The sequence below is a fragment of the Rhyacophila brunnea genome, unplaced genomic scaffold (assembly GCF_057557595.1).
Source record: "Rhyacophila brunnea isolate RB1 unplaced genomic scaffold, BYU_Rbru_1.0 scaffold_15, whole genome shotgun sequence".
Taxonomy (NCBI): Eukaryota; Metazoa; Arthropoda; class Insecta; order Trichoptera; family Rhyacophilidae; genus Rhyacophila; species Rhyacophila brunnea.
In genome coordinates this window covers 5,679,564-5,823,742 of record NW_028232806.1, presented here as the reverse complement: position 1 = coordinate 5,823,742, position 144,179 = coordinate 5,679,564, and the positions used below count along the sequence as shown (strand labels likewise).

Here is a 144,179-nt window from a genome sequence, read left to right as displayed (position 1 = left end):
TTTGTTGATTCCTACATACGATCACAGAACAGATTAATAAATAGAATTCAGATGGCCTATACCACAAACACTACATTTTGAAGCAAAGTTTTGAATGTGTGAGTGTCCTACGAAAATTAAACACACATTATAAACGTTCAATAGTGTGTGTTGCAACCTTAAAATACAGCAATATTTGACGAGCGTCAGTGCATAAACCGTGAGCAGTTACCAGAATGATGAACAAGTTTAGAATGACGTATTCTTGACATGTGTTTAAGATTATCCCATATTCTTCCACGCTCGAGATCGGTTGCCTGTTACTCCACACTAGTTAGGTATTTCAGTTCCCATTAATTATGTGCTCCCTGGGTAGTTTATTTTATATTAAAAATATACAAACATAGTTTTTAAACAATTAATATTGTGTTAATCTACAATAAATTCTTCAGTTTGAATTTGACAATTGAGACGATATTTAGTCCTGAGAAAATACGAGGAGGCACCAGGCACTGATTGATTACAAGCCCCTAGGATAAGGAATAAATAAATCATTTTTTTGTTTATAATTTATATTGTTACGTATCTACTTACTTATACAGGATATTTTTATTTCAACATGCATCATGGCATTGTATGCACGTTTAAAAATTATGAAATTTGCTGATGAAATCAAAAAAAAGTCATCACAGATGTGATGTTAGCTACAAAAGAATTTGCATTGCAAAACGAAACAACTAATTTCAATCATTAGAATTGGAATTTTGTCAACCTCGTGTTAAATCTTCATTGTATCCACGTTGGCCTAATTCGGAGAGCAGCCGTCTTTATATAAATAGGAAGCTGTGGGACACGAGTTTGAACCCGCAGCTAGTCAAAAAAAATGCGGTTTCAATGTAGGTTGTATGACCCAGTACAATTAGAAATTCATCGTAAAATTAATAAAACCTCTACTTTGTGGAACCCCATATACCTACTCCGCTTAGCAGTGGCGAAGGGTGGAGGTAGACTGTTAAGATCCGCAATAAATGGTGCAAATTAAACTTTGGTAGTTATACGTATTTGTTGTCATTGAACTAAGACTACAAAGTGCAAATAGGTAGGTACTGTTGGTTAGTTTTTAAAAATCCATTAAATCCTACCTAGACCAAACCATAATAGTTTTGGTATGCTATGGGCGATCCGACATAGTGCAAACTTTTTTAATAATACTTACTTATTTGTTTTCGTTGAATTATGAATAAGTACATATTATTACAGATGGTGTTGGTTATTTTTTTTAATTCATTAAGCCCTGGATGATCCAAGCCATGATAGATAAATAATATTCTTCTATCTACAAAATATCCAAAATTCTGTATGATTTAATGGTGATGAATAGTTTTTGACTATTATTTATTATGGCATGGTTTACGCAGTGTTTAATTGAATTTTAAAAACTAACCAACACTATCTACACATTGCAGTTTTCGTTCAATAAAAACAAATACGTATGATTGAGAAAGTTTAGTGTGCACTATTCATGTTGGATCTTAACAGCCTACCTCCACCCTTCGCCACTGTCGCTTAGGAACGAACATGCTAATTTACTTTACTTTACTATATAGATAAGGGTTTCTTCAATGCTGTTAGGTTTTCTGTTTACCATACTTTTTTGACTCATAAAGATTTCGAAAATTTAAATTTAATTAATAGGCAGTGTTTGTGTTTATCAGATTTACTTTCATAATATTATATTTGGACTCTATTTATACTTACGGGGGAGATTTTTTTACAACGTCTTTTGCGTAGCAATAAATGTAATTATGAGCATTATTACGGCCCTGACTGTGTTAAAAATTTGAATATTCTTATTTCAAATTAACAATTCAAAGTTTGGCGCTCATTTCTGGGTAGTGCAGCGTCTCGCCGGTACCGAAGAGGCTACCAACGCATCAGCAGGGGCACCAACTACCAGCATGGATACGCCCTGAGGAGTGTGCGCAGCATTTTAACAGTAGCCGCGGACGCGGGCCCAACTCTGCAATTATAAATTTTAAATTATAATCATTTTCATATCGACGCACGATTATTCTTATTATATTGCCTGCGCGTCTGATAACATCGAGGATAAAAGTCCGCTAACGTATCATTAAAATGGCTTTTAAAACAAAGTTAAGTCGCCTATTTAGTGAATGAATTAAGTTTAAGAATCGCTGGAAGGAATGCTTTGTGTCTAACTAGTAATTCATTTTAATTATGAGTTAGTTTGCACCTATGATTCTTATTGATTAAACAATTTTTTGTCAGGGATGAAAACTTAATTGAGGAAAAGTGTCCGGTAATTTATACAAAAATACATGTGTGAATGGAAAATTAGCGAAAACCCTGAGACCGATTTATAAATGGTAAAAAAGCATTCAAACGAAATAAAATTTTCAACAATATGAATTTTCCCAAAGCGCTAATTTTTACGAACTTAAAAATAAGTAAGAAAGTAGATACTTAAGTAGGTCTATCATGTCCGATCATAATAAGATCATATCGGCCTCCAAAGAATGGAGGTTTGTATTAACAGATTATTGTTTTCACGAGAAAAATATGTTAGCCACTTGCTCAACCTATTAGGTCCATAGTCAGACTCCAAACACAAATTGAAAAACAATAAGTGTATTTGCCAGACCCAGGATTCAAACCTGAGACCCATGATATTGTAAGCCGACGCGTAAACTGCTCGGCTATCGTGAGCGTAGAGAGTTAAGTACTAACCTACTTAAAATAATAATAATATGATGTTCGCTTAGATTTAAAAAAATGGACATTACCATATACATATATTTGACAATAATTACGTTGGGTACTTAATTGGTGAGTTTAGATACAGGTTTATGTATAATATGTATTTAGTAATTTTTACGATGTCATTAATTTCCCATCTTCTAATTCCTCAGCCAAAGTAGTACCATGCAATCTGTCATCAGTTTTAATGTAGAAATCTTAAATGCCGACGTGCTACGGATTCTTCCAGAAAGTCTAAAAATATGATTTTCCTTTTCTTTCAGCGAATCAAATCCAAAGTTGCAGAAGACTACCCTAGAGCTACGGGATACGGAGAAAGATTTTAACGACACCTAAGGACTAAGGAGTAAACATTATAAAGATTTTTTTTGGATTTCATCAGCAAATTTCATAACTTTTGAAACGTGCCGACAATGTCAAGATGTACCTACCTACCAATATAGATTTTAAACTAAAATTAGATTAATTTATTCCTTATCCTAAGGGGCTTGTAATCAATCAGTGCCTGGTGCCTCCTCGTATCTTAACCCGCCAATGAGTTTCAGTATTTTTCCAGGACTCAAGATTGCAAACTTGATGGTCAACTTCAAATAATTGAAGAATTTATTGTGGAATTGATATAAACATTGTTTTAAACCATGTTAGTATATTTTGAATATAAAATAAACTAGTCAGGATTAATGAGAACTGAAATACCTAACGAGTGTGGAGTAACAGGCAACCGATCTCGAGTGTGGAATAATATGGATAAACTTAAAGACGTGTCAAGAATACGTTATTCTAAGCGTGTCCTTCGTTCTGAAAACTGCTCTCGGTATATGCACTAACGCTCATTCAATATTGGTGTATTTGAAGGTTGCATTACATACTATTTTACGTATATAATGTGTGGCTCATTTTCGTAGGACACTCGCACATTCAAAACCTTGGATCAAAATTTAATGTATTGGGGAATAGCCTATCGGAATTCTATTTATTGATCTGTTATGTGGTCGGAATTCATACAATATGTACCTATCTATGTATCTTTAAATGTATACACTATTAGTTAACGTAAGCAGTCGACATAGTTATATTATGTAATATGTATGCATTTGAATCATCTATCGTTGCAAAACCTCAATTTAATTAATGTTCGATGGTACCTACTCTTTGATTTCATAGATTATTCGGTAAAAAATAATTCAAATTCATTATGAAATGACAACTTCAAAACAAACAATACTCATCCCTTCCTTGAAGGCAGTCATATTATTTAAATTTAATGTATAAAAGATTATAGCTGGGCATTAGTTATTTTATTAACCGTTTGGATTGGTCAGTAGTTGTTCGCTAAATAAGTATGCAGGCACCTACAAAAATAGTGCATATACATTTAGTTAATATGATTGGTTTTATAATAAACATGTACTTATTATTTGAATGATTGTATTTTCGAATGAAGCAGGTAAATATGAACACCGATTTTTAATACCTTCACTGATATGTCGTTCCTCGTTGGAATTTCATCCAAGAGTCCAAGACGAGAATGTCTGCAGTCAGCAGATACCTTACAGGTACATGTACAAGCTCTCCTGTCCCCATAAATAAGGCCAAGAGTTTTGATATACGGTCGGTTTTAAAATTTCATTAAAAATGCGTTTTATCCAGAGTGTCGATCTATGCGCGGCTCGCAGGGAATCTACTCTGAGAACACCTACAGACCACGGAGTTGGTCTTACGTAGAAGCGCCCATTAAAATCGGCTTATAAATAACAACATAACAATTCCTGACCAACCACACAGGAGAAACATCTTAAGTTATTTCTTATAGACCTAACCACACTGTGTTCAATAATCAAACCATTCATTCGTACACTGGTATTAAAAGCTTTGCACAACCATGCCAGCCGAGGTAATTCTAATTTCGCTTAAGGGGGTACATGTTCAGCGTAGGTCAAAATGGAGATTTTATTCTATTTTTAAACCATGATCCTGGATATTCCTTAAACGTTGTAGATAATCTATTTATATAATTTTGAAGCCTTATTATCCTTTATATTTATTTTAAACATTTGATGACTGCATAAGGTATTTTTATTACATAAAATAGTATTCTTTTAAACCTCTCGCTCTAATGTTTTAGAATATAGTCATATTTCAGTACATAAATGTGCAGTGGTGTTAAGATTTTTTACATTTATTAATTTTTAAACGCATTTATAAAACCATCAGTATAATTTATGTTGACATTATTATAGTGAAATATATACGATACAAAATTATATTGATAATCTCTGTGATCCCAAATTTGATAATAATTAGGCATTTTATTATTCAAAAAATCGGCAAGATTAACACATTTGAAGATAATTCTAAATATATTGATTATAAGCTATGTCTTTGACCATTCAAATGTGATAAACATCTTACGAATAATGATTGCTTTATAATAATTATTTACCTAAGAATAAGGTTGTGTTTTCTTGAAATATACCATTTCTTTTGGCATTCCCCCGTGGTTAAGCTACAACATACGGCCGTAGCCATAAATTGACAAACTAAAACTGAAGTAGGGAGTAAGAATATGTTAACGCGCGTGTTCGAACATGTACCTAACCGAAAAATAAATCTTTTTTTAAACACAGTACCGTGTCTGGCCCCCACATCTTGAAGCGGGCCCACAGGATATAATCTTCGGCTGGCCCCCTACCTATCGCTAAGGTTAAAGGCAGTGTGATGATCTACAGTTGTGTATTCCAAATAGTGTTCGAGGTAAAATTTTGGGTATTTTATAGCGATTTTTTGTATTTTTAATACACCCACGTGAAATATGGAGTTGTCGAATATCGACAAACAATAATCAAAATGTTAAATTTTCAATTTTAGTATGCTTGAACTGAAATAGCGCCGCATGCGACATTTTTTTTTACTATAAGTGCGTTTTGTGATGTGTGTTTATCTCACTTGGCTGGTCGATCCGCCACGGTAGGCCCCCATGCTAGAACCCTGTCAGCCTTTGTGGGAGCCATGGTACCATGTATATTTTCTCTTTTTCCGTTCTTTGTTAATTTGTAGGTACAATATTATGGATTAAATTGAATAATATAAGTATTTAAATCAATTAACCGTCCGGATATGTAGATACCTAATTATTTTGGTAAAATTATTATTTTTATCATTCGATTTCTTTCTACTTTTATATCGTCGTTCTTCTTAATACCTTTACTTATAACTTAGTAACCTAACTATCATGTTAAGTTTTTTAGTATAATTATCAATAACCATGTCCTTGCTTTTTCGTACAAGGTGGTTGTTAGTCCTAATTTTGAACAATTACAAACACCCAGGCTTTAAGAAAAACACATAAATATTGTTATATAAGATTTTGTAATTGTGATTTTTGACGTCACAATTACAAAATAAAAGGGTTTCTATACTGAAGTAAAGTAATTAGTTAAAGCATGAGCATGAGACAAGGGCCGTAAAGTTACCTAATCTTTTCCAAGCCGAACTCCGCTATTCCTTCAGAAATCTCGCTCGAGAAAACTGATAACTGTAATTTGAATTAAAAAAGGGGATTACACGGCTGAAGGCTCGTTCAATCCAGGGTTTAGATGTACATAATAAATGTATGGGCGCCACACGATCTTACGACCGTGAAAGATAATAAATATAACAGTGTGGAATATAGAATTGGGAACATTAAATAAAAGAGCGATTTGTATTTGACAGAAACTATATTATCGCAAAGCCAATAATTTAAAATTAGATTAAATGGACATTAAGCAGCTCGATACTGAAATTTGAAATACTAACTTTAAATACAAGCGGCTAAGTTTGAAAATAAATAAAGGAAGAATGGTGAATCAAAAAAATAGTTTTAAAATGCCCAAATTGGAACGATCAGAGACTCTTGACACGACGGCTGCATCGTACTCCGTTAGGTGACGTCCATGATTAATATTGGGTAAACCTAACCGGAGCACGACTGTCCTGGACGGCAGACAAAATCAAAAAGCCCTGTTGCTTCTCTCACACCACGCGACCTGACGTTGCCGCCGGAAATTCCAATAGCGACATCTGTCTATTCGCGAACGCTCTTTCAACTTGACCATCGATCATAATCGGGGTTGCCAGCGGGTCAAAGTTAGTTATGTTAAAAATGAACATAACAATATTGTGTCCTCACCGGGAATCGAACCCAGAACTCTCGGATGAAAGGCCAACGCCTTACACACTGCACCACGAGAGCCTCCTATCATGTTAAGTTAGGTTAGGTTAGGTTGGCGTTAGGTTAGATTTTAGATTACCATAAAGACGGACTATGTAGACAGCGGAGAGTTTCTAAGTCGTATTCGTTAGGAGATTAAAAAGGGAACTCGAATTAGATAAAATCATCCATCCAATTATGAAATGGATAATTTTTAACTATATCTAATCTAGATTCGGTATTATAACAATACATTTGCAGCGAACCCTAAAAATGAATACTATTTTAGTAAAAAAAAATAGTTATCGACGGTCAATTTTCCGTGAATCATTTCAATGTTTAGAGTTGTGATCATCTCGCTCTGATTCGTCGCGGACTTCTAGTTTTTAAAAAATCGGGTTTTACATTTTTCGATATCAGAGCCTTTCGATCAAAAAAAGAGTTTCCAGTCGTTTTATAGTACGCCTCTCTTGTTTTAACCAAGAATCGATACCTACATATTTCAATATTCCGGAATATTAAAATGACAACACCATCCGATGGTAAAAGCGCTCGCTAAAATAAATAAGAAATTAAAATTATTAGCTGCCATTAACTTATCTGAATGGAACAACTATGTATATAGTATATAGGTATGTATAATCACGATACCATATTAACTAGACATGTTACCAATGAGGTTTTATTTTTTCTCTGTACCTACCTACTCGTGGAGATGTTTTTACAAAAGAAAATTTTACACTGCCCACCTTTAGTTTAGAGCGTTTAGGCAAACCGGATATAAAATCTCATTGGCTGAAAACCACTACCATACTAATTAGTCGACACGTGGTTGAATGGCTGCGAATATTTTACGAACTGTCAAAAAATGTGTCGGTATGCATCAAATGTTTGTGAATTTAGCTAGACTTATCCGATATAGTAAATCATGTTTTGGTAGTAGGTATTTTTCTTTTTTAAAGCGATACACTTGAATCTCAGCTAAACTCTCCTGGCACAGAGTTGCCACTTCATAGCGTTGCACTCTAGGCTGAAAATGTTGAATGTCTCTGTTCTGGCAGAACACACTAACTGGAGAATACTAGTTTTGAGTAATTTGACTTTTAAGTTGTTAAAAAGTTTGAAATAATGGTCTATCATGTGAGTTAATTAAGTAATCGTAAAAAGGATGGCTTTAAAATATAGACTGTTTATTTATTAAGAAGGTTTCCAGACGGTTAAGTTTGAAATATGGAACATTTTGGTATAACTAACTCAATATGTCATTTTTTCGAATTAGTGTCTTCTGCCAGAACAGTGACCATATATTCTTAACATTTTGACATATACCTATTATTTATTTATTTATTTATTTATTTATTACTACAGTAGGTATATTAATACAAGTGAATATCATTTGATCTAATTTTATGCGAGGTAATCAGGCATAGAGGCGTATCAGTGTAGTAAAAAGTGAAGAAGTGCAAAGTTATAAAACATATACCTACTCTACCAAGCACCGACATAATAATAATAATTAGACATGACGATCATTATACGTTGCTAGGTACCTTCAGTGGGACTAATATCAAGTCACTTTTACCACATAATTCGTATGGGATAAACAAACAACTGTAATGATATCAGTATCTTAATTAAATGGTTCATTAATATATTGATTCGATGCGGACTGAGGTCCAACGTCGCCTCTTCACTCTCAGTGTGATAAGAAGCTGCTTGATTTGTGCTCGATCTCTCTATACCCCTAAAGTCACACCACCCCAACGCACACTAAGTAGGTATCCGTCGCAAACTCTGTACTCGAAGCTCTGTACCCAATCGTAACTAATACGCATTTGTGATGATTTAGAGTTTTATAGATAAATAATTTACTTAAGTATAAAATAAACAGCTCAAACTTAAAACTTAGTAAATAATCATAAGGTAATAATATTGCCTACCTACAAAATTGTTACGCATTATTTAAACTGTATTAGGTACCTTCTTCAGTGTGGATAACTTTACTGTCGTTGACAAGAAAATCCAGATTGGATGAGAAAATAAATAAATAAATATACCTATTTATAGGTACCTAGGTACTAGCTTAAGGTTATTATACTTCAGCTGGGGCACGGTCTAAGACGATCGTGACTACGCGACACGAAGATTGTGCAAACGACGCGTGCAGAACAAAACATAATTTGTCATAAAAAGTCAACATGCGTCCATTTAATGTTATGTTTATTGTTCTATTACTAATAATAATAATATATTCATTGACATGTTTTCTTTTTCAAGTAAATAGGCAACGTTTTTTAGTCATCTTTACACGATTTAAGAATTAATTCCCCCGTCGCCATCACAAAACAAATTGACGTGTTCACAGCTCGCTTTCGCTCTCCGATTGCCAGCGAGTTCGAAATTTCGTCGCACCTATAGTTGAAAATTATTTGCCGTTTCACTGAAGTACATATGCTCTTAAGATCAACCTTGCCCACCAGAATGACTATTAATCGCGTACATAACCCGTGTCTTAGAATTTAATATTGTTTATTCCAGATAGGCACATAGAAAAAAATGATTTGGGAAGGGTCCATTTTGAAAAAATATCAATAATATTTTATATATTTTGGGTCAGGACCCAAACCCCCCCCCTTTATTTTCGTTCCTGGTTTTTGAACTTTACCGGTTCGCCCAAAGCCGTGGCAGTGAATTGCAAATTCTGATAGTAGTGCCAATTATTGATATATTCGAATGCAATGCGGTAACCTATTCGCAATAAATAAAGATGTTAGATTGCACTTTTCGTTCAATTTATTACCATTTATTTCAATATGCAACAATCATCATTTCTACAAACATTCAATCAATCGTATTGCATTCGAAGTATAAGCAATAACTATCACTACCATCGATCGTATCACGTATGACGCCCTGAACATAGTAGACTTTGCGGGTAGCCAGAGGATTGATGACGCCATCGGATTTCCTCCCCTTATAACGAGGTAAAACTAATTATAAATAGTTACAAGATAAAAAGAGCTTTTTATACCTATACCACGTTTTTAAATTTTCTGTTGAATCATATAAACTTGACAATTATATGTATTAATAAAAACTTTTTATGTACTTGATAGAAACACTGAATAAATATTATAGAATATTGAAATATCATTTTGACATTTCATATTAATAATTTAGTTGTTAGGACCCCCTTAGCAACCAAAAATTATAACTTTCCATACAAAACAGAATTAACTGAAAATGAATTCAACTCTGCTTAAAAATGGCTATAAGTATTAAAAGAATGCATTGTCGTCGTGTTCCGATATATTCTAAAAGTTTCAAATGTCTAGCTAGTCAGGAAGTTAGTTAAAAATCTTCAATCGTCCAATACATATCTTGAACAAACAAGAAAAAATTTATAGTTGACACACAAGAAAAAAAATCTGTACCGGACAAACAAGAATACGAGCTAATAAAAACGTGGTAAAATGTAATGTTAAATCATTAAAAATATAACATTTTCTTGAGTACTAGGTAGGTAGGTAGAATATTTTTTTTAAAGAAAAGTCAGGCCGTAAGCGACGGTGGGTACATATACAATATAGGCATCCAAAAATTAATAAAATGTACCTATATTTTGAAAACGACATAAATATGAAAATATACAGAAAAAATATAGTGAAATTAGCTGTGAGTTTTCTGCTAAATCCTTATTCTAGGTAGGTAGGTATCTCAGAATAGAGAAATATGAAGACTGTCACGTCTTGGCTATAAATGTTTGGGTAATTACACTTTTTGAAAGGGTTATAAATTTTTGATCTTGCGCGGAATTGAACCCAATACTTTCCACGTGCTAAATATATGATAGTTTTTTTTTTATTTCATATTTACAGTATAGATGAAATTTCATAAAATACATACCTACTAAAAAATACAAAATAAATTATATTTATTTATTTTTTACAGACGCAAAATTTTGGGATCACTACTGCCATCTATTGTTGAATAGCTCAAACAGAATTAATAAAATGTTTACCTAATTTAATGCAATAATTTGTTGTAATGATACCTGTTATCTTAGTATAATTCGAAGCAATAAATTTAAATTAAAGTGGCGCTCACTTTATAAATAAATTGCTGAGGTTTAAATGATGTTAAAACATAAACACCGGTTGTTACACAAAAAGGCTTGAATTATTTACTGCATGTACATTTCGGACATGTTACGTACACATTCGCGAATGTATCTTTTGAATATAAGCATTTAATTTGCATTTTAGTATTTCTCAATTAAGTTCATGGAACCAACCAGAGAAGTTTTTGACTCAATATAATTAAGGGATTTCCAAGGCTTTGAGCCTATAGGTGGACGAGTGAAAGATCTGAAAACTATGAAATAATGGATATCTCGGGAATTTCACGAATTTGATGATAGAATTCTACATAATTCCTCATCAGCTGATGTCCCGAAGAGTGACCAGGAATTATTTTCATTTTGTAGGTTTTTTCTAAAGCAATAATTTTAATAAATAAATTAAAAAAAAATGTTTAACTTCTTTTTCATGCACTTACTGAAATATTATGTGTATTTATAATATAATTATTAATATGTATATTATAATGGTCAATGGTGACTTATCACACAGGAAAAAAATTCAGAAAGGTGCCTCCAAACCTATCATTGCCACAGATCTCCACTAATACAGTAGATGATGTTTTTTGTCGATTTAAAGATACTTCGTGTATGTGTCTGTTTAAGATAGCCAAAAAATAATTATAAGCTAGGTAAGTAGCCACCTAACAAATTTGCAGACAATTTAAAACTAAAAATAAAAACGGCATGGTCATCTCTTCTTGAAGGCGGCACTTGTTCTTCCTTTTCTTTCCTCGACGTTTTGGGCTCGTTACAGATGCCATTATCAAGAGATAACAATGGCCAAATGATGTTAATAAAATATTCTTTCTTTAAAAAAATCTAAATACCTATCACTTTGTGAACGACTTGAATCAATAACTTCATATGTCTAGGCCAGTGATCGCCAAACGGTCGCTCGCAAGCTACCGGTAGCTCGCGTAGGATATTAAATTTTATCATATTATTTATAAATTTGCCTCTCAAATTTTATTATTGGAGTGCAAAGTGAAATAATTCTCGAACTAAGTTTCAATGAAATGCTTAACAAGTTGCTGTTGTAACTTTCGTCCCAACATAAAAGTATCCAATTTTAGTTTTGCGAATTGCGCTAAAAATGGAGGTATTGTTTTGTTCTACCTGCTTATGTGAATCAACGTTTTCCACTATGAAGGTATTTAAAAGTAAATATAGAAACAGGCTCACAGTTTTACCTATATCTTGAAAAAAATATGGGAGAAAGTGAATGCCATTCTTTTCACTAATTAATATAATTAACAATTGGTGGCCAGAAAATAAACAACTTAAGATTCGCAGATGATACCACACTAATCGCTGCTGATGAAAGAGAACTCACAGAGCTGTTACACCGGGTAGAGGAAGAGAGTCGCAAATACGGCCTCCTTATTAATAGGAATAAGACCAAATTAATGGTTGTTGATCGGGCCAACCTTCTACCAACACCAAATACACTCCAAAACCTCGAAACAGTCGACGAGTTTGTATATCTTGGATCGACCATCAGTGGAAAGGGCGGATGCGAAGCGGAAATAAGAAGGCGCACACAGATTGCAAAAAATGCTATGACACGCCTTACCACTATATGGAAGGATCGGGGAATTTCGATTGCCACAAAAATGATGCTTGTGCAAACATTAGTGTTCTCGATATTTCTATACGGAGTCGAGTCGTGGACCCTGAAGGCAAAAGAACGGAAGGCAATTGATGCCTTTGAGATGTGGTGTTGGCGCCGAATGCTTCGCATTTCTTGGACGGAGCACAGGACGAACCAGTCAATCATCCAGAAACTGAAGATAAAGGAACGGCTCTCGACGATATGTCTGAGAAGAATTCTGCAGTTTTTTGGACATATTGTCAGGCGCGGACCGGACAACCTGGAGAGACTGGTAGTTTTGGGTAGCCTCCAGGGAAAGCGAAGCAGAGGAAGAGCGTCTGCGCGATGGAGCGACCAAGTGAAAGAGCTGACTGGGGGCACCATCCATTCTGCCCTGAGAGAAGCGGAAGATCGAGAAGGATGGAAAGTCTTAGTCGCTCAAAGGATGGCAAAATTTAAATGTGGTCACGATCCTCAGCCATGAGTGCACGACCAAGAAGAGAATATAATAATATTATGTATGGTATGATAAATAATGATGATGATAAAAAATTATAAAGAAGGAATATGTATATAAATACTAAATAGCTTCCCAGACAATTTCAGTTTCTGAAAGTAGCTCACATTCTTATTGAGTTCGGAGACCACTGGTCTAGGAAATATGAAAATTTTCCATAAAAAATATTCTATTCTAAATTCAAAATAATTGAACAGAAGGTAAAAGTGTAAAAAAAATGTAACTACTACCAACTAATTATTAAATTAGATATTAACTATAGTCATATGGGACCTCTGTCTCATTCTAGAGTGGCGACTTTCATACTATCAATTCTAATAAGGTTTTCTAAAGGGGGGCATTTTGGGCACTTACTGTTATACGTAATAGGCAGCTTACAACTAATTTGGCCAATTAACACGGTGGAAATATTTGAATTCTTAAATGTCTGTAATCACCATGTGGGCCCAAATTAAATCATTCTTTTTTGTAATAATTAACATGTTTTTTTTCTAGTTTACAACAACAATTAGTAAACTTGCGACGGAAATTTCCTTAAACACAACGAATTAAATACGCACCGACACAAAAGATAATGACATTATTAAATTAGTGAGTACTATTATCTGGCATGTAAGCCGATCGGGTGCTACATTGCAGTGGCGAAGGGTGGAGGTAGGCTGTTAAGATCCGCCATAAATAGTGCCACTAAACTTGGTCAGTCATATTTGTAGATATTTAATGATTGGCCACGCCGACTTGATATCTACCATGGTCGACTTAGAGACATTCGAAAAATTTGCTGCGGCATATGGAGGACGGAATAATTCCGATCCCTCCTTAGATTCATTACTTTCAACTTCTGACTCCTCTGTTTCGGCAGAGTTTCAGTACACGGGTACAGAGGACACTTCATGTCATTAAAGATAAATGACGGCAGAGCAAGTCAAGATTCTTGTTATTTGATAAAACTCTTTCTTTAAGCACTAAGGTGCATGGTTGCTACATCAGTCCCGTGCAGCATCGCTTCGGGACAAGGAAGTGTGGCACTAAAATCTTTTCATTCTGACACGTTTATAGCGTCATGGAAGGCGGCCGTGCACAAACCGCGGCTGCATATTATACATGGCGGGTGGAGATGGGGAAACTCAAATCATTGTACTAAGACTACAATTTATTTACAGATGGTGCTGGTTAGTTTTTAAAATTCAATTAAACCCTGCGAAACCAAGCCATAATAGATAATAGCAAAATAATACTCGTCTATCTATAGGTTAAATTATGCCATTAAATCATACTTAATTTTGGATATTTTATAGATAGAATACTTAATATTTTTTATCTAATATAGTTTGGCTTAGGCAGGGTTTATTGAATGACGAATAAACGAATGAAAAAGTGTGCACAATTATTGTATCGTATCGCCCAAAGTATACCAAAACTATTATGATTTAGTTCAGGATTTAATTATTTTTTAAAAAAACTAACCATCACCATCTGTAAATTGTAGTCTTCGTTCAATAACAACAAATACGTGCACTATTTATGTCGGATCTTAACATCCTGCCTCTACCATTCGCTATTGCTACATTGTAATAATTATATCGCTATCTGAAAGAAACAGTAAGATAAAGTGAAAAAAGTTGATTTTGAGATAAGTATTCCAATAGATTACTGCTGGCCAATTCTAATATATCTATATCACTTAAGGTTGAGGCACGGTCTAAAAAGATCTTGGCTAGGCGACGCGAAGATTGTGCAAATGACGCATGCCGAACGAAATATAATTTGTCATATAAATCCAACATGCGTCCATTTGTTCTTTTAGTAACAATAATAATATATTCATTGACATGTTTTCTTTTTCAAGTAAATGGGTAACGTTTTTAGTCATCTTTACACGATTTAAGAATTAATACCCCCGTCGCCATCACGAAACAAATTGACGTGTTCCCAGCTCGACGTTCTCTCTCCGAATGCCAGCGAGTCCAAAATTTCGTCGCGCCTATAGTTGAAAATTATTTACCGTTTCACTGATGTATCGTCTTAACATAAAAAAGAAATAACCCGCTGTTAAAATGTTATATAAAAGACCTCACCATTATCAACTGTTACTTATTAATCGCAGAAAAAACAATTTGATTAAAGATTTGATTTGAATGAAACAAAAATTGAAGTTAATTATCTCAAAATTAGTGTTTTTGACTTATTCTACTGTTGCTTTCAGGTAGTATTGCCATACCTACACTACTTTTATCTCACATATTTCTTCGGTCGAATACCCGATGACATCTTGTGGGGGTAGGCAGGTCATACGTTGTTTAAGGGCGACAATGAATACAATTATTAGAACTTTTGAAAGCAGTGACAGTTTTCCATGAAGCGGACGATGCGGTCGCTTCGTTCGAATGTACCGACATGTTAGTTTTTAAAAAATCGTGCGAATAACCGTCATATGGTCTTACCAGAGAACTCATGCAAACTCATTTGAAATAATGGGAACTAAAATACCTAACTAAATAACTAAATATCGGTTTATGCATTGACGCTCATTTAATATTGGTGTATTACACACACTATTGCACATCCATAATGCGTGGTTTATTTTCGTAGGACACTCACACACTTAAAACCCTGCGTCAACATGTAGTGTATTGAATATAGCCTACCGGAATTCTATTTAATAATTGTCCTGTGGGTATTACGGTACAATAAGTTGCCTTAATTGTTATGCTTCTATTATTTTTTTAACTAACAATATATAATGAAGCGATCGCATTGTTCGTTTCATGGAAAACTGCCTCTACTTCGACAAGTTCATTCGCAGCCCTCTATTAAGTGCAGCCCCTGAGCAACACATGATCTGCCTACCTCTACGGGACGTCACTCAGTAGCTTTATTGTACACAGATTCTCAGACAATAATATTTTTACTTTTAACTGTCTATAACAAATTTGGCAAAAATTATGTTTATACATGTCTTTTAATTAATAATACCTTTTTCACCCATATTTCAGCGAGCAGCGCTTAAAATTTTATGTAAATAGAAAACTAGCTATCATTATGGGTAATTTTATAGTCTCTTCATAACGTAATGACAAAACCATTATCAAATTATCATCGACTATCAACATGCTGCTATGCCATTTTTATTTCAATTTCATTTTTATTTCAATCAAATGAAAACTCGTGTCTGGAAAAACTGTGGGTGAAAAAAATATGTTTATATATATCAGACTGTGCATTTACATAATTAGATAGATACTGTGCACATAAACCGCGGATTCTCAAAGTAATACATTAAATTTAATGTAATCGCACAATATAGATAGCGGCAGGGTATCGACGAATAAAAACCTGTAATAAAAATAGAGACAAACATTAATAATAATATTTAATATAACCACTCACGTTCTCGGGTACAAAACTAGAATATTATCAATGGTATTATACTATGGTAGAAAAAAAGGATAGCTTTGAGAGAAAAATATTAAGTAAAATTCCGTGGCGAAGGGTCGAAGTAGACTGTGAAGCCGACCGACATAAATCGTGCACACTAAACTTTGTCAGTCATACTTATTTGTTTACATTGAACTAAGAATACAATTTGCAAAGGGTGTTAGTTTTAAAAATTCTACAACTCTGCCTAAAGCAAACAAACCATAATAATTAAATAATTAAATCATACATACTTTTAGATATTTTATAGATAGGATATTTAAGACAGAATGTGTTTGTATCTATTATGGTTTGGTTTGGCAGGGTTTAATCGAATTTTAAACACCCATCTGCAATTGAAGACCTGAGAATAAAAACAGGACAAAAACCAAAAAGTTTAAAAACGGTTTTTCGCAAAGAGAGAGTCCAATCTCTTTGGTTTTTCGGTAATTTCATATTAAAAAAACCACTGTTCAAAACCACTTTAACTATCATGTTACATTCACTTTTTGAATGATAGAATCACACATATTTTTTAAATCAGTTTATAGGCTCTCCTGTAAAATTCACTATTATTTGGTCTTTGTCCAGTTTTCATTATCAAGTCTTCAATTAGTATTCTTAGTTCAATGAAAACAAAAGCACGACTGACAAAGTGTTCATTATTTTTGCCGGATTTCCACATTCTTCCTCCACTGTTATGATTTGGTTTTGACAGGGTTTTATTGTTTTTTTTTTTGAACAACCAATACGATACGCAATTTATATTTTTAGTTCAATGTTAACAAATAGGTCCCTAAGTATGACTGAAAAAGTTCAGTATGCACTATTTATATAGGATCTGTACAGCCTACTTCTACCTTTCGCCACTGGTAAAATCTTTAAATCTTTAGTTAGATAACCTAGTCTAGTTGAACAAAAAACCATTGATTGATCATGTGTCGCAAAGATTACGGTGTGCTGGCCATATTGAGACAATGCCTGCCGTCAGGACACCAAAGAATCTGACCAGGTGGAAAAGCCAAAAGAAAATTTTAAATAAATTTAAGAGAATAATTCCCCATCCAATTTTGTAGTTATATTTCTCGGTACACTTCCTGGCGCCCCACACAAACGTTTTTTTACTATTAAGTTTGGATACTGACCCATTATATTGAGACTTTGAGATATTTCTATACAACTGTGAACAGGCGCGCGCACAAGGGGGGGGGGTGGCGCACTACTGAATTTGACAAACGAATACCGGCGAATTATAGAGCTTGATTTTGTGCTTTCAACTAGTAAAAATGACGGCGGATTACTGAGAGTATACCGTATATCTAAAATCTCCGAGGCGCGCCAAGCGGGGGTGTAAGGGGTGAAAAACACCCGAGGGCAATTTTAGGATGGCAGCTGGACGGCATACACCCTTGGCCCGTCCCTGAAAAGACTCCTTCTTGTTATAGTCAAAATTCTTCGTTATTAGCAGCGCTGGAAATAGAATATTTTTACGAACCGGAGCGCTCGATAATTTTTCGAAAATATTAACATAGAGTTATCTTATTTTATGTTTATTTTATAAAATAAAAAATAAGTGTGTTAGATTTTTTGTTATTATGGGCTAAGTAGATATCTATTTTAGACGGTCAAATTAATTTTTCGACGAAACAGAGCCGATTTCGTGAACCGGTAAGGCGTTCCGGTGCGCTCCCGTCTATTTCGAGCCCTGGGTATTAGGTATATATATTATATACTATTATGCAGATCAAAACTTTGTCACAACATAATATTATTTATAGGAAATAATAATACTCTTAGTCAATAAAGTTGTAAAACCAATTTATAGCCCTCATATAGTTACAGAATTTCTTTTTATGACTCTATTATATTTTATAACGTAAAATTCGTGAAATTTTATAGAATTATTTGTAATACAATACCTTTCATTCCATTTAGGGAATGAACTAAATTATTTTAGACGACCCAGTTATTATGTACCCAAGGTATAATAACAATATTATTAAAATAGTATTGTCATTTTTATTAATCCGAGACACGCACCTTTGGTAATAGCAGGGATACGCACCTATTTTTTTGTTTTATTTGGGGTGCATTTTACTGACATCTTGCGGTTTTAATTGGTATTATATGTAATAATATATAATATAAGTTGACCAAACGGGTCGACTATTATTATAGCTAGCCAAAAGTCCGAGGACAATAATGATTATCCTCGGGCTTTATTATAAAGCGCGAATTATATTATGGTGCATGTCGCTGATTGTCACGTGACGTCACAGTAAGTTGCCGCTACGGGAAAAAGGTGTGTAATGTCATTTTTCTTAGTGTTTAAAATGTTATCAGACTGATGATCTCATCCCGTAGTACATTTTGAACCTTTAAATTAAACTAACATTGTCAGTTGGCAAAATCTGCCGAAATCGCCAGAACAACAATGAGGTCACCTCACGTTGAACTGCACTACATCGACACCTGCATGACTCAATGAACGTTTTCACCATCTTCTACATGCCTACACTTTTCGACTGTCATGTCAAAATCACGTTTTTTTGTTTTTAGCGGTTGGCACTATGTATTTTCTATAAGAATGTTGTCTATTATCTATGGTCTGCAGGTTGGACTCTGTTCAAAATATTATCTATGGATGTCATGTCGCTAGTAATTTTAGCGCACGCACACGTGGAAACTGTTAAAATTAATTGAAATTAGTATGAATAATTTATAATAATTCAAATTACTAATACATTATAGTTGGCACTCTTCATCAGTGTCATTCTTCAGTGAATTGACTGAGATGATGATCGTTCAAAATATTCTGCAACATGACGAAACCATAGACTAAATTTGTCGCCGCGACAGTGTGACAGTAGGCGACATGCACCTCAATTTGATTCGCGCTTTAAAGTTGCGATTATTGTACATTGTACCTAATGTCTTCCGATAATCCTAAAATGTTAATAACATGATTTATAATTTATATATTAATTATACATGAATAACATGAATTAACATAAAATAATATAGTAGTGAAAACAACATAACTTTTACGTTTTCTTTTAATAATTTCATAAATTTAAAAAAAAAAAAAATTGATACATCTCTCATTTTCTAATATGTAAATTAACAAACAAATCAATTAAAATATTTAGAATAATTACAGTTTTTTTCGATACGAATTATTGTGTATTTAATTAATGTCAAATTGAATTTATGTAGTGATTGACGGACGAATTTTGGTAACTCAGAGAGTAAAATATCAAACATGTTTGGAATCCAATGAAACTGGTCTGCAGGGTTTAAAGTCTGAAAAATTTGGGGTGCTCCACGCGAAAACAAGTCTGAAGACTGTAAATTGTTTGACTTTCGTGCCAATGAAGCTCAGGCACAATAGAGATGTAGTATGCAATAGCACCTGTCCTGATCCAGATTTCCCTCTGATTAGAGACGGGTAAATATCGAGAGCGTCGACAGCTTGAAATACCTGGGGGGTAGGTACCTACACATCACGGGAGCTGATGGCATTTTGCAGAGAGAGCTCGCTATCCGAATGGGAATAGCTGGAGCAATATTCAACTATACGCAGAGTGTCTTGGACTCACTATTATACTCGGTCAAAACCAAATGCCGCCTATTCGACGCTTGCATTTTTACGGTGCTGCTTTACGGTAGGGAATCATGACATCTTACGAAAGCTCAGAGCAACCATATACTGAGCTTCTAAAACAGATGTTTACGACAGATAGGTACTGGGTGTGCGGTGAAATGACTTTAAGAGTAACGAGGAGATAAGAGAACGCACCAAGCAGCCTCTTAACACGCTGAGAGTGAAGTAGCGACGTTAGACCTGGCAGAAGAGAACCTGCCTGTTCTTCAAACCAACCGGATTTCGGCGTCCTGGGAAGCCACTAAATACTATCTATCGACTGTATAAGGTGAAGCTACGGGATGTTGTATGACCTGGAACGATGAAAGAAGAGTGGCGAGCGACAGGTATTCTTGAAGGCGCCGCATGGTGTCCATATGACCATCCAACTATTCCCAGCAATTCAACAGCAAAAGGGGGGGATATGACCGAAGAAGAAGTCGCACTAAGGGAACACAAAAATAAAAGAAGTGTAGTGCTGGGAGGGGGGGGGGGTCTTCGGTTCCGGACCCCTATTATTTCAATAAAATTATTACAGTTAAAAAAAAGTAATAATATCTACTGTTTAGACAAACCAGTGTTGTTTTTTTATTAAGCAGATAACTAACAGTCGTTTCATGAGAAAGCATCAACATTTTGAGAAACGCGTAAATATTAATCACTATTATTTAAATGCTAAAATTAATTCAAAGAATTCAAATCCTGGCAACTTGCTATATTTATAACACTCATGCACGTTTTACCGCACGTGCATGGGGGCTTCCAAAGCTGCTGTGGAAATATGAAAGACAGATATTAAAAAAATCATTTTATTTTCATCAAAAATTCATTAATATAACACATATTTTCATTAGACTGGTTTTATGTGGATATCTTAATGCTGTCGCCTACAGTCTACACCATACGAATGAATGAATATCATAGCAAAGGCTGTATTCAATAAATTCCATCATTTGATCTTTTTATGTTTCAGGGCTAGCGAAAACCTACAGGTGGTATTTTTAAGAAAAGCATAAAGTTTCTTAGAAACAGTGACGTACCGCAGGGGTAGGAACATAATGCGTTGCTTAGTAGGCTGAAGGAATGAACACGATCATCACATCTTTTAAAAGTACGTAGTGGCTGTTTTCCACGAAACCGAGATGAGGTCACTTTATTAGAAAGTACCGGCACCTTAGTTTTAAACAAATATAGGGGCCTCCATACTAGTCATCGCTTCATATCTTCATATGTGTTGACACATATCAAACGTCGTAAAGTCCACTGAATGTCAAACTGAGAAAAATACAGTTTTATCATATCTTGTAATACAAATGGTTGTAACATGTGAGATATTGTAAGATAATTGAATCTAATACCCACGATGGCTACAAGGATTTTATTCTTAGCTTCGGTGCTCGACCTCTTTCTGGCTTTGTCTGGATCCACAAAATCCACTTCTACATCCATTTTATGTTATAATTGTTTATAAATTAAGGAAAATGATAGGTGCCATCGCTTGTGGACTTAAGGTGGTTTGAAAAAATATTGATCTTTCGAAACGTGATTTCATACGTAAACAGTGGACTTTTGGGGGTTTGCAGTATACCATAATGTGCAGATTTGCATACTCTATTAAACATATATCAAAAGTCATTTTTTTTCAATATGTGGACTTTACGGCGTTTGATATCCATCAACACATATATATATTCATATATTTTCAAAATTATCAATGGTTTTGTTGACTCGCCAAACCTACTCGAAAGGGTGGGTTTCCATTGCCCATCAAGATTTACGCGAAACCATGCTCTGTACCATGTCAGTCGTAGTGATTCTAATTATGCAAGGAAAACCGAAAGAGTTGGTCGGTTCCTTTAAAATTCTTGGCATAATACTAGACAGGCACATCAATTGGGCGAAACACGTCGACTACATATGTAAGAAAGCAGCCAAATGGGAAAATTCTTTTTAAAAACAGCAAGAGCCACTTGGGGGGCGTCTCCTGAAGTTTTAAAAATTATATATCATGGAGCTGTGGAGCCAACCTTAACTTACGCGGCATCGGTCTGGAATAAAGCAACTCACAGAAAGTCGATCCAAAAAAGACTGAATTCCGCGCAAAGACCTTTCGCAATATCAATTTGCAAGGGATATCGCACAATATCGCTAACGTCAGCACAAGTCCTGGCAGGAATAGCGCCAATAGATATAAAAATACAAGAACTTACAGGAATATACCAAGTTAAAACAAGCCACATACTTCCCCGACACTTACCTACAGACAGAACATACGAAAACAAAATACACTACACACAACTTCCACATCCTGGCAACAGACATCTAGAAAATATAGTACACATAGGAACAGTTGACGAAGACACTAAAACAAAATACCACATCACAGGATTGGAGATCTACACAGATGGCAGTCTAATCGATAACAAAGTAGGGGCAGCTTTTGTAGCCTACGAAAATGGAACATTAATAACCCCCCGAAAATTTAAGCTCGAAAGCTACTGCACTGTTTTCCAAGCAGAAATATTTGCTATCAGAGAATCTCTCGAGTGGACACTCAAAAGATTAAAGTTTCACAGACACGACTATGTAAACATATTCTCAGATAGCCAATCCAGTCTGGTAGCTCTCCAAAACCCATCATCGACACACCCACTTGTAAGAGACATTTTAACACTGTCAACACAGCTTCGAATGATAGGAACAAACCCCAGATTCTTCTGGATAAGAAGTCACACAGGGATAGCCGAAAACGAGGAAGCTGATAAAAACGCTAAACAAGCCACAACAGACAAAAGACCTTTAACCTATACACACTTCCCTCTGAGTTACGCAAAACAAAAACTAAACGAAGATACCATAGAGCTATGGAACCACAGATACACAACATCCGCCACAGGATCAATAACGCAGAAATTTATTCCAAACATAAACTGTGCCATCACTCTTGCCAGGAATTTAAAAATATCACACGAACTCACACAGATACTAACAGGCCACGGAGCGCTGCGAGCTTATCTAAAATGATTTAAATTGAGGGATGACGACTGTTGTCCATGTGACGGCAACACATCTCAAACTGTGTGGCATGTCATCAACGACTGCCCTATACTAGAAAGGGAGCGATGGACTCTCAGGACTCGATGTAGACAACATAATCACGAAATTGACCTCCAAAAGCCTCACGAAGCACTAAGCAATAGAACAACACAAGAACACTACACAAAATATTTAATCCTGGCCATAAAGAAAATTAAAGATATAAGTGGAGGCACCTAATTAGCCCCACATCAATGCAACTAACCCACCCAACCACCTTGTACGAAAAAGCAAGGGTATGGTTATTATTAAAAAAAAAAAAAATTATGCACAAAACTCTTTTATTCAGCGCTCTTGTTTAAATTACAATATGTATTTGTGCATACACGTGCATAATGCGTGCTTTATTTTCGTAGGACACTCACACATTCAAACTCCTGCATCAACATGCGGCGTATTGAATATAGCCTATCGGTATTCTATTTATTATCTGTTCTGTGTGTATAATGAATCGTACCTATATATAGGAACTGGAAAAGACGTGCGGAGGACCGTTCCGGCTGGAGGACGGCGGTGGAGGAGGCCAGGGCTCAACTTGAGCTGTAGCGCCACCGAAGAAGAAGAAGTATATACCTATCAAAAACAACCGCTGTTTGAGTGAACATTCCGTAGAAATTCTCTATTCCTCAGTAAATGATAATACCAACCTATGTAAGCTCCCAACTCCCAACATATAATTTTGTATACAATTTGACTATTTGAGACTAAAATTGAATAGAGATGGTATTCTAACTCTGCATAAGTGGCGGAGCACACTGCAAGAAGCCGTGCGCAGGAGGCCTAAATGGCACTTAGGGCCTACGGACCTCACTGCATAGAAAACTTGATTTTGTTAACATTATTTGACATTATTATAGGTATGTATAAAGTCAATTTACTTTACAAGATCTTTAATAAATGAAAGTATATATATAATCATGAAATTGGCGCTTAGCCAAAAAAATAATGTGTTATCCTAAATTTCTTACGACAATAATATAAGGAAGGATCATTACAGATAGCAGTGGCGAAGGGTGGAGGTAGGCTGTTAAGACCCGACATAAATAGTGCATACTAAACTTTGTCAGTCAAATGTATTTGTTCTCATTGAACAAAGACTACAATGTGTAGACAGTGTTTGTTGATTTTTAAAATGTAATCAAACCCTGCCTAATCCAAACCATTAAACCATACAACATTTCGGATATTTTTTAGATAAAAGAATATTTTGTATCGATTATGGTTTGTTTAAGGCAGGTCTAAATGAATTTAAAAAACTAACCGTCACCATCTGTAAAAATATGTATTCTAAATTCAACGAAAACAAATAAGTATGACTGAAAAATTGTGCACTATTTTGTCGGATTGACCATAATATTCCTAAACTATTATGGTTTGATTTAGGCAGGGTTTAATTTAATTTTAAAACCCAACCAGCACCATCTGCAAATTGTATGCTTAGTTCAATGGAAACAAATAAGCATGACTGACAAAGTTTAGTTTGCACTATTTATGTCGAATGTTAACAGCCTACTTCCACCCCTCGCCACTGACAGATAGGTTGTACAAATATTGTCTTGCATTGCTGGAAAATCGGTGTTGACATAAACCAATTTTCACCCATCCGAGTATCAAAGCATTGATAACTAATTAATTTGTCCGGCATGCTATCGCGTGTTCGAATCCCGCGAACCGTTTCCCTTATAAATACAGAGTGGGTAACAATGATTCGCGAGCAATTTGCGGGACAATTTGTCGACAATTGGGGTTGGTCGCCAACGCTGTGCTCTTTAAATTATTGTTTTATGGCTTTATGCTGAATGCTGTACAGTGCGACATAAAACTGTAAATAACATACCTGAGAGAAAATTTAATTCAAACCAAAGTCGTCAAAGAGGAACTTCGGCACAAGTCTGTTCACTAGAAACCAGGCGGGAACAGCTGCAATTTTCATAGGCGATTTCGACAAATTCATGAATTTAACGATTACGTGTAATTTTTACGTTCAACATTTCACCGTAGCACAATTCTCGTGAGCTTTCCTATCGGAAAGAGATGACCGTATACTATATTCAATATGAACATTAATCCAATTTTCATAGCTGTTTTTGGCAAGATTCATGAATTCAAGAATGAATAACTAACCTAACCTAACCTAACAAATAATCCAGTATATCGACTATTTTCAAAATTTGTTTGTTGTTAGCTTCCTGTAAACCGACAAGAACCATGTTTTATTTGGACATGATTTTTATGTCAGTACTATACGACCCAAAGAGGTTGGACGGTCTTTAATATACGTCCATATATTTCCGATACAACACTTCACGGTGAAGTGTGATACGGCGAATTGCATACGTACAAGTTTCCCGACACGGAAGTCAATAATGGTAACGTAAACCAACCTAATCTTACCTAGCAAATAATCCACCTATTGGCTTTTTTCAAAATTTATTTGCAGAACAGACAAGAATCAAAACTTCTTCTATAGAGACGGAGGTATATAAAAAACGGTATTTTTTTAAAATTATTTTATCTATAAAATATCCAAAATTATGCCATAAATTTTTATATTTTATAGATAGACGAGTATTTTTTTACTATTATCTATTATGGCACGGTTTTCGAAGGGCTTAATTGAATTTTAAAAACTAGCCAACACCATCTGTAAATTGTAGTCTTAGTTCAATAACAACATATACATATGACTGACAAAGTTTAGTGTGCACTATTTATGGCGGATCCTAACAGCCTACATCCACCCTTCACCACTGGAGCACCTGTTATATTTGAATGACTGCCGATAAAGTTCATTAGGTTTGTTAATTGAATATTTTTATTTTTAATTGCCCGATCAATAAATTCTTGATATTCTCAAGGAGTGATCTATGGTTTGTCTCATAATACTGATTTAAAGAGGAGGCTCTGTATACAACTTTACTGTCCTCGCCCCTCCATCACCAGTGGATGACCTGCGGAACTTCAGTAGACTTACAGTCTACATACAATGTTTTTTTACGGATTATGACACCAAAGTAATGCGATTTTTGCATTCAAAATATACTGTATACATTTTTTTTAAGCCACTCTGTAAATATATATGAAACTGTATGCATATAGGGATAACTGTGTATAATAGCAAGTTAATTTTGTTATTACTATACCGATTTAAACACATTCTAACAAAACGATATCCCGTACTTAGCTTCCCGTTTAATTCGGCTCTCAATTCCCTCTAACAAATTTAAAAATAAATACCGAGGTAACCAAACAACCGGCACAATGTAGGTATCTATAGGTAGGTAAATAATTTTCTGCTTATATTTCCATAAAATTGCTTTCGACACAATTCAATGAAAACATCACAATATACAGCGTGCTTTATAATAATATTGTGTAGTCTTTACTAATCTTTGTTTTATCTTTGTTGAGTGGTTGTATTTTAGGCATGCTCACACTAGTGATGGGGGTCCTCGGGTTCGAACCGCCCCCAATAATAAAATAAAAACACAAACTATATAGAAAATAGACGAATGAAATATTACTTACCACGATAATATTAAAAGATTGTTTGTAATTTTGCCATTCAGTTGTTTAAAAGACACTGAATAAACAAATGTAACATAATGTACTTCCGCACATAGCTTCTGTGCATAGACTATAATAGATACATCTAGACGCCACCCGTTGCATTGCTAAATGAAGCTGCGTGCCGTGCGTTTGGTTTGTGGGCGAGCGAACGCATTCGTCTACAAATGTTCGAGACCATAGACCATTTCGCTAGTGCTCACCCAAAGTGCTCGCACTAGACGATCAGAATTAAAATATAATTTTCTATTTTTTTACGTTATATAGTATTTTTAAGCGGTCAAAATGCAACCATTAGGTAAAGATATCCATAATTTAAGTTATTTTAAAGAAACACTAGGTCACTGATATTAAAATATATAATAATATACAAATAAATTATCACGAACATGTATCAACTTACCTATGAAACGTAATACCATCTTCTTGCTTATCAGTACGGCGACCATATTTTAATACAACACACAGAACCATCTTTCTTACTTAATTAACTAAAAATATTTACCACTGACTTTATGTTTAACACAAAAAATAGCAATTTTAGCAACACGAGCTCGCGGGTTATCGACGCTACGTGAAGCGATTCACCACGATTTGCCGGCGATACTTTTGGAAACTAACTGAAACATATGTAGACCTTTTATCTTACTCTAGCGCGTGTCGCAGAGATTATAAGGGTGCCGAATACTTTCTCACTCGCACTCATGCATCGTTTTTCTTCAGGCCTTGCTTCTGTGTGATATTTTTGGCAAAAAAAGACATGTGCTTGTTGCGCAAATATCACCAGACATAAACCGCAGGTAGAATTGATAAATGTTGCATTGGCGCATATGCAGACGCTGTTTTTCATTCGTATTGGCTAGTCGCGTGAAGTCACTGATCCGTCTATGTACGTAGAAGAGAGTTGCAACATTGCCGGCGGCTTTGATTTACAATTATTTCAGCAGGCGAGACGATTTTCTATATGCGTCCGGGCTAACGGTCAAAATAATAATTAATTAGACAAGTCTGGAAAAAATCTTTTCAAAAATAATATGACGCCCAGCAGGACAATTAATTGCTAAATCACATTGGCGCCACACCAGTGGATGTGGGTTCGAGTACATACCTATATCTGAGGAGTTTTCAAATGGTGTATGTTTAATAAAGAATGTTACATTATCAAACATTGTAAATTAGTCGTTTAATAAAAAGATAGGTACAAGTACGTTATAACTAAAATTTGGGGACATCCTGACACTGGTTAGTAATAATTAAAGTAATTGACCATCATCATCATTTATGGCACTACATCCCTTGGTGGGTCTGGGCCTCCTTCAAAAGGTTCCTCCACCCTGGACGATCAAGCGCCGACATTCTCCAATTGCTTTGACCGAGCATTTTTATATATCTCCCGTGGCACAGTCCAGCCATCTCAATTTCGGCCGTCCAGGTCTTCTCTTGCCATCGGGAGTTGCGTACATAGCCCGCCTCGCCGGTATATCCTCTGGCATTCTATGCACGTGGCCGATCCAGCGCAGTCTCTGCATGTTCATATGTCACGTGATCTTAAATTGATAGTTTGATTTAAAACACAAAAGCTGACTGCCAAAAGTTTGTGCAATTTGTGAAACGGTTCACAAAAAATCTAAAACTGTTTAATTTCGTTGTAATTAGATATGAAGAACATGGCTCAATTGGTAAAGTACATTGGCGCGAATCCAGTGGCGTGTTTTTTTCAAAATTTCTTTTATAGTAGGTATACATGATATCTGAGGTGTTTTCAAATTAAATATTGGACTAGAAGAGCACCATGTGTACGGAAAGGGTGAATAGTAAACTGTTATAAGTAACATGGCTTCTTTTAAATTGATGTGTTGGTAGATAGTTAGTTATAAATTGGCCATTATGGCAAAATGTCAATGCAGTAATATTCCTCTATTATACCAATAATGCATTTGAATAATAATGCAAATCATAACTGCATTGCTCTTCTTTGTCTCTGTGTATTGTAATAGCATGACAAAACATATTTTTATGTCTGTAAGTGCGACAGACGCACTCAACCATCGGCATGTGTCCCAGACAGAAAATATTTTTACAACATCGTTGCTTCAAAATTATAAGATCGCAGTGTGAGTCGTCCTTTTTTTCTAATTTTTAAAATATAAACTTAAATTTAAAAAAAACACAGAATGTGGGTTCACAGGCACACACACAAATAGTTTGGGCGGGTCCATTTCGAAAAAATATCCATATTAATTTATGATTGAATTATTCAGCCGCTCCGAGTGGGGTTTTAAGGGAATAACCAAATCTAATAGGTGTCACTGACTTCTTATTTGACCCGCCTACTACTTATAGCTTATCGTTCCCCATACCCAGACACTCTACACTTTTAGTACCTACATGCTGGTATAACAGAAGGTGCTCACCTACAAGTTATAGCGAGTTGTCGTATTATTAGGATCGTTAAAGTCTGTTAGTACCGCCCGCGTCGGAATATTAAATCAAACATTAGATGGCTCAGATGGTTGCACCTATTTATGAGTATCGCTGGTGTTCCAGTGGCCATATGTCTTCCGGGTCGTAGAATGCCAATGAGTGGGGCCAGTCCATGGAAAACGCTGTCCGACAGTCAAATCATTCGGGTTGCGATCCTCAGTCATGACGAAGAAGGCCCTAACTTAGAAGAAGTAATATTTCATTCACTTAGTAATTTGTATTTTTTTCGTTCCTGTGGCGAAAGTGTGTGCGTTTTCTAGACTGTGTTGGAGAACATTTGAAGAAGTTCGGACTATTTGGAAAGCGGTGGTATTTCATTGTCTGGAAGGAATGGAGAACGTCCCTATAGTTTCCATTGGGCCCCAATAGATCAGTGCTTCTCAAACTTTTTCATACCACCCCTCCCCAAAAATTTTAGTCTTTAGTGACCAACAGTACTTTATTTACCATTAATTTTATTATTACAGGTATATTACAACGTTTTTATTAGGTCGTATTCTTATTTGTCCGGTGGTTGTTTATCCAGTACAAATCTTGCAATCGATTTTTAACTAACTTCCCGAGTAGCTAGACATTTGAAACTTTTAGAATATATCAGAACACGATGCCAATGCATTCTTTTAATACTTTTAGCCATCTTTAAGTAGAATTGAATTCATTTTCAGTTAATTCTGTTTTGTATGAAAAGTTATTTCGGAAGAAATCCGTAATCAAATCCACTATTATTGGTTGCTAGGGGGTCTGGGGTCCTAGCAACTAAATTACTAATATATACATGCGTTACTATGGAAATCAATATGAATTGTCAAAATGACATTTCAGTATTATTTCTATCAAATACAAATTTTTTTGATCGTTTAAGCTAATCCAGTCAAGTTTATGTGATTCAACAGGAAATTTAAAAACGTCGTATATAAAAAGTTCTTTTTATCTTGTAATTATATTTATTAAAAATAATCGAACATTTCATCATGATTATCTACTTGCTGGTAAAGCAAAAATTAAAAAAAAAATTAACTTCAAATTTGTTACAGCTACAGCCTACAAAACAATTTAATGAGAGGGGTGTGATTGCATATTTTTACATAATAAATCAATATCCGGTACAATGTTTGAAATGCTGATTCGCAGGATTTGCTCCAAAGTCTCCGTTGAAAGACACAACCTGTGTTGTATTTTTTTTATGAAAATTCTGTTTTGCATAGTATGTTGTCGCAAAAGTAGTTATGATTAATAATGCTGATTTTGCGATTGACGGATATTCTCGGTGTCGCCTTGTCCAAAATTCTGCAAGATGTCTTTCATTAAATTCGATTTCAAGGGAATTATCTGATCCAATATCAATCAATTTATTCTTCTTGAGGTGCCCACAAAAAACATGATCATATTTTAAAGATTTAGCAAATGGTGTTCGTATTCAATTATTGTACTTATGGTCTTTGTTTAAGTTTGGGAAATATTTGTTGAAATACTGAATTTTTTCGCGGCTCTCTGGCAGACGCTCCAGTTTGAGAAGTACTGCAATAGATCACTGAAGGAGTTGGGTCGGATTATAAATTTAATGAAATCAAAAAATATAGATGACGGGATGTTTGATTGTAATAAATAAAATAGATTTTTTAAATAATTCTAATAATTTTATTTTTCATTTATTTCTCAATCTTCATAATAAACATAGAAATTATAACAACAACCTAATGTGTCAAAATATATATAGAATATAAAATTATAATATTTTATTCTATATCATATATATATTCCAACACTCTCTTAGAAAATAGTTCGAACCGTTCGAGAAAAAATAGTACTCATATATTTTGTATAACGTGTTTAATAATTAATTAACATAAGTATCTATTTATATATTTTTTTTCTCTCTTTTATAATTAGTTTTTATTGAGTTTTGTTTCCAATGTGTGTAACATTTGATTTAAAATAAAATATTGAATAAAATATGATCATTATCTCGGTGTAATTTTTTTTTCGAAAAGTTCGAACCGCAATCTAAATATGACACACTAAAACTTGTTCATATTGGCCAACTGTGGCCAAAATTCGCCAGGCAGATTTATTGATAGCGGATCCGATGTCTCATAAAAATTTATTATACTTTCGAACACTTTCAAATACATACGGCCAATAGTACATTCGATTAATTGGCCAAATGAGCAAATTTTATTGCATATATATAATATAATAATTACGTCTGTCATTTTTAGTCATTTCGAAATAGTTGATTACGTAAACGTGTGAGTTTTCAAAGTGTATATTATTATATGTGTGTGTATCTGCATTATTTTTTTTTCTTCACTAATATTCATATAAATATCTTCTATTTTTTTGTGTATATAGTTCACAATGATCTACGTTACGCACTATACATGAAAAAATAATTATTACAGAAATTATTTATAACATGCAAATATATTATTACGAGTATTACGACCTTTGATAATATAGTCCATCCCACAGTAAAACGGATATATAAAGAGCAGTATTAATAGATGAATGAATATGAATGACACAAAATAACAATTGTAATTAATATTATCGTGAAAATTGTTTATGGGGTTTTTCATGTACAGTGCGTAATTGACAACAGAAAAAATCACACACATTTCCTTAATAAATTCGTACATTTTATGTACATCTAGCTTTAGTGTAAAAACATATACAGAGTGTATAATAATAATTATTTTGTTTTGTTTTTTAAGCCCCACGTCTTAAAACTTAGAATAAAATAAAAATCGTTTTTCCACGTCTTCGTAATAATAATAATATATCATTTTAACAGTATTAAATTAATTAATTAATTAATCTTTAATTAATAAATTGTTACATCATTTACCAATTACAATTATCATTAATACAATAATTATAATAAAATCGAGTAGAACCTAATAATATCCCGTACAAATTATCAATAATTAATAATTACGATAAAACTATTTTAAAGATTATTCTGAACTTTTTTTAATTACAGTGTAATTAATAATCCTTTAATTAATGAATTATAATTTTACGCTTAACTAAAATAAATCATTTAATAACGTTTCACAATAATATAATATTAGCAATAATAATAAAAACATTAACTTATATAGTTAAATAAAAAAAACCTACTTTAAAGACTTAATTAATAATTATTACTCATTTAAAACTTACAAATTATAATTTATTAAGTGAAAATTAACATTAGCAATTTTTTTTACTTTGCATGGTCAAAAATGTTCAAAATTTACACTTCAAGAAGCCAAATTATTTTAAAATTGATTTTGAAAAATTAACAGTAAAATTAGTATGTACCGATAGTAAAAACAGGAGCCAACGAATTATCGATACATTGATATGATCATTAATACAGCAAAATAACAGTTCATAATATAGTAACTTTGCCAATTGAAATCATTTTTAATTATTTAGCAGCAATAATTTAATCAAAATAAAACCTGTTATTTATTTAATATAATGAACACATTTGTAATTAATTCTTCAGGACTTTTTAAATGATAATATTTACAAAAAAAAATGTATTCAATTTGCCATTTAAAAACAATGGAATACTCATAAGCACCGAACTTTTGTTAATATTCAGATAAAATTATTGAGAATATACAATCTTGAACAAAAAATTTACACGTTAACAATTATAATTCAGATTTCTCATTACGTTCTGAACATTTTCTTTCGAGTAAAAAAAATGCAACTGTACAAAACCTTTGTCGAAAATTTCTTGCGTCGAGCAAATAATTACGAAATTATAAAAAAACGAAAAAAAAAAAATACAAAAACGCTATGCATATTATTTATCGAATATTTACAAATAATTGAAATAAATTTATTTAAACAACAGTTACAAGTTAATTAATTAATTAATTTTAAAGTAAAAATTAACATACATAATGTAGGTAAGTATATAATATTTATTAAAAAAAGAAAAGACATATTTCATATTACTCAGGTACAACGTTAATCATTTATATTTTTTACACATTTATACGAATTATATATTTTGACATATAATAATACAATATAATATTTTATTACGTTTAATGTCCGCAAATGCATAAAAAAATAAATTGCATTTTATTTTTATATGAAATATTAACATAACAGAAATTGGCACGAACCAAAAGAAATATAATTGCCAGAATATGACGTATTAGTCGGAAAAATAAATATTTAAAATTCCGATGGAATAAAAATGTGTTTTTACCAAAGGACTCCCATTGTTTTTTTTTTTTTTTCTTCCAATGATATAGTTGAGTTGTCATGATTGATGATTTCTTATCAAAATATTTAATTTTAAAAAAATTACAAAAAAAGACACTAAAAAAAATCATGAAAATTTGTCTACACAAGAAATTTTCAAGCAGAAAGACGACATAATATATCAATAATAATATTCACATAATATTTTTTTTAATTACAATATTCATTTAAAACTGGTTATTCTCATAATGTACTCTCTTTTTAAATCTACAATATAATATAGAAAGTTGATAACAGCGGTTAAAAAATAAAATTTACAATAAAATATTATTTTTTCATACGTTTTGTTATATGCGATCATATTTAAATCTACTCTGCAATAATTACTTGTATTTTTCATATTATTATTATTTACTGGAAAAAATTTCAATTTACAAAATAAATATACACAAAAATAAAAAAAAATCGGGCCACAAATATATTATATAATAACGTGTACGCATAAAAAAAAATCACAAAAATACTTAAAAAACAACTTCTATTAAAAATATTTTTCTCAATATACATAAGCAGATCTTTAAGTTCTTTTATAATAATTAAAAATTAATCATTTTTAGACGAAACTCTTTTTTATAATTATATTATAAAAACACTTTTATATTTAATTATCAATATAAAAATCAGTACGAATAGTGCCTCGGGCGCTCAACCTAAAAGGGCGTCAATTTATAAGTGGCTGCGTATCTTTTTTGTAATTGATCAAACTAGAGACGGTACAGATTTATAGTAAAAACAAAACGGTTTTGTAGGCAATCAATGTATATGACGAACAGCATTACTTGAGGACATAGATGTGACACAAAATATATTTTAATTTTCCCATAAATCACTGCCATCTCTGGAAGAATCCAAACACAGCCCCTTATTACTATTTTTGTTATCGTATGTGGATTTTTTTTCATTATATAATATTATGGTACATTTATGAGAAAGTCCAAATCATTATATTTTTAAATATCATTGGCTGTTTTCTACGCAGAGTATTGACGTGTATTACTAAGCAATAACGTACTATAAACATTGTACTATTTATTTATGTATTATAACCGCATTGTTGCTATTATTTTCTTTGTTTTGTTGTACTAACGTCACATCTTTTCCCTTAATTAGGAAGATACTAAATTCATGATACTGCATTTGTTTCTCTTCATCAATGGTGGATGGGGGTAGGTGCAATTTTTTCATATTATTTATTATGCATTTATAGAAAAATTTCTCATGACGATTTCCGAGAGTAGGTGCAATTTTTTCATATTATTTATTATGCATTTATAGAAAAATTTCTCATGACGATTTCCGAGATTATTTATAAATTCATTTTTATATTTATAGAACTGAAAGAGTTAGTAGGTAAAAAAATCTAATGTAAACAATTAATCTAAAATTACTTTGTGATGTATCTAAAATTATTTTTTGACCGTAAAAAAGCCTAAAAAATTCGTAACTTTTTTTGTAATAATAAGTTCACGATTTGCGTTCTCTAATAATACAGCTATGTAGGTAGTCAAAAGGATTATAGCTAGTACAACAGAAGTATCAATAACATTCTCACATGAGTTTAATAATAGTTTAGAAACAATCCTGAAAGAAATGGAGTCATTACTGACATCTATTAAGACGTTCCTGAAACTTTTACTCACATTATTTCGAAGGTTCGAGGATGTGATGAAAAAATCAAAGTTTATTTAATTTTAATTCTTTATTTGGACGCAAAAATCTAGTAAAGATTACCGCTTTAGTAATGTATTCATTTCCAATATGGCAACTAACCGTTGGAAAGTATGCCTTAAATAATTTTGATTATTCGAAATATTGTAAATTTATGTCTTATTAGGTATATTGTTCCTATTATATTAACAATACGAGAAAATACGTTAGGGATATACAGATTTATAAAACAGTGACAAAAAATAAAAAAATTAATACATTTTAAGATGTTAAAAGTAAAAGGTTTGTCTTTAGTTAGGCAAATTAAAATTTTATCACAATATATTATATGGCACCGTCATATATTTATGGTAAAATACGTCCGCTACTTATTATTTTGTAAGAATTTAGTTATTTTAATACAATAAAAAAAAAATGAGCTGGTTGAAAACTGATTTTATCAAATTTTGTCACTGTTTCATAAGTCAGTACAGATTCAATTTGAAAAGGGAGGGGGCAATATTTAAGTCGAATTTAAATTTAAGAACGATAAAAAAAATGGCCGACAAATGCAAGGCACCTTGGTAATTAGTACAGTCGATTTAAAAAAAGAAATTTTACATTTTCTTTTCATCGAAATATTAAAAAAAAAATTGATGCATGCAGAGTAAAAAATACTCTCGATTCTTAATTCATGATTTTTTTTTTCACTAAACTAACAAAACAAATTCAGTCGGTGCAAATTCTAAAAAAATTTACATACGCTACACGTTAAATATTCATTAATCTTATAATAAAGAGCTAATATTATAGTATAATATAGAACTTCCAAACAACGAGATAGAACTTTCAATTATCTAAGAAAAAGTGTACCATTATTTTTTGAGTTATTAACATCGAAGATAAATAATTCTTTGCAAAATTTGAAAAACCTTTGAACACGTAAAAAAAATTATATATTATGCCAATGTTACATAAAAAAAAGACAGGCATCTTAAAGCAAATTTTGAAATAAATTTTATCAGATTTTAACGGATGTCATCGTCACATTACTGTACTTTTGTAACAAAATGATATAAAAGACTTTAAAGTTATCATCCACAAATACGAAAAATTTTATTATGAAAGTAATAAATTTGTGTAAAGACGTCCTTGTTTTTATTTACGTACAAAATTTTTACGAGTTTACAAAAACTCAAGGCGAAAAAACAAAAATCAGCAACAACGCTTAGCATCTACGGTTTTACGATAAAAAATAAAATAAAACCTAAATATTAAGTCTTTTATATTGTATTAAAAATTTCATTTTCAGAAATTTTTTCCTTGTTCATTTATATTGATTTCAAAAATCAACGCCCTTAGCTGCAGTTTCAAACGTTACATACATTTTTTAAACCAGAAACCAAATAACATATTTTTTACGAAATACCGTTTGGTTCAAAAGATTGGACACCATTTTTATTATTATTTATTAACATAGACTTCGGAGCCTTTCATTGTTAATATATTAAAACCAGTTTGCTTCCATATAGTGTGCGTTAAAATTCATAAGGCGGTTAAAAATAATAACTATCCTGATAAAAATCTTTAATTAATTATCCAACAGATGTCTGTTGTTTCAAATATTACAGTGGGCTTATTCTTTTAATGCTTATGCCAAAAAAAATTATACCAGCGTAATTAACGTTAATCGTTAAATGACTAAAGTTCACAAATCTATTTGAAATCCAATATTATTATTCTCTATGGTCTATATTCAAAACGTCTAGGCCCGCTGAATAGCAGCAACATGACCCTGCGTAGTGCACATCGGTGTACTTAATATCGAACGAACACCGTTTGGACCTTCCGTTTATAACAACACAAAAGCAAGACCGGTTTACTTAAAATCGGCATGCAAATCTAGAATATTTAAAGATTTTAGAATCCATTAATACACAAAAAACAGTTTCAAACTCGTGTCGTAGATATTATATGAAGTAAAATTATATTTTTAATATTCTTATCACTTTACTAGTTATTCAAAAAACACACAATGGTTTTCAAGATATGTTAACATGACATGTTATGAAGAAATTAACAAAACTATTAGTTTAACATTAATATTTTTCTTAACTTCATTGGAACATTTTCTGTATTAACCTTGTGTGATTTAAAACAACATAATAAAACAGGACAATAACAATAAAAATGCAATTTTAATTAGTTTAATTAGTAAATGAATTATCTTCGAGTGAACAAGATAAAATAATTCTTAATTCAAATAACTCGAATTTTGTAATTTGATAATTCGTAAATACAAATAATGCTTAAACATTAATATTAATCAAATAACAATAAAAACGAGTCTCGGCAATTCGGCTTCTGGTCTCCATCTTGTCATCATACCCTCGTAACAAAGTCATCATCATTAACGATGAAATTAGTTATTCATCATTGAGTCATCGACAGTCCATTGATAAACAACAGACATCGTAATCACAAAAATAATACGGTCAACATATTATCGATAGGTTTTGTAATTCATAATTGTAAAAACCGCAACAGTTATATTATTATCGGCGACATTGTTACAGCATCACCGAGATATGAACAAATTGACATTGCGCACATTAGCGTTGTCAAGCGCATATAAATACAACACGCGTGCGGGTTCCGTGATTGTTTCGAATCACTGTTTGCGGCAGCTGATTGACGTGATGATCGCAGGGTGTGGTGCGGCGCCGGGTTCACTACGTGTTGAAGTCGTGCGAGTTGTCTATTGAGAACAGCTCCTTGTAGAGGGCTGGGAAAACGTACTGTGGGTGCGCTGATTTGAATTTAGATAACGCCTCCATGTGCATTAGTGACAGCTCTCTGTAAAAATCAATATCACAGAGACAAATTTAGTAATTTGAATTATTATCATACGAAACTCTGGTGTTAACTTATCAAAATCTTATTTTTTACAGGTGTACCCTAATTCATACAAAAGCAAATGAGAAAAAAGTATCATAGAATATTTGTCATGCTATATATGTCAGGTTGTAGTTTCAAAAAGAATTAAGCATGCGTCATGTGTTTACGCAATGTGTGAGCATATTTTCTTTATTCAAAGTAACCATTGACTTGATTCAAAGTTTATCACATATCATAATACCTATTACATGTAGTATTTTGACCGTACCTGAGCTCGGTTCGATATAAATATAAGACTTTCAAGTTGCAACACATTTTTATTTTTTGGAATTTTTTTTTTAAATGAAATATAAATGCATACTATAATTTATTAAAAAATCTTTTCTATACCTTTAAGAGAAGTTATCAAACTACATAATATGTATCAATAATAAAAATAATCAGAAAAACCAATTTTTTGTTCATAGATAGGTAGAGGAAGGACAGATTCTTCTGGTATTGCGGCCACGGCGAAATCATTTTGGAACGGTGATAGTGTCATTTGAAAGTAACGATACCAACACCTAAATGAATCGCCTACACTGCCACAAGAATCTGTCACCATTCGACGTATTGATTAATTTACACTAGAAATTATATTGTTACCTGAAGGTAGGTATCTTGGTGAGCAGCGTGTCGAGGACGGTGACGTCTCCCTTGATGGGGGCGTGATTCATCTCAATCTCGTGGCGCATGGCTGTGATAGACATGTTAAACAGGCACTGGATCTCCGTGTTCCCCCGCAACCCGTGGCGCTCTGAAACAGAATGTTACATTACAATCAACATGTTAATACTATATAAATAATCTTCTTTATGTCTGTATAAATTGTAAATTATTATTCGACACTGTCGTATATTTTTACGAAGACTTCCCTATCTTATTTTGTTGCTCAAAACACCTCTTGTCAAGTCACGGATGCTCTATTCATCTTATTCAGGTTCTGCTACAATAAGGAAGTTTGAAAGCAGTACAAACAGAAACAAGTTTATTCTTATAATTTCACATTGTCACATTGTCATAAATTTATGAACAGAAGATAATGAATCTTACCCGGCCACAATAGCACCAAACTCTGATAGAGCGCGAGTTCTGTCTCGGTAAGTTTGAGTTGAGCGATGGAACGAGCCGCCTCGAAGATGCACGCCACCAGTTTAGCCTCGCCCGTGTCCGATGTGTACAGCGCCTCCTGCGGCAGCATCACCTCCCCGTAGAGCACGGCGTTCTGCGACAGGTCCATCAGCCGAGACATGCGAACTATTGCTAGCTCAAAGGAACCTGGAATGGAAAACGCACATCCAAAAAAATTCTTAACAGTTTTCAATATGCTGTAAATGAGTTTTTACTTCTTTTTTTGTTACATACTGATACCAGATGGAAATCTCCCACAGGAGACTACCTCAAAGGGCGGACCGAACCATCATATTTCCCAAAATACCACAGCCTACGTCCACTCTTCGCGGTGATCGCAACCCTCGGCCGAGCGGAACCCGTCTCCTTGAAATTCAAATTCGTCAAATTCCCGCCAAAACAGACGCGGTCTATCAAAAACGGCCGCTCGCGCCGCCACTAGTCAATCCGTCGGTAAAACAGGGAGCTTCCCGACCGACGGATAAAACAGGACGCCGCGAATCTGGCAGTTGGATCTGGATGGGCGCGAAAGCTCTCTCTTGCCTGATACGTCGACCAGCCAGCATCTCTCTGACATCAACCGCTGAACCAACAGCATCTGACATCGGCAAAATCTCTTCTCGCCTTCGCTCGCCTCGGACGCGAAGCCAAGCCAGCATTCCGGACAGCCCGCCAAAAAGACCACATCTGACATCGGCAGATCGCCACGCCGCAAGCACTGACTCGCCTCGGATGCCAAGCAATCAATCAGCAGCCCAGCCGCGACACCACGTTGCAGCCCGTCAATTACCAACCGACCGCCAACGACGACAATAACCTGTATCTGTAACGACTACCCTGCAAAACGATGAAATAAACCAGCCTTGACCAAATACCCCGTGCGTTTCTGTCCCCCACCCCCGCTTTGACCTTGACGTTATCACGGCCTGCCATCTCCGCTTCAGAGCGCGCAGAAGGCCGGTGATAGGTTGATCGCCCGTCAACGTGGGGCTTGTGGGCAGGATTATGTCCACCGGAGCCAGCATCGACCCTGAGATACGCCAGCAGAGTGAGTACAACTGTGAACTTCCTCAAGCAGTGACATTTGCGAGTACTCACTCTACCGGGGGAGAAACACACGGCCGGTATTTACAATGTCAAATTGACCTTGTTTCGCGCGTGCAATCGCAACATCGAGACACGCGGCGATACGTTCCTCGCAGCGGAAATGACACACGAGATCGCGCGGAACGTACTCCCGCAAGTTCATTCGATGTGGAAAGCATAGCCAGACACTGCTGGGGGGCCGCGCAAAAAACCGCGTGGTCCCGAAACCTGGACATCAGCACTCCAGTGGCGCCCGACAACAGCATCATGGACATCGGCTCCATCGCAAGACGTGACAGCAGCATCGTTATGTTCCTCCGACCAGCGGTATCATCCGTCGACCCTGGCCCACGGAGGAATACGTAAGATGTCATGGCCAACGGCGTCGCGACGCTACACGGAGATGCCCCGGCTACCGACGCCGACGCTCTTCGTGACCGACGTCACCCAGCACAGCGAGGTGCCAGCCAACGGCGCTCGTACCTCAAAACCCAGGCGAAACATCTGCCACCAGCGCGGATGTCTCGCCTAGCATAACCACTAGCCTTATCAAGCCTAGCGAGTCTTAACGCACTGGAAGACGACACTCCTCGCAAAGACCCAAGGTCAAGCTTCAGTACCAAACCCCATAACCAGCCGCTTACCATTTGGCACCGGCGTTATCACGGAGTGCCCCGGCGCGACGCCCGGCACCTTCGTGATATACCTTACGGCAGACCGAGGTTGGTCGCCTGGTCTCTGGTTGCCCAACCGGCGGTGACCAGCAGATACATCAGACACCGCCTCAATCGCCGACGGCCCAAGGCCACATCGGATCTGCAACCTGAGGGACCAAGAAGACTGAAGCGGAAGCCAAGATTCCAGGGACACAGCAAGACCCCCAGCATTAATCGACAAACATCCGACGCCAGCGAGGATGTCACGCCCGCCTTAAAACTACGACACCTATGGCCAAACCGCTTCGACGCCTTGGACGTGCGAGAAGACGACGCTCAAGAACTCAAGGTCCCACTTCCAACACCAGACCCCATCACCAGACGTCTATTCTTGGAACCGGCGCTATCACGGAGTGTCCCTGACTGACATGTCTGACACCTCCGCGAAAACCTCACGAGGAAGCTGAGATTGGTGCCCTGGTCTCTAGTCACACAATGGCGGCGACTAGCAGGCGCAACAGGTCCCACCTCACTCTTCGACGGCCCAAGGATGCGATGAGCTGGTCGATTCGAGGGAACCACCATGTGGAAGTGGAAACCTCAGCAGTTTTGACACGAAAGAGCCTCAAGCACGCCAAGACCATCGGACGCGTCAAAGCCGCACAGAGGTGAACCGGCCCCCAAGGACAAGCGACGGTAGGCTGATGGAAAAGACGACGGTTCGGTCGTTTCCCGGAGAGGTCGTTTGATACCAGATGGAAATCTCCCACAGGAGACTACCTCAAAGGGCGGACCGAACCATCATATTTCCCAAAATACCACAGCCTACGTCCACTCTTCGCGGTGATCGCAACCCTCGGCCGAGCGGAACCCGTCTCCTTGAAATTCAAATTCGTCAAATTCCCGCCAAAACAGACGCGGTCTATCAAAAACGGCCGCTCGCGCCGCCACTAGTCAATCCGTCGGTAAAACAGGGAGCTTCCCGACCGACGGATAAAACAGGACGCCGCGAATCTGGCAGTTGGATCTGGATGGGCGCGAAAGCTCTCTCTTGCCTGATACGTCGACCAGCCAGCATCTCTCTGACATCAACCGCTGAACCAACAGCATCTGACATCGGCAAAATCTCTTCTCGCCTTCGCTCGCCTCGGACGCGAAGCCAAGCCAGCATTCCGGACAGCCCGCCAAAAAGACCACATCTGACATCGGCAGATCGCCACGCCGCAAGCACTGACTCGCCTCGGATGCCAAGCAATCAATCAGCAGCCCAGCCGCGACACCACGTTGCAGCCCGTCAATTACCAACCGACCGCCAACGACGACAATAACCTGTATCTGTAACGACTACCCTGCAAAACGATGAAATAAACCAGCCTTGACCAAATACCCCGTGCGTTTCTGTCCCCCACCCCCGCTTTGACCTTGACGTTATCACGGCCTGCCATCTCCGCTTCAGAGCGCGCAGAAGGCCGGTGATAATACGATATGTCTTTAAAATCAGTACCATAATGGGGTGCCATCCAGAAGTTGGATTGGGATTAGTAGGTAGTAATTATTAACAGCTATAACTCAACAACTAGTCAGTGATAGTGACAAGTGATAGCCCATTGAAAAGTCAAAGGTCCAAAGTTATCAGGTAGAGTGTAGGGCGTGCTAAATAAAATAAGCCTGAATTCCGTCAGTCTGTAGACGTATTCTACGTTCAAGTATATGCCTGCCTCCGCGACGCAGACTACCAGTGTTTTTTTTTTTAATTGGCTATATGATATTAAAGAAGTTTCTGATTTTTTTTTTTACAAAAAATGGTTGATTCTCCATTTTCTCAACCTATTAATTATATACCCTAGATCAGCCAGCGCCTCGAAATGGAAAAGTATACGAACCGGAGCGTTCGTCAATTTTCTGAAGGTATTAACGTAGTTATCAAATTTTATGTATATTATATAAAAATAACTGTGTTTAATTTTTGTTATATGGCATATCTAGCTCAGACGGTCAAATTATTTTTTCCACGAGACGGAGTGATTGATAACTTTACCGATTTCACGAACCGGAACGTTGTTCCAGTGTGCTCCAGTCTATTTCAAGCCCTGCCCTAGATTCAAATACACCTGAAAAAACATTGTGCGTCTAGGTCATTTAAAAGGCGTTACAATCCTCAGTGAAGGACATAAAAACGAAGATGTGAAAACTACTCCTAACTCTTTTTACTTATGTCACTTAATTATAAATGGTTTAAATTTAAATAAAAGACAAGCTACCTGGGCAGTAAAAGATGTGAGTTTGAATTCCTTTTCGCCCAACCTTTTTTTCTAATAAATATTTGTGAGGTTTTCAAAATTACGTATTTACAAATAATTTGGTCAAAAATAATAATTACAGTTGACAACTGCAGATACTCACCAGTCTTTAGAAGAAGTATCTGATCATCCTGTGACAGCTTCATGAAGCCAGGTATCAGCTTGGCGAACTCGATGATGTTCTGGATGATTCCCGTCAGTTTCTCCGCGCAGTCCAGCCACATCTCTTGCTGCGACATCGACTTGTAGTATAATAATCTGGAAAGACAATAAAAGATGCCATCATTATTATAGATTTGTTAATGTTTGTATAAGGATATTGAATGGAGAAGGAGTCATGATGTAGCTGATAATTAATTATTGTCAATTTTCTACAAACACGTATCTCAACTTTTGTCAGTTTTGAGTTGTTTGATGTAATGAATTCAGAATTTGAATACGCACATATTCCACCAACACATATCTCAAAACATACTTTATAACATAATAGATTTAAGCAATGACAAAAAACTTTTGCAAAAATATTATAAACTCGTATTTTGAGTTACGTGAACTGAACTCCGACAGATGATTATACTGAAGTTTTTCTCATAAGTTAAAAAGATATGTGTTTACTGCAGTAATATTGTGGAATGATTCACAGTAAAGTTGCAACGCATTCTCGTATCTTCGACAATATGACCGAGCGGTCGAAAGTATAGTGGGATAGATTGAAGAAACATAACATTTTTTTCATGAAAATATGTGTAACTATACTAAATGAATATTTCATAGAAGAAAATTTATTTCTGAATTAAAAACTGAGAGAATAAAGTTGTTATTTGCCTTCTCCTGAAAAGTTGTATTTTTTGAGATACGTGCTTGTATAAAATTACCGACGAAAGGCTAATGTTTAAATTAGCTGCAAGCTTTGACTATAACTTGACAACAACATTTATGTATTAGAACATTTTTGTGTGCTATAGAATAATTAATATTATCTATGATGACGGTTATAAACTCGTGTTTCATTATTATGTACAAGACATTTACTGTGAATTGCTTATCTGTATAAATATTTTCCGCAGTCCACCGTTTCACAGGCAACTCCTCAATAACTTGAAAATGCTCATTTTGGAGAAATACTTACTTGGAGACGTCCTGAGGCTTTCTGAACATCTCGTGGATGTACTCAAGCTTGGGGTTGGTGTTGGCATGCGCCTCCGCTAGCGTCTTCACCAGCACCTCGCTTATGTGACCCTCCGCTGGAAGAAATAGACACACAGGTTCATCAAATGTCAACAACTAGTACATATAAATATCTTTATAATAATTGTAGGGATCGCGATGTACTACATTTAGTTATATCAAATTGAATATAGATATGATTTGTTTTCTATCAAAGGAAGGAACGATATGGGATAGTTCTACGTTTGATACCAAATGACTAATATCCAACTTGTTTCAATCACAAGTGTTTTGAAAAAATCAATTAGTATAATGTATACAACTATGAAAATCAATATAAGTAATAGATTTAATTTTTTATAATAATAATATTTCTTCAATGGACAATGATGGTAAAAGTGGGTCATTTTTTAAAAGCCAGCCTAAAAAGCTAAATCTTAATCTAAACACAAAAATAAAGATTACTGCCTAAAACCTTATTAAAATTCAATATCAATCAATTCAATGCTATAAGTATTTGTTTTATCTTCGTAAGTTATTTGTATCAAATAAAACATTTAACAAAAAATAACTGAGATAAATAAGAAATTAGTTTTATCTACGATACATTGTAAATCAAGGTTGGTCAACTCCATTCGAATCAATATTAATTAAATAATACAGGAATACAGGCAGCATTCAAGATGGTGTCAGTTCATAATAACAGCATATCAAAGCCAACTCCAACATTTTTTTCAAACACAGTCAAATCCAATAGGTACGAAACAATATCAGTCAACTCCAAAAAAAAATATTTTATTCCACGATTGCATTATAAAATGCTACATTTACATTATTTTTGTTGTTGTTTTTTTTTTTAAATGGTATTATATCAATAAATAGATTATTGGAACACAGCCCCCAATCTAGGGGTATTAATTAGCCTTGCTTGCTCGCTGAAACGTTAGTTTCCTTATTATTCAAATTTAGTTTTGCTTTCATTTTGGGACACAGATCTTTCATTCAAACCAGATAACTAATGAATCTTTTTTAATCATTTTGAATTGGTACCTATCATGGATCTATGCTGAACTTGATTTCCAACTTCTCATATTCAACTGTTAAAAGGAAAAAGGACTTAACCCACACAAATCAAATTTACACAGGAGGCACAAAAGCGTTGTTATGGTTTTCGGTCAAACAATAGACACAAACCTTAAGTGCATGATGATAATTAATTTGGTGTTTTATTTTCGTAATCTGATATTAATTATTGAAGTAATTAAAGAAAAAACAATAAAAATGATGGTTTAAGCCTTTTTTAGAGAATAATTCGGCAATTGCAGCTAACATCCTTTGGACACAGTTTGTATTTAATCGTATTCAATGTTATTATCAAATAAAACCTATTTTGAAAAAACTGAGAGTTAACTCCTTTTTCCTTTTTAGAGTCTATATTACAGATCAAACATCTAAATAAAACATATTGTCGAAGTTCCTGAATTCACGAATATATGATAGATTGATACATCTAACATTCAATTCACAGTAAATAATAACATTTTTTTTATTATAACAATTCAGGAATTAAATAATATTTTTTTTTATATATCGTGGGTATTCTGCGAATAAGCATTAAGTCAAAAATACTAGTTTTGAGATAATCGAGTTTGAAAGTTTGGACGGTCTTAGCTTTTTTTATATATATAAAAGGCAAATTCCTTTCTGCGATATTGCTTTGTGTATGACTGAGTGCAGTTTCGCACGCAGAATTTTGTGAATATAGCCTGAGAATGAGAGAAGCAAATGCACTAAGTCCCTTTAGTGGCTTTTCTTTGAATAGATGTATGTCTTTTTGACTTATAACATAAATTATCTTCGCCAGTTTTATAGATATGACTGTGTGTGTTTTTGTAGACTATAGAGCGTACTCTTAATAAGATTACCTCATCATTAAGTCAAAACAGCAAAATTTTGACTTAGTGCTTTTTCCCAGAATACCCACGATATGAGTCACAAATTAGCACCATAGGGCGTGCGACACTACAAACAAAAATGCATAAGAATAAACAAACAAATTAATTATTATGTACATACATTAGCATTCTAGTGAAAACTATTAAGGTATGAACTTGGAAATTAATAAAATTATTATTAACACAATGAAAAAAAAGTTTACAGGGTGAATTAAAGAGACTAAACAAAAGCAAAACAGTAAGTACAGTAATTCCAAAATAATTATGACTCCTTTGCGAAGGACTTGTATTATTATGTTTGGCATGGCAAAAATAAATCAATGAATTACATTCCAACAAAAAAAGTATCTAAAAATAAATAACATTTCATGCTAGGGGTTCAAAACTCTACTAAATTAAACGAAAAGGTGCCCTTGCTAAACCAAAAATTAGATAAATAATAATTTATGATATTTTTTTAATAAAAACAACTTGTGTGCTATCAAAAATGATTTACAATAATTTTTTTATACTGGACTATTTTCTCCAAGTAAAAACTAACCATAGAAATAAAAATATTTCAAATGTTATCAATGTGCATTTAGTGAGTTTTTTTCTGGAAAGGTAAAAATTATAGTCTCCCCAAAAATTGATACATTTTCTATGACATAGTTACTCAAAACATTAATGCCAATTTGATCGTGTGAATTTACAATTGGACTACATCATGCATTTACATATTAACAAGCGACATAATAATAAAAAATAGTGGCGACTGCCCCAATTATTAACCGGCTCTATTGCCATCAGCGAGTTTTCTCGCTCTATGAGGCCGCACATACAAATTTCACGAGTTATCTTGTCCGACTTTAAACTCAAATTATTAACCACTGTCGATTGATTTGCATTATCTAAAAAACTAAACACACAGTGACATCTGTTTAAATAATTATGAAATACTAAGCGACAAATTATCAGTATTAAAGCGATTTTAGTAAGAGCTTCGCTCTACATTCAACATGTGTTGTTAAAGATCTGCGGGCTGTCAGATACTGCGATAGTAATATCGTGAGGCATGAAAAAGGTTAAATAACTAGTATGACAAATAGTGAACTACATTACTTTGACAGTGATTTTTAGTTGAGTCATTTTTTACTCAGTTTGCCAAATACATCACTTGATTGAAATTGCATGTATCAGAGGGTCTAGAATTAAATTAAAATTAAATTAAATTAAATTAAAATATCCAAGCCTTTAAAAATGATATTATTATCTTTATATTAAATCTGTAGTGGTGTTTTGTTTAAAAATAATGTTTGTGGATGATAGAGAAATAAAAAGCATTCACTTTTACATAAAATAATAATCATTACAAACAATCCATGTATCTATTTCCATACAGACAATATATATATTATATATATGTAGATAAAACAGTGCAACTAACCCACATAACATAAACCAACTAAAAAAACAGAAAACAAAATGCTAATATCTTTTAATAAATGACCATCGATAATATATTCTATATAGACAAGACAACTCAAAACAAAGAGTAGCCATGCTAAAAATACAATCATTATTAATTTATTCGCTTGTCTAATGATTCCGTACAAAATGCCCACCTGTGTTGTTTTAACTTGGAAGGATAATATATTATGGTATTCACCTGTTTCCTTTTGCAAATTCGTAATCGTAATAAAAAGTATGTGCTCGCTTTTTCATGGGATTGTCAATAAGTGAATGTCTTTTCACTCATTGTCAACAAATATTTGAAAAGCATTTGACAAGCAAGCAAATTGTATTGCACGTTCGTGAGCTCATGAGCCATGTTCTCTGCACGTAATATGTTAATATTATGAAAGCATATTAACATATTATCAAAGTATAATAATCAATAAGTAAGAGTGTATTAATCTTTGATAGAGGTGTACCTATTACACAATGATCGAGACATAGATTAATCAATGATTGCGCATGATTTCTCTTAATTGATGGCGTGGTGTAAAATCTTGGCCACCAATAACCATTGATCGAAGGTCGAAGTGTATTCATTAACAATAAAACTTTGACCATAGTGTATTAATCTGTGACCAAAGTGAATAATTCAAATGTAATCATCATTGACCCAAATGTATTAATCAATGGTTGAAAAGTATATTAATTATTAACAATAACAGTTAAACCAATGATAAAAGTGTATTAATCAATGTTCAAAGTGTAACAGTCAATTATCAAAGTGTAATATTCAATGATATCAACAAACTCACTGGTAATATCATCAACGGCCGGCGCAACGCTTCCCGTATTAACCCGCCGGTTCCCGCTCACGATGGCCGGGTTAACCATGCCCATCCCGCCGATGTTGACGACGTTGATACTCAACGGACTGACCACTTGGTGATTGCTGTGATGATGATGAAGGTGACTTCCGACTTGATGCTGTGACACCAAATCGTCGGGGCTTAGACTCCCCAATGGGACAGCCGTTGTCAATATTCCTTGTTGAATGTTCATCGACGAGTTTTGATTTAATCCTGTCGCGCTACCGGTGGGGGAGTTTAAAAATGTCGTCGAATCCACGTAACTCGCGACTAAACTGTCAACAGAATTCATTGAATTTTCCTGCTTTATACTGACGATATTACTATTCGACATTGACGATATATTACTCTGTCTATCTGTTATAATAATACTGCCAGATTTATTGGTGAACTTTTCGAATTCAATATTGTTCGCTTGATTGCTTATCAACGTATTTTGTAAGCGTGACAGGCGTATGTCGTTAAGTGTAATGGTTGACGTTTGCAGGGTCTGTTGCGGCGTTATCTGCGTGATTGTGGAGTTGGGCGCTGACGTCGACGTCTGGATGATGTTTGACGTCCGCTGTTGCGTTGAATGTTGCGTTTGTTGACTTTTTTGTTGCTGTTGTTGATCGCTGGCTGTTGGTTAACAAATTTGTTGACAAAGTTTATATACAGAAAAATCACAACACTAAGCAATCAAAATATTTATCAAAATTTAATAACACAATATATCTCAATGTTTCGTTGGCCTAGTAAAAAAATTAATACACATATTGATTTCAAGAAAACACGTTGAATATAATATTTTGAATTTGTATGTACGTGACATACAAAATTTTGTATGACTAAATCCAATGTGAAGCTTTAGAGCAGGCATGTCCAACACATCGACAAGTCAATCATGGGTTGGATTTTAGTCGATCGTGGAATAAAGTCGTAAAAATTTTAAAAGCGTGTGCATTCATTTATAATATAATTTATGATTTCATTGATATTTTGAACATAAAGCATTCATTAACCTTTCATTTTTTCTTTCCTTAAACAGCTAATTTAAAAGTCGTTTACAAATTAACCATGTCCTAGGAAACCACAATAACCTCGTCTTATTACTTGAATTGTATCGCATCACTCACAGCCTGTCACAAGAGTGAGAGAAAGAAAAGAGGTGTATCCCACGCTTCAAACCGAGGTGTAGTTTCCTCTTACCAGGCTCTTTGCACAGTTAGAGAATAGAAGACCAAAACTTATAATTTTCCCTACGAATGGAAAATTGAGTATTCTTTGTGATTGTAAAACGTGTGTGTAAATGATTGTGTTGTTGTTCAATTGTCCTCGGCCAAATATAATACGTTTTTTCAAGTTGAAGAATGACAATGGAAGAGAGTGGTAGATCACTGCCAGTTTTAATACTCGATAGAAGATCAGATCACATCCAACTTGATGTTGGACATGCCTGCTTTACGTATCTACGAAGTATCCAATCAACAAACAATAAAAACGTAGATATCAACAAATTTCCAATGCTTTTTTATTGTCCCTTATTAGGTAATATAAATATAATATTTTTTGTTCATAACATACAGAATTTCTCTATATAATTTTAAAATGTAAAATAATTAGAAAAATTAATTATTATATATTATAATAAATAATTTCAAGTAAACATGTTCGTTTCAAATTTCTGTAAATCTTGTTGAGTTGAATTTAAACAGGTTAGGGTGGTTCATAATAAATTCATAAAATATGTCAATCCAATTAATTTATTATTATTCTGTACGGTTACAAGATAAATCCAATTGGTCGGGTAAAATACTTTCTCATTTTTTTCTAAAACATTATAAATTTGTTGTTTTAGATAGGTATGTGTACATAGAATGTCAAAAAAAACTCTAAAATAGCAAGCTTCGTATTTTTCCGCCAGGTGCAACCAGAATAATGTAAAAAATATAATATTTTTGTGTTTTTAGACAGTTACGAATTCACTAATTAAAACATTTGTAGAAGTGTTTCAATTAATTGCATGTAATTCATAATACCATCATTAGATATAGCTGGAATGTATTACAGCCATCGTGGCGCACTGCGTAAGGTGCATGCCTTTTATCCGGTGTCTCCGGGTTCGATCCCGGTGAGGTCACAATATATTAATGTGATTTTCTCAAAGCCTGGCGTTTGTGATTATTTCACTTTAATTACTAAATACACTACTGTCATTGTGTTTCTTGGCCTGTTGTAGAAAGAATATATTCGTGGGGTTACTGCTAAAAGTTGTTAAGTCTCAAAATCAAGTTATGGAGTATTTGCAATTTGAAGTTTGACATGCTCTCTAAAATCAGGCATAATGCTAATTTCTTATATATCGGATGCCCTTCACTTTTTTTCTAGCATACATATTATTTATAATCGACTTAACAACTTTTGGCAGCAACCCCACGAATATATTTTTTATAATAATCCACCATAATTCACAAGAGTAAATAATTATTTTATTTTGAAAAAATGCTCTCTCCTAATCGTAAAATCTCGATAATTAAATTTACTACGAGGTGGAATGCTAAAAATAGATGATATAAAAACAACTCACCGTGCCCGATGAAATCGCCGTCCATAATACTGGGCGGGCGCGGCTCGAAGGCGGTGGTTGAGTCGACGTAGTCTGCCGATATGTCGGCATAGTGGTGCTGGCTGATGTGCTGGTGCGAGTGGGAGTGGTGCACCTGCAGGGTGGAGGACTGCGACTGCGCCTGCCCTTGCGCCTGCCCCTGCCCCTGGTGCCCCGACAGCGCCTGCTGGCTCTGCCCCTGCTGCTGCTGCAGACCGCCCGCCTGCCCTAAGCTGCTGGTGTTGCAAGTGGAGACGTTGGCGCTGCTGCCCGTCGAGCCCGTATACGTGTAAGGACTCGAACCCAGCGGAGAGCTGTACGCGTAGCTGGAAAAAGAAGCAATACTTTAAATATATATATATCGCCTAACGACAAATGATGTTGTTCTTTTACAGAGAAATATGCGAATATAATATATAATAAGATTTTCTGTCCAATACAAAGAATTTTAAATCATATTCAGGTTGTAGTCAGTGAATCAGTGCGCATAGTGTGTACTTGATCGAATTGGATAAAGCACTGAATTGAAAAAAGCTATAAATTAGGTACTCCATGACCTTTACCATAAAGTAACTTTTTTTTTATATGAACTAAAATAATAAAACACACCAAAACCATATTATTCATTTTAAATTTAACAAGTGACATCTGTGTACAAAAAAGTAAAACTCTAGTCCAGGTGACCTTTTGAATAAGTGTAATAAGTATATTAACTAACAAAAGATGTCACTATATGGTTAGAAAAAATATACCACTACAACATAATATTTATTTTTATTTTTATATGCAAATTCATAAATTTAATATTAAACAGTATTTATGTGTATAAATTGTAAGCTGGACATAATCCTCTATAGTTTACAGGTCACATTGCCCGCATAGAAGATGAGTGGTTGAAAAAGAGAGGACAGAAGTCTGTGAGGATGGAAGTATAGAACCATCCAACCTGTCCCGTACCATGTATCTGTATCACAAGGCACAATTGACAACGATGTACTGTTGGTGTAGGCATTTTATGAAGTGCTTAACGTACATTTTAAGCAAAGAATTTAAATATTACTATCTTTTGAGAGTGGGTACATATTTACATTAAAATGAAAATGCAATGAAAGTGTTTTGATATTGGAACCTAATGCCGGGTCCACATTGGCAACAAGTCGCCGGCAACCTCGTTAAATTTTACCATAATTATCATAATTGCTTAATAAATTTTACGATAATTATCATACTTATTGTAAAATTTAACGAGGTTGCCGGCGACATGTTGCCAGTGTGGACCCGGCATAAGAATGATACTATGTGACAGTGTGAGTCTGCTTTAGGGATACAGGGATAGACTTAAAGCATCTGAAGTCTCTATGTTGCACAGCACTCAAGTGTGTCAAAATAAGAATATCATGAAGTGGAGACAAATGAACAAAGTGAAGAATATATTTTAATTCATGCTTAATTAGTTAAAAAAAAAATATAGCGGGTGCTATTGTCACTTACCCATTATAATGGTGGAATTGATCACTGCTGGATGGTGTCTGTTGGTCGAAGACGGAGCTATCCGGCGCCGCATCAGTCTGCGCCCTCATCTGCGCCCGGTGGAACCGCACCTCATCCTCTACCTTCTCCCGCTGCTTCTTCGACATCCGCCCGAACTTCACGGCTGTGGGAAGAAGAAGAAAATAAAACATTATCAACAACACATTGACAGTTAATTCAATAAAGAGGGAGCCTTGTATAATAAGATAACACAGTGATTTCATAAGTCTTCAACAATGTTATATTACAATGTCATGTATAAAAGAAGACTGGAAACAAAAAATAGTGGAAGGGGCTCCAAGCTCCAAGCGAGATAACGTGATATAACAGGCGAAATTTAAGCACTGCCTGCGATTATTGATTAATTTAATAATATATATTTAATATAATTTAGGATTTATACCACTTTTATTATTTAATAAATTTGGACCGGTTTTGTCCGCCTCAAAGGGACATTTTCAACATCCAATTCCACCATGAATTGACAGTTAATACAATAAGAGAGAAAACTGCCTGCAATAGTTACATTGATAATAAACACATTAGCTAAGCTTACGTACTTCTTGCATACAGAAAAATATCGTTGAAAATGGGGTGGTTGACCAAAAAAAAATTGGCAAACTATGATCTAAACTAAATAAACACAAAACTATTACTACTCCAGTGATAGCACTGGTAACTTGTAAAAAAACCCGAAGAAAAGGTATTAAAAATATATATAGGGGAAGGTTGCGATCATTGGACCAGTGCTTTCATTGGACCACGTACGTATATCAGAAATAAAAGACGCTAGAAACCATCAGTGACCTCACAAAGCAAGCTTTCCATACCTCTTCCGCGCCTCTCTTGTTTCAGTCTCGTCTTGGACATGGTAAATGAGTTACGTTCGTTGGTGTGTTCATCGTGCTTAAAATATAACAATCAAGTAAAACTAAAACGAATTTAAGTATGATTCCATTAACTATATTTGGTTGTACTTACATCAATTATATTGGGTAATTTATTACTATTTGCAACTATGATAATGGTTGTTACGCTAATACTTTGGGTTTTTTGTGAAACTTGTTTTTGTGACAGCACCCGTAGTTGCTATCATTGGACCATGGGTAACCTCTACCATTGGACCGGTCCAATCATGGGAACGATTTTATAACATTTTTCACATTATATTCTTTTTGCATTCCATAATGGAGAAGAGAGGGAATTACTATACCTGGAATGAGCCCAGCATGTCATTGGCATTACAGGTATTAAGGAAAAAAGAAGTAGGTTTGAACGAGGCAAGTCGAATGTTTGGAGTTCCTAAAGCGACACTGAAACGAAGACTAGATGGAAGCAATCAAAAAGGCAAAGAAGAAACAGGTCTCTCCAACGTGCAGAGAAAACTTAGAATTTTTTTGGCATTGAAGGGTAAGCACCAAGTTGGAGCAATTACTAGTGGAGAACGTGGCACAATGACGACAGCTGTATGTTGTGCCAATTCTGCTGGCCTATTCGTTCCCCCGCTTATCATATTTAAACGGAAGAGAGCAAAAGATGAATTGAAAGATGGAGTACCACCTGGTTCAATATTGCACATAGATCCCACAAACTACAGCCACTTGATGTGTCATTTTTTAGGCCACTGAGTAGTTATTACATAGATGAAACCAAAAAATTTCTTTGTCAAAACCCCGAGAGATGTGTGACGACATTTCAAGTAGGTATCTATGCCCTTTGGAAAAGCCTATTCTAGGGCTGCTTCTGTCCGTACGGCTGCAAATGGCTTTCTGAAGACAGGCATTTACCCTCTGAATAAAGATGTATTTGCTGACTATGAATTTGTGACAGCCCATGAAGAATCGGAGAATGTTCCTGCAGTATTGCCTGCACCAGCATCGCAGAATGAAGAAGATCCCTTATCTACAAATTCAAAACTATCGGCAGTTGAAGAAACGGCACATATTCTGCCAGTACACAATAATATTAATTCAACAGAAATAGTTGCTATGTTGGAGCCAGTTGTGGTGTCTAGTAAAGATCCAACTAATATATGTTCACCAGAACTAACTCCAGGCACCAGTGTTGAGTTTCACATAGGTGATATATCTCCAGGCGCTAAAAAGATTGTACAAAAATTACGAGAAAGAAGTCGAAAAACACAACGCACAACAGAATTGACATCGTCACCAGATAAAAGGACTTTGGAGCAAGCAATTGTCAAGACGCCGAAACAAAAGGCGAAAAAGTCAAAAAGACTTCAAATCAAAAATGCAATAAAGATATTAAGAAATGGTTTTACAAAATCTGCCTCCAGTGTTCCGTAGAGGATATGATACAATGCCTAATGTGTCAAGCCTGGATCTACGAAGACTGCGCTTGCGTTAGTAAAGGTGTAAAAAATATATATTTGTCCTTTATGCAAAACATAAATAATAATTATCTACACGTATTATTAATGCTATTATAATATACGATACCTACTATTATTAAAATGTACTTTTGTTTCATTTTTATAAAATATTATTATATAGCACCTTGATTGGACCACGTGTGTAAATTATTATTATTTTTTCAAAGTCCAATGATGGAAACCTAGTGGTCCAATCAAGGAGCATGAGGTCCAAAGACGGCAACAAACCAAAATTTGGTTTTCCTGTTAAATCTCGAAAATGGTTAATTTTATTGGACTGATGCTAAGTGTATACATAATAAAGTAAATAATACATTGAAATCAACAATTTGTTTTATTTTATCAATAATATTTGATGAGTTACACCATCACAAAGTTAAGTGGTCCAATCATAGCAACCTTACCCTACTTAGTCGTATCCAGCTAACTAGCAAATGAACCTTCCCTATAGAATAAAAATGACTCATGAACTGGCAATCTCGTTGATAGAACGCCAGATGACAGAACCCAAAAAAAAAAAAAAAACTGACCAGGTTGGTAACCTCTGAATCTCACTGGTATGTAATTCTAATTGGGAGGGCAATAATTATTGTATTTAATCAAATTGCTTCGGTTATTGATGTATTCCACTTGCGTGAGTGTGAGTTAGGTTAGAAATACTTTCTTGTAATTATTACTCTTTTTGTAGTTAAAAATCTAGTTAGTAATTAATTTTCTTTGTTTCTTTTATGCCATGTTGTCAATTTGTAATTTGCTATGTTCGTTTCGTGCAAATAAATAAATTTAAATTGAATCGTAAGTACCTACCTACCTACACATTTTTTTTAAATTATACTTAATTCGGCTGCCACTGGAACTTTATCCCATACTTACATAATGGTTATAATCTATGACAAAAATAAATAAATATACACTATTAAAATTAATTAATACTATTAAACTATTTGCTTACTTTGCTGTGTATCTAATTATTCTAATTGAATACATAGCATTTATTTACATTGCCAAAGTACAATAGCAATTATCTTGCCTAGCAACATACCGATAATGAATGTTTACATACAACATAATATTTATCATTTTTTTTTTATTTATTGAGTTATTTTGAACCTCTTATTCTACCGGTGGCGCAGAGCGAAACTAGTTTAGTAAAAAAAATATTGATATAATTTAACTGCCCTTAAAAGAATGATCAAAAAAAATATAATACCCTCTAACGGGTATCAAAAAACCGAAAACTTGTACGTATGCAGTTCGCCGTATGACACGTCTTCACCGTGAAATGTTGTATCGGAAATATATGACCGTATATTTAAGACCGTCCAACCTCTTAGTATATCTATAGTACTGACATAAAATTAATGTCTAAATAAAACACGATTTTTATCAGTTTACACTTTACAGGAAGCCCGCAGCAAACAAATTTTGAACGTTTTCTTACATGGCAAGCTCAGTTGCTATGGTTACGGTGGCATGGTTTGTAGAGCGGCCGTCTCTGAAGCCTAGCCGCGGGACCGATTGTATCTTTTATCCAGTGCAAGGACCTAATGGGTTGGCAGAACGACTAGCAAATATTTTTCATAAAAAGTTTGTTAACACAACCTTCCCTATATGCCATATAATATGGAGGGCCACATGGTCTGCTTAGGTAATTTACTTTTTACTAAGTATATTTGGATATTCTACAACAGGGGGGGGGGGCAAACTTTTTGGATGGAGGCCCAAATTCAAGAATTAAAAATGAGCGGCGGGCTGCAAGTAAAATACCATTTTTAGATATACACTATTTATTATCACGAAAAATAAACATTACAAAAAAAAAATGAAAAGAATGAAACTGTCGAATTTGTCTGAATTAAGGGCATTGTAAAATTTGGAGATTTCTTCACGACGATGCAATTCTCAATCAGTGTCACACTGCAGATCAATAATCTCAAGTTGTAGCTCTGTCGGTACACTATCAATATTTATTGAAAATGGATCGCGTACTCAATTTTTCGGAAGTCACCAAATCTTTGTGAAAAATCGTCATTTAGAGCTTTAATAATTTTACCATATTCTACAAATTTATATTCTAGTATATTCAGCAACTTCAAAGTTGGAAAGTGGTCCACGTTGTTATTCGATATTTGTCGAAGGAATAACTTTTAATTGAAATCCATTCAAACTTTTTACCATATCATGGATGGGCATATATTTTTTTTCCTTAGAAGTATTTAAATGTGTCACGATGTTCAACGTAGAAAATAGTGGTTAGGTACATAGTGTGAGACGAGACGCAAGGAAGACGTACTGAGATAATACATTTACGAAACAACAAATTCTTCAAATTTTAATCTATTGTCAATATTTTTCAAAAAAATATAAAAAAGTTATTCGTAATCAGAAGTACAATTAATGATGGCGGGCCGCAAAAAAATACCCGGCGGGCCGCAGTTTGCCCCACCCTGTTCTACAACGTTCATTGTTTTATTTTAGTATGTTTCATTGTATTATAACAGTTGTATGCGTCTATCAATATACGACAGGGTGGGTAGAGAAATTAATTTAAAACTTCCATCATAAACTTAATATTATGCAACAAATATCCAACATACCTACTCTGCCTCTGGAACGACAGTAATCAAATCACCTTTCTTATGATGTAATAGCCTGTAATAGGTAGACATTACATGTTATATGCACACCTATATGTCATAATATACAGCCATAATGCAAAACTATAAAACAGTGTGTCCAAAATCTATCAGAACTATTTTTATTAACTATTACCTACTAAAATAAAACAAAAAAGGTAGTTTTGAAAAAATCCGAGTTGTTGCAACTTGTTGCATCCTAGAGTTGTTATCGAATGCGAGTGGCCATACTTATTATTAGAATCGTTAGTGTCCGTTTGTGTCGTCCGCGATGTCTTGTCATTTAGAAACGCCGCGTCAGAATATTAAAGCAAACATTGGATGGCCCTGATGGTCGCACCAATTCATGAATGCCAAGGGTTTTTCAACTGGATGTCTCGTAGAATGCGCAGATTAGTGAGGCCACCTCACTGAGAAGGCAGTTCGACAGCCAAATTATCTGGACCACGATCCTCAGTCATGAGGTCCTGACTAAAAAGAAGAATAAGTAATATTCCATTCACTTAAATAATTATATTTTTTCTTTCTTGGGGGGGGGGGGGGGTCCGGACCCATAATCCCCAGAGCCACGTAAGGATTTTTTTGAGGATTATTACGTCTGTGACGTTCTATGACTGGTCTGTTATGGCCCCACGATGGCCGAACGGCTAACGCGTCGGCTTATAATGTCGTGGGTCCACGGTTCAAGTCAGAGTATGAACCTTCACAATGTAGAATAGAGTCCCATATGATCTTCTTAGGATCAGACATGGTAAAAAATATGACTGGTTTGAATTGTTTCGTGCCCCCCTTGTTATTGTTGAACTGTTCTGGCAAAAGAAGGTGTCTCTGCTTTGCCTTTCATATACCTATCTAAATTATAATTTATATGTGGGTACATTAGTTTTGTATAATAATGTCAATGCTTTGGTTTCGGTACAAGTCGAGGATACAAGGAAAGGCTTTTTGCCGTGTGATAAACGAAAAAAATCAAAAATGATGTTGGGTAGATAGTAATATTGATTTTCGATTATTTTTAGTCCACCCTACTCTTCGATATCAGCACCATGTTTTTTGATAAGACCAATCTTTCGCACGATTTCGGTTTCATTCGGCAGCACTCGGCCGACTTCGGTTCGGCATTATTTACAAGTCCGGTCGTTCAACCTAACATATGAGAGGAAGATAAAAAAAGCCTTCTGTCAAATCGAATCGTTCACATACCTATTGCTTTTACAAATTCATGCATGTTATTGCATAATTGAATGGATTTAATTTACTCAATACATACACCCGCTATTTATTATTTATAGGTAGAGAATATTTTTTAATGTCACAAAAAGGCGTGTGACTCAGTGGCGAAGGGTGGAGGTAGGCTGTTCTTCTTCTTCAATGGCGCTACAGCTCTAGTCGACTCCTGGCCTCCTCCACCGCCGTCCTCCAGCCGGAACGGTCCTCCGCACGTCTTTTCCAGTTCATGATTTTTAGCAGCTGGTTGGCATCTCTTCTAATGTTGTCACCCCATCGTGTGCGTGGCTTTCCCACTGGCCTTTTCCCCATTGGGTTTCCTTCGAGGATCTTCTTCGGTATCCGTGACTCAGGCGGAACGGTCCTCCGCACGTCTTTTCCAGTTCATGATTTTTAGCAGCTGGTTGGCATCTCCTGTAATGTTGTCACCCCATCGTGTGCGTGGCTTTCCCACTGGCCTTTTCCCCATTGGGTTTCCTTCGAGGATCTTCTTCGGTATCCGTGACTCAGGCATGCGCTGGACATGGCCTGCCCAGTTTAGCCTCTGGAGTTTTATGAAGGTGGAGAGTTTTGAATCTTGGTATAAGCGGTATAGTTCCGTGTTGTACCTAATTCTCCACTCCCCACCATCATTCATGGGTCCGTATATAGGTAGGCTGTTAATATCCGTCATAAATTGTGCACACTAAACATTGTCAGTTATACGTATCTGTTTTCATTGAAATAAGACTACAATTTACAGATGGTATTGGTTAGTTTTTAAAATTCAATTAAACCCTTGTATATGTTATTCTATAGTACGAGGGTGGGTCAATAAGTCCTTAGAAAAGCCGACAGGTGGCGCGACTAGTACTGCAAGCGGTTTGTTTTCATGCAGCGGCACTACCGATTCAGTATGCTGCGAAGTTTCAATCAGATTGGTCGGGTTGTTGTGTGTTTCTCGTACATTTAAAAAAAAATTTGCTTGTGGAAAATGGAAAAATGGAAAATGGAGAAAATTGAGTTTAGAGTTGTTATTAAACATTTTAATATAAAAGGGTTAACAGCAAAGGAAATAAAAAATGAGTTGGATTTAGTTCACGGCATATCTGCTCCTTCACTTGCAACTATTTATAACTGGTTAAATGAATTTAAACGTGGTCGTACATCAACAAAGGATGAACCACGCTCAGGACGTCCTGTAGAGGTGACTACACCAGAAATGATCAATAAAATCCACGATATGGTGTTAAGTGACCGAAGATTAAAGTTGAGTGAGATAATTGAGGTTACAGGGATCTCAAAAAGTAGCGTCATTTCTATTTTACATGACAAATTGGGCATGAAAAATATTTCTGCAAGATGGGTGCCGCGTTTGCTCACAGTCGACAATAAACGCAGTAGGGTGGTGGCCTCTAAAGCCCTGTTGTCGCTCATGCAACGCAATCCGGATGAATTTTTTCGTCGCTTTGTGACTGTAGATGAAACATGGATACACCACTATACTCCCGAGACGAAAGAACAGTCAAAGCAGTGGATTGCGAAGGCAAACCATGTCCAAAGAAGGCGAAAACCGTAAAATCAGCTGGTAAGGTTATGTCTACTGTATTTTGGGATGCACGTGAAATTATTTTCATTGACTATTTGGAAAAAGGAAAAACAATAACAGGGGATTATTATGCATCTTTATTGGACCAGCTAAAAAACAAAATTGAAGAAAAACGGCCTCATTTAAACAGGAAAAAAATCCTCTTTCACCAGGACAATGCCCGTGTTCACACATGTTTACGATCAATTGCTAAAATTGAAGAATTGAAGTTCGAATTGGTCGACCACCCACCGTATTCGCCAGATTTAGCCCCCAGTGACTTTTTCCTTTTCCCAAACTTAAAAAAATGGCTAAGTGGACAACGTTTTTTTTCAAATGAAGAAGTCATCGATCGGACAAATGCTTATTTTGAGGACCTTCCGAAAACTTATTTTTCTGACGGTTTAAAAAAAATTGAGAAACGTCTAACCAATTGTATTATTCCTCCAAGGAAATTATGTTGAGAAATAAAAAAAAAATACAAAAATAAAACCTGTTTTAATGCTTTTTTCTAAGGAATTATTGACCCACCCTCGTAATATATTCTAGGCTGAAGAAGTAAACTTCTAATTTATAAAACAATTATAAGGCCAGTGGTCACGTATGGCTTGGTGCTTAACTCAAAACGAGGAAAACAAATTAGCTGTCTTCGAGCGCAAAATACTCCGCAAAATCTTTGGACCCACGTTGGAAAATGGGAACTACAGAATAAAAATGAACCACGAGTTGGAAGAGCTGATTGAACAGCAAACAATCATAAGATACTGTAAGTCCCGAAGACTACGATGGGCGAGACATGTGGAGAGAATGCCTGAATTTAGAGCGCCAAGGATCATGACGAAGTGGCTACCCCAACGGAAGAGACCCAGAGGCCGTCCAAGAAAGAGATGGGCTGACGCTGTAGAAGAGGACTGGCTTCATATAGGAAGACCCGGTAACTGGAGAAGTGTGGCGAGAGACCGGAGTGAGTGGAGAGCGGTTGTGGAGGAGGCCAAATCCCACCCCGGGATGTAGCGCCATGGAAGAAGAAGAAGAAGATGTAAGTATGTAGGTATATCTTATATTTGAAAACAAGACTCACGAATAGGATGGCAAATTTCACACATTCATAAAACGTGATACGGTAGAAAAAATGAGCCCACATTTTTAAGGGATGTTATATTTAAGTAAGTATATGAAATTGTTTTCATGCAAATTTAAAAAAATATATGTACACTTTATAATATCATACGACGATACCGTAGATAATAATATAGAACCAGTATACAATTACCGCGTTCATTTCTTAGAAGTAGAGCGATGAACCTATACCATTTTTTTTTTTTAATTTCGTTTATCAATAATATATGTATCTCTCGAGTAACTATGATCATTTTTGAAAGAATAAAACATAATAATAGAGCAATCTTTTAAATTTATAAGAATATTTATATTCCGTTATGAGATATATGTAGGTACACCAAATTATGCTGCATTATTTGCGATACGGTCCATTAGTAATTTAAAGTTGAAAAAAAGTGCCATATTGTCACGTAGTCACAAAGGTTACAGATCACTGTTTAATCTTTATCCACGTCCCGACCGTGACTCAAACAAAACATTGCAAATGTTTCGAGTTCAGCGATACGCAACCATCGATGTAATTAAAACTTATATCCCTAACTGATTTTGTAACCTGGATGCGGCGACTGGACGAATTATAAATAATACGAAGTCAATATTACAGGGGTAGATACAAGCAATATGAAAGTGTAGGAAGAAGGCGCATATGTATTGTCCTAGTTGAGCAACTGCAAGAGTGGATAATCCGTTATGGCATGGTACAGGTAAATCATTATACAGTGGCACCATATAGGCGTTACGCGTATGTATTGGAATTGCTTGCTGCAATGCCTGGTTTAATGTTAACAAACAATACCACTACAGCTGCAAGTCGCTTTTTTCCGTATCCATGGTGCCACTGTAGAATGATTTACCTATACCTATTGCGAAGAATTACATCAACAAGGTTACAATGGATTTACGGATCCTATAATAAAAAACTGTCATAATTTCGTCACTATACACTTTGGGGTGGTCCAGAGAACTAAAAAATGCCGCCAAATAATACACAGCGACGGAATTAATCTCCTCGATACGGAAATATTAAAAATATTAAATAGACATGGTTAAATTCAAACAAACATGACTACGTCTAATTTTCCTGGTGTGATTGTATTTTCATTTCAATGTTTCTGTTTGTGCTGTCATTGAAAACATGCCTAGATACGACTGCATATATATACACGTTCACAGGTACGTCAAAGCGACACTCAATTGAGAAGATGGGTGTAAAAAGGGTGTACTTGTATAATTACGTATTGTTAATTCGCCAATAACTACAGAGAAGGCGATACACGTCTACCACTAGCGTCGCGACAACAGCTTCAGTCATTAGATTGAAATGATTTTTGGTGACAAACACTGCCACAGACAAATATGTCAAAGAAAACGTTATTTTATACTTATATATGAGATTAGAATATGGAAATGGAGGAAAACAAATTACCTATATTCTATTGATTAAGATAGCTACAAGTAACTTCGCATTGGAGGTTCATTCACTTAGGTACATTATATCCACTTATAAATGAAAACTCTGCCATTCTTGGTGATATTGGGTTGTGTATATCTGATAATTATCGTAAGACCCGATGGCATCCGTTGTTTGTTCTCCCAAGTTGCAGAACTAACTTGCCATTAGTAATGCCAATTGGGAGGGCAATAACTATGTTTAATAAAATCGCTTTGGATATTGACATATTCCACTTACGTGAGGGAGAATTTAGGTGGACGTTGTTTTATAACTTTTTAAGATAGGTTCTATCAACCTAGTTCACTCTGTGTGCTTCCATGTACTTTTATTTTTCTTATTTTATTATTGTAGATATTATTTACTCACATTAACCTGTATTTTTATTTAAAAAAATGTTAACACTCACTATATTATGTCATGTCGTGAATGCTTGGAATTTATAATTTGTCATGTTCATTATATATAAAATAAATAAATTTGAATATTACCACATTTATTTGTCAATTTTCAGAACGTAGGAAAAGACAATCCGCCATTATTACCAAGAAGATAATATAATAACATCTACGCTGCCAATAATATATACTTCGGTATTGAAAATTTATTTTATAACTGCAAGCGTGTAAATAAACAATGTCAAAACAATGAATACTAACTTAGTAGGTATAAAAAAAATTACAGCCATTGCTTGAGAAAGGAAATCGAAAATGCCAACTTAACAATGTCTGTGCAGTTTATCAAATTAACCATGCTTCATTCGTTCGAGAAGAAGGCGTTCAAATTATTTGATCACAGCAGAAACGCCCCAATTTTACTTGGGCCTCCCTTCTAGAGGTGAGTTGGAAATACTGTCACCAGTTTGTGTACTCAAGTATCGGATGAAACTACCCATACTCAGTACGTGTGGCCCAATAAACTTGTTCCAAAAAACTTGTACAGATATCATTGCGAGTCGCTGGTTAGTTGGTAGACTTTCAACACTATTGACATTAAACGCGCGCGAGCGAGTATGAGAATAGGCCATAAATTTTCTGTAGCAGCATATTATTCCCTCGGAAATATGGTGAGGTGACTGAGGTGACGCAGTTTACAATAAAAAAAATCACTGTTCTTCATTATGTTAACAAGAATATTATAAAGAAAAACAACTCATAAATTTAAAATATGTTAAAATTTTATAATAAATGGGACATTTCGAAAACCCCAGCTCAGTGTATTTTTAGCGATTCTATTGAAGCCGATATTTCAAATACTAATATGGAGTTAAGTTTTAGTTCCAGTTTAGTATGAGACTTATGTCGCATACGCATGCCAAACGCTCTATATAGTATTCCAAATACTAGTAAGTATTTTGGAACAAGTTTTGATATACTGGTAGTAAGTATACTTAGTCTTCAAAATCGACCAGTTTTCCCACCTCTACTCCCTTCTATCGAGCTCCTCAATTATAATTATGAATGAAACAAGAAAAATCATAACAATAATTTAAATACGCATTATTCAAGAAAGTTAAAAAGGTTTACTATGAAATTATATTTACGAGTAAAAATAAAACAACATAACAAGAATGAGTGTACGATAAGGGAACGTTGCCCTAAGAGGTGCGCTATGCAAAATCAACAATGGACGTCATACACTTAACATTGTTCGTAATATTAATAATTATTGGTATTGATTTTTGCGATATGCTTTAGTTTATACTTAAAAGAATTACGTGCCGAACAGGTAAAACAAACAAACGATAATAAAATAAGAATTATTCACGTATAGCTTCACATGAGTAATATAGAGTTCATTGAATTATATCCACGTGTAATATTTTGACGAATTAATAATTACTATTGCAACCAGGTTATCCTGGTGAATACGCCAGAATGATGAGCATACTTCAGTGAAACGACAAATAATTTTCAACTATAGGTGCGACGAAATTTCGGACTCGCTGCCAATGATAATATCTATGTGCCAATCGGAGAGCGATAGTCGAGCTGTGAACACGCCAATTTGTTTTGTGATGGCGTCGGGGGAATTAATTCTTAAATCGTGTAAAGATGACTAAAAAACGTTACCCATTTACTTGAAAAAGAAAACATTTCAATGAATGTATTATTATTATTACTAATAGAACTATACACATAACATTAAATGGACACATGTTGAATTTTTATGACAAAATATGTTTTGTTCTGCACGCGTCGTTTGCACAATATTCGCGTCGCGTAGTCACGATCGTTTTAGACCGTGCCCCATCTGAAGTAGGTATAGACTTAATCTCACCTTATATCCTGTTACCATCCACGGCCTACAACCATCCTTCACCACCAGCGACGTCTTTACACACGTTATGCAGGCGTATAAGGTGGCGTAACGAACCTTGGGCACCCTTAAAATTTGTTCAGAGAGTGTCCCAGGAGCAATTCCTAAGGCCGTGATTGGCGTGCACTAAAGTGCGCGTGATTCCTATTTTGATATAATATATTATTACAGTCAATTCTCGATGAGAAAAGACCTACTCGCTCGCAACAATATTTTTGAAAGATGAGAAATTTTCCCACGTACGACCGGTCCAATTGACGGTCGGGCCGACTTGAGAAGTTCTTTCCTTTGATCCAACACATGGCATGGAAAGGTCAATCTTCGACATACACCAATGAATAAGGAAGCAGACAAGAGTACGTGATGTGATAGAGGTCGCTAGGCATATAAAATGGCAATGGAATGGACATGTCGCTCATTTAGTGAACACCCACCGGAACATCCTAAAACTCGCTGGATACTCATAAAGTTCGGTGGATGTACGCGGCAGTGTAAATAACTAACTAGGGACCGAAAAGAGTGGAGGGAGAGAGGAGCAGCGCTCGAAATGGACCGGAACGCACCGGAGCGCAGCTCCTGTTCTTATTCTGCAGTGTCTCGTGGAAAAATTAAATATTGCATCACGGTTCGTGAATCATTAAAAAATACGAAACCTCTCAGAATCATAGTAAAAATATAATATTTATGACGTGATGTACCTAAGCCTTGATTTTCATCACCATCGCCGACACATTATAGCATTATACCATAATCTTGCATGCCCCGAGTTTAAAGACAGTTACTTCATTTTATGGTCAGAGCTTGGTATTTATATTATATAATACTAGTACATAGGTACTTAAATATGTAAATATTTTCAGAAAATTATCGAGCGCTCCGGTTCGTAAAATCTTCCATTTCGACCGCTGGAGAGGAGGCTTTCATACAGCAGAGGATCGAACCCGGCTGACGATGATGATGAAAAACAACAATATTTCGCTCCAACGTAACAAAATAAAACACAGGTAAAATCGATTAAACCGCAATTAAAGTGATTGATAAGATCACTGACGCAACGCTCCGTGATAAGGGGCATTGATTCCGGCGCGACTTTGCTAGACAACGCGCTAAATGTCGATACAATAGGGAAACGAAGTAATATTACTATTATTTATTTGTATACATACAGTAGACTAAGATAAGCGGTCATCGACCCCTGCATAATAATAATATTAAAAATACGTAACGCTGCAGAATTTCTACTGCGACTTGTGACACTGATAACCGTTACCATTTTATAATAATTTATAATATAATAATAATATCTAATATTTCAAATAAATATAAATAAACTATTATGCGGAGAATGAAATTTAGTTGTTTTGATTCGGTTTTGTTTTAGGGGAATTAAAATACGCCAACGACGGCCGCACGGCTTAAGCGTCGGCCTGCCCTATAACGTCGTGGGTCCCAGGTTCAAATCCCGGGTCTGGCAAGTAAACATATGGTTTTTCAATTTGTGTATGAGTCAGAGTAAGGACCTAATAGGTTGAGCAAGTGGCTGACATCCATTTCTCTTAAAAACAAATATCTGTTAATTGCAAACCTCCGAATCTTATTGTCAAATATATAAGTATATTATTAGATATAAGACATGTAAATGACTGACCGAATTCCTACACTATTTATTATGTTATATTGTTGAATATTATAGCAAGTTTGATATAAATAAATAAGGGATGCTTTTAGATTAAGTACTGATTAGACTACATTTATTGTGTAATTTTAAGAACTACGCTCCCACAATGTTGTGGAGGGTGTAATACTATGAATTGTGATATTCACATCATGAGGTCGATGGTTTATGATGCTTTTTGAAACATCTACCATATCCCCTATCGAGATTATTATATCCCTAGATTATTCTCCCTTTGATTAACCCTTGTCTCTATCTAAATATCTATTCAGTATACAAGCTATAGGCAAATCGAGGAGAATCATTTGGAATATATAGAAATAGCTACCTAAACTTAGTAATAACGAAAATATCTTTCCAATAAAAAAATCAGATCACTGATTTTGTCGGGTTCGCGATATCTAGTTTAATTCCGTTGCCCTTCGACGCCCTTGGTGACCAAAAACGACACGTGCAGATTTGAGAATAATTATTACAGACTGATATCTTGCTAGTAATGTATCCATACAATATATTTTTTAGATACTGGACTTGTGAAAGGATGATAAAAATACTGTAGGTATAAAAAATGGGGCGGCATTTTATCTAGGGACGTCACTGTCTATCACAGTCTCCAACTTGAACAAACGTATTATATATGGCTGAGGAAAATGACTCCCACAAGCAGGGAACGACAGAGCTTTAGCCAGGGGGGAAGCATGGCGGGTCGACCAGGCATGTCAGATAAACAGAGATCACAATATGTGGTTGTGCGATGCAATTTTTGATTATTGATTGTTGATACCCTACAACTCCATAATTCAAGGAAAGATCAATGGGAAGCATAGCAGAGGACGGCGCCGCATTTCGTGGCTTAAGAACCTCCGTGATTGGTACGAGTGCAGCTCCACCGAACTGTTCCGGGTAGCAGACGACAAAGATAAGATCGCCTTGATGGTGGTCGACCTCCGCTAGGGGATGGCACAATAAGAAGAAGATAATATACAGTCACACTGCCTTTAACATCAGCGATTGGTAGGTGGGGCGCCAAAAATCCTAGCCTGGGGCCCCGTTTCAGGAAGTTCAGGGTCATGTTGAGGACACTGAGGTGTTAGAAATTAAAAAAAACAAAGGCCGACAATAATCAGGCCATGGCACTGACTTGCGAATTACGAATGTAGTACCGGTTATTGATTATCTTCGAATGCAATGCGATAGCCTGCTCGCAATTAATGAAGATTTTCGATTGCATATTTCGTATTACCGTTTATTTCAATATACAACTATCATCATTATTTACAAACAGTTTACCATATTGCATTTGAAGTATGGGCAATAACTAGCACTACTATCGAAGTTTTCAGTTTTTTATCACGGCCTGACTATAGTGACCCTCAAAATACCTAACTATCTTTCACCACCACAGAGAATTACTCAATTTCCATTTCATCGTAAAAATGTTAAGTTATCGTCTTCATACTATTCTTCTTCTATGGAAAGAACCTACTACGCGACGGTAAGAGAAAACTACGCCTCAGTTTAAAGCGCGCGGGTTCACATATTCCCTTTCTCTCACTACTGCGGCAAGTTGTGAACGGTACAATACCAATTACATGATACGAACGGGGTTCACGTGGGCTCCCTTATGGTCTGAAAACGATTTCTACGTAAGCCGTTTAAGGAAATAGACATATGAACAGTTAATGATTTACCCTTCAGAATCTCAAGGAATTTTTTTGTTATTACATTGTATTTTTACATTTTCACGGCTTAATTATTATGGATATGGTGCGATCGATTAAAATCCATCCCTCGATCGACGCATTATACTGTATACAATCTACTTTTAGAAGGTGAGTAACATTTCGATGATGTCCATTTAAGTCACTAACGACCGACAAATAAGTCGAGCGGCCTTAGATGCATGCCATTAAACAAAGGTGTCGGTCGTGTAAGAACGGGGATCACAAAATTATGCTTCAGTAAGCAGTGATTACTGAAGCAGGGAAGCAAATTCCCTACTTAGGCTACTTAAAAGGTACAGAAAACGAGAAACGATATATCAGGGTTTTTATCATATTGGTGATACACAGAAATTTGATTCATGTAATTTGAAGTCATGCGGCGTTCTGCATGTAAAGGGTTTTTCCAGACGTATGTCATTAAAGTGGCCAAACCGTCTACTTTAATATGAACAAACATAGCATTAAGTGAAAAAAGGTATTTGTCATTTCATTTGTTTTTAAATAGTAATACGTTCTGCTTGTACAAAAACAAACGTCGCATTTTAAATACCAAGTTTTTAAAACAAGCTTAGTATTTTTGAAACTTTGGCTGGCAGTGAGCATATTATAATGGGCGTGTGGACAAAAAACGAAATACTTGAATGAGAATGGGTAAGATACATAACTCGAAAAAGAGACCATCGCTGGACAAACGGCGATATCCCAAGAGGTCCTACAATCTACATCCAAAAGGTAGACCAAGATGCCTGATTCGGGAAGACCTGCGGTCGTAGGTGGTAACGTAATGCACAAGGACCGAGATTAATGTTGTCAGCTTAGAGGGAATGGAACAATTGCGCGCCAGGACAATTGGGCGCCGCACTGTCGAGTGAAATAAATAGACGTTCGTTACGATTTTATACAGAAATTAGACCAAGAATTTTAATCAGTTTCTATCTACTACTTAGTAGTTTTAATTCATTTTTCTATTAATACAAAGTTATTATTTACGTGTGCCAATGACATTATTAATACTTTGGACGCTGAAGACGCGCATGCGCGTAATTGCCAGGCGGCCGATCGATGTAATTAACGTGCATTTTAAAGGGGGCAATTAAAATCTCATTATATAGTTAGCAGCGAATGCGTTAATGGACAACTCACTCAATACAGTAGTTAGCAAATAAATTCACGCATAGCGACATTCGCACATGTATAGGTAGACGTCTCGCAATTTCCATTATGCGACATCACGCATCGGAAATTATAGCAATATCACCTTTATTGTAATGGCGTTAGAACAGTGTTTAATAGTGACAATCATCATTTGAGCGAACCCGTTCGAACCGAACCATTCGGCAGACCCGACACAAAGCATCGGGAATTTATAGCAATATCACCTTTATTGTAATGGTGTTAGAACAGATTATGCCATTCGGCAGACCCGACAATAAAGTGAGTGTCATTTTTCTTTCCAGACGCGTCGTCCATATTAATGTCATTGACGTGTGCATATTTAAATTCTCACTAAGTATTAAATAATAATAATTTTAATATAAATAATGATATTAAAAATATATTATAAAATTCACGAACGTCTATTATTTTTCGAATTTCATTCGATTGTGTGGCGCCGAATCGTCCTAGACCTGCTTGGATAGACCCCAATACAGCAGTGGATTGATCCTGACTGACTGATGAAGTGACATTAGAGATACTAAGCAGATTAACCAACGTCATGACCCCTGCCATCATAGCATTAAGTGCCACCCTGCTAACATAATTATGTACTTCTCTAGCTATCGAAAGAACATTACTGGGAAGTATGGAGACTGATACATTCGTATAATAAATAGGTGAATACTGAATATCATCACGGCAACCTATGGCATGACGATGATAACCTCGCATTACCTGTGTCCATTTTTTGTTAAAAAAAAAAACGCGATAAACTTCGACAGGGTTATCTTATCATACCTAAATTTTATGAATGATTGATTACAAAATACTAAATTTTATTCATAAAATAATCTATTTTCAACTACGATATAAATTTAAAGAAGTACGTATAGGAACGCTTTATTTTCACCACTCTGGAGAATGTGGCGAAACGAATAAATTTAAAGGTTAACATTGAGAAGACCAAGTACCTACCCACTTAAGAGTCTCGAGGAAAAATTGACATCTAGTAAAAATTTTGGCGGGTAACTCAAGAGCACCACTGTTTTTAAGTACCAGCAGACTGAAGGGTGAAAATGCAGCGTTCTTCACACTGAAGATTCTATTCAGGTCCAAGCTATTGTCTAAAAAGCCAAAAATTCCGGGTATACAACGTGGCCGTGAAATCAATCGCTCTGCGTACCAGTTACTCTACACTAGGCAATTATTTAAAGCCTACCTTCTTAAGAAAAATATTTTTTTAATTTGCATTATTGACATATCTTCACTCGATTATTTTATATTCGATACGCGGTAACCTCCATTCTTCAATGAATCCCCATGAATGAAGAATGTCTGTCATATGCACATTGCAGATGACACTTTTATATTTTCTAAATATCTTCAGGAAATGATGCAGGAGCTTACTATTAAATGAATGCCGCAAATTATGATCACAAATAAATGCGTAGAAGACACAAACTATTTACATGACCAAAAAACAATTCTCATAATAACTTTGTACACCTTGGACAAGAAATGTCTATATATGACGAAAGTAATCGAAAAACCAAATTGGCACAGAGTGCATTTAGCGCCTGAGTAATATAATAATTAAAACTGACCCACGACTGTGACTATAGTGTTGTAGTGTTCAACCGAAGTCTGCTACGTATGATAGTGAAACATGGGGCCTTAAGGTAAGAGAAATCCAAAAACTGCGAGTAGTGAAACGTGACATAGAATGGTGCATGTTGGTCATAACTCACAACGCTGAAAGATCGCATAATAAGCCAATGGATATGAAGGCCAATGACATTATTAATGGACGACGCACTCATTACAGTAGCTAGCAAGTAAATTCGCGCATTCGCATGTATAGGTAGACGTCACGCAATTTCCATTATGCGATATCACGCATCGGGAATTTATAGCAATATGTAATGTAATGTTTGTAATGGCGTTAGAGCAGTGTTTCTAATGTCAATGTTCATTTGAGCGAACCCGTTCGAATCGAACCATTCGGCAGACCAACAAAAAGCATCAGGAATTTATAGCAATACCACCTTTATTGTAATGGCGTTAGAACAGATTATGCCATTCGGCAGACCCGACAATAAAGTGAGTGTCATTTTCTTTTCCAGATGATTCGTCCATATTAATGTCATTGATGAAGGCAGACAAGAGTTAGTACTCGATGATAGAGGTTGGACATGGCGAGTGTACATATTATAACCGTTAAACAAATATAGTCATGCAGTTGAATCGAATAACCATGAACCGGGAAGAACAGAAGGAAGTACGGATTAAGTTGTGCCATCGGCTACGGTACTGCATGATTTTTATCACCAGAAGATAAGTATGTAAAAAATTAATTACAAAAGTAGTTTGAAAACTGTATATTACTTTCAAGCTTTTGGAATCTAGGATACGGGATTATGAAATCCTAGTTGGGAACCACAAGAATATAATAATGTATAGTCAGACTATTTCATTGAAATATTGTATTGTTTCGAGTATGATAATATGGACACGAAGAAGGTTGATGCGTAAAGACTTTGATTATCCATCAAGTCAGAATAAAAAAAAACACCTCCTTTCATTATACAGGAAGAGGATTATGTCACCTACTTAAGATACCTTGCCAGAAGAATTTGAGGCGGTCTCGAAAAAGCGGCGATGAAAATAAAGAATCGCAAAGGTCGCCAATTTTAACGAAATTTCATTTCAGAAACATTTTAACCGCTTAATTGTCAGCTAATTTCGTCGCGATTGTGTATGGCACAGATGGCTCAAATTGTAAATCATTCTGGCCAAAATCTAACGGATGGGGGTCGAGTCAATATTTTTTCAAATAGGTACGTTTCTGAGGTATTCCAACCAAAGTATGTATAAAACAAGCTAGTTTCACTTAAAATGGCGAATAAACTTCTCTAGGGGTATAACACTTCCAAAACCACTCATAATGTAATAACTGATAAGAATAACGCAGATACAAAATTGAAACTAAATAATTGAAACATCTTATTCAAAATATCTGGATTTTTTTTTTTTACCAGAGTGACTAGAATGCGGCATTCAGCATCAAACCAATGTCTAAAATTTGTTTCAAGTTCATATGGGTATTATTATTCACTAAAGTAGGCTGTTGCAAAAAGCAGCAGAACCTTTGTCGATTGCAAGCAGGGGCGGGTCTAGCGGTAAGCGGAAAGCGGCCGCGTGGGGCCCCGAAATCTTGGAATGCTTTTAAAGAATTGTCTTAGAGACGGATTTTGATAATTTCTGATAATTTTTTGATAATTTCTGTGATTGGGTGCAGTTCATCGTTTACCTACTTTATTATGGTCTAATGCCCTAATGACAGTGATTTGGAATGCTATTTTACAAAGACTAAATGCTACCAGTAAATCACTGCAAACAGTGGAATGCGAACTATTGAAAGGATCTATCCTACTGAAGTCATTAGAAAATTACATCAATAATTTCCGAGAAGAATGTGAAAAAGTTGAAAAAGAGGCAACTGATTTATGAGGATTATCCTTTAATGATGAATATGGACAAACTCGCAAACAAAAAAAATGTTTTTGATGAAAACAAAGAAGTCGGACATGAATTTACAACTAGAGAAGATTTCAAAGTAAATTCATTTTATGTCATATGCGATAAGACCAAGGCAGAACTGTCGCAAAGAACACACACATATAAAATAGTTATAGATCCTTTTAGAATATTTTTTAAATTGGAAAATTTGAAAAAAAGAACGCGATAAAAAAGTTGATGGATATTTACAAAGAGGACATTGATGTTTGTACTTTTGAAGATGAATTTGATCATTTTTTAATATTTCTTAAAGAAAACAAGCACACTATTAAAACCAAACCAGACATTTATCGAGCCGCCAAAGAAATGTCTTGCACATTCCCAAATGTAGAAATATTATTGATTTTTTTTAAGAATCCCCTTATCTAATGCGTCCGGTGAAAGATCGTTTTCTGTTTTAAATCGTGTAAAAAAATACTTGAGAAGTACTATGTGAGAAGAAAGATTAAATAGTATCGCCATTTTGTACATAGAGCAAGAAATTTTAAACCGAATTGACACTGCCCAAATAATTGACAAATTTGCAAGAAGTAAAGCGAAAGACGAAAGTTTTCGAGTTTCTATGTATAAAACTTTTTTTTTTCTAACTTGAATTTGGGAGCCCCGAAATTTTTACCGCCCAGAGCCTCCACTTGACTTGATCCGCCCCTGAATTTGCAAGTGCAATTTTAAAAGCATTATTATTATTTTGTATTTTTTTCCCTACATTGTGATTAAATTTTTCACTTTCACACTATCCATAGTAATTCACGCATATGACGAAAGCACATAATAAAAGATGAATGGGTCTCGCCTAAATATTGCCAATAGAATGATTGAAGAAATGTATGAAAATATTACGTTTTATTTATCTATCGGGTTTTCAGACCTACGACAATATTTAGAAAAGCTTATCACACGATTGGAATTTGATTAGAGTAATAAAATGAAAATCGATGCTATTTTTCATGCAATCCAACCAATAATAAAAAAAAACCATGCACTGTATAAATGTTATGTCTCCAGCCTACCTCAACAAAATAAAGTATGAGTAATTTATTCTGTATTCACGAGAAGTGCAATGCAATTATTATGCAAGTGTATTGCATATGCTGTTAAAATTGCACTTAAAATAATTTATTTCTCTATTCAAATGCATTCACTTGAATGACGGCAGGATGCAACTGATAGTACTTATATAAATAGACACGGAAACAATGACCACAGACATCAACATAAAATCACATTGTCAAAAATAGTTCTCGCTAGAGAGACACTGTCAGAAATTCGAAAACACGGTCGATAGTATACTCGAGCAACATCGTCTTGGCTACGTGTTAAAACTGTGAACTAACAAATTCCTCCCATTTAGTCGACAACAGCGCCTTCCGGATTTTGTCTAAGGCCATCCTCCCACGGCGCAACTTATGTCCGTCGGAACTGAAACTAAAATTCCAGCCAGTATCTAGCAGAATTCTAGCTAATGTATTTCAATGGCGGCTCGCTGACGGCGAGACTGGAATCTCTCAGCTTCAAAACGGTCGCGAAGAGATGCGACATGCTAGTCGCGCGGTCTCTGAAGTTTCCAGTCACCGTAAAACAGTGGTACCAACATCACTAGATTTCGGTGAAAAATCATATTTTCTTACCAAAATTGGTTAAATGTTAATTGGAAAATCAAAATAACTTTATGTAAACGCTGCAGCGCGCGTGTTGTCAGTTTTTGTACAACACGGTTGATAGTTAAGTTTGAGGTTATGTGATTATTATTTCAACTGGGTTTCAGTAGCGCCGTGTGCGAAGCATCACATTGGTCAGTTTATGAGTTCCTTCATAAACCAGTTCCATCAGATTTCAGTTGCGCCGTGGGAGGATGGCCTTAATCATCTTGTTGGAGAGTAGGTAAATCAAGTCCCCAGGGCGATATCACGCGTATCACGAATCACAAACAGGTGACATGAGGCGTATAAGCATGGAAGTGTTTCGGGTGCAGTTATCCAAGACTGGGGACTTTGATGGAGTTTATTGAGTAGGTACTATTCATGGGCAGGTGTCTAGGTCAACGGTATGCTCATTAATTTGAGGGTATCCGCACTCACACAAGGGAGACGGATTTGATCTCCATTTATGTGAGACAGCAGCGTTGCCAACTTAGCATTTTTTTGCCAGATCTACCATTTACCTACAAAATACGCATCTGGCGCATGGCGTTAAATCTAGCGTCATATAAAAGCTAGAATATTACACCAGATTTGTTTAAATCAATATTTTTTTTTTAAATCGCTGATCTCACGAAAACAATATTCATAATTATTTTTTTGGAAATGCTTGTTTCCAGATGTTGAGAAAATCTAGCATTTTTTCGGCCAATTAACTTATTTTTACTTTATATATTATATGGCATATCTTTGGCAATCAAAAAACATTACACTAACTCATATATTAATAGGTAATGGAGCACTGGAAGCCTATCTAAAAAGATTCAAACTAAGGGACGATGACCATTGTCCATGTAATGGCAACACCTCTCAAACAGCGAGGAATATCATTAACGACTGTCTTATACTAGAAAAAGTGCGATGGGCTCTCGAAGCTCTGTGCAGACAACAGAATTACAATTTATATTGACCTCCGAAAACATCAAGAAACACTAAACAACAATATTATATAGAAACACTACACAATATATCTAATTTTGGCTATTGAAAAAATTAATAAAATAATTGAGGAACGTAACTCATTATAGACCAGTAGCGAAGGGTGGAGGTAGGCTGTTAAGATCCGCCATAAATAGTGCACATTAAACTTTGTTAGCCATACGTATTTATTTTTATTGAAGTAAGACTACAATTTACAGATGGTGTTGGTTAGTTTTAAAAAATCAATTAAACCCTGCCTAAACCAAACCATAATAGTTTTGGTATACTTTGGGCGATACGACAAAATTGTGCACACTTTTTCATTCATACTTATTTGTTTTCGTTGAATTAAGAATACATACTACACGTCCATCAGTAAATTGTAGACTCGGTTCAAACAAATACGTTTGACTGACAAAGTTAACAGCCTACATCCACCCTTCGCCACTGTTACAGACTTTACTTAAAACTCGTAACCCTCGCTTAACCAAACAGTAGGTATATTAACTATCTTTCAAGTTATCAAAAAAATCAAATGTGTGTGGGATTCCCTCATGCAGCGGGGCATTGACCCCGGTCGATAATGCTGACGATTAAATAACTCAATTACGACAGATGCTGGCGCAAGATTATTGATAAGAGGAGACGAGATTTCGCAGCAATGTTGTTGTGACGGGCTGATAAGAGCCGAGTGATACAACTACTGATAACAGGCAAGGCAGCCATCTGACTGATTAAGTGCATCGCAAATCACATTCGCTATGATGGAATGCATTCGATTATGTCAGCAGAAAGAGTATTAAGTATGAAGGAAAATGAAAGTTGTTTAGTTTGAAAGTGAAAACGTGATAAACTGACATTACGTTATGTAGTAACAACAGTAGAAAATTCTAACCCTTTGATTAATATTCTATAATTAAAATGTGCCACCTAGTGGAACTAAATCAACGTATTATAACCACTAATTATTATTCGTTGATTTCAAATCGCCACTAGCACCCGCCACACCGGCTTCTTATGTAAATGCATTTATATGTGACACTAGTGGCGCCATTTTTCGTAGCTAACGTGTATGTCGGCGTTTGTGGCGCTTCTAAAAAATGCTAGCATGTTAGAACGCAATTACTAAATAAACAGGCTGAAACCACATGAATCATTATATGAACGGAAGATCCCCAATGAAACTAATAAAACAGATGTCTGTAGTCAAAGTGGAATTTCAAGTAAGGATTAAGGGCCCACATGCTCAGCGTAGGTCAAAATACTCAAAATAGAGCTTTTATGGTATTTTCAGAGCATAGCCCTGGACATTCCTTAAACGTTGTATATAATCTATTTATTTATTATTTTAAACCTCTCTCTCGATCTAATGTTTTAGAATATAGTCATATTTCAGTACGTCCATGTGCAGTGGTGTTAACATTTTTGAGATTTATTAATTTTTACACGCATTTACAAAACCATTAGTAAAATTAATGTTAACATTATATTATAGTGACATATTTACGACAAAAAAAAAATATTTTATCATCTTTGTGATCCCAAATTTGACAAGAATTAGGCATTTTATTATTCAAAAAAATGGGCACGATTAACACATTAATTCTAAAGATATTGATTATAAGCTATGTCTTTGACCATTCAAATGTGATAAAAATCCTACGATGATGATTGTTTTATAATTATTATTGACCTAAGAATAAGGTAGTATTTTTTTTGAAATACGCCATTTCTATTGGCATTTCCCAGTGGCTAAGCTACAACATACAGCCGAAGCCATAAATTGACAAACGATAAATGAAGTAGGGAGTAAGATCATGTTAACGCGCGTGTTTGAATATCGAATGTATAAAATGTTTAAAATAAACATAAAGGATAATAAGGCTTCAAAATTAAGTAAAAGAATATAGTAAGTATAGTAATAAGAAGTAAAGAAGTAGCAGACTATGTATCAATGGTGGAAGACATGCAACCATCAAAGAAGCTTTTCAATAGATTCGAAAAGGGGGAAAGGATCAAAAGACCTAAATTGTAGTTATTGGGCAGTGTAGAAAAAGACAGCATCACCCAGAAGTTAAAGCGATGGAGGGAGCTTGCGGCAAACAGAGGGAGTGTAGTCAGTGAAGGTGGAACTCATGGACGGAAGCCCAAATATTTGTTGACCAGGATTTATATTATATTATGGCTTGGCTTACGCAGGGTTTAATTAAATTTTAAAAACAATTAAACTTAACTTAACTTAACTTTAAAAACAATTAATACTTATGACTGAAAAAGTTTAGTGTGCATTATTTATGTCGGATCTTAACAGTCCACGTCTAACCTTCGCTACTGTTACGTAATATTGTATTAGGTGGTGGTGGCTACAAAACCGGATCAGGAACAGGATTATTCCACGATGTTGGTGGCCAAGTGTCAACAGTCAGACAATAATTACAAATAATAAGAGGAAACTTATATAACTCACCATCTCTGCTCATTCCCAACTTGAGACATTTCTGCAGCCGGCAGTACTGACACCTATTCCGGTTGACTCTGTCGACGACGCACTGCTTGTTCCTCGGGCACTGGTAGTTCACAACTGGGGACAGACCAAAGTAGATTTGCGTCATCAGCTCAAACTCATTTCATCAGAAGCATCGCATTCGGACTATTCCAACAGTCCAACATATTAAAAACCACAAAATAAAAAAAATGGAGGCTCTCGTGGTGCAGTGCGTAATGCGCTAGCCTTCCACCCGAGAGTTCTGGGTTTGATTCCCCGTCAGGACACAATATATACAAATGTGTATTTCTCAAAGGCTGGGTATTTGTGATTGTTCAAAATTACTAACAGCCACCTTGTACGAAAAAGCAAGGACATGTTTATTAATAATTCTAAAAAAACATAATAAATAATATATTTCACACCATTAATAGTATATAAGATCCCCACGACTCGCAAACGTCTGGTTATTGACAAATGACTGTTTAGTACACTAACTTCCAATAGTGGTATTATTATTAGTGGTATTATGACTGAACCCAGATAAACAAGACCAATAACTGTTGGTATAGGTCGGGGATCGGAATATCAATACCTGTATTGAATCAAATTGCTTCGGATATCGAAATATTCCACATGCGTGAGAATGAGTTTTATAAATTATTAATGTTATAGAAAAACAATCTTAGGATCTACGAGTATTTAGCTGATATCAGTCGGTAGACAACTCACCGTTTCTACTGCTTACACTATTTTTTATATCGTGCGATTTTTAAGTTAAATTGCGAACGTATTAGTTCAATAATTTGTAATGTCGACCATTAGTTGTGAAAAAGTGTAAGAAATGTAAAAGATAGATTTTCCAATAATTTGGTTTTGTTAGTAGGTACCTACTTAGTATAATATTTTAATGAGATAAAATCTTAGTGAAAATTGAATTTTAAAAACTAGATAAGTATTATGCTGTTTGTGCTTCTCCCTTCACAGCATGCCTTGCTTCAAAAGTCACCGCACACCACTCGTATTTAATGATCCTTAATCACTAAAAAATACTATAATTATCGTAAAACCATCGCCCACTGAATTCTTTAGACGCGATTAACCCAATACCATTAAAATCACCTTGCAAATAATAAAAAAAAATTTTATTTGTGAAGAAAAAAAGAATAAAAAAAAAATCATAACCTCTCCCCATTCCTTGTTGGTGTAATGAGCATAAAAATATACCCTCCTTAGTCTAATATTTCAGGATACTCATTTGTATTGATACATCTTTTTTTTTAATCAAAATAATGTCTTACAATTCTCAATAGAAAACATCGTTATAGTGGTATCAGTGTTTATTTATCCAGTAAAACATAATTAAATTTATTTACATCTCATAAAATACGAACTCCACCCGTTTATTCACGGTCGCTATTCTTCCCGAATGCGTTCTAAGCAGTGTGAAGATTTTTTTTTAAATTAATCTCCAACGAGAAATAATATTCAATTATATAGTAAGAAAAGAAGTTCCTAGCCCTTATTCTAGGGGTCGGCTAAAAGAGAGGCGATCAACAATCACTATAGTAAAATTAATAACGCACAAGTAAATTGAATAAATAATTTATTGAAGAGTGACACTTTAAATCATACCAAGTCGGAAATTGTGATTTTGAGATGTACATATTTAAAGTACCTATCATAATGTTTAGGAATATCCTTAAAGATGTAGACTTAATTCAGCAAATAAAACTGTTTCTAAATTTCGATACCCTAGTTACAGTCCCACAAAGTTATACGTACGCTGGACAAAAATGGAACTACATATTATTTATTATACGTAACTAATGGCTGTGATCGAGATTTCTAGTCTCGGGGATTCTTGAGAAATAATGAGAATGAAGCATTCTCATTTCTCGAGAAATCGTCAATGAGAATCTCGAGAATTCGATAGTTTATCACAAGGAAAAAAAGATGTAAACAACAAATCAAAGAGAATTTGAAATTGAATTTTGAAAATTGAAAGGGAAAAAATTGGATAAGAAAAGCTAAAAAAAGGGCTCGAATTTGAAGGCGAGAAATCACAAGCTCTATACATAACGGGTGTAATGATGCGATATTGAATTGAGTTTTCTGTATCGACCGTGGATCACCCATTAATTGTTACACAGGTTAGTACTTCATCAACCTTTCCAAAGTCCATGCTTTGCGCCCGAATACATATTGAATCTACTAGACCGGAGATTTCAATCTGAGAACCACCACTTCATAAGCGGACACAGTATTTAGTTTGCATCAATATTTAATTTGATATTAAAGTAAATTTGTTTTCCTCAAAACGCGCTAAGATAACAGTTGATGGATTTCAAAATGCACCAAGGCTGAACATAAAGACAAACCACTGAACAAATTTTCCTTTCAGTTCAAATAAACCCTTGATGTTTTAAGGGCATGTATGTTTTAATTTAATTCTTAATAGCCTTGATTTCGATGAAAGTGTATGTTTTTTTTATATTTAATTTAGTGGAATTCATCAATTCACAATGAAATTGTACATTTTTATAAAGAATTAACCAATAAATTTGATTATATAACGGAATTACTGATTAATCTCAGAAAAAGTTATTCGATTTTATGACACATTGAAGAAATTTTTGATTATTTTTTTTTGCTGAATTATAAAGAGAAGACCTTTCTACATCGAATGGCATTCTTAACAAAAAACCTTTAAATTTTGAGTTGTTCCCCTATTGAACTGTGGTATCGATATATACTTTTTCGTTTCCAAGATGTTGTTAACTTGTTTCTTTATTGACATAAATAATTAAAGAATGGCATTGATAACCCTAAACAGTAATTGCTTCCTTGTGTAATTATAGAATCAAAATTTATTGTGTTGTGTTGAAATTGTTTTTATGCTATACTTATAAGTCCATGTCTTCGAGTAAATTCCCAAACATTATCGTATCATAAATTAGATAATCTGAAAATCACAATTTCAGACTTAGTACATTTGGGAATCTAACTCCTCAATTAGTAGATAATAAAATAATTATAAAAAGTAAATAATAAAAAAAGCTGCGGGCGTCTCCGCGATATTAACCGTACTGACCGGAGCTCTGCGACCGCCTGAAGAAGCCCTTGCAGCCCTCGCAGGTGATGACTCCGTAGTGGACCCCCGACGACTTGTCCCCGCACACCTTGCACGGGATTATCTCGATCTGGGCTGTGGGCAAACGGAAATAAAGAACACATTAGTTGGATGATAATTGTTACTGCCGAATCTTCTGGCCGCAATGACCGAGAATTGTAAATATAGTTACCTACATTATGCTACATTACATTTAGTCTTGCATTCGCGTTCGGAAATTTTCGGCTTCTCGGAAATAGAAAGCAGTATTGCGTTTAGTGACGTAGAGGCCTGACACACCGATTATTCTGAGGCCCCTTATGATAAAACAATAATTAACAATTTCATATATACTATAAAGATTTGGGTATATTATAATATTCGCAATTTCTACCTTAATTTTATGTCTCTTAGAAGCGCACTCGACCAGCAGCTCTCGACAATATTATATTATATCGTCACTGTTCTGACACTTCACAAGAGAGAAGAAGAGAAAATTTCTACGTCTTTGGAGAACGCATTGACTAGTCTTTCTTATATATCGTCACTGTTCTGGCAGAAGACACTAATTGGAAAAAATGACATATTGAGTTAGATACCAAAATGTTCCTTATTTCAAACTTTATCGTCTAGAAACCTTCTTAATAAATAAACAGTTTTTATTTTAAAGTCATCCTTTTTACGATTACTTAATAAACTCACATGATAGACCATTTCAAACATTTTAACAACTTCAAAGTCAAATTACTCAAAACTAGTATTCTCCAGTTAGTATGTTCTGCCAGAACAGAGACGATATGAAATGCATTCTTCAGATTTTTGGACATATTTTTCCGGAATCTGAAAGACTAGTAGTTTTGGAAAACCTCTAGGAAAGGCGAAACTAACAAGTGAAGGACCTTACTTGGGGCAGTCTTCACTCTGCCTAGAGGGGTGGTGGGTCTTGGTCACTAAGAAGGTGCATGCCGGGGTGGTCACGATCGTCAGCCATAATGGAAAGACCAAGAAGAGAAAGCAACGCATGATCTGCCTACTCTATTGTTTAATGATAGTTGAGTGGATATAAATACTATGAAATCTAAATCAATATTAATAATCTAATAAAAATATAAATTCGTGAAAAATCTCTCAATTTTGTAACTGGGTTTTAACTGATTGGAGGTTCTCTTTTATACTTTCTGAATAGTCGATTGCGCCAATTGCGTCGAAGAAGATCGCCGCTGAGCGAAAGACAGGGACTAGATCTCAGACCAATAATATGACTAGATACATTTTAAATAATATGGTGCAGGATGTGGATGCTAAAAGTCTCGTGAACGGGGAAAACGACTTGAAAGCGAGTTTGACTTTCCGGAAATGGTGACAACCTGAAAAACTCACTGTATTTACCATGACCCTCAAAATGGTGGAGCAAATCGAGAGTGCCCCGGGTTTTCTACTGACACGTTTTCTTCGTAAGGCGCTGAATGCCCAAGTGCCCAAGCCGGCCAAACCATCCGGGTCTAGAATCCACTCAATGTGAGGAAGTTGACAAATTGTATGAGCAATTATATTCATAATACATCAATCGAATAAATAAATCACTTTTTTTAGTCTCTCATAATTGGAAAAAATACCCAGGATTTTAATCGCCGATTATGTACACATATTATGTCGCTCGATGGACTGAGAATGCATGTAGGTATGGAAATCAAAGCGAAGTTATTTTTGCAAGCAAATTCTCCTGAGACGTTGGGCACGCAGCACGCTCAACTTGTAAGAAGCATTTTATTATTATTGTGAATTGTAAATACAGAAATACATTCGGCGGACGGAAGTGGCCGACATTTTCTTATTGTCAGGCGGCGTGAAAAGCGACGGAGGGTTAGTACTGAAATGTGCGAGCAAAGTGGGTAAAGTTTCGGTGAAACGCAAAGCGGAAATTGAAACTTTTTCAGTTTCAGCCATTCGCCATTATTATTGACGTTTTATTAAGAGAAAATAACTTTATGTAGATAGTACTTTCATGTTCAATACCAAGCATACAAATTTAAACCTCCACAACGCTTTCCTCAAATTTTATTTCAATGCAGAACGTCGGTTCTCGTGGAGTACCTAAACTGTAATGTATTATTTGTGTGTAAAAATAAATACATATTAATTCTAATGGATTTAAGTTTTGTACTATTCCATTTGAGTCGTTTTTTGCGACCCGGGTTTCGCCTTTCGGCATCTTCAGCCGCTGTGTACACTCACTAAAGGCAAACACACACTGACAACGAACACTCTTAACTCTAGCTTATATAATAAAGCAATACAATAAAGTGGGTAAAAACTCCATTACCTACCTATCAAGTCAAGGGTCAACAATAAAAAAAATACAATAAACAAATTATGTGTTAGTAAAAAACCTAATTAGTAAAAACCCCTATCTTATTATTAATAATACACTCGTTAAGCTTATTATAATAAATCGTCAAATCCTAATAATGGATCATTAGTACTTATAAACAATAAAAAAACTACTTAAGATGTGTAAATCGTCAATTCTAGGAACAATGGTAACGTATTGGAAATTAATGGAGTTAACTATTAAGATATTAGTATTTAAAAATCATTAGCGAAACACCAATAGGTACTCAATATATTTCTAAACTCCAAAACTTGAATCCAATAGAATTTAAATTCAAATTCCATCAAGTACCTTCGGTCGATAGTATTAAAATACATATTAAACGAAGAAAAAATAATTGAGTGACGTTCAGATTATTAGAAACACATGCTAAGACGCTCCACTATCAATGAATCCCAAAAACCTTCACATAAAATATGTGTGGATCAGAACCAGACTTGACCAACCCACAAAAACGAAAAAAACTGAGTTAGACATCTCATTGCTATTAAATATTCATTTTTTGTCAGATTCAAATGACTATCACAGAAATATGTCGTATTATGACACTACCATCTACAGTCATTTCTCGCAACCGCATAAAATAATTCATTACGAGTGCCATATTTGCCTATTTCACATAAAAATGGCAGACAAGTCTGACATTCGTGAAATGCTGGAAGAAACAGATCAGTATTTTCCAACAGATAACAGTAAATGAAAGCCTTCGGTGATTCGTCTGATACATTATGATTATCAGGTATTTTGCTGAAACGATATTGAGTATTTCTTCAATTAATCTATAACTTTAACACTAATTATCTCAGAACTGAATAATTGTCTGGTTCTGGGCCACACATAATCATATAAACATAAAATAACTTTCCAGTGTAGGCACTTTGGATTTGAATATAGGTATGTGGTACTAAGGGTAGTTTTATTTTCACATTCAATACTTCTTAATAACCACACGCGCGTAGCAATTGACCCCTGTCATGTTGATATAGATGTCGCTAAATTGCTGAAATGACAATGGACTGGAAATGCAGGACGATGAATGGATAAACGGTGGTCAAATAGTTGACGGGACACAGAAGAATTTTCAGTGGGAGAAAGACTCCACTTTTTGAGGATGGCACCAGACTTGGCATATATTATGTCCCCATACATTGTCAATGTTTAGGAAGGGGAGTCACCTGAAATTTATCTCCTCAACAAAATGGCGGCTATTTTTCCCAAATTTCCCGTCGAAAATTTTTAATTATCTTATTAACGGCCCACATGGTCAGCGTACGTCAAAATGAAGATTTTATGCAATTTTCAGAGCATAACCCTGGACATTACTTAAACGTTGTAGATAATCATATAATTTTGAAGCCTTATTATCCTTTATATTTTTTTTTAACATTTGATAACTGCATAAAGTATTTTTATTACATAAAATAGTATTCTTTTAAACCTCTCGCCCTAATGTTTTAGAATATAGTCATATTTCAGTACGTCCATGTGAAGTGTCTGTAATGAAAATGTAATGTAATGAAAATTCATTATCACTAAAATCCGTTAAATTGGAATATTCACAATACATATTAATAATATATTCATGAATATGCGCGACGCATAGTGCATATGAAATATTCCGCATACTATCTCGTCCAACTAACAGCACTCTTTACAAGACACTTGTAAAACCAGTGCTCACCTACACGTCGGAAACCTGGACATTAACTCTGCGAAATGAACGAGCCCTAAACATCTTTGAAAGAAAAATTCTTCGCCGTATATATGGACCGATCAGGGACGGCACCAATTGGAGGAGAAGATATAATGCTGAGCTCTACGGGCTGCACGAATATTGCAGCGCAGTTCAATCAATCAAGATTGGCAGACTGCGATGGCTAGGTCATGTGCACCGTATGAATGATAATGAACCGGCAAAGAGAGTGATGTCCAGCAATCCAATAGGACGTAGAAGAAGAGGCAAGCCAAAGATTCGCTGGTTGGATGGAGCTGCCAGTGACTGCCGTATTCTGGGGGTAACGAATTGGAAAGGGGCCACACTAGATAGGGACAGGTGGAGGGAGCTGTTGGAGTAGGCCAAGACCCACACCGGGTTGTCGCGCCCCTGATGATGATGGTGCATATGAAAATCGTCGCCGGATAACCGCGACACCAACAAACGATGCGTTATTCGCCCAATGCGCAATCAGCCGCCAGATAAACGAATCGCTAATTACTCCGATAGGATGTTTCGATTAGTCACGTGGACCAGGTGTTGCGCAACGTACCGCAATATTTCCATTACGCGGCCTCTGAGGAATTCCGGTGAAAATTTTCGGACAACGCAAATAGGACATGCCACTCAGAGAGGGTCGATGCCCTTATATGCTTGTGCAAACGTGCGACTGATTCGCAATACGAACGATAATACAACAATCGAATGCTTAATGACTTAATTTTAAATGTTAATGTTTAATTGTAAATTAAAATTACCATGTTCGCTGTAAAGCGGAACATAACATATGAAAAGTGTAGTTTATATCGTCAGTGTTTTGTAAAAAGGGCGAATCAACCATTTTGGCGAAATCGAGATTTTAATGAAAAAAACAATATGTAGGTACCTACCTCACTAGCTTTGTTGTGTAAAAACGGCGAATTTGTATCTCCACAGGAAAGTACTTAAAAACGATAACCGTAAGGGCGAATATCCACTTAAAGCGAATGTGACATATTAGGCCTTTTAAAATATTGTATTGTAATGCCTATTATAAGGACAGTATTCTTTCTAAGCTTTATTATAAACTTGTTAGACATTTATAATCATCCACAGGTAATTGATAAATAAATGTCAAAAGTTAAAAATCCTCCTTCTGTAAAATAGCATTTTGGTTAATTCGCCCTTTTTACAAAACACGACTATATTAACACGCTTTTTATTACAAGGAGTGACCGATAGCTTTTCGCCCAACATAATGGCGACTATACTCAGGCCGTGGCACTGAATTGCGAATTACTATGTCAGTGCTAGTTATTGGAAATAAATTAAGATCTCGAAATCGATATCTTTCAACGAATTTGTTTTTAAGTAACATGTCGGGGGATACGTATCATAGTTTAAACAGGGGGGGGGGGTAAATAATTTTGTGACGAATTGTGACTATGAGCGAAGGAGGAGGGCGCAAAATACCGAATATAGTGTGACAGCATTAATTTTGGTTGATTCTTAAGATGGGTTGGCACTGGCAAGATACTTAAGCAATTCCTTAATAAGTACGTTATCGCAAATCTGAATTTATTTATAATATTAAAAAAAATACGTAATATAATATACAGTAGCGTAAAAAACATGACCATAAGTTACTTCCAGATATAATTTGTAAAATATAATGAATTTAATTTAGAAAATTTAATAAGAAAATAACCATATAAGCGGACTGCTTGTCTAGGGGCTTGTCAACAATGAAGCAAGTGAAAAATAGGCTGGCCTGGATGCGTTATAAATGCGCTGAGAGACCATCTCAAAAAAGATATCAGGATTCTGCTCAACATCAAAGGCTGAAGAAGGAGCACAACAATACAGTATAGAATGTAATTTAGAAGTTATGGTATTGAATTTAATGACAATAATGTCAACTTAATATATAACCTAACACAACAAAATAAATACATAGTTACAAACCGCCAATCAGTTCCGGACTAATACGGGGAGGAATCGCAGGAGAGAAGGGTGGAATATTTTTGAGGGGGGAGGGGGTTGCCTCAGGATGAACACGGTTTTGGTGGACCGATTTATTGACACTGTATAAATTATGAAGGTGAGTATAATACATTATGTTAGACTACACAGCGCGTTTGTTAGGGAAAATTGGACAGGAAATCAGAGCTGAATTCAAAACACTACTCAGTTCAAATGAGGGGTGAATGGACTTTATAAATGCGGCCTAAGCGTAAACCGAAATGTGTCACCGTTTTTATGACCGGCATCACGCGGGGAGCGTCCAGATGGGTGCCATCATAAAAGGGGGTGTTAATAAGTATAACGAGATAATATGAAGTTTCACAGCATAAAACCACGCTTCGGCATAATTATCAATATGAATTAAAGGAAATAGGGCATTAATTCTAGTACAGTTGTACAGCGATGGAGGAGGCCAAGACTCGTATTAGTTTGTTGATCCAATGCCAGTATACCATCCAGAAACATATGATATAGCGTAAATATTAAAACATAATACTTACACAAAAAAAAAACAGATTTACCCATACTATGATCCTACAATAGCTTTGATATTATAGCAAATGCCAAAATTAATAATACTCGTACATCTGGACCCGATAGAAACTGGATATAAAATCAGAAAAAAATCCACAGCGAATCGAGTATGCAATAAAATAAATTGTTTGGTTAGTAAAGTAAATTAAAAATAGACATCGACGCGCGTGCCACAATAGATGCGCATAGCTCTTTACGTCACAAGAGTGTGCGCTGATATAATATATATTTTTTATTAAATTCGCTAAAACGCCTAAAATTTTAACTGTAAATACGACGACGTAACTGACATAATAATGGCGGTGACAGAGTACTTAGGATATGGGTGATGGGGATTTTCCACGAGTATTTTAGACGTGATGACGTGTCAGCCAGAATGTAGAACTTGCACTCTGCGGGGTGCATATCACATACCATGGTTGAAAAACTAATTATCGAAATGATCGGTCATACTGAGGCAGAGAGGGATAATGATCACTATAAAATTTTGCTTTGGGTTGCATATGAGTGAAAAAAATCTAACTGGCGAAAGCTTTTTATAATTTCGGTATTTAAAAACATGACACGCAAACGATTTTTGGTTTCATCTTCAAAATTTTTACACTTAGATATACGCTTTGTAAAAATGTGGGTTTGATTTTTGCAGCGACATTCTTACAAACGAAAATCGTACATTGCCCACCATCAGTTTGGGCAAACGCGGTATAAAATCTCATTAGCTGCACACTATTTAATTCCAATACGCTGACCAATGAATGGCTCCGAATGCTTTACGGACGATTACAAAAGTGTATGCACAAAATCTATGTAAATTTAGCTAAATTCCTGTGCTATATCGTCGCTAATTTTCTACAAACACGTATCTCAATTTTTGTCAATTTTGAGTTGTCTATGTAATGAATTTAGAATTTGAATACGCACATATTCCACCAACACGTATATCAAAACATGCTTTACAACATAATATATTTAAGCAATAACAAAAACTCGTATCGCAATAAAAGACTTTTATAAATATTATAAACTCATATCTAGAGTTACGTGTTTGTAAGTATACAGAATACTGAATTCCGACAGATGATTGTATTGAAGCTCTTTCTCGTAAATCAAGATAGTGCTTGCTGGAGTAATATTCACAGTAAAGTTGCAACGCATTCTCGTATCTCCGACAATATGACTGATCGGTCGAAAGTATAGTGCGATAAATTGACGAAACATAACATTTTTTTCATGAAAATATGTGTAACTATACTAAATGGATATTTCATAGAAGAAAATTTATTTATAAATTAAAAACTGAGAGAATAAAGTTGTTATTTGCCTCTCCTGAAAAGTTGTGTTTTTTGAGATACAAGTTTGTAGAAAATTACTGACGATATGGTAAATCAATGGGTGTGAAGATGCGGTGGAAGATTGATTGATTGAGAATGTTTATTGGGGATTGCAATCCCAGGTAGCGATTCAATTTCTTGATTTAGCATACATTTTTAAAAACACACATACGAACCTCAGTATAAGGTTACTCCTAACCCACGTAAGTTGCAACAACTCACTATGATATAGCAGTACCATCAGAATGCAAGCGTCGAACAGGCGGCATTTGGTTTTAACCATTGATATACTACTGGATGAATCATATGCTTCTTAAAATGACGCCCGATTTTCAGCGACTCGGCCAGTTTTAAAACTTACTGTTTTAATATCAGCGGACTTAACTCGATATAAGCTCACTTAATATTTGTCTCGAAAACGACCTGGAAATAATTATGAGTAAGCCCGATCTAGCTTGCATCTTACTCTAACTAATAGTCAGCGCATGACGACTTGCTCTGTCCGCTCAGACATGAATTTTTGGTAGCTTGCAAGCTTTGGGTTGCAGACACCCTTAGGGTCACTATTCCAAGAACGCAAATTTAGTTTTATAGCCAGGGCAATACGGGTGAAATTCGGGAATCAATGTTTACGGTCTTAACGCATTATACATGCAAGGAAATATTATAAGACGATATTCGTAATATCTTCTTTTGTGGTACTTTTTTAAAATGACACTTGTATGGGAACTCCTCATCTAGTAGTATATCAATGGTTTTAACAGAGTATAGCCGTGAATCCCAGACATTCCGCATCGAGATGAATATTGCTCCAGCCATTCCTATTCGAAAAACGAGCTCTTTTGTGATTTGGGCCCATATGTATTTAAACTTGTCGATACTCTTGTTTTTCCTAGCATTAATTCATATTATGTCGCTAAATAAAGTTCACGTCATATTTTTATGTAATCCCAGGATTAAAAATTCATTTCAAGATGCCAATCCCCAGTAGGTACCAAATCGGAGATTCAAAAAAGTTGTTTTCCACATTCTTACAATTTTATTAAATTCCTTAACCGATTTCACCATAAAACATGCAAGCAAATAAACGTAGCTGAATTTTAAAACGATACCGTTGTCTTCAAAACTCCCCTTGTCAAAATATAATATAATTTGTACGCACTGACCTACACCAATGCACTTCAGATTGTTCCACATCGCGGCGTACGGAATTATAATTTAAAACGATTACCCGCTACTCTAATCGTAAAATAATTTTACTATCATCGGCGCACAGGTCCCCCGTGACGTTGCATCGCGCAATCGCCACGGTGACGTCACGGACACGCATACGTCACGGGCTGTAAGCACACGTGCGCCGCATCACGCGAATTAAATATAAAAAATTCGTTAAAATTAACTTTTATTATTGTAATAAATTCAGTTGAGCAACGAAAACGACGGGAAGCGCGCGCCATATGTGGATATTTTTTTATGTAAATAATATATATTATATGCGACCTGTTTTCACATGACATAAAAAATAAGTACTTAATTCCGCAGAGAATATTTGGAATACGTGAAATTGTGTAACTAAATCTAAGGTGTTCCCAATTTGCATTTAGAGGTATGTTAAGCATGCATAAAGACAGAAAATCTATTCAATAGATAAGGAAGTAAACGAAAATGAACGATCCAATTACGTACATATTATGCCAAAAGCCTTGATTGGAAATATACTGAATACAAGGGTGGCTTTTAGACGCATGCTTTAATCCAGTAGCTTTCCAGTAACCCAAAGATATAAGAAGACTGAAAAACACGCTTGATTATCTCAAATAAGGTTCAGCGGAATTACGTGGTAATGAAGAAAAAGAAAAGAGCTTAAGGAGGCCTCCGTCTAGCAGCAGATGAAATAGTGTCATTATGATGCCCGATAAATAATATATTGAACAATGTCTTGTAAACCCGTTACAATTACAACAACATCGCTTCATGTGAGCTTTCTCACTTACATACAGAGCGCGTTGGAGCGGAACTCGGAGTAGGAGCACGGAGCAGTGGAGCAATGGGGTTTTACCCGGAGCACCGAAAATTCGTAGTGCTCCACTGCTCTGAATGTTTATTATTATTATTAAATTTTCATCCTAAAATCAAATGAAAATATTATATTTGACACTCCAACAACGGAATTATTTAAAATACGGCAACACTGCCAAATGATAAATAACCTCACTTTTTTTGACAGAAGAGGCAAATAATGATAAGACGATTTGTTGCCGCCAATTTAATAAAAATGACGATTATTTTAAAACAACTTATTTATTTAATTTTTTAACATCTGTATACATATTATAATACCAAAGGGAGAAGACCCTGGAGCGGAGCTGGAGCAGGAATTAGGTCCCGGAGCAGAGAGCTGGAGCGGAGCAACTCAAAAAAGGGTCCGCTCATGTATCTATAGTCTATGGTCCGCTCCAACCCTCTGCTTACACCCATGCATGCGGAGGCGGAATGCAGAGATCGCTGGAGAGATATAACAAAGGGTTGTTTTTAATGCAGTTACGATCATCAACTAATAGTAATACGTCTAGTGCGGAATACTATTTCCATTTTTTCAGCGATCATAAGTTTCAAAATGGTTATAGGTAAATCATTCTACGGTGGCACCATGGATATGCATTAGTAATGTCTGCTAGTATTGAAACTGACAATGTAGCAAACATTACTAATACACATGCGAATCGCCCAAGATGGCGCAGTAAAATGATTTATTTACCTATAATAATGTAATGACTCGACTAATGAGTAATGACTTACTTTAAAAATATTTTTAAATACAGTAATAATGGTTCATGCACAGTTTACAACTGTACAAACAATCAAGTTGTTTAATCAAACATAAGTTGGTATTTATACACCCATAGTTACATAATGTGGCACAATAGACATGCCAAGCGATACTTCCTGAATACCGCACGCAACCAAAAAAGTCACATGACGTACCTTACGACTCAAAAACACGCCACGGTTACCCACAGCAGTTCTCGGCCACCTGGTCTATGGGATTTAGTTTGTTTCATTCTACATGACATCTGGCCTGCTCCAAAAAAGCTTTCCGCTATCTCATATTCCTTGTCACTCTACTCCGGTCTCGTCTTAGCAGCACACGTAGTTAGAATCTTTCCATACGAAGTATCCTACACGCTGTTCCTTTAATTATTAAAGTACCCACTTAATCATTATTTTGAGAGTATGCCGGCTCTCACATCTAAACTCGCCCGTCTGCCGTACAGCCATAAATCAATCTTCCAAGAACGGCAATCCGGTGTCGCATACTATGAAGACAGTCGCACGTAACCTTCGAAACGTATAGATATTTGGATGCGGCGATCAGCGAGCCAGTATTGGGCGAATTTTATGCGTACGTCATGACTGATTCAGGTGTCATGCTTAAGCCTTCACATCAAAACTCGCCAAGAACGTCGCACGCAACCTTCGAAACGTATACATATTTTGATGAGGCGATCGGCGAGCCGGTATAGGAATGGCCAATTCGTAGGTGTTTGCATGCGTCCTGGCGTCTTTGACTCGCACCCAGAAAAGCATGCAACTTGTCGATTGCAACAGTAGATGTTTTTTTTCCGAACTAAAAAGTCGCATTCGACCAATCTGCAGAGCTCCATTTGGCAACGTGTGTTTTGTGAATAACGAGACGTTACATCGACGTTACAGGCGAGACGAGTTTTGATATGAGAGCCGGCAATGACATTCACTCAACATGACTTGAACATCGCAGCAGACTGCAATAGAATGCTGCTAGGTTAAATACTTCAGTATCTCTTTCCTTCTTAACTTATATTTTTTTTACGATACTACTTTTCTTTCTTTAACCCCCCCCCCTCCCTAAATAGCTGCCAACGTTATCTGTCTGCCCCCACGAGACGTAACTATAAATGAGAATTCTAGGGAAAACAAAAACATTGAAATATCCATGAATTCCATTGTATAGAATTCTCGAGATCTACTAACTGACAGTGATAAATATATATTCTTATTTCGCCAATTTTCTCTTGCAGTATTTCGCAAACATACTAAGTATATGAGCTGACGTGGAAGTAGATACACAGTAGCGTATCTACTTTATTGACAAAAGTATGAAAAACATCGGGGCCCTAAATCTTAGTCTGACATAAATTATTATTATTAAAAAATAAAATTCTTATTATTGCATCCACGTCGGCCTAGTGCGTAATGCGGCTGTATTTGTATAAATTGGGTTGCGGGATCAAACCCACGACTGGGTACGGCGAATGGCTAACAGTGGCGAAGGGTGGAGGTAGGCTGTTAAGATCCGCCATAAATAGTGCACATTAACCTTTTTCAGTGAAATGTATATGTTTTTATTGAAATAAGACTACAATTTACAGATGGTGTTGGTTGAGTTTTAAAAATCAATTAAACCCTGTCTTAACCAAACCATAATTGTATTGGTATATTTTAGGCGATATGACAAAATTGTGCACATTTTTTCATTCTTACTTATTTATTTTCATTAGATTAAGAATACGTATTACACATAATATTGTTGGTTCATTTTTTCAATTCATCAAGCTATGCCTAAACCAAACTATAATAGATAAAAAATATTATTCTATCTATAAAATACCCAAATTTATGTATCATTTAATTGCATAATTTTAGATATTTTATAGATATACGACTATTTTTTGACTATTATCTATTATGGCTTGGTTTTCGCAGGGTTTAATTGAATTTTAAAAACTTCCAACACCATCTGTAAAATGTAGTCTTATTTCGATGAAAACAAGTATGTATGACTGACGAAGTTTATTGTGCAATATTTATGGCGGATCTTAACAGCCTACCTCCACCCTTCGCCACTGATGGCTAACTACCATTCCTCGTAAAATAGCCTGTTTATACAACCTCCTTTCGATAGGGTACATATGCTCAGTTTAGTATCGAATATGGTAATTTACTTTTACTATTATATTATATCTTCTATTCTACTACATATTTGAATATATCGTCATACATTCAAGTACATAGCGATGGACCTATGAATAAATGCCATTTAATCTGCTTTACCCATTACAAGTTTTAATTGAAAATAAGAGGAAGAACGAGAGGATCCAGACCCTCCCCCCTTATAATAAACAGAAAAAATACAAATTATTTAGGTAAATAGAATATCACTTCTTATTTTTCACCAGGACCGCATGACTGAGGATTATGACTCGAAAACAGCCTTCCCAACGGACTAGCCTTACTCCTCTCGGTATTCTACGACGCGCAATGCATGTGGCCACTGGAAGAACCTTGCAATTCATAAATTGGTGCATCAAATGTTTTCTTTGGTATTCCGATGTGGCATGTCTTAAAGACAAGATATCGAGGACGACACAAACGGGCACCAATGATCCTAAAAAATATAACCGTTAAGCCACGTGCATTTGACAACCACTTGCGGATGCGATAGATCGCAATAACTAGTAGCTGACTAACTGTAGTTATAACTGCAATCCAGATCTTCACCGCTATACTCAAAGTGCGTCTGGGTATGGAGTAGGTACCCGTAAAATTCGGTTGAAACAACGAGAAGCCGAAGTAATAGGAGGGGTAAATGTGGAAGTCAGTGGAACCTGCTAGATTGTATTAATGCCGCCACCTTAAAAAAACAATAAAAAATTATTATGGATTTTTTTCGTAATTTAACCACCTTTACAACAATAAGACTTTTCTGTGAGAGGATCACATCAAGAATGAGACAGTATATTTAATGTGACCGACAATCCCCAAGGACAACTGAAGGAGAATCGTTTGCATAATAGGAAGATGAAGACTACAAATCTCAGTAATAAGCCATCGATTGGAAAAAATAGTGTAAAGAATGGTCAAAAGTCTTGGTCAACTTTGGATGGATACTCTGCAGCTCTTTGAAGAAGTCCTGAGAGTCAGTTACGAGGGTGATCAAGTATTGAAAATTGCCAATCGCATTACCTTGGAATAGTGTCAGAAACGACACTCAGTAGAAAATAAAAGATAATTGAAAGCATTCAATTGAATGCTATTGTAATGTGCCAATAATAACTCGGCCCAGTCACACGTACGAGTGAAAATCGCGAGCCATCCGCTTTCGCGTGTATTTCCAGTAACAGTAGTGACAGTGACTCACGTGAAACACACACAATCGAAAAATACGTAGAACACACACAATCAAGCGAATTCGATCGCGCAACGAAAATGAAAATGTACGGCAAAGTACAAGCATACACACAATACATGTGGACATTGCGGGCGAGAAATCTTGAAGCTTTTCTCACGTAGCCTGCATAATTCTGAACAAGATAAAATTAACAACGTAATGTTTTCGGTCGTCGTAATGTAGTTGGCAGAGTTGCGTACTTATAATTCAAATCAAAACACCGGGCGCAGTGACATCCCAATTGTTTTTCAATGATATTTTTTTGTAAATCATGCATGGGATCGGATGTCTCATTCTCTGTTATGTACCTCTATAACAGTGGCGAAGGATAGAGGTAGGTTGTTAAGATCCGCAATGAATAGTGGACACTAAACTCTGTCAGTCATACGTATTTTTTGTCATTAAAAAAAGACTACAATTTACAGATGGTGTTGCTTAGTTTTTTTTAAATTCAATTAAACCCTACGAAAACCAAGCCATAATAAATAATAGTCAAAAAAAGTCGTCTATAAAATATCAAAAATTATATAATTAAATCATACATAACTTTGGATATTTTATAGATAGAATAATATTTTTATCTATTATAGCTAGGTTTAACCAGGACTTAAAAAAAATTAACCAACAATATATTGTGTAATATGTATTTTTAATCCAACGAAAACAAATACGTATGAATGAAAAAGTGTGCACAATTTTGTCGTATCGCCAAAAGTATACATTTAAAAACTAACCAACACCATCTGTAAAACAAACAAATACGTATTACTAATAAAGTTTGATGTGCACTATTTATGGCGGATCTTAACAGCCTACCTCAACCATTCGTTACTGCTCTATAATTAACGTCTTATCCATCTGTACCCATGAGATATCACTGAGTGAAATTCAAATGCAGTTTTCGCAATCCATATCTATATTTTAGATTGAAACCATGATACTAAACTTCGTTCATAGGATGACACAAAAAATAATAAAGAATCTGGGGTGTAGAATTTTCATTACCCCCTCCACTTCCAAATGGGAGTAAATACTTTTACGTCTGAAACAATCCCTTCGAAGAAAAGTATGTCATGTATATTTATTATTAAAAATACGTCTTTATAAAAATGTCCGCCGACACATACCACCAGCCGTTGGTTGACTGGCCGAACGCCCGTCAACCCTTCCGCCGTAGTAAATGTAGAAAACAGCCGATAGATTCGACTACGCAGGGCATAGAGTGGTAAAAACGGAGCGACTGTCGTAATGGGCGGAGGCGATAAGGAAAAATAATTTTAGTCCAAGACAATGGATACGGTGACAATCGGTGGACTTCCATATATCTACGTTATATTTTTTGTACCTATTTACTATATATACTGTTTTTATAATACTGCATATATTTCTTTGTTCTTTATACTGTTTTAATACTATTTCTTTGTTTTTTTAAATGTCATGAACGTCTTAAATTTATAACTTGTATAGTACACTATATTATGTAAAATTAAATTTGAATTTTTATTATTTGAAATTCCTTAGTTGGGAATTTTCCTGTTCAACTGCGACAACCGATCCTGTTCTTAATTATTGTAAGTTCTGTAATAATACTATATTCTATTGCAATTTATTTTAACCATTATATTGTCAAAAAGAATTGATAGTGAACACGATTAAGCAAGTTAGTAGGTATATTGTACCAACTTGCGACAAATTCTGATGACAATAAGGTCAACTCAAGACACAAGCAACGATTCGAAAAAATATCTGACCACAGTCAAGACAGACGCAGATGACACTCATTTCACATTCACCGAACTCTATTTTACCATAATAGTTTCGATGACTTTATTATGCCTTGTCCACATGGCGCGTGTCTCGCCATGAGATCATGTGGACACCTCAATGAGGCCACCTGTACCTCGACTGCGCGCGACAGTCGTCACGGCTTTAGTGCCTGTGGACGGCTTAATGAGGTCTCATGTACCTGGAATGCGCGCTAGTCAAAACCGCGCCATGTGGATAAAGCCTTACTAGCTTAAGTATCGTAGAGACCGGTTAAGGTTTACTACGCCATCCCTATTCAGACCAGAGATAGTCAAGGAAAAGATGGCCCAGAATCATCGCCAACGTCCAACAACGGATATAGCACAGAAAGAAGAAGTTACTATTCTCGATAATTGCAATGAATTATCATTGTTTACCGATTTTTTGTCGAGTGTCCAAAATTATGCACGAAAAACAAATTCTGGCGTCCATTCCGAGAGTTCAATAAACCCTGCCGCGAAAGAATAGTTTTGCAGTTATCGCAAAATGTTGCCAATTATTTTTACACACCCCGTACAGTAGCTAATATTACATGTGTGTGTGGGCACGAACAAAAATTATCAATCACCACCACATTCATAAATCCAGTGGGAATCGCACGCACCACGCGGGATAGTATTTTATACATGTGAGTGCTTCACAACTAAAAACAAACAATAATTATCCAGAAACACTGCACGGTTTAATCATTTAAAAAAAATACAAACATATATTATCAATATTGTAGAATTTATTCAGTTTATAACTTCTACGAAAAACAAGGATTGATGTTTAAATAACAATTGAAAAAATATATATTAGCGTTCGGTTATATAAAATCGGCCTTACTCGCGACCGAGTGGCGGATAGCTAGGACGCGAAGTGTCAATGACCTCTTTCGTACACATAACGGGCAGAGGCTCTCCAACTTTTATACTGTTAAGTAAATTCTGATTTAATTATTTTTTTAATAATTATTTTTTCGAAAAAATATTTTTTTTGAACAGTTTGTGTTGCCACAATAAACGATGTTAGGAAAATTAAAACACCCGAATTGGCGACGACTGTAGTAGAGTCCACGATACTAAAGGAGCTTCTACAGAATGCCCTGTGTCTGCGTTCAATTATGCGATTTCATGCACACTCACACATTGTTTGCCGATGCCCAAAAAGACTCAAGAGGTTAATTATTGTTTTGTATGCCAAGTAAAAATTGCAGAGGGGGAGGGGGGCACGAGATGGAGTGGCCAGGTGACGGAATTCATAGGAAAACTATATATTAGCATTCGCCGAAAGGCTTGCAGACGCCAGGGAAATATGGAGAAAGCCGATTCAAAATTCGGCAGTAGCTGTTTGACAGTAATCATTGCCCTCAATCACGAAGGTGACTACCAAGAAGAATACATAAGCTTTAAAAAAAAATAAGAGCACTGACGTGTAACAGAAAATAACGTTTCGTTTTAATGTCGTCCATTTCACGTTTAATTCTTTTCATTTAACTATTTTTTTTATTCAACGAATAATTGACAAGATTTAATAATGTAACAGTCTGATTATTGAATATATTACATAATTTTGAAAACACTTCTGAGAAATTATATTATAACCAATAGAAAAAATCTTTTTTGAAAAAAATTAAGACCCGCAGGATCGAACCTGCATCTCTCGGGTTTCGCGCCCACGCACATAGACCACTATGCTACAGACGCCATACTTTATTGCGACAAATTTTAACTTAAGGCTCTTAATACTCTCTGAAGCACTTTCCAAATTGAGTTACTATTGGCGATCGGCTTTAGTATTTGAAATCAAAGTAGGTATTACTTTAATTACTAACCGACGTCACGGATCACTCCAAGACTTGTAACTTACTTGAAACCCGAGAGATGCAGATTCGACCCGGCTGGGTGTCTTATTTTTTTCAAATAAGATTTTTTCTATTGGTTATACATAATATATTTTCTCATTAGTGTTTTCAAAATTATGTATGTTTAATTATTCTTCTATTTGAGCCAATTAAAATGAGCGGAGATTTGACTACATACTAGGTACAAACATTTGAATGTGGTTCCAGAAAGTTTTCTTACAACTAAATTAAATATTATCGATATGTATCTACATAACCATAGAAAATTCAATAGGCAGTCTATTGATAGCATTGTTTGTAAATATAATGAAAATAATAGTCCGATACTGACGATCTTGCTGTAGCACTTCGCTTGAGTAGTTACTGTGATTTATGATTTTACGCGATTGTTTATACATATCAAGATTCTAAATAATTACGGATGACGGAATTACGGTGACCGAGCAGTTTCCGCGTCGACTTATAATGTCGAGTGTCACTGGTTCGAATCCCGGGTCTTGCAAAATTCAAATGTGGTTTTGTCAATGTATGCTTGGACCGCAGAGTATGGATTTTAATAAGTTGCGTCTGTTAATACAACCTCTACCCTATATAATAGAGGTTCATAATATTATAATAGATAATATGATATTCATAGGATTGAACATGTATGTTAACGTATTTTCACATTTATAACACTGATGCAATGTGATTTATCTCAGTGCATACCTGGAAAAAAAATCTAAGAACTTCAATTCAATTAAGGCTTCGTGAGTAGGTAACAATGGCGAAGGGTGGAGGTAGGCTGTTAAGATCCGCTGTAAATAGTGCACACTAAACTTTAACAGCCATACGTATTTGTTTTCATTGAAATAAGAGTACAATTTACAGATGGTGTTGGTTGTTTTTGAAATTCAATTAAACCCTGTGAAAACCAAGCCATAATAGATAATAGTCAAAAATACTTGTACCCATTTTAACAAACCTCAAAAATATACATATTACTGAACGTTCATCATCATCATCATCATCAGCCTGAATCTATCCACTGCTGGATGAAAGCCTCTTCAAGTTAATTCCACTTCTCTCGGTCCTGTGCATTGCGTTGCCACGTACTTCCGCAGAACTTTATCATTTCATCGATCCAGCGGCCTCTAGGTCTACCTTGTGGACGTTTTGTACTTCTTGGATACCACTGGATGACTAGATTTGTCCAACGATTGTCTCTTCTTCGAGCTATGTGTCCAGCCCATCTCCATTTAAGGCTTTTAATAAACTCTATTACATCGCAAACCCTTGTCTGCTTCCTTATCCACTCATTCCTCTTTTTGTCCTTTCGCGTTATGCCCAGCATGCACCTCTCCATACCACGTTGTGCTACTCTAAGTTTCTGGATCTCTCTTTTACTTAGGGTCCATGTTTCACACGCATATGTCATCACGGGAAGCACACACTGGTTGAACACTTTGCGCTTTAGGCACAGTGGAAGGTCACTTTTGAAGACATTATTCAGGCGGCCAAAAGCACTCCAGCCTAGCTTTACTCTGCGAACAATTTCATCAAATATACATCCATCTATAGATACTTGTTGTCCCAGATAGATGTAGCTTTTCACCTGTTCGAGCTGAGTGCCATTGATGAGGATCTCTTTTTGGCCTGCAAAGCAGTTGAACATGACTTTCGTCTTTGTTACATTTATTTTCAAACCTACTTTGTTGCTTACTTCAGCGAGTTCCTGCATTCTGCTTTGGAGGTCTTCTGAGTCTTGCGAGAAAATTACTATGTCATCGGCAAAGCGCAGATGACTCAGGTATTCTCCATTTATGGGGATCCCTTTGTCATTCCAGTCAAGTTGCCTGAATAAGTCTTCAAGGGTAGCTGTAAATAGTTTAGGTGAGATTGTATCACCTTGTCGGACTCCTTTGCTGATAGGAAATCTGCGCGATGGTTTATGGAGATTTACAGATGCTGTTGCGCTACTGTATATATTATTGAAAATATTTATATAGCGTCCAGGGATTCCTTGTTTTCTGAGTGCGTCGAGTATTGAACATTTCTTTATCGAATCAAACGCCTTCTCATAGTCTATAAAACCCATGCATAGTGGCAGTTTGTATTCCTGGTACCGCTCTATGATTTCTCTGACGACTTGGATATGGTCCATAGTGCTGTATTAAACCATTCATAATTTTGGATATTTTATAGATAGAATGGTATTTTTCATCTATTATGGTTTGGTTAAGCAGGGTTTACTGAATTTAAAAATAACTATCAAAACAAATGAGAAAGTGTACACGTACAATTTTTTCTGATCGCAAAAATCATACCAAAACTATTATGGCTTGGCTTAATCAGGTTTAATTGATTTTTAAAATCTAAAGAATAGATACTATCTGTAAATTGTAGTCTTAGTTCAATAAAATCAAATACCTGCGTATGACTAACAAAGTTTAATGTGCACTATTTATGGCGGATCTTAACAGCCTACCTCCACCCTTCGCTACTGGTAGGTATATATATTTTAAGGTTTTCTTCAACACGCATTTCAAACGATACCTAGCGCGTACAGTTTATAATATCTATTATTATTTTTTAAATCAATGAGATAGTTAACAATTGGATCTAAACGCCTCTCTACCCAGCCGTTACGATGAATATTCACTTCCTTAAAGACACGATACGTCATTATCACAGTTGAGTAAACCCGCGCGGTCGACAACAGTTGTATGCATGAGCGCGCCACCCCACGGCTGCCATTTAACTTCTTTCCCTACTCGTGATGAATATTGTTAGAAGTGCGTTATTGCCGAGAAGTTTTATGTTTGAGTCGCCGAGATGAACCTCTACTTAGGGTCCAGTAGTTTTTATGTTATATAATAACAAACAGACAGATGTGGATTTTTTATAAATAATTTGTGCTCTAAGGTATCATAAAAATATTTGAAACGTTGATTGAAAGACAAATAGGTGTACCGAAATCACAGATAGAGACATAATTTAACTATTTATTAGTATGTATAGAATTATAGGTAAACCTTCATCAAAAGCTGCATCATTGTTCACTTGAACCACCTTTCCCTCTCAGGTACACATTTATATTTCTGAATATAATTAAGTCTTTATTGACCTGTCTAATATTGTAGTGCATTACCTAATTAATTTGATTTGGCATTAAACTGATAAGTGTTTTAAACCTGACAATCACGCCTCCATGCAATTCGATTTTATACGTCATTAATTTTAGGAGACAGCATCGAAATACGTACATATAAAGAAAACTACAGGTACCAACATAAAATTAAACTTAGAAATAGTTCCGACGAGAAAGAGACTGGTAGAGCCTTAACCCATGACAGCGCGTTATCATCAGCTCGGTGGCTATATTATATCGTCACCTCAATACAACTAGATAACTTGATTTTCACTGTTTTTTGTTTTAGCGAATATTATTCTACATTTCCTTCTCTACAATATGATAAAACTCAGAGAGTCAGAAGTTAATGGGAACTGAATTATTTTAGTGTTTGAAAATATTAGATAACTTTAAAGCCATAAATACATTAAATAAATAATATAATATATCTACAAAATTATTTCATACAATTGAACATTATTAAATCGTTCTCAATTGGACGAGCACAACTTTTCATTTTTACTTTAAATAATAATTTTAGTCTAGATTTAAGTTAAGTAATCAAGTAAAGTTTAAATAATTTCATTTTTCCAACAATGACCAAATCAGAGTTATCTACCGTAATAGATTTTTGGGTTTCCACCGTGTGTACTTCTTCCTTCCCTTTTTCTCGACGTTTCGGGCTCGTTGCAGAAGCCATTATCAAGAGATGATTATATGTAATGATGAAGTGTAAGTGTAGGTGTATGGTGTATGAATGCAAACGTCGCTCTAATAATGCCAAAGGAATCCGATTAGCTCAGAGTAAACGTTGCTCAGAGTAATGTATCAATCATTACGAACAGAGATACCGGATCGAAAATTGGATTTTGCCGACAGTGCCGGAAGCCATGACGTTTTTAACCGTAACCCATCATCCCTATTAATGTTTTCAGGGTTTCTGTGGATTTCGATGGCCTCATTTACAAATCGTGTGAAATATCCTTTATTCCGACCCTGTATCTTGGTTTCGAAGTCAAATTTGTGTCCTGTATCCATCGAGTAATACTCGATGCACGATAGCACTCGTCACTTGAAAATGGCCTCTGCAACGAGCCCGAAACGTAGAGAAAAAGGGAAGGAAGAAGTACCTACACACGGCGGAAACCCAAAAATCTATTACGATAAAAAAACAAACGTGAATGTCTCAAAAATTACCTAATTGTAGTATTGAGGTGACGATATATAGGTAAATACCTATTACAAATCATTAAATAGATTGATAGCATGGATCATAAGAGTTTTCGATCATTCATCACAAACAATACCTCGTATCGAATTCGGCCCCTTCTTATCCGCAAAAATCCCAACCATGGACGCCGTCGAGGATCCGAAGACCCCGTCGGCGTGCTGCTGGGCCTGGTGATGCTGCCCATGGTGCAGCAGCTGATGCTGATGCGACGACGAGGAAGACAGCGTCGGCGGAGGAGTCGTGCTGTCGGGCGCCGGCAGATTGGCGCTGCCCTGCGAAGTGCTCGCCTCGCACTTCACCTGGGCGCGCCCGACGCTGCAGTCAGGTGGCCATTGCGAACCGAAGAGTTCATGGAACTGGCTCGGATCCATGGCATGCGTCACGCACTGGCGGCGGGACCGTCACGTGGATCACGGCAGCGCTTTTCCGCGCTGCGTGGACGCATCGTCGCGCGATGACCACAATTCTCACGGAAGGCACAATGATTTAGGGATGGACACGTTTTTTAACGACGTATTAATCGAAATGGTAAACGATGTATACGTAAATCAATCAAACCCAGTCATGTAGGTAAGTTATGATTGATTATAATTATTTGACGCGATATTATTTTCAAACGACGTTGCCGTTTGCGTTAATTGTGTTTTATTCTTTTTAATAACAGACGTATGGCACAAGTCAACGACGTTTTTTTTGTACTATGTATTATTACGTGTTGTTTAAAGTCTTTATTGTCAATTATAGAATTTATCTAAAATACCTAATGGAGATTTCAACAAAAATATTAAATAAAAATACGAATATTTTTGACAAAAATTCGAGATATATCTACAAGGTATCAGCTTTCTGTGACTTAGTTTGAATAAGACGTATGTTATCTTTAATACATTAATAATGTCTTTTTTAAGGAAATAATTAGAATGCATAAAACGTGCAAATAAATAGGATATACGTATTATTATGTAAGCCTAGCCCGATTCAATAACGCAGAAGGACATTTGCCCTGCACACTATATTATCCGGACATATTATGCCGCAGGACCAGCATTTTCTTGCCAGATTTAAAATTATGAAATTAAATCATACCTACATAACTTTTGATATTCTAGAGATAGAATAATATTTTATTATACAATATTATAGTTAGATTTGGGAAAAGCTTAATGAATTAAAAAAAAAAAATGAAACAACAATACGTGTGTGTAATATGTATTCTAAATCCGACGAAAACAAATAAGTATAGAAGATAGAATAATATTTTATTATACAATATTATAGTTAGATTTGGGAAAAGCTTAATGAATTTAAAAAAAAAAATGAAACAACAATACGTGTGTGTAATATGTATTCTTAATCCAACGAAAACAAATAAGTATGAATGTGTACAATTTTGTATTATCGCGTAAAATATATGGTTTGGTTTAGGCAAAGTTTTATTGCTTTTTAAAAACCATCTGTAAATTGTAGTCTTATGCCGGGTCCACACTGGCAACATGTCGCGCGACAACCTCGTTAAATTTTACGATAAGTATGATAATTATCGTAAAATTTAACGATGTTGTCGCGCGACATGTTTATGTCAACAAATACGCATGACTGAGAAAGTTTAGTGTGCACTATTTATGTCGGAACCTAACAGCCTACCTCCACCCTTCGCCACTGGTAGACACAGTCAGAACTAAATATTATAATATTTATATACTGCAACGTCACTCAGATATATCGTATGTAAATCATTCATAAATCATGCAAGATGGGGATGACAAAGAAACTAGAATTCAATACACCATGAAGCTCGGTAGATATTCCAGAAAATGGATCTGAATGAAAATATACTGTACCTAACGAAGGAAAGGCAAGGTATTGAGTATTGCTTTGAAAAATCTCGCAATTTCCCCACCACAGATGTCAGTCTCAATTAAAATTAACTTGTGCTCGAGAAATAAGATTTATTCATATACCTAGTACATAATATGAGACAGTAATAGACACTGTCCAAATATAACGTCAGCTCTCCATCACTGACAGTGCCTCAAAATAGAGAGCTTATTCTATTTGCAAATGGTTTTATTGGAGTTTTATGTTATAAAACTTTTTTTACTCCATTTCAGCCATTTCCTGTTTGTCGCTTTTCTCTTTTTTCCATTCGACATAAATCTCTGCAAATTTCCAGAGTCCGGTGGGAAACTTTAGTGTATATAAATCACTTAGGTACTGCGTAATATCAATTATTACTCTGGCATGACTACAAGAGGATCCAAGAAATAGTTTCTTCGAATTATGTTGTTACTTTGATCGATGTTTAATAGTTGAAACGGGGTTACGCAGAAATGAATCAAATCACAAAAGGAAAATATTCAGACTATTATTTTAGTATCTAGTTAATTTAATTTTCCATTATGGTAGTTTTTATTGATACAATACTAATTACATGAAGTTTACATGAAGAATACACTTAAAGTTTGTTAGAGCAGATTCACATGGAGGATACACGTATCTGACAAGTACCTATTAACTATTTTGGTCGATTATTAACGTCGCGTATATCATTTTAAAGGCGGCTAAATAACAATAAGCCAGTGAAATTATTAAGAATTACACGAAATGTGACAGCATTTCACCAAGATAAAAACGTTCGTCAATAGTGAGATGAGAATATTATTATTTCAACAAAAAAAAATATTTCATTTCTACAATATTCTAAAGAATAATCTTACAAAATGAATTCACGTAATTTTTTAATTGAAAAAATAAATATCTCGTCAATAACGGAAACTAAACAGCATCTCATAGCAGTAGGTGCCTATCCGAAGTGTAAATAGTACCAACCACCCCAGCAGTGACGTCCCTAGATAAAATGCCGCCCCTAGACAGGGCCAAAATGCCGCCCCATTTTTTATACAGTATTTTTATCCTTTTATGAGTGCAGTATCTAAGAAATATGCTGTATGGACCCATTACTGGTCACTTTTTACTGTTACTGTCGTTTCTGGCCATCAAGGACGTCGAAGGACAACGGCAGTAAACTAGATATCGCCAACCCGAAAAAACCAGTGAGCTGAATTTGTTAATGAAAAGATATTTTCGTTATTACTAAATTAAAACACATTTACTGCTGACCAGATAATTACTAATTAATTACCACATTTAAATAGCATGTTAATTATATCTAATGGCCAACTAATGCAAACGCGCCAGTCGCATTTCTATATTTCAGCTATTTCTATATTATATTCCAAATGATTCTCCTCGATTTTCCGCCCTTCGAGTAAGTGCCGCCCCCAAGCGACGACCAATCTGCCTACCCCCACGGGACGTCACTGCACCCCAGTATTTGTTTCACCACCTGGATACTAGATACAGTCCAGGAGTCGAGGTTCCTAGACTGTAGCATGAGTATAAAGGCTCAATTTGAATTATTTTGTTAAATCGGTATCCGTCAACCCGGTATCAGATACGTGTATTTTTCGTGTGAAACCGTCCTTATTGTTGCGCAATGTTTCAGTCAATTTTATTTAGAAAATTCTGCAAATTTAAGTTTATACCTATTCTAATCCATTCAAATAATACATATTAAGTAAATACTTAAATAGGTATATAAGTATCGCTATAGTTTATTCTCTATATTGTGTATATGGTATATACCTAGCTGATTTAGGTATCGTTTATTGATTTATGCAATTTCGTATCTATCAATATATCTTCGTTTAATAATTATAGAAGTCAGTAATTTGGTAAATAGTAATTATATTGTAAATACATCATAATACATGTCGAATTTTTTCTCAGACTTTAATTTCATAGCGAATTAAATTAACGTATTGGGTTGTTCATAATATACCTACACATAACCGCGACTATACTTTCAGTCATGTATTTTTGACATCCAAATATTATGTAACCATAATGTCATTTTAGCTACATTTTTCTTCAATGCAATGAATATAAAATTAGATGCCATACATACTGCAATTTAATTCTCTCATTTATATTTACAGCAGGTATAGTAAAAAAAAACAATCATTTCGAATTTATAGATCAACCAACACATCCCAATGATTTGATTTATGAATGACACCGCTAGTACTTAGGTAAAACGATAAAATTAAACAATACTAATATGAAGATCATGGCCCCCACAAGGGGGGGGCTGACAAGGCTCAAGCCAGGGGGCCCGGGCTCTGGGGGACCCGGCGTGGCGGGTTGATCAGATAAGTAAGATAAACACACATCGCAAATTTGCTTTAATATATTTCAAAAAAGTCGCCTGCGGCGCTATTATACTTCATAAATAATGACCATTAACATTTTAAATTATTTACCTAATCGAACGATGCAATTTTTGATTATTGTGTGTCGATACTTGACACCTCCATGATTAAAGTAGAATTTTTTTAAAAAATCGTATTAATACACTGAATATGTGCCCTTAATTTGAGCTGAAACACAATTTGAAAAATATTAATGTAGTATCACACTGCCTTTAACCTTAGCGTTAGGTAGGGGGCCCGCCAAAAATCCTAGCCTGAGGGCCCGCTTCAGGATGTGGGGGCCATGCTGTTAATACTGGTACAATATGATGAAGACACAACAAAAATAATGCACTTTTGAACTAAGTTATTTATAAATGTATTTATCACAAAATAATGTCATTGCGTTATGTCTACAAAAAATGTTTACCTACTACAGTTAATCATATAATATGAAAATATGTAGCCATATGGATGTGTCTTTGACTTCAACCAATGACGCATAAGTATATGCCCTAAAATCCAACCATCCGACAATATAGTAATTATACCTTTCACCCTTTCAAAGAAATCTTTACATTTCACATAACATACCAAGGCATATAATATTATCTTATACACACAGGTATTTTTCCTTCTGAGAAAATCTCGCGCACCATCTTCGGGCATAACCAGTGGTTTTTTATTTTTTTAATTTTTGCAACAGCCAATAAATAATAATTTATTGTGAAATGGTCTGTAATGGTCGGATATTCACCCCGGCTTGGAAGTATTGGTGTGCGTGTTGATTTGACTTACATTTTTGAATATAGTTGTGTGTTTCTCCTACGGGTCGATATTGTGTGAACGGGCTAGGCGTACTTACGATCAAATTTTTCGCAGTAAGTTAGCTTTTATATGTAGGTGAACATTCGAATTATTTCCTTGTAGACTTTTTGATAGAAAATCAACGGACAATTTCTTTGTCAGCGTGGCGTTCAAACGAGCATAATAAAACAATCAATGACGTCATAACAATGATCAATGATGTGTAGCCGGTGATTGGACAACGTGGCTTTAGTTTAATGCTTTCCTAAATCAAATGATATTTTAACAATACTGAAATGATAAGCTTTAAAGTTTTGTTTTTTCTTCTTTAACAAGTTGCGATCAAACCAATGGAGGGAAAGCGCTTTAAATGGATCGAAAATGAATATTTAGTGGTAAGTAATCCTAAGGTGGAGCCTGAATAATCTGTAAACTTTAGTGGACATAAATTTTGTGTAATTACGGCGCCCTATGTTTAGTATATCGCGATCATGGCCCCCACAAGGGGGGGCTGACAGGGCTCTAGCCTAGGGGCCCGGCGTGACGAGTCGACCAGATGAGTGAGATAAACACAGACCACAAATTTACTCTAACAGTAAAAAAGTCGCCTGCGCTAAAGTCGCTGTTTTATTTCAATAATTATTAATAATTAAAATATTTGATTGAACGATGCAATTTTTAACTGTGTGCCGATACTCGACAACTCCATAATTCAAATGGATGTACATATTAAAAATACAAAAAATCGCTAAAAATACACCTTAATTTTACCGCGTACACCATGGAAAACGCTAATGTAGCGCGTCACACTGCCTTAGTGATAGGTAGGGGGCCCGCCAAACATCCTAGCCTTGGGGGCCGCTTCAGGATGTGGGGGCCATGATTGCGATCGTACATTTTCATTATAAAATTCAATAGAACATTATAAAATTATGTATTATTATAAATGTATTATTAAATTTATTGAATGGCAAAGAATATACACACCCTTTGGAAAAGAAGAGATAATAAATAATATGCTAAATCAGCAGAACGTGGATATTATCGAATCTTCAAAATTATCAGACAATAACAAACTCCAATAGAAAGTTTTGTCGAATACATTTGATCAACTAATAATGTTTAGTGGAAATTTAATCACATGCACGAACGACGAAGGACGAAATACCTATGGTTTTTTTTTCTAAACTTACAACAAATAGGTTTGACAAAATATTATCACTATTGAAACAATTGCACATCGTAGTACCTATAGCGAGTACAAATAGGGCGTTATAATGTGACTAATAATATATTATTCTTCTTCTTTCGACCATGTCCGATCCTAATAGGATCATATGGGCCTCCACTTAAATTATTATCATCTACAAAATTGTTCTGGTTTAAACCTCTACCATACCTATTTAGAGCACTGAATGCTTTTACTAACATTCCACGTCCTATTGAAATAAATTATACTTCGATGTATCAAGCGATATAAGTATTAAAAAAAACTATTATAAATGTCAACTGTCAGCAAAGGAAAACATTGAAATTAAAAGAAATTCTCTAGCATGCACAATTATGACACTTACTATGGCCGCGCGGCTTACGCGTCGGCCTATCTATAGCGTCGTGTATCCCAGGTTAAAATTCTGGGCCTGGCAAGTACACATATCGTTTTTCATTTTGTGTATGAGTCAAAGTCTGCACCTAATAGGTCAAGCAAGTGACTGACATCCATTTATCGTAAAAACAAAATCTATATGATCTTATTACGATCGGGCATAGTCGAAAAAAAACCCTGAGAGATTTATCCATTAAGCCCCATTGCGTAGATTATATAAGTACCATTATATTTTGTACCACGTATTTAAGAAAATACCAAACTTTAAAGGCGGTTATCATATAGTGCGTCTTACATATTGTATCTGACACGTTAAGACGATTGTAGGTACGCGGAGGCCAGAGGCCCTTACAAATTTGGAGCCCGCTTAAAGCTCCAACAGGTTCAGTTGCCCTACGGATATTTTACGTAGTTTCACAAAGCCTTTATGCCTCCACGCTACGTACATGCAGCGCCTTGACGTGTCGGCCACAAAACCCAGAATCGCATTAGTGTGAGGCCTCAGTGCCAGCGTTCAGCGTTGTGCGCAACTCAAACGTATAACCGTATAAATGTATAACCAAAAAAAGAGATTGTCTACGAACATTTTCACACACGGCTATACGTTTGAGTTGCGCAAAAAGCTCAACGCTGCGCCGAACGCTGCCACTCAGGACGTACACTTATAGTTTCAGTAGAGCGTACAAACTAAGTCGATTACTTTCTTCGCTGATACCTTCGGTAGATACGTTGAGGAAAAATATTGAAAAAAAATCATTTGATCGCAGTAAAAATGAGAATTCACCCTGATTTATCCTCATATTAACCCAAGAAATCGGCGGTCTCATTCGAGGCTTCCCAGAAACGAGACAGTTTATCGAAGGCACTTCGTCACTCGCGCTACTTAGGTACACTAGTCGGACTTTTATTATTCATTTAATTAATATTACATCACATAGGTTTCTCACTACAGAGTAATTGCGCTGTTAATTTATTTTTGTTTGTAAAAAAAAACTGCAAAATATGAACGAACAAAAACGGGAAAGATTTTTTGTTACGACGGATTTATGGTGTATTATATTTTGTTTTTAATTTATTATTTTATTACCGATGAAAAGAAAACAGAGCTACGGTGTGTTCGTTAAATGTTGATTTTCAAAAATGTCTCAACCCTACCTGTCCCACCCTTTTTTTTAATAAATCTTTAATAAAAATGATAACAATGAAAGTATTAATATTGAATAAATTGGTGTGCATAATAATTAAGTAAATCTAACTGTGTGAAAATATATTAAATGTATTTAAGCAAAACACATACTATTTTAGTATTACATTTGATCAATTAATTTTGATCATGCCGTATGACTTAAAAACTATTTGTCAATGAGATGCGCTCCATTAATAAATTAAATTTACGTTTCATACATTACTCGACATTGGAAAACATCGATTTTCATCGAAGCATGGTACGTAGGTGATATCTTTAGTTGTAACTATATTTGTTTAATTTGAATTCAAAATTATTGGTTCAGTAGAGTCAACTACTTGCCAATAAAAATCGAATTCGGTTTTCCAAAGTCGGCAGCTTTTCAAAAAAAAATATAATCGTTTGGTCAAATATGGAAATCGGATTTAATTCGGGAATATTAGAAAATCACGCCCTGGTATGCAGGCCTCGGTAGGTATTGGTCTCACTTAATCTTGAGAAAGAGAAAAAACTATTTTTAAAAACGGTATTTGTTAAAATTTATTTTTCTGTTGAACTGAAACTTTTTTTTCACTGTTAACTGAAAACTTGAAAGGCACTTTTTTTTAAAACACTTTTTCACTGTTGTTTTTTTATTATTTAATTTCCTGAAAAATAAATTAAGAAAAAATATTCCTTAAGTTTGGGCGCAATTTATAAAATTGGACAATTCTCCATTTAACGTATAACTTAATGCAACATTATGTTTCTTTCAAAAGTCACTAGAGTGTTTCTACTTTTGTTTTTGTTTTGATAATATTCATTCTATTTTTTCTCGTTAGAATTAATTTAGTACCTAAGTACCACAGTATCATGATACTAATGAAAGATATAACCAAATGTTCATTAAATCACATCAAAATGGAAAAGCAGCCAATTAAAATTGTATCATTGTTAAATGACTTTAAAAAATGGTCAATAATATTGAAGTAAATCCATCTTATCAAAAATGTGTAATGAAAAATGTAATGATATCTACCCCAAGGGCCAAGATAAAGCACACTGTGGACATCCACAGTGTGCCCAAGTATTTTAACCAAGCTTCAACAAAAACTAACGATATGTGCGGGTAAACAAGCATTCGGCATGCGTACCTATAATCTCTGCAATATGCGTTAGACTAAGATAGAAGATATATGAATAAACGACTAATTCAAGCTAGATGTGAAGCCGATAAAGATTGGCTTTTCTTCTTTTAAAATCAAAATAGCTATCAAAACAAAAGGAGCTAGAGGTGTAAATTCGTAGAGGTACTTTCCTGGTTTTCCAATACAAAATGAGTGGAAGGTACCTAACTATCACGAGAAAATGAGGAACTCACAATACCTATTGCAAGATTTATATCCTGAAGATGACTAAGAAAAAAGAGAGAAAATAAGTTCTGTAACCTAAGTCAAAATTCATGTTTCATCTTTCGAGATGTGTAACTAAATCAAATGCAACGGGTTTTTTTTTGTATTTGGTCGAAATAGTAATTAATTATTGTTAAATCAAGTTTTACAACCTGCTTACAAAACTGTGAGAAATCTCAGAATTATCGAAATAACGGTTATCCTCATTTCCGTTGTTGCGAGCGATAGTATTTTTTAATACTTCCGGTCGCCAGAGTTGTATCGGAAAAAAGGTTTATCTGTCTTATTATCAATGCATAAATTGCGTTACAGGGATGCCTACGTTTTCATTAATTAACACATTTACTACAGTACATAATTATATCTAGTGGTAAATTTGGTCAGCTGCCAAGAACTCAATAGAGAAATTAAATGGTAATTAAATAATAATTAAACCAACTCAGTGTGCTTACTATAAACTGTTTGGAAAAATAAATAGCAAAACACGCATTTATAAAAAAAAATATGCCTAAAACGAATTATGATATAATTTCGTAGTCAAAAAAGTTGATTTAGAATGAGCACTCTATAAAAATAAATAATAGAGCCTTTCGATGTTACGTTATCTGTCAAAATTAAAACGGACGACCGCAGCGCCTCTAGCGCCGAAGCATGTGAAACTTAAAAGCATCCGCCACTTTCAGATGCGATTGTCAAAATCGAAGCAGATATAAAATTTCTCATACAGAATCGAAGCAGGCCGCCTCAATAACTTCGATACTGCTCCGTTAACAAAACACCAAAGCGGTCATGGGAAACATGCCCAACTTCAAATCTGTGATCTTCTATCCAGTATCAAAACTAGCTAATCTACTGAGGTTCCATTACATACTAAAAGCAACATCAAATTCTTCGTGAAAATGATAAATTTTCGTCTTCTTTTCAGCACTGATTGTCGTCAAAATATTATCCTAGTGTGTAAAGACCCTACTACGTTAGAAGGAAACTGCGCCTCAGTTTAAAGCGCGGGGATTCAAATCTTCTCTTTCTCTCACTCCTGCGGTAGGCCGTGCGTGATTTGATACGAGAACTCACGGGCATATTCGTGGTTAATTTTTAAATGACTTTAACGAAGCTGGTAAAAGAAATAATAGGAATTGTTATTATTTCCCCTTAAAAATCTTAAAAATTAAATCATACTTTATTACAACATTATATAAAACAAAATTAAAATGCACAGTCCAATAAATTTGTAAAAATGTTGATATGGTCAGATGGGGACGATAACGAAAATAGTCCTACAAAACAAGCGTGAAAATGAGACGAAACTTGGATCGCATACATGTCTACACGGAGGACCCGCTGCTGTCCTCCTGGCGGACATCCTAAAAGAATGAACGATAGCTGGGAGTCAACTTTGGATTTTTTGATATTTTTAATAAAAGAGATCTAATATTCTAAAACAAGAATAAGAACTATTTGTTATATAATATATCAACTACTACACATTGTCTGAATCTGGTGTTACACGCTATTTCCATACTAATATAATATTGTTAGTGTAAACGGACCTTAAGACACCCCACCCCAAGAAACCGGAAAATATTCTTGTTTGTAATATTACTTGTAAATTCAGTACTGTTTTGTAAAACACAATACTGTACTAACAAATGTTCGGAATTAAATTTAGATTCAGGAGAGATAGCATTGATTGCTTTAAAAAGTATTTCAATAATAACAGCTATAATCCATTTCCTTTATTTGATAAGAAAATATTAATGTTTTTTCGAATAACTAACTGTTCAAATACCTGCGTAAAGGTAAGGTACAAAAGTCTTGAAATTAATCAAAATAACATTTGAATATGAATGCATTCAATTGCACAGAATAACGATTATAATGCTTCAATTACATTATGATGCACGTCGCGTACTGTCATGATGACATCGATCTGTTCTGTCGACGATCTGTGATCTAGATTGGACATGTTATGCCTACCTAGGTAGTATCCAACCCTTGATGATTCTTTCAAATTATTGTATTTTCACAACAGATAGCTACTTATATCAAACGAAAGAATGAAAGAATTTATGAAGGATTGGGGCTGCTACGAACATAGGACAGAACGCCCCGATCAGTCATCGAGAGTATTGGTCACTCAAATGATGGCTGCATTTTAAGAGTGGAGGCATGTGGGAATAAACGTGAAGAAGAAGAATATCTAAGAAATAAAACCGGTGCCTTTTTAAATATGAGTTAAGTCAATTAATAAACAACAAACATTTTTGAACAGTAGGTAATCAAAATTTCATTCAAGATGTGACAGCATTTTACTATCGCGTGATGCCATCTGTATGGTATAAAGTAAATGTGACATATCTATTCCAGATCGAAATACATATGTACGTAAACAAGTAAACATTGATAATGTTAAGCTGCTCAAATTCTCAAAAAAGGGGAAATTTGCATATTTACAGTGGAGCAAAATGAAATGATACCATACATAAAAGTTGTTCGTCACGGAATAACTCTCGCTAACAGGTGTTTTTGACAAATGATATACCTAAGTACACGTTATATTTTCACATACAATATATCAACACTAAAGAATTTTGCTAAAGGTCATAGACATGTAAAGAAAGTCTTTTAAAATCATCCTTATTGCAATATCGATAAAGTTCATTTAACTACATACCATATGTATTTTTATAATAAAAAATTGGTAGGTAGTACAGTTGTAGACGCATTAGCAGAATAGGATAACAATGATGTACTTATAAACATGAATATAGATTTGAAAGTTTACTCTTATTTTGTTAAATTCGTTTTTCAATCACTTTTCATATGCATCTTCATTACGAATGAAACGTGTTTGACTTATCAGGCCTAAAACAGTATGCGGCTCCGTCGTTTTAAAGGTATTTGTGGTTTTTACACAATACGCCCATTTGGTGCAGTGCTATCATAATTTAAAAGAGCATCTAACGACAGAATGCTAAGTATACAATTTCCTCACAATGTACATTTTAAAGTATTTTCATTCATCATGAAACGATTTTTTTTTTAATAATTACAAGATAAAAAGAACTTCTATATCTTACAACGTTTTTAAATTTTCTGTTGAATCATACATATATAAACTTGACATGACTAGCTTAAACGATCAAAAAAATCTGTACTTGATAGAAATAATACTGCAATGTCATATTGATTTCCATAGTAACGCAGGCGCATGTATAATATATTAATAATTTAGTTGCTAGGACCCCAGACCCCTAGCAACCAATAATAGTGGATTGGATTACGGATTTCTTCCGAAATAACCTTTCATACAAAACAGAAATAACTGAAAATGAATTCAATTCTACTTAAAGATGGCCTAAAAGTATTAAAAGAATGCATTGGCATCGTGTTCTGATATATTCTAAAAGTTTCAAATGTTGACCAGCTGAACAGTATAAATCAAATAAAACTATAAAAAAACCATGATTTATTCTGTATCGGAACCGTTTCCTCGTGTCAAGCCTATCAGGCACCATCAGCGAAGGATGCAACACTAGTAAATGCGCTCCGTAAAGACGTAGACATTTGCGGTGACGTGCTATGTACGTATTTTACATTCGAAATTTTATTTTTCTGTGTAAAATTGTAAGTATTTACATTTATGTTTTATTATTATCATTATATATTATATTGTCTTCTTCTCTCTTGTGAGGGTAATATTAATTTGTTATAATGTAAATCTTATGTTGTGAATTTCTTGAATTTAGATTTGTTATGTCCACAATGTTTTGTTTTTTTAAATAAATAAATAAATCATTTCTTAACAATAATTTTATCTAACTCCATAACGCCGGTATGTAATTCATTTTCGCCAAAATCTGTCTTTTGGCGAAAGACTTTATAGATTAACATCATCGATATTATTATTATTATTAAAACTATTATAATAGGGTCACGCCCCGGTGGGTATATTATAGTATTTCCGCGATCACTCAGTTTTGGATTGGCGCCAAAACGTATTGTTATTTCTTTTAAAAACTATTGACAGGCTGCTGATGGTTCTGACGTTTTGAGATTCCGCGGCGGGAGTCAATGAACGACCGCCATCCTCGCGGAGCCGCGCCAAAGCGGGAAGAAGCGAATAAATTCTGTCGTACCTACTTGCTCACTCACTTCTCGGACCGAACGTAACGGTGCTGTTCCGCAACACAATGTATTCATAATGGGCGAATTATTTATAATATTTACGTACGCAATACAGGAGCGGGAGAACCCACCTCCACGGTGACAGAACAATGCAGAATGCTTATTGTCAGAATCTCAGAATCACTAATAAAGGATTTTAAATTGTGGGCTTAAAGGAGAATACGTCTTATGATAATATCAAGGATCAAAAAATTCGTAGGTAACCATTAGTAGAGGTTGTGGTTTGTCGACAATTTTAGATAGATTTTCAATATTTCTCGAGGATAATTTTTAATGTCTTCCAGACTAAATCTTCTAAATTAAAAAATACCATTTGGATATCAAAGATAGGTAGAAATGTGTTCTACGGGATAATATGGGAAAGATTTCTAAGGTCTTAGAAATTAAAAAAAAAAAACAAATTTCCTCTACAAAATAAACTTGTTTTTCAGTCAAAAGCCATTTAAATTGAGTAGGTTAAAAGCAAAAGGGCTTCTCTCTATTTTTGAAATACACAACAAATTAGACTTAGAGGCCATCCATGGACTGAAACCGTATGTGGTTTAGATCTGTGTTCCATACTTAACTTATGATTTTTGTTCATGAAAATATATTTTCACTAAATCTGTAAGTGTATGGTATAAACGGATACGATCAGATGCTTATAATAAATACTATGTAAAATAAATTTCCGTGAACAGAAAAGATAAGCTTAGAATGCACACGATTTGAAACCGCATACGGTTTCAGTCCATGGATGGCCTACAAATACCAACCTACCTGACTATATTATTTTTAATTTAAACAATGGCCAAAGTAGCTCAACTTTATTATAATAAAACTTATACTGTAGATAGGTACCTAAAACCCCCTTAATATGTAAGTGATGGAGAGACCTTTCGCTTTTAATCTGCTCAATAAAATTGTCAACAACAAAGTAATGAACTATTACTTAGCAAAATTGAATATTATAATTCGTAGATAGAATTCCGTTTTATATAAAGGAAATAAATTATATTATTAACTTGGACAGACTGTTTTATCAGTCGATAACTAATTAGACTGTAAATGTCACATCATTATCAAGACTAGATGTTATATCGTCATTATATGCCATTTAAAATAACACTAGATGGACTCGGCAACTGCATGAATTAGGCAGTATACCAATAATAATATATACTGGACCGGAGCGCACTGGAGCGCCGTTCCGGTTTGTGAAAACCATAAAATTATCGGTCTCGTGGAAAAAATAATTTGACCGTAGATAGGCTAAGATAGGTAGAAAATAGAAATAGAAAATAGAAGGTAGAAAATCTAACACTTATTTTTATAAAATACACATACAATTTGATAACTATATAAATATCCTCAGAAAATTGTCGAGCACTCCGGTTTTTTCATTTTCATTTCGAGCGCTGCATAATATGTAGGTACCTACTCGTAATTTACAAAATTGATTGTTTGCGTGAATCTAAAATCGTGTTTGAATTTGGTTGAATGCTTGCGATTTTGTTGGGACACGAGCGAAAATAGTTAAATCAATCTGCGATGCGAAATAAATTGCAGCTAATTTAAACAATAATCCCTGAGTTTCCGTTTTATATTGTTTAGTAGAGAAAGTTTTCTTTAACGATTTTGGTTAATATAGTAAACATTTCAAGAAGTGAGGTTCTATGTTCTCATTGATGAATGTCCGTGCCGAAAATTAGCCGATAATTCGCACGATACTAACGCGGTGTCGAAGGCGTGTAAACACCCCCCGGTCCACGCGCCTCGGTGGCTCAGCGGGTAACGCGCCGAGTCGGGTGCTGGAGTGCGGCGTGACGTCACCGGCGACTCGCTGTGTGCAAGTAGTGTGCGCGCGCAAAGGTCACGCTGGCTCGTTGAACCCGACTCGGCAGTCAGCTGTTCGCAGCGCGATTCAGGAAGACATTTTTCGGCATGGCGTCAGGGGCTCTATGTTAGAACTTGCGAGTGCAAGCTTCCCGGTCGAGATGACGTCATATGACATCATTATGACGTACTACCGGAGTGATAATAGCACTCGAGAATATTACGCTACTCAGACAGCGGCGCTATTCATTGTCACCATACACATATAGGTGTATCATAACAATATTTTCTATGGTTATTCTGTGCGCGGTCGGCATGCCTCGAGCGTGACGACACAATTACGTCATCTCGTCTGGTGCCACACGAGACGAGAGTTAGGAAATCGCGGTGCAGGCCGATATGCAAGTGGGCAAGTACCTAACTAAGGCAAGTCGTTCTTCGTAATCTCGTGAGGTGCTGTGCTCTCTCGGGGACATGGGACTGCCAATATGTTCATCGATGCCTCAATGCATTCAAAGCAACACTACCTAGCTACCTTACGCGCAATCTATTTCGATGAAATATTACCTCTCTAAATGCACTATTTTGCATAATGCATTATTTTGGATATAACACACTTTCAAATGATTCGGCTGCCATCAATTAAATACACGTACTTAATATAAGAGTGTACCTACTATGTGAATGAAACACGTTTCAATTATACATAATTTTATAAATGTAGAATAATATCAAACTAAAAGTAGGTACCAGTGGCGAAGGGTGGAGGTAGGCTGTTAAGATCCGACATATATATTTTTATCGGATTGCCCATAGCATACCTAAACTATTATGGTTTGGTTTAGGGCAGTTTAGGCAAAGTTTTATTGCAGTTTAGAAACTAACCAGCACCGTCTGCAAATTGTATTCTTAGTTCAACGAAAACAAATAAGTATGACTGATAAAATTTAGTGTGCACTATCTATGTCGAATCTTAACAGTCTACCTCCACCCTTCGCCATCGGTACGTACCTATAACCTAAAAGTTATTTTTAATTACTGAATCATTCGATTGAGATTTTTGACTCATTTAAATTATTTAAAAACGACAATTTTGTAAGAATAATAACATTTTGTTAAACCGGTAAATAATAAAATTACCTAGTGTGCGAGATTATCTGCACCACCTTTAAATACCATACAAGTATTGAGTCTATAATCGTAACTTACATTATTATATGAGTTTCAGAAAAGTATTAAAGGTCGTTATACAATATAATCAAAATTAACCCATGACAAACATATTTTTGTCATTTTGTATACAATCAATTTATAATTTCGCCTGCGGTACTGCTTTACAAATACGACCCCAATTAATGTAGTAATGATTTATATTTACAGAACAGCCAAATTCTGTGTTCTCTGGATAGGTATATCCTGCATTATTTTATGGTAAATTTCGTCTACGTTAATTATTTTACGTTTGACTATTTTACTGTACAGTACCATACCTTTTATCTTTGGTGTTTTATCTAATAGTTCTATGTAATAAACGGAAAGCACTGATAACACGTGCATTTCTTATCAGTCTTATCATCAATAATTGAAACAGGTAGATGAGATATCGACATCACACTTTATCAGCTAAAAGTCACTGTACTCAAATGTATAATACCGATTCAATACAACTATGTACATACCAATATATAGGTGTAAGTATTATTTTTTAACATTCATATCATCGGGTTATCATCATAAACGTATTATCATTACCAGTTATCAGAAATGATATAAACAAAAGGTTAAGTCATAGAAATTATTTTATGAAATAAGAAATTTCGATCAACTGAGTGAGTGACCAGTGGCGAAGGGTGGATGTAGGCTGTTAAGATCCGCCATAAATAGTGCACATTAAACTTTTTAAGTCATACGTATTTGTTTTTATTGAAATAAGGCTACAATTTACAGATGGTATTGGGTTGGTAATGTTGGTATATGGGGTATAATTTTTTTTTTAAAACTTACCAACACCATCTGTAAATTGTAGTCTTATTTCAATGAAAACAAATACGTATTACTGACAAAGTTTAGTGTGCACTATTTATGTCGGATCCAGCCTACCTCCACCCTTCGCCACTGGTAGATACGCCAGATAGATATAGCCGAGCGGTGACGTTAACGTGTTCGCTTACGTGCTTATGAAGTCGCGGATCTCGGGTTCAAATCCCCGGTCTGGAAAATTCACATGTATTTTTAATCCGTGTCTGGACCATATCATGGACTTAATAGGTTGAACAAATGGATAACATCTATCGTAAAAGAATCTATTAAGAAACCTTTTCGTGAGACGGCCAAGATCCACATCGGATTGTACCTAGAACCAAAACCAAAGAAATACTGACGTAAAATCAAAGAGTTTTACTTGTACCTTGTGCCTAACATTGTGAAAAAGTGATTAACATCAATTTCTCGTAAAAACAAAATTGTTTTCATACAACCACCACCCTGTGGAGGGATGCCCGTGTGATCCTCTTAAAAAATATACTGCAATTTAGTAGTCAATGGAAAATTAATATTTCGTAAGTTGATGGTTTGAAATTGAAACATGGCGGATTACCAACTGCCGCCATCATTTAAAAAAAATATAAAATCGTGATTGTACCTATATCTAAATATTCTCTAAGCGTTTTAGCAATATCTGCACACATTCTATTAAATCCGTGAGTATTCCTAATTTGTAAATAATTACGTTTGAATTCCGTATTGAAATCAGGGCTCGAGATGGACCGGAGCGCCGTTCCAGTTCGTAACATCGGTAAAATTCTCGCTTAGTCTCGTGGAAAAAATAATTTGACCGTCTGACCTAGATAGGCTATATAACAAAAAACTAACACACTTATTTTTATAAAATCCACATAAAATTTGATACTTATGTAAATACGAGTATCTTCAGAAAATTGTCAGCTGGTTAGACTATATCGCATTTTTGCTGATGATCGCTGCAAATTATCGTATTGCGCCATTTGACTATACGAATTCGGCCACTTGAAATTGGATAAGCACAGCGCCCAATTTTCCTAGCGCCCAGTTGTCCCATTTCCTCAAATTTCATATAATATTTCGGTTCCGCCGAAGATAGACGTCATAATGTGCCTATGCTTATTCGTATGATGGCAGTTTGTCGTTGGCAAAATAAACTTTGACACTGTGATTATTTATCATGTAGTTACGGAACAAACCCAGCGGTAAAAATCGTGCAAATTGTTTGAGTGAAAGGAAATGCGCATCCCATAACACACAGGAAAACCATGTAAGTACGTAGACGCATGCGCATATTTAAAATACATAATATACCTACTTGTATGGTGTCCGTCTGCTTTATTTAACCATTGTCTTTAAAATTACAGTGCAAAATCGTGTAGGTAAGTAACAAGGAAATTGCATTAACTTGTAGCTACGTGGGTACAACATTATACCTACAGAGGAAACATAGTCAACCCTCATTGTAGTAAGTGATACGAAGTGGGCCGAAAGCCTTAACCGTAAATTGAATATACTTATCCATAAAAATACTATACATATTATTATTTATTCCTCTCCGGTTGCTTCGTATCCAGTTCTAAAACAATTAACCCCTAGACAAAAACACCCCATCAATAATCCACGGTTTAAAAAAAACCCCGGACCTCCTGTATTTAAATAATGATACAACCAACAATGGATACAAAAATAATTTGACATACCTACCTAAGAAAATTCACAAAAGTACAGGAATCAATTTATACTGTTTATACCTATCTGCACATTTTGTATAGTGGAACCTCGCGCAGATTGCGATTTCTTGTAGTGCGTACGAATAAAATTGTACAAGGCAAATTGTTAGGTACAACTTACACGCCACTGGGCCCAATGACAGTAGTGTATGAGTAGCAGTGAAATAAGGACATTAATATCCAAGCTTTGAGAAAATCACACAGGTACCTAAGTGAGACCTCACCGGGCCGTATCCGGAGCCCCAGGATGAGAAAACAAAACCTCACGCAATTACGAGGGTCGCCTATAATCCGGTTTCTTTTGATTTATGAATAATAAGACATCGGACAATACAGTCTACCATACAAGATAAAGACGAGATGTTGGATGCATCAAGAGGCTCCCAATCTGGTCTGCGATTATTCAAGCCAAATTTACCAAGAAGATAGGGCAAATGTACCTAACTCAATAATTATTAATGAGAAGAGAATTTAATTAAGTTATGATGCATTCATTATTAAATTATGCGGAATATTTTGAGTTGTAGGTATTTTATTTACTTTTATAACACATATGTAATTATTTTTAACAGTATTTATTACCTACCTAGATTTTTAAATACCAGTGGCGCACGCTCCATAGATGCTGTGGATGCGTCGCATGTCTTAGGCATAAAGTCCACTAAAGCAGGCTTGCGGGACGCTCGCGCATTTTCTATGTGAATCATCGAAAATACAACGTAATCAAAGACGCCAGCGCACACTGGATTTGACGACGCATTGTGCCCGCCTGCCCCATGAGTCACCGTTTTTTGGCTTCTCAGCGATACGAATTAACGAAAATACAACGTTGTCCATTCATTGAACACGGCAAGCAAAATCACGCTCCTCGAAGCGTCGTCGATAGACGGGCGAGAAGCCATTATTTAAGAACAGTGAACTCTTTGTTTAGTTATTGCGTGTCCGATATTAATTACAAGCCCCGAGAAATTTAATAATATTTTTATTGCTTTGTTATGAGAGACGCTGATAATAATAATTATTTTGTGCTCCTTGAGCCCCTTATTACATAGGTGAAGGGTAATGCGCGGGTGGAAGGGGGCCTACTCAGTAGTGAGCGCACCGAACGCTTTTTTGGTGGGCTTTATGCCTTAAAGCCAATAAATAAATTCAATTACATACTACATGCCTCACACTGCTCCCTGTGAGAGAAAATGTACTATGGCATGGGACTTCCTATTTGATAGTAAGTATATTTTATCATACTGTCCAAACAGTTCTACATTGTTTTATTATAGCATTGTTAACGTATAATTTCAGCGATAGCACCAATATATTAATTTGTTTTAACAATCTATTATCGGTTAGCCAACAGAAATAATGTATCTCTTAATTGGAATATCCGACAAAATACCACATTATTTTAATAGAGGCATAACTTTTTAAGACCATGCCTAATCTGAAAAGACAACGCACGCCACTGTTAAATACAAAGGATTTGCATCATACGGTGAAGCGCGTTATTTTTTTTTTTATCAAAACTGTGTATTTATTTACCTAATTGCGTGATAAACAAAACGATAATTAGTTAGAATAAATTATTTATAATATTATAAAGTAATATTTTATTCGTACAAAATTAAGTCCTGTGAATCATTCGATGACTGCACATCCTAATAAAAGCGCGTAACGATACAGACACAGCGGCTCGGCGCACTCGATTTCAGTGACCTTGAGCCAATTAACGATATTAACGACACATTTACTCCAAATCTAAATAAAATTCAATTCACGGTTTAATTTAAAAAATGGGTTACGTGACGCCGATTTCGACGCCCATGAACATCATTCCCATGCTGTGACCTAAGCAGAGATAACGAAGAAAAACCTTCTAAGGATACAGTCGCTGCAGGATTGGTTTGTCGAATAGACCAAATTTTCAGGAGATGAAAAACAAATTTCATAATCCTATATTTAAATACATGGAGATATTTAAAGTGTTATTTTTACAGCATATGAATGATGTATTCATTACCATTACAAAGTAATTTACAGAAAAGGATGGTTCTAGTCCATTCAGATACAAAAAAAACATTCTACATTAAAAGGTCGATTTCGACAAAAACGGATATTCGACAAACCAATCCTATAGCGACGATACATAGATGGAGCTTTTCTATTTACTACGAAAAATGAAGCTGATAATGAGGTTAATCTTTTCATACTAATGCAAATTTAACGTCTGCAAAAATCATACCTATGTCATCGCCAGACAGACATGATAATAAATAATACACAATTTTGAAAACACGGGAGTCCGGAACCAAAATCGGGTGCGAAACCCGAGAGATGCAGGTTCGATTCCTGCTGGGTGTCCTATTTTTTTCTATCGGTTATAGGTACCTATAATTTTCTCAGAAGGGTTTTCGAATGTATCATTCTTAAATCTTGTGAATTATTCGTTGAATAAAAGACCTACCGAATATCATCTATATATATAGTTAAGCAATAACTAGCATTTCGATCGAAATTCACAAATTCAACATTCATGTTGATGCTATGTTTTATGTCATAAGCAAAACAATATAGAGTAATACCATTCATATCTAGGTAAATAACGCGTCGATTTGAGTACCAATACGGATTGGTAGGTGTCTATTTCGATAACATCGGTGTATTTTTTTTCAAGTTTCATTGATATTGACAATTATAAAAAATAAAAATAACGAAACTTATAAAAACACAATGCAGTGAATGGGTTAAGAATTGTGTGAGCGAAATTCATATACGTAACTGAACGATTAAGCGCAGCACGCATGAGGGACGTAACGTGGCTATTCGATCGCGCAGCAAAGACGCAAACTCTTTCGCATGCAAATTTACGTACGTCAGAAAGAGGCAGGATAATAGCCAGACAGAGAGAGCGAGAAAGAATGCCCATGTGTGTGTGCTGCAATGCGTTGCAGACACACAGACAAATATTACCTACCTACCTTTATTTGAAATTAGTATTTTTATTCAATAATAAATATGCACAAGATTTAAGAATATTACATTCTTTATTATGAAAAATAACGAATATCTGCGATAAAGGAATTTATGTACTTTCAATCAGAATGATATGACACGTAGTAGTGTACGATACATAAGCCACGTAACAACTTAGTCCGAGATTTAACACGTCTGATTTTTTCAGAGACAATGGACTCCATTCCTCTCTGACACATTTTGTCCGACAGGTACGAACGAGCTTGATAGAATTTCATTTTCATTTATACCCTACCTACGTCATTGGTATCATTATACGGTGGACATTTACAGTCAATCGCATTTATCATAATAGTGTAGTTTATAGATCACCCGTCTCCGAAGCCGTGGGTGTCAAACCAACTTAAAATTTCTTTATAACGAAATTTTCAAATAACAATTTCAAGACGTTCACAACATGACATGGGAGGAAGAAAAATAAGTATTATAACAGCGACGTGGACTGTCCATTGAAATGGACACTGAATTTGTCAGCAATTCCTGCAGGAGTGGAGGTGAATTGAGTTTTAATTAAAACTTTCAAACCGTAGACTGTGTTGTGTTGGGACAGTTGCTTACAGACATTTGTTTAATTAATTAACGGAAAAACATATCTTCGTCTGTCTGGACTACGAATAGAAAGAGAAGACAACAACATAGTGTGACTCTCTTTTTAAATTTTAGTTGTGATGGGCTAATATTTTTTTCCTGGTGTAGGTACCCAGGTACATAATAAGTTACAGCGAGAGTTTCCTCTCATCTCGACCAGATCTTCGCAAAGATTATAACGAGTAGCGGAAATCCAAAACCGTACAAAAAGTACTGTTACATTGTATGGTATTTTTCCGTGCGTAATGGTAAACCTTGTCAACGTTATTATTATTGGGTAGAAATCTGTGAATCACCCTGAACTTTTGTCAATTTTTGATGGAAAGAGGTTGTATTAATTAAAATAAAAAACAATACGTTTGATCCTAAAAGCATAATTTATGGTCCTCCACAGGATGGAAGGGATGGGAAGATAACAACTTCCATGACTAGTCCGTTGACTTGACGTTGAACCAAAAACGAACCATAAGTGCGAGTGAGAAAGCATTCATCACGCTCATATCTCCGCAATATGCGTTAGATTAAGATAGCATTTCTACGACTAAATTAAATATTTTTTGTATACATCGCCGGTAAATATTGATTTGATTGACTACATTCATTTACAAACTGCGAGAACGTGTTGCTGAAATTTATTAAATATATAGTTATGTAGTGGTACCTAATTAGTTTTAGTTAATTTAGTATAAAATATGGTTAACTACGTTGTGTTTAAATTTGGTAGCCGTACTGAGAAGCAACATGGTGGTATAACGTTTCATAGTTAAGTTAATAATAAAACATTGAGGTTACTACTTACTACATATTATTTTATTTTTAGATACTATCCAATTAATACGACGCCAATCTACAATAAAATATTAATAATTCTAATTAAATTAAATTTTGTACTATTCCATTTGAGTAATTTTTATGTGACCTAGGTTTCACTTTTCGGCATCTTCAGGCATTATGCGCACTCACCGATGTTAATAATGACAAATGCACACACTGACAACGAATAAAGTTAATTCTTGTTTATATAGTAATTTAATACAATATAAGAAGGTAAAAATTATATTACCTACTAAGTAAAGGATCAGATATAAAAAACAAAATTTTAACATATACTTTAAGTATGTGTACCTACCTATCCGTAAGGTCGCAAAAATTATTCAAATGGAATAGTACAAAACTTAAATCAAGTAGAATTTAAATTAGAATTCCATCAGTACCCCCCCTCGGTCGATAGTATTAATTTTTAATAATCATAATTATATTCTTTATTGCATTATTGTGGCTTTCCAGTAAAAAAAAAATTTTTACTGCTCAAATGACCAAATTATGGGAAATTGAAGTTTAACGGGATATTTTTTCCTATCTAAAAACTTATATTGATATGCCGTAAGTATTTAAAAAAAAATATTAAACTAATAAAAAAGTCACAAGTCACCCACTGAGTGTAAACGGTTGCATAGCCTAGAATAGATACAGAGAGACGGGTCGAACCAAAAGATTTCAACTCACCGTGAATCAAATATATTTTTTATCGATGTATTTATTCAAAGTGCTGATAAAATCGATGATTTCGATACGGCGACTACGCTTCCGATAGATCGCGCGCGGCGAGAAATGCACGTCGCGAAGACTGAAGACGCTCGCCAACGCCGGCGGAGAGCGGAGCGGCGCGGCGGGCGGCGACCGGCGGGGTGAACGACCCGCGGCCGAAGCCAAAAGCCGAGCTATGACCGCGCGTTCATTGGCACAGTCACCGCGGCACGATATATACTTATGTACATACATCTTACTATACTCTGAGTATAGTATACCAATTATACTGAGGCAGGGACGCATGCATTAAACTAGCGGTTTATATTTTCGTATCAAAAGTTAGGGAATTTAAAAAGGACGCATAAGAAACATTTCAGAACATTCATTAATTATTATTAAGTATATTAAATGACGTTTAAAACAAAATTGTTCAATCATTGTTCTAGTTTATTTGGAGACTTCTTCCTACCGATATAACCCAATATCAGTATTGGTTTACTCTGGTATCTGCCTTAGTGGAGTTTTCGTTTTCGTTCCGGCCTCCCGAATATCAGTTATTTTACTCAATTTGGTTGATATTATATTTTTTCAATGTTTTTACAATCTGGCGCTGATTTCGGCGAAATAGTTTTTGGCTATTCACACCTCCAATTGGATTTACGCCCTTGGTCGAAACCCAAACACACATTGGAAACACGGCATATTGTGCATTAATTATTGTCATACGTGAGATTCAGGAAATAGATCACAATAGCGCATCCGTATATACCAATATATTGTAATGATTATTTCATTGTTTACCTACTGCAAAATATATGTCACAGGTCTAATAATTAATAAATTCTACTAAGTAATTCTCTAATCCGACTAATTGGACTATAACGCCGTGGGTCCCAGGTTTGAATCCTGGGTCTAGCAAGTACACATATTGTTTTACAATTTGTGTGTGTCAGAGTATGGACCTAATAGGTTGAGCAAGTGGCTGACATCCATTTCTCATAAAAAACAAAATCTGTCAATACAAACCTCTATTCTGTGGAGGCCCATATGATCCAATTAGGATCGGACATGGTCGAAAGAAGAAGAAAAAATTCTCTAATGCTTCCCAACATAATTAAGAAGGTAGGTACCTTTTTAATTTAATAATTATAATATCTTTTATCACTTTCGTTTCACTATCTTGAAGCTCGATGATAATTTCTCTTTTAAAACAGCTTTCGATAATGTTACGACTATAAACTATACTAGCGTAAATCGAAAAAATGGCTAATCAAACATTAACTGTACTATAATATTGTAACCCATTTAAATGACTGTGCTATCCTCTTGAATATCATAATAAAATTCCGGCTCTACACATCCCTTACCAAAAATGTATTAAACAGTACTACTCAACACAGCAATAAAATAATAAGTAATAGAGACTTAGAAATTTATAATATTCAATATAATTAATGTACATATTTTTAAATCAGCTGAGTAAAGACCGTTTTGTGTAATTTATCCGAAATAAGCCTGATAAAACAAAACTAATAATAATTATTGTCCCACATTACAGTGAGAGTACGTGTGACCCGCGCACTATTATAGAATTTATAATCTGTTTCGTGTACTCCCGTCTTTGCCACTAATTAATACGTGTCCTAATATTTGAAACTGCGACTTTGCAATACTACTTCCTCAAATAAAGCAAGGCGTTGATGGACAAAGTAGTTGATTGAGATTTTCCGCGAAGTAAATTTTCCTCGCGCGGCGCGGAGATCAGAACAGACAACCCTGTCGGATGTTGCCGTTCGGCGACGAACCTCTGGCCAGCGAATCGTCACGCACTGATCTATGCCAATCCTCCTCCCACTTGACGGGCCGCTTACATGCTGCGGACGGGAGCGAACGTTATGCGGGCTGTTTTCCTTTGAATTATTTATTTCGAACGTGCAGCATCTCAGATGCATTTTATGTATGTGCAAGGAGTTATGCAAAATGTTATCGTTCTACTCCTACAAAAAATAAAATGTATTTATATTATCTTAAGTAAGAAAATACCAACTCGATCAACAGTAATAATTATAAACAATATATACGTGTAAATTTTTTAACCGCATCACTAAATTCTCATTTTACAAAAAGTTTGTATAACACTCGAAAAGATTATAAAAATGTTCAGATATTAGTAGACGCGCTTCAAAAATATAAAATTACTTCAGAATTCAACGATTTAACTTAGTTAAAATCGTAAAATTGTCTTTTTGGAATTGTACTCAGAAGTCCTTCTATCATAGAATTTGTATCCAGTATGCATATCAACATTATCAACTATTATTAAATCGTATTGCTTCTTTTTGTAAAGATTTAGGATAAAAAATGGAAAATAATAAATACTTATTTTGGTGCCGTCTCCTATCAAAGATTGGCAACCAATTTGTAGTACCTACACCTCCTTATCCTGGGCCTTGAACATTAGCCACGTCGCACACGCAAACTCGTCCGACTGCATGCCGTCGAATTTGTCGATGTGATTTTGTTAGTGTTCACAAAACACGTGTAATTTAATGTACCTTCGCGTACAGCTCGAATGCGACCTTTTTGTTTGAAAAAAACACCTGGTGTCGCAAGCAACAAATTTCAACCGACATGGGGCGCAGGTACAATAATATCAAAATTTCACACAGGCACATGTGCAAGTGAATAACATGCGTTTTAATTTTACAAGAATGGTAAGCAAATTGCAAGACTTGTAGTGGTGGTACTTGTCAATTAGGCTGACACTACTCAATGGAACCTAAGATGCCTACTAGGTATATATATAATATGTATGATGAGTATTTGTTGCAGAAACTAAAGATATGATGTTATTCTTCATCGTCTACTTTCTCATGGCTGACGCAAGATAAAAATAGTCATTTGATTTCAATTTGTATTATAGATCGATAACACAGTAACGTCAAACACCGAGCGGTAATATTATACAGGTACGCAGTGTGTTAAGGTGGGTCGAATTTTCGGCAGTGCAGTGAACTCTCGCGTTCGGATAATCTCAAAAAAGACGTTTTTTTGTAAAGATTTTTTCATAGCGGGAGGAATCCCGTCTTTGCAGAATGAGGTAAGCAACATATGACAAGGAATCCCCTGCAATGACTGAACCTATCATATTGCGTATGGCAAAATAATAAATAGGTACATCGCCCGCGATGGTCAAGTGGTTAATTGCCCGATTCCGAGACAGTGGATAGCGGGTTCAAATTTGACATTTCAATCTGCGTTTGGATCCTAATTATTATGATGATATTAAATAAAAAGGCCAACAACGATTTTACTTAGTTAAATACAATCTGTTTGGTACGATACTATTTTAACATTCTCAGAAACTGAGAAACGGGCGCTTCCTTACGTCTTATTCATTAAGAACCAAAGGGGTCGTCGTGACAACTAACTTTAAAAGAGTTGGGCGCAGTTTTCACATCGCAGGGCAAATGCCTACCTAATGCGCGAAAAAATATTCACACGTGAAACTGCTTTATATGCAAAGTCATGAGCACACGTAAGAAAAACTGCTGTCGTTTAATTAGAATTTTTATTAAGCCACAACGGGGACGTCATGTTTAACATAAGCCATATGATAGGAATTGCACTTATCTTCATGATCTTATTGTGCACGAATGGTATTATTTTCAACAGTCCAGTGCGTACGGCATTGGGTTCTCATCCGGAGGCTCCGGGTTCGATTCCTAATGAGGTCACAAATCACAATACATTTAAGTGATTTGCTATTAAGATGTTTTAATTTTTTTCACTTCTATTACTACACTACACTACTATCATTGGGCCTCATGGCCTGTTGAAGTGTTAAAAAAAGAATAACATATTTTACAGAATATTCATAAGTACTTAGGTAACATAAAAATAATTCGATATAATCCAGTGATATCCAACTATTTTAGCACTAAAATTAAAAGCTACTTTGAACACCAAAAATCCAGTAGCTCATTACACACCCCTTAAAACAATACATCAAAGACACTAACAACTGAGCCAGCAGGTACGTACATAATAATATACCTGTTTAATTAATGAAACTGACAAAATTGCGCCGCAGGCGATATTTTACGTGTAAAATGTTTATGAGAAAATTGAATGAAAATGACTAAATCTCAATCGGCAATTTATCGTCACTATTATTATAAGGCTTATTGGTATTTGTTTAAAACCCAGCGATACATTGAAATACACACAAATATCTTGTGTAGGTACCCAACTACTGAAATTACTATACAGTTTAGAACGAGTTGAAAGAAAATGTGGCAATACGTTTGATACGAACATCCTTTGTTTACAAAGTTTTCCCGAATTTATCCTTAACTCTTAATTTTTGAGCTATTGGAACCACGACCCCCCATTATTGAACGATATGCCGCTGGTTAGAACCTCACGTGTGCACCTATTTGACATTGTTTTAATAATTACAATATGCGCAGGGCCGCCGCGAGGGTTACAGCCGCCCCTGTCTAAAAATAATGATGCCTCAAGTTAGAAATTAATAGTCTACTAATAACGACCTTAAAGCTGATTTCACACGATCGAACATATTAATCAGGTACGTATTACGTGAATGAGGTTGCACAGAAACACGTAGCTAAATGGCAATCGCTAATATTGAAGCCATTCTTTATTGAAGACGATAATTTATTGGTTTTGCCATGCGTGTGCATCGCAAACATGGCATATTATAAGGGTGCAGTAGACATTTATCTACTTACGTGCCTACTTAGTCTTTTTAATACTGGCCACGTGACATTAAGTATGAATATCATTATTCATTTTTGAGAATCTCAATATACTAATACCCTATTTTTATGACGCCACCCATGTGGACGCTCCTCGCGCGTTGTCGGCAATAAAACCAATTCGTCGCACATTTGATTGACACTTACTCCGGATTCATAAAGTTCATTCACCCTCATTTGAACGTTGAATATAGTTTTTGAATTCGGTTCCGAACTCCCTGTCCAACTAAGAAGACGTTCTCAACTAAATACCTATCCGCACACGTACTGTGTAAACAAACATATATTATTATAATTATCTTGTATCTTCAATAAATCCGTTAGCATAATCAGTGTTCATCCTGAGGCAACCGAGGGGATAAACCCACCATAAAGATTTCACCCATCTCTCCTGTGATTCACTCCCGGATTCGTCCGGTGCCAAAGGGCGGTTTGTTAGTACCTACCTACACGTCATAGGCCTCCCCAATTATTAATGTACCTAAACCTTTGGCATGTAACGATCTACAAAAAGAATATATAATTTTAGTGAGTGGTCCACAGACTTATACAATGTAAAAATGTATATTAAAAGATATTTTACGCGAATTGATTGTTTGCCAATCACTCAAAACTCTCACACATAGAAAAAATTACGTTCTAATTTGAAGCAACCGCAAGATGGGAACCCGCGATCCTGATCAAAATGCGAGCGTTCTATCCTCTCATTCGTAGAAAAGGGGAAATTTTATACGAATCATGTTTAATTAAAATTCAAGATATTATGCACATTCTGCCGAACCGCGTGGCAGTGAACGATACTGAGGCCATTTCAAAAAAAGTATGTTTGGAAATGCCTTAATTTGAAATGATTTACGATTGCACAATAAATACCTGCATAATATTATTTTATAGTAATAATATATTATATCAGTCATTTTGGGTATGCGGAGAATCTACCGCATCTATGCACCGTACGCCAGTGCTAAAGATACTTTTTAGTAGTTTCACTTTCTTTTACGTAGACCTACGTATGTACTATAGTTTGACAATAATTATTAGAAACCACGCCACTGTTAGTTTTAATGATCTCATAAATAATATTCTATATTTAATGAATCAGATGACGCCGTGAAAAGAAACCCCAAACGCATGGTTTCTTTTTTAACTTAACGAAGTAACCATCCGTTCGGCTAATTTTGCGCTATCGATCTAACTTTGAATTGTTATTTTTTTCATTAATTCCATAAATAACATTAAATTTAATATTGTCTGAAAATTAAAGAGATAAAAATATTATTAATAATATAACACCCACGATGGCCGCGTGGCATAGTGTCGAGGGTCCCAGGTTCGAATCCTGGGTCTGGCAAGTACACATAGTGTTTTTCAATTTGTGTATGAGTCAAAGTGTGGACCTAATGCCTGGTCCACACCGGCAACAAGTCGCGCGACAACTCGTTAAATTTTACGATAATTATCATAATTGCTTAAGAAATTTTACGATAATTATCATGCTTATCGTAAAATTTAACGAGTTGTCGCGCGACTTGTTTTCGGTGTGGACCCGGCATAATAGGTTGAGCAAGTGGCTGACATCCATTTCTCGTAAAAATAAAATCTGTTAATACAAACCTCCACTCTGTGGAGGACCATATGATCCTATTAGGATCGGACAGGCTCAAAAAAAAAATATATATATATATTTAATATCCCACACAATTGCTGCACATGCAGAGAAAACAGAATGAAAAAAATCTAATTGTTGTGAACGATGAGTCAAAGTTACCCACTCATGATTGTATAATATACCTATACCTAACTTAAAATAAAATTTATTAATAATAATATGTAGAACTAATTTGTTTTTAAACAAATGAAACTATTCAAAAATCGAACAGCTATTTTATATTTTATACTATTTATGTCATTTGAAATTATCGTTTGTCTATGGGAAAAATAAAAATAAATTGTTAGCTGAAAAGTCATATAAAAAACACTGTTAAAATAATAATATGACATCTGGGATGAAGTTTTTCACTGCATATTTATCCACTTTATTTTTAAAGCCACAGACACATTAATCACTGCAATTTCCTTTTTGTAAATTTTCCACAAATTTATAATCACTTGTTTTGCTTTTGTTCACACTTGTGTTAATTAAAAACACATTAAATGCGTCCGATTGCGCAATTAAATGATTTTCGGGACGTTTATCTTCGTTTTATGATCACTAAATATAATTTGCGAGACAGAAAATTATTTGCCGATCATCGGTTATTGTCTATTACAATATTTCATAACAGCGAATTCCGCCGAGGTACGGTTCATACTATGCTAGCTAGAGTTACCAGTTAGATCACTGTACAATAATTATTACGTCACACCATAAGTTGAATGACTTCGCGAGCAAAATGAAGCTATACCAACCTACCCACATCGCGATAATAAACGAGAGAGAACTAGCAAACCAAAAGGGAAACAAATTTTCGCAAAACGTACCGCCAAAATGCAGAGACACACCAATAGCTTACGTCAAATATAGAAACTAAAACGGTATTCTCAATTTACACCACGCGAAAATGTAGCTAATTTCGTTTATACCGTCCAAAACTGGCATAAAAATAACAAATGAAACGTAGCGCTAAAAATTATAAACGTCAAACTCCGCTTGTAATGTAAAAATATTATTCTGACAGCTTACAATATTTTTGAATTTAGAATAAAATTATTTTATGAGTGTTGTCATTTCGATTAATTTTATGGTTATTATTTTAATAGTAAACACGAAAACTTCTTTGTACCGAACATAGAGCACGATATATTCATCTTTTATGGCCATAAAACCACAAATAACCGACGAAATAACTTCGATATAATCACCGCAGAACAGCTATATAACACAAACGTCAAGTTGTACAGTGGAAAACATCGCGAATATAATATGCAAGTTTGGAAAAGATTCCGGACCGGCGGACTTTCGTCGCGAAGTGTCGATAGACATTATTACATGAACGAAAAAAAAACAATAATATTCGGCCGCGATGTCATTAACCTTTCAGATATAAGCACGCGGTAACTCAAAAATCATCGGAGACCGATTGTAGTAGGTAGGCACTGCAGAAAAAGATGTAACCAGGGCTGTCAAGATATTATATTTTTTATTTATTATTCGCAATATAGGTGTTTTATTATTTAAGCACTTTTTTAACACATAACATTTTTTTTGTGACCGCCTTTTAAATATTTGCAATGTCATTAATACTTTTTACATTTATTATGTAGGTGGAGAATTAAATTTAGTTTGCCAGTTTTGGATACGGAAGTTATAGAAATTAATAAAAAGATTTATGTTTGTAATTTGAAAGTAGTGTTGGTAATTTTATCAGCATGTACCTATGTTAGGTATAATGACGTCCGCGCAATGTTGTTTTATCGGGTGCCACGACTGGCGTGCAATGTTGTTTGTTGTCAGGCGAGTCGATTTTCGACCGGTATCCAAGATGGCCGCCGCGCGGGATGACAGGAGGCGAGCCGGAAAGCGCGGGAATGAACGGCGATTTCCCGTGATTTCGCGTTTTTCGTCGCTTTTCGGTGCGAAATTCGGGGAGATATTTACGCGGCGAAAGGAATCCGTGCGCACGGCTGCGACCCGCGGAACGCCAGCGCACAACTAGGAAGTGAAAAGCCGTAGGATATAGCGTCGTGCACGAGTGTATAGGTACCCAGCGCTTCCGAACTGTCGGCTCGCGATACTTTCGGACACTTTAATGATGTTAACTGTCAATTATTATTGTTGGACACCCATTTATATTAAATAGGTAATTAAAATAAAACAAAATAATATAGTTACCTACATAATTTAACAATCATGACTGAATTCGGTTATAGGTTGTCAACTAATAAGGCCGATTTTATCGTTTCGACAGATTTTAAAAGATTCAAATAGGTAGGTGACCTAATTTATTCTAAATAATATTATAAAATAAAATTAAGTAGGTAGATACTTAAAATTATCAGTAACCAACATTGAACATAATATTTTAAAGCTATTTATCTGCATAATAAATACGTAATACTTACCTAGTTAGTAAAAGTATTTTTAAAGCCTATTGAAAAATAGTCATTATTTTCAGTGATTTCCACGTTGTTAGTGTGAGTAACGTACTTCTTGATAATGTATGATATGCAGAAGAAATACGTGTTTTATAAATAAATTAGTTTTTGATATTAAAATATAATACATTTAAGTATAATTAATTCAGAAGCTTCACGTGACTGGTAATAAGATCATATGGACCTCTAAAGAGCGGCGGAGGAGATTAAGAGATTTTTTGTTTTCTACGAGAAATGGATGTTAGCCACTTTCTCAACCTATTAGGTCCATTCTATGGGTCCAAGCACACAATGAAAAACAACAAGTGAATTTTCCAGAACCATATTTCAAAACCGGGAGCTACCACATTATAAGCCCAACGCGTAACCGCTCGGCCATTGTGGGCGTATTATATCACGGAATTTTTAATAATTAGTAGTTATTTATACGTACGGCGGTATCCGGGTAATTGACTGAAGAGGTCATCCATAAATTACGTAAGACGATTTTCATAACATTTGACCCCCCCCCCCCATACTTCGTCACAAAATCTTTTGTCTAAATTACGTCATAATTTTGGTTACCTCTTTATTATCGTGGTATTATATTAGAACCCCTCCCCCCTTTAAGGTGCGAGGTCATAATAGTGATGGCCACCAAGCGAATGTCCATTTGGCATAAAAAGGGTAAAGGTTTGGAGCCGCTGCGGTAAAATAACGCGAGATATATGTAGTGCGGTTGATAAAAGTACAGCGCTGCCTTTCAGCCGCAACTTTGTAAAACAATCATGTTGATCAGGATTTTTTCCCACCTATTATAATAATTGAGAAACTATATTCATTATGTTTAATATATCTAGAGAAATGTGTACAATTCATAGAAAAAATGTTATTTATCTTTTCTTTTGTAGCGTTCATTCGTTAAAAAATGTCCAACATGCTGATTCGCGTTTTATAGAAGTACCGGCGATCGCCATATCTTCAATACTAGGGCATAGTGCATCTGTGTGCGTGATAAAACGAATGTATAGGTGAAAGTAAGGTGGTTCTAATGAATACTTTTTAATAATGCACTTGGTATTTTACTGGACATAGACAATTCGCAAAATCTAATGTTACTTCTTATTTGCCATAAACCATATTTTTGTGTGAATGAAATTTTATTTAAAAACTTGCAGTTTGTTCTCTGCAGTGGACAAAGTGTATTGATAAATTTAAACATTAAATTTAATCATTCAGAGAAGTAATAATATATAATATACATTAAGGCGTCATGAAATTAAGGGCTAATACATTTATATGCCGTGTGTGGCATTCCAACGTGACAGAAGTAAAACTTAATAATGAACGAATATACATAATGAACCGTTTGAAATATATTAAAATACGAAGAAAATTTAAAGGTTACCTAGCCTAAGCTTTAAATTTCGAGTTAAAATATTATTGCTTGATTATTTCAAATACAATGCGGTAACCTGTTCGTAGTAAATGCAGATTTTCGACTGTATATTTCGGTCAAACAATTAACATGCTACCATGTATTTCAATATGAAACAATCATCAATGTCTACAAACTTTTTACCATATTGCCCTCTAAGTATGAGCAATGACTAGTACTACAATAGAAATTTACAGTTTCGTATCACTGCCTGGCTATAGTGGGCCTTTTATTCGCTCAAATTTATTTGGAAAATAGGAAATGTAACATGGATAATGTCACAGATATCCATCATACCAAGTGTCCAAATTTAGACACTATTCATAGTTACCGGAGTGAAGTATATCGCAAGTAACCCAAATATATTTGTGGGAACCTTTTGAATAATTACATATATCGCAAAATTGTTGCAATTTGCAATGCTATAATTAGTTGTTACTTTTACACCGATAGCTTATCAGTCAAAGACATTGAATTATTTATAATGCTTTTTTTTGCGAATGGATTATTATTCTTATTACATTATTAAAATGATAAGATAGCAGCGGTAAAAAACGATTACAGATTTAACATGACAGTTAATTAAATCAAATGCATGACAATTATTTTTATTTAAACTTTATTGAAATAAAGATCATTGATGTGAGATAAATCAACATAAAAAGGTAGCACCAGGGACGCCACATCGTTATAATATACAATCTGTACAGCACAAACGGGCTGCGGGACAAATAAGGGGGGATGTAGTAGGCTGCTTCTTGAATTTGTCTCGCTGCACTAGCTGTCTATTGATACAGCAGAATTCATGAATGGATTCGAACCTGGGTCTGGCAAGTACACATATTGTTTATCAATTTGTGTATGAGTCGGAGTATGGACCTAATAGTTTGAGCAGGTGGCTAACATCCATTTCTCGTAAAAACAAATCTGTTAATACAACCTCCGCTCTGTGAAGGTCCATATTAGGATCGAACATGGTGAAGTAGTGGTAATAGTATTCCTGAGTGATTCATTCGTGATAATTAAAGAAATGAATGATGAAAAATATGACGCCATTCTGAATATGTACAAAATTTTAAATTATTGAAATGCGAAATGTTATTGATTCGTAATTTACAATTAATATTATTTGCGTATTGGATAAAGTAACGAATGGTGATCTGCATTGGCCTGCGTTAGATTAGATGCTCATATATTTTACTGAAATTGAAGTTACACAAAACACCTGCACACATTTGACTTATAATAATTAACAGTAAACTGATAAGTCACAGGTTTTTTGTCCAATATCAGTCAACGCACACGTATCGAATGTCTGAGCGCGTGAAGTCATCTGTAAATGTGTAAGATTAATTTTTTTAATACTTAGGAAGTAGTTTTAAACTTAGGGCGATTTTTTTCGCACATATGCGGCTGCCCTGTTTAAGATTATCAGTTTTGAAATCAATTTCTGTTGACTGACTAAAATATACATTTATTTTTAATTTGCTCGCAATGCAGGTCTATATAGACGCTTTAAACGGCGTAAACCCTCCGGATTATTAAGAAACACAAAATCTCGCATATATAAAACATTATTGAGACCAGTATTGTACTACAGTTCCGAGACGTGTAAATTAACCGTCAGTGATCGATTTCTAGAAGCAAAATGAGATAGTCACGTGCTCATACATACAGAACTGTAAAAATACTAATTTAGGTATTTAATTAACTAAGTGTTTTTTTTATTCAACGAATAATTGACAAGATTTAAGAATGTAACATTCTAATTATTGAATATATTACATAATTTCGAAAACACTTCTGAGAAAATATATTATAACGGTACTGTTCGGTTAAATCGGATACAGCGGAAAACGCATTTTGAAAATAGCCGATAAACTGGATTATTTGTTAGGTTAACCTAACCAAACCAAACCTAACCTAACCTAACCTAACCTAACCCAACCTAACCTAACCTAAACTAACCCAAACTAACAAATAATCCAGCTTATCGGCTATTTTCAAAATGCGTTTTCCGCTGTATCCGCTTTAACCGAACAGTACCATTATAACCGATAGAAAAATATTTTTGAAAAATAGCAATTTTGAAAATCGCTTTAGTGTATTATAAGAGTCATTAGTTAAAATTTGTCGCAATTAAGTATGATGCCTTTAGCATTGTGGTCAATGTGCACGGGTGTGAAACCCAAGAGATGCAGGTTCGATAATTCTCCTTACTTTTTGCAAAAAGATTTTTTCTATTGGTTATACCTAATACATTTTCTCAGAAGTGTTTTCAAAATGATGTGTGTTCACTTCACTAATTACTAATTTATTGAATGTGCATTTAGGAAATTATTGACAATTTAAGATACCTTTAAAATCAAGCTACTTTATCGAAGAAAGTATTTATAAATATGTATATAAGTTCTAGTCGTGCCTAAAAATAACAAAAAAAATATATAATATATTATGTCCACGCTATTCTGAGATAGTCTGAGTATGCATACTCACAGATTTAATAAAACATAACACCGTTAAGCTAATAATTATCTCTGAAACATTATTTTAATCTATAAATATGTGTAACGTTGTCAGTAATACTTGAACATCCTTCAGTTTATATGTATAAAAGAACAGGTACATTGAACGTAATATAAAGCACGTGGCGCAAATTGGAAACACGTCCTTTCACAATCGCATAGCGTCCTTTCGCACAATCTCTTCTTTCGCCAAATGAAAAGCCGCCCGACGAGGAAATAACGACCGTCGAAATCATAAAACTCCTTTTCTTTGACGCTAAGCAAGAGTGAGCCATTACGAACACTTTCTTTTGTCTTCTTTTTCCCTTTTAGTGTATGGTTTATCGGTATAGTTTATATTACACTAGTGTATTGGACAGAATCACGTTTTCGACATAATAATATAGGTACATAAATCCTCTCTGCAACCCCTTACTACATAATGTATACAAAGATTGAACTTGCGACTGTCACTATGCAAAACATATCCGTATTCCGCAAGGCCTGTAAAAAATACTGTCAAAGTCATGAACTGAAATACTTGAATACCTATTTATTTCACTATAATGTAGCAGTGGCGAGGGGTGGGGATAGGCTGTTAAGATTTGACAAAGATTTGATATAAATAGTGCACACTAAACTTTGTCAGCATTCTTGCACTTTGTGGCACTGCCTCAAGGGTTCCGTCGTCGTGATTGGCCCTCCCTCAACCTGCAGCGGTGCTACAAAAGCGATCTACGCGCTGCAGGTCTGGTGTGGTGGGAGGCGCAAGAATTGGCGATGGATAGAGGGAAGTAGCGCGAACTTGTGCTTGCCATATGCCCCAATGCTGGGTCGTGGCAGGGTGAAAGAAGAAAGAAGAAGAAACTTTGTCAGTCATCCTTATTTGTTTTCATTAAACTAATAATACAATTTGCAACTGGTGCTGGTTAGTTTTTAAAATTCAATTAAACCCTGCCTAAACCAACCCATAATCGATAAAAAATATTCTTCTATCTATAAATATCTAAATTAATTATGTACCTTATGGTTTAATCATGGTATAATTTTAGATATTTTATAGATAAAGGAATATTTTTTACTTCCTTCTACTATGGCTTGGATTAGGCTGGTTTGATTGAATTTTAAAAACTAACTAATATTAGGTACTTCTCTACACAATGTAGTATTGGTTTAATGAAAACAAATACATTTGACTAATAAAGTTAAGTGTGCACTATTTATGTCATATCTTAACAGCCTATCTCCACCCTACATCACTGATACGGTATGTAACAAAATTTATTTTTTCACGAAGTCACCTTAAAAGACTGTACACACACAAGTTGACAACATCATATAAAAGCAACTCGGTTCACCTCGCCAACTAAATCTCTAAAAAAAGGGTAGCAACGAACATTTTTTTTATCTATATGTGCACAGTTTTATAATGTTTATATCATTCAATTATTATGTCAGTCGAAAAAGTAAACTAATTCATTCGTATGACCATGACCGAGCTTATAAATGTTTTATACAAAATATACCCACTCCATTTGTTATCTTTAGGGTTACCGATAGGATTTTAACAAATTAAAATCTATAGTGGGACCTAGGTACGGAAAATCAAGGTCATACCATGTAGAAGTATTAAAAATATTTACTGTTCAGATATCTAAATATACCTTTAGTAGGTTATCTAATATTATATAAAAAGGTCTAAAATCCATAGATAGAATTCTTGTAATTACATCGAATGGTTTTTTTCCTTAATTTTTTTGCCACAATATCGATAATAATAGATATTATGTAATAACTATTTTATTTTTGTTTTTACGAAAAATGGATGTTAGCCACTTGCTCAACCTGTTAGGATTATACTCTGACTCCAAACACAAATTGAAAAAACAGTATGTGTATTTGCCAAACCCATGATTCGAACCTGGGACCCACTACATTATAAGGCAACGCGTAAGCCGCTCGGCCACCGTAGGCGTTTGGAGGTTAGGTTATTATAAACTTATTATTTTCGCAATTTGCCAACAAATTAATAACTAAAAAAATGTACATAGGTATCCAGTTTGTTACACTGCATCAGTGTGTCTATTTTATACACAAGGCGGCCATCGACGGCTATCGACGGTAATTTATCATATTTATGTATTGAGTAAGTTAATTGTTAACCGTCTAAACTGTCAAAAAGTGCTATGTTTTAACAGCCCCTCTTTTGGCTGTGTTAACTTGAGAGTGAGATCTTTTGAAGGGCTGTTAAAACTTAGCACTTTTTGGCAGTTTAAACGGTTAACTTATTGTAACAATTAACAACCTCAACACATAAATATAATAAACTACCGTCGATAGCCGTCGATAGCCGTCGATACCGCTTTGTGTATGGAAAGCACACAGGTCCTATAATAGCTAGAACGCCTCCAAATTATAGAAGCCGTAGGGTTCAACTAAAAATAGCAATCGATAATACAAAAAAAACTATAAGTATAATAAATAATATTACGATACTAAATAATCAAACAAAGAATGATTGTTTGAAGAATGTAATAAAATAAATAATATTGATTAAATTTTATTCGTTTGTTTTTTTCGACATATTTTATATTCTTAATTGCATCATCGAAAAATTCTAATTTAAATCAAATTGCTTATTCAGAAATATTTTAAGTTTGTCGCTAAGCTATAAATTATTTCGAAGGAAATATTTTTTACTGGACAGTGATTTTTCTATTAGACAGTTTACACACGCCACTTGCAGTGTACTGCACATTGGACAAGTTTGCGGAAAATCCTGAAGTATACATAATAGGTACCAATAGCTTTTAAAAAGTGTCATTTTATAATATGAATTTAACATTATCTGCAACGTTTTCCTGCCGGGTTTTTGTAGAAAGTTTATTTCAGGTTTACGTTCAATTTTCGACTACCCAAAGACTTGAAATTCGGTACCTGCATAGATGTTAATGCCGTCACGGTGGGGTCTCCGTACAATTTTGTTTACAAAAACTTTCGTACGGAGGGTCAAAACGCCGAAGGTGG

General features: G+C 35.1%; 1 protein-coding gene across 1 annotated transcript; it reads right to left on the bottom strand.

Moving 5' to 3' along the window:
- Nucleotides 1-36,032: 36,032 nt before the first annotated feature.
- On the bottom strand, nt 36,033-104,586 carry Hr3 (nuclear hormone receptor 3 ROR-beta). The gene is made up of 12 exons (XM_085943259.1): nt 104,292-104,586; nt 82,020-82,133; nt 78,908-79,021; nt 52,935-53,097; nt 51,700-51,769; nt 51,426-51,522; nt 48,806-49,477; nt 44,564-44,678; nt 43,538-43,692; nt 39,315-39,539; nt 38,868-39,018; nt 36,033-38,180 (listed from the first exon to the last, which is right to left on the bottom strand). The coding sequence occupies exons 1-12, from the start codon at nt 104,584-104,586 to the stop codon at nt 38,057-38,059; spliced, it is 2,295 nt and encodes a 764-aa protein (XP_085799385.1). The 3' UTR covers nt 36,033-38,056.
- Between the last annotated feature and the right edge of the window lie 39,593 nt (nt 104,587-144,179).

Coding starts and splice junctions, on each gene's coding strand:
- Hr3 (XM_085943259.1), bottom strand. CDS start 104,586: ATGGATCCGAGCCAGTTCCATGAACTCTTCGGTTCGCAATGGCCACCT. Junction 51,523..51,699: donor CGACGGGCAGCAGCGCCAAC/GTCTCCACTTGC, acceptor CACATCAGCCAG/CACCACTATGCCGACATATC. Junction 39,540..43,537: donor GATACTTCTTCTAAAGACTG/GTGAGTATCTGC, acceptor TTTCCATTCCAG/GTTCCTTTGAGCTAGCAATA.